This window comes from Chenopodium quinoa, unplaced genomic scaffold (genome assembly GCF_001683475.1).
Source record: "Chenopodium quinoa cultivar QQ74 unplaced genomic scaffold, ASM168347v1, whole genome shotgun sequence".
Taxonomy (NCBI): domain Eukaryota; kingdom Viridiplantae; phylum Streptophyta; class Magnoliopsida; order Caryophyllales; family Amaranthaceae; genus Chenopodium; species Chenopodium quinoa.
Genome location: NW_018745054.1, coordinates 1102656 through 1246834, shown reverse-complemented (window position 1 = coordinate 1246834; position 144179 = coordinate 1102656). Strand labels below are relative to the sequence as shown.

At 40.9% G+C, this 144179-nt stretch overlaps 1 protein-coding gene across 2 annotated transcripts; it reads left to right on the top strand.

The window, feature by feature from the left end:
• Window positions 1-72829: 72829 nt before the first annotated feature.
• Window positions 72830-127606, top strand: LOC110709164 (DExH-box ATP-dependent RNA helicase DExH7, chloroplastic). Of its 2 annotated transcripts, none has more exons than XM_021887380.1 (36): window positions 72830-73166; window positions 74482-74581; window positions 74723-74913; window positions 77289-77342; window positions 77984-78128; window positions 78212-78558; window positions 79040-79258; window positions 84178-84289; window positions 84367-84543; window positions 85309-85388; window positions 85734-85856; window positions 86018-86104; window positions 86919-87019; window positions 89057-89114; window positions 90250-90315; window positions 92022-92107; window positions 92198-92378; window positions 94545-94697; window positions 94789-94890; window positions 95027-95179; window positions 95994-96098; window positions 96213-96353; window positions 96463-96552; window positions 96728-96784; window positions 97967-98050; window positions 100583-100681; window positions 100775-100915; window positions 101379-101449; window positions 102695-102764; window positions 103496-103582; window positions 107235-107447; window positions 108678-108770; window positions 109712-109834; window positions 125325-125418; window positions 126571-126626; window positions 127475-127606. In XM_021887380.1, exons 1-34 carry the CDS (start codon window positions 72867-72869, stop codon window positions 125397-125399), a joined length of 4284 nt encoding a protein of 1427 aa, XP_021743072.1. In that variant the 5' UTR covers window positions 72830-72866; the 3' UTR covers window positions 125400-125418; window positions 126571-126626; window positions 127475-127606. The 2 variants fall into 2 exon arrangements, with proteins under 2 accessions (XP_021743072.1, XP_021743071.1); XM_021887379.1 differs by having other exon boundaries at window positions 126567-126626.
• Window positions 127607-144179: the final 16573 nt, after the last annotated feature.

Genomic DNA, 144179 nt, shown 5'->3' with positions numbered 1-144179 from the left:
TCTTTTTTGAAATGGCACCACGGAAGCACACGACACGACCTAGGTTAGTGATCAGCCGGTCACCGGGGACGGCTGAATCTAGGACTAGGAGTGTTGCCTGCCCTTTTCTGGACCCATCTTTGCCCTTTATACAAAGTCCGACTGTATCTGTGTCTATGCAGAGCATGATGGCCAGAACAAAAAAGACTGCCAGGATCTCAAACTCAGACGGCTCCTCCCACAGGGTGCCGATTAGTGAAACATCAGACCAGGCGCCAGATGTGGAAGTGAAACAAAGCGGCTTGAAAGCCGGCAGTTCTGAGGGAGGAGTCAAAGTGACCCCTTCCCATTTTACAGTTGACAATTCTACATTCTCTCCTGCTCCTTTTAAAGGAGAGGAGGCGGGCCCCTCCGAGAGAGGGGAGGAGTCGTCCTCTTCGGACTCGTCAGAGGACGATTCCGAGTCTAGCTCTTCTGGCCATGCTTCTCTGGACATAGAAGAGAAAAACAGTCGCCTACAAGAGGCGAGGCTTTCTCACGCATTTGAGAAGGGGGACGATTGGGCGGAGCCATCCGCCTCTCACCGAGAGCAAAATACCCCCTACTACTGCACGATACCTCGGGGCCGGATCACAGCCATGCAAGAGAAAGTGGAGAGCTTTATCGCAAACCACACAATGGGCCCCGGATTTTTAGTGTTCGTGCCGGATCCAGAAGACACAGTCGTATGGCCGGCTGGTACCAGTTATGATGGCGCCTGCTTTGGCTGTTACGAGGCGGCCATCAAGGCTGGGCTGCGCTTCCCACTACATCCAGTTGTTCAGCGGATCTTGGATGGGTATGAGTTGGGGTTATGGCAGTTAGCCCCGAACTCCTAGGTCAACGTACTCGGCTATGTGGCCGGGTGCGAACTGCACGGGGTGGAGCCGAGCTTCGAGGCTTTCGCCCACATGAACTACCTCAGTCGGACCCCTAAGGCAGGCGGTACCGGCTGGTATCAATTGACGAGCCACAGGGGCTACCTCATGACGAGAGGTAAAGCAAACAAATGGAAGGACTGGCGGAGCACCTTCCTCATCATTGAGAGTTCAGACACAGAGCTGAACAAGCGCTTCAATAGGTGGAACAGGAATCCGCCCCTTCTTGCAGGCGGCCGCAGCATGCTGCCTATTCCCCCAAGGCTAAGAAAGAGATCCTAGATAAAGGACTCTTCAAAGTAGAGTCGAAGGTGAACTCTACTTCCTGCGTCCCGAGATTCAAATGGCTCTACGACGAGTACTTTTTGGCCGCCTGTGGCCTCAGCAGTCGGTGCTCAAGAGGTAGCCGGCCTGTCGAATACTCTGTTGTTCCGTGCATTTCTTGTTATGACTTTTATTAACTTTGCTATTTGTTTTTGCAGCGGACGCCATGAGCAAAATTACCGCCTCCAAGACTGCGGCGGCCATGTTGCGGGCCTCCATCATGCAACAGTCTTCAACCGAATCCCCTAACAAGGGGGCACCCTTGGTGGGCTTCGAACCTTTCACCCTCTTTTTGGAGTTGTGTTTATGCATATACTGACTCTTTTCTTCTTTTTTAGACGGGCGCTCCAAGAGCTTCTTCTTCCCAACAGCCTGACCCCAAGGCCCGGAGGACGATTGTTGCGAGCTCTCCAAGTTCTGCCAGGAAACATGCGGCGGCTGAGAAACAGCCGGCCACTTCTTCTAAAACTCCAGTTGGGCCACCTAGAAGTATGAAATTGTCCTTGTAAATTTTAGACATGCTCCCTTCTTTACTAGGTCTAATCCGTTTGTTTATGCTTGATGCAGCCGGCCCTCAGGAGCCTGACTTGGTCGAGGTGGCCAAGTCTATGATCAAGGTTGTTCCTCCAGCAGAAAGGGAGGCGGTCAGGGGTGTCGGCACCCTTGACCTAGACGGGATTGCAGGGGTCCTTGCTAAGGTATACTTAGCATATTTTTGAGTATTTGAATTCCAGCACGCCTGTTTTAGTTTTGTTTGGAAACTGACGCCTGTTCCCCTTTTTACTTAGGCCCTGCTCCGAGTGAACGGCCTTCGCAAGCCGCTTGACCGGAAGAACAAAGAGGTAAAGGCTGCAAAAGCTATGGTCGCCTCTGACTGTGATAAGGCAATGTTTTAAATTGCCCAAAATGAAGTTCTGACCATTGATATTCTTTATTATCAGGCGCAAGCTACTGCCGCTATCCGGGCTCAGTTAGAGGCGGCCCAGAAGAGGAATAGCGAGCTGGAGGCGACCATCAACAACCTCAAGGCCGAGCTGAGACCTCTTCGCCAAAAGATGTCCTCATACAAAACCTTGGAGAAATCCTTGGCGAGCGTAAAGGTACGCCTGGTGACCCAGGAGAAGAGTCTTACTCAGGAGCTCTCGGAAAAGGCCGAGCAAGAAAAGAAAGAGCTGGTCCGGGAGATGATGGAAGACTCTGCTCAAATCCAGCGCATGACTTGGGGCCGCCTCTTCCCCAATGTCGACTTTGCCTTATGGGAAAAAACGTACTGCCAGTGTTCTGATAGATATAATCAGGAGATCCTGGCGGCTGCTGAGGAAGAGGCGTTGGCGGCTGCTGAGGAAGAGGCGTTGGAGGAGGAGGAGGAGCCGGTAGTGGCGCTTGTGCCGCTTGGGGGTAATGCATCAAAGAAGGATGCAGCTGAAGCCGAGTCCAGCAAGAAGAGTGCTGACCAGGCGGCAGCTGCTAATATTGAAGATCTGCCCCCTTCTTAAGCTTTATGTCTTCTTTCCACGGCCTGCGTGCCGTTTGTTTGTATTTACCCGGCCAGGGGGCCGGGGCTCTGAATATTTTACCGGTCTTTAAGACCGGCTTCTTTTTAATGAATATTTTTGTTTTGCTTCAAATTTGTTTAAGTATTGAATATTCTGATATCCAATTGTACACTATACCGACTGTTTTACATGGCCGATAGTTGCAGACAGGTACGGATAGTTAGTCACGCCGCCTATGCCCCTGGACGACTGGTTGTCTGTTTCCAGGCTAGACGATCAGTCGGCCATTTATCCAATCGGTATTCGAACCATTTTAAAGACTGGATCCCCTTTAGGCAAGCGGTTCTGTCATATAAAATTAACCAAGTAGGAAAGTGGTTTCCTACTTGTCATGTTTTTAGGCTAGAGACTTTAGGCCGTCTAGGCCGACTGTTCCCCGCCATATTTAATCTAGTGTGAGCCGGTGCTGTATGAACACCTTTTTAGTTTCATACTAAATTTTTAAGGAGTGACCAAGTAAACATGATTGTTACCTAGTCGCCAAGTAACTGAGTAGTAGAGGTATCAAGCGGTGGGTACCGGTTGTTCCCCTTTATTCGCCAATGTTTGTTGGTTTTTAACTTATAGGTTGTTAACCTAGCAGGAGTAGTGGTTGAGAGCCCCTGTTTGCTAAAAACAGGCGGACGACTCATACCTTTTAGGCTCCATACTAAGTTTGAGATAGTGACTATGAGTTAACTTTGGTGTTACTCAGTCGTCGTCATTCCTGTTTGAGTAGTAAAGGTACCAGGCGGCGGAGGCCGGCTGAACCTTTTGATTCGCCAATGTTTGTTGGCTATTAACTCAAGAGGTACCCCCTGCATTTATCCCAAGTAATACAGGCGGTCATCTGACTCAGATGTCAACTGCTACCACTGGTTTGGTTAGTTATAGAGTTATCCTTGTCTCAAAAATGGCTACGTGGTTGCCCTTGGGGACAATTGTATAGGTGCCGTGTAATTAGTTTATAGAGCAATGTTCCACCCAAAAGGGAGCTGCTCTCTGCGACGAATTTCATCCGGAGGGATGCCGCCGGACACTTGTTATGATGTTGGGACAGGTCGTATTAGTTTTGAAGATTGGATCAGTTGGCTTGGCGCCTGGTCTGATCATTCGGCCTGTGGCCTTGGTTAGTTCTTGGTGAACGTAGGTGCTAAGTAAAAGGAGGGTAGCCGCGTGTTTAGGCACAGGGTCGGCCAGGCCCTGATCATTTTTAGTTAAGTATAAGGGGGTGGCTGTGTGTTTGGAACCAGTCGGCCCTCTTCTATGGAGAGTAGCCGACTATATGTCCAGACGGCATGCCCCTATGGTGATAGAGTAAAATATTCAATGGAGAGTAGCCGACTGTAAAGGTACAGGCGGCATGCCCCTCTGAAGATAGAGTAAAATACTCAATGGAGAGTAGCCGACTGTAAAGGTACAGGCGGCATGCCCCTCTGAAGATAGAGTAAAATACTCAATGGAGAGTAGCCGACTGTAAAGGTACAGACGGCATGCCCCTCTGAAGATAGAGTAAAATACTCAATGGAGAGTAGCCGACTGTAAAGGTACAGACGGCATGCCCCTCTGAAGATAGAGTAAAATACTCAATGGAGAGTAGCCGACTATAAATGTATAGGCGGCCTGCCCCTCTTAAGTAAGAATAAAAATTAAACATGGAGAGTAGCTGACTGTTTGTTAGTAGGCGTGCCCCTCTTAGTACAAAATTGAATATTAAGTATGCAAACTTTTATTAAGTAGCCCTTGACTATTTACATCATTCAAAAGAAATATTTCTTAAGATTATCTACATTCCAAGTTCGTGGCAACGGTTGTCCGTCTGGTGTTCCCAGACGGTAGGTACCGTCCCTGACCTCTTCACAGATTCGGTAGGGTCCTTCCCAGTTGGGAGTTAGTTTGCCAGACTCATTAGCCCTACCAACTGCTTCCATTTTACTAAGTACAAAGTCCCCCACTTTGAGTGGACGCCTGTGTACTTTTTTGTTGTATGATCTAGTCATTCTCAGGCGGTAAATTTCATTGCGCAAGACAGCATTGCCCCTCCTTTCAGGAAGTGAGTCTAATGCCAAGCGCATGGCTTCCTAGTTTGCCTCTTCGTCATATAGCATTACTCGAAGAGTCGGCTCGTAGTGTTCTATTGGAAGAACAGCTTCCGCACCATAAGTTAGGAGGAATGAAGTTTCTCCAGTTGCCCCTTTTTCAGTCGTCCTAATGGCCCAGAGAACATGTGGTAATTCATCCGCCCATAGGCCGCCTGCTCGTTCAATCTTTTTCTTGAGACCGTCTGAGATGATTTTATTAAAGGCTTCTACCTGACCGTTTGCTTGTGGACGGCCGACAGATGCAAAGTAGTGTGCAATTCCTTGGTCACCCAACCAGCTTTTGAGAACAGACGTCTCAAATTTGGGACCATTATCAAAAACCATAGACATGGGAACCCCGAACCGAGTGATGACATTTTTCCAAATGAATCAAATTACATCTTTCGTCTTGATTCCCTTTACAGCCTCCGCCTCTACCCATTTAGTGAAGTAGTCGACGACAACAAGTATGTACCTCCTTCCGCCTGTAGCAGGCGTATATGGACCAAAAATATCCATGCCCCACTTAGCAAACGGTAGTGGGCTATGAATGGTAGTGAGGTCAATAGCCGGACGGTGAATTAGTTTGCCAAACCTTTGGCACTTGTCACATTTTTTCACCATCACCATCGCATCTGCTTCTAAAGTAGGCCAAAAGTAGCCCTGCCGCCTTGCCCGTTGAGCAAGCGTCCTACCGCCTATATGGGAAGCACAGTAACCAGAGTGAAGATCGTCCAGTATCTCTCGCCCCTTTTCTGGAGTAACACACTTTAAGAAGGGTTGAAGGTACTCCCTTTTGTGAAGTTCTCCCTTTATTATTTCAAAACTGGTTGCTCGTTTTTTCAGTGCTACCGCTTGTTGATGATCATCCGGCAGGGTACCATTTGTCAGATATGCCCTGATTGGATCCATCCAGGTTGAGCTTCTGTCTAAGATTCCAATAGGTTCTTCCTCAACGCTTCTCCTCTCCATTACTTCCCAAAAAACAGTTCGAGGAGTATCACAGGAGGCGGATGATGCTAATTTTGAAAGTGCATCCGCCTGGTTGTTTTCTGATCTCGGCACTTGGTTCAGATGGAAATCCTCAAGGGAGCCGACTGCTTGTCGGACCGCCTGTAAATACTTTATCATGGCCGGATGGGTTGCTTCGTATTCGCCATTGTACTGACTCACTATCAATTGTGAATCGGAACAGGCGTCTATTTTTCTTGCCCCTGCCGCCTTGCACATGCGGATTCCGGCTAGTAAAGCTTCATATTCTGCCTCATTGTTTGAGGCCTGAAAACTGAAGCGTAGAGCATACTCGTACCAGTCGCCCTCTGGCGACTGACATATGACTCCTGCTCCACAACCATTTGAAGTAGAGCTTCCATCCACATATACCTTCCAGACTTGGTCTGTAACTTGAGAGTCCGGAGGACGAGTCATCTCAACAATAAAGTCAGCAAAGGCTTGCCCCTTCACTGCTTTTCTAGGCTCGAAAGTAACTTCGAGGCTCTGTATTTCTATGGCCCATTTGATCATTCGGCCTGACGACTCCATGATGGTAAGTGGCCGCTTGATAGGTTGGTCTGTATACACGACGACTACATGTGCCAAAAAGTAGGGCTTCAATTTTTTAACAGCCATGAAGAGTGCAAGACCAAATTTCTCCACTAAGGGATACCTCAACTCGGCATTTTTCAGTACGTGACTAACAAAGTAGACCGGGAGTTGACAGCTGTCTCTTTCAGCAAGGAGAACAGCGCTTAACGCATGATCAGAGACGGCCAGGTACATGTAGAGTACTTCTTTGGGCATAGGGCTGACCAGCCTCGGCAAGGAATGCAAGTGAACTTTCAATTTCTAGAAGGCCGCCTCAGGATCCGGCCCCCATTCAAACCTTGCCTTTTTCTTAATTGCCTGGAAAAAGTATAGGCATTTGTCGCCTGATCGGCTTAGAAATCTTCCCAAGGCCGCCAGACAACCTGTTAACTTCTGAACCTCTCGGATGGTACGAGGCGACTGCATGTCAATGACCGCCTGCACCTTCTCAGGGTTCGCCTCTATTCCTCTCTTATTGATAAGGAATCCGAGAAATTTCCCAGACTCAATTCCAAAGACACATTTCTTGGGATTGAGCATGACATGGTGCCGCCTGAGTGTGGCGAAAGTTTCTCGGAGGTCCGACAGATGATCTTTCTGAAGTTTAGACTTGACAATCATATCATCAATATATGCCTCGACATTTCTCCCAATTTGATCAAAGAACACAGTATTTATCATTCGCTGGAAAGTGGCCGGGGCATTCTTAAGACCAAACGGCATGACCGTGTAACAGTATAACCCTGATCAGTGACGAAGGCCGTCTTCTCCTGATCTTTCTTCCATAAAGGAATTTGATGGAAACCAGAGTAGGCGTCCATAAAGCTCATCAAAGCATGGCCGGCAGTTGAGTCGACCAGGTTATCAATTTTAGGCAGAGGGTAACTATCTTTGGGGCATGCCTTGTTTAAGTCTGTGTAGTCTACACACATTCGCCAGGTGCCATTCGGCTTTTTAACAAGCACCACATTTGCAACCGAGTCTGGGAAGTAACATTGCCGAATGAACCCTGCATCAAGTAATTTTTTAACTTCGGCGGCTGCCGCCTGACTTCTTTCTTCGCCATGGTTCCGCTCTTTCTGCCTTACCGGCTTCTTTTTCGGATCCATAGCCAGTTTATGTACCGCCAGGTCAGGACTAATGCCTGGCATTTCGTGGACTTTGAATGCAAAGATGTCCTTGTATTCTTTCAATAGTTTGTAAAAGTCGTCACCCAGGACTCTCAGAGCAGACGTCCCAACTTTGACTGTTCGGTCAGGACGCAAGTCGTCTAAGATCAGGTCCGTATGCTCACCAGCCGGCTGAGGGCGGAATTCATCCGACCGCTCCTCTGCCAATGATTGCTATTTTCTGTCTTTTCTTGCGGCCCTTGTCTGGGATGCCTTTCTCTTCTTGCCGCCTTCTTCTTGAACAGGCGCACTCTCCTTGACATTGTCAAGGTCTTTTTTTCCACCACTCGACCCAGTGGCCATAACAGTGGGCTTGACATCCGAGAGATAGCACTCTCGGGCCATCCTCTGATCTCCCCTTAGAAACCCGACTGTTCCATTATCCCTCTCAAACTTGAGCAACATAAGAGATGGGATTATAACAACCTTGGAATTATTCAGGGTTGGTCGTCCCAGAATCATGTTGTAGGCCGAGAGTCCTTCCCCTCTTTCGCCCAGGCGGATGGGTAAATCCACTCGTCCCAGTGGGTGGACGACTCCTCCTCCAAACCCTACTAAAGGGTGGGATGCCGGATGTATGCAATCAGTCTGATATTTTAGTTTCGACAGACATTTGCTACTGATGAGATCCGAGGAGCTTCCGGTATCTATGAGGATTCGGCCAACTCTCTGGTTGGCCACTTTACATTAAATAACGATAGGGTCGTAATGCTGCCCTCTTACCCCTCCTAGATCTTCTTCAGTGATGACAATCTCAGGAAATGAATATTTGGAGGGCCGTTCTTGGTGAACGGAATTTACATCTAACCGTCTGATATTGTCTTTGTTGCCCCTAATAGTGGGGCCGCCTCCTCAGAAGCCGCCGCAATGGTGTAGACGACTGCATCATCTATATCGGAGCTGTCAGCCTGTTGATTCTTTTTGGTCGATTGCTTTTTTGAGGAAGTGTTCCCCGTAGATTTCTTGACATAAGTGTCAAGATCACCTTGCTCAGCCAGGCGGTTCAGATACCGCATGAGAATGATGCATTCATTGGTGTGATGACCAACATCTTCATGATAATCACAGAATTTTTCTTGGTTCCGATTGTTTGCAGAACCCTTCATGGGGACCGGCTTCTCAATTGAGATCCGTCCCTTGATTTCCTTTAAGATAAATTGGCTATCCTTGTTAAACACATACTTTGGGGAGTATGGTTTGAATTCTTTTTTTTTCTTCTGGGACGGCTGTTTAGAGGAGTCAGTTGCCCAGACCTCTTTTCTCTTCTCGTCTTTATTTGACTACTGCTTCTGTCGTCCTTCTATTTTGTCGGACCTTTTCCCGTCTGACTGTTTTACCGTACTACAAAGATCAGTCGCCTGTATATAGGCTTCTGCTTCAATCAAGGCCTCTTGAAGAGTCGCCACCCTCTTTCGGACCAAATCAAATTTGAAGGTCGACCCGTCTTTGAGACCTCTGAAAAAGTCAGTATAGGCTACTTCATCCGGTAACCCTTGAATCTGTATTCTCATCAGGTTAAACCGCCTGATGTAAGAACGAAGCCTCTCCTTCTCGCCCTGCTGAATTGTTCCTAAATCAAGGATCGTCTTCTTCGCAGGGATGTTCATGGCGAAGTTGGAGGTGAATAAGTAAGCAAGCGTCTTGAAGTTATTTACACAACCAGTCGGCAGGTTGCCGAACCATTGTTGTGCGATTCCTTTGAGAGTCGCTGGGAAACACTTGCACCAAGTGGGATCATCCAACCCTTGAAGGTACATCAGGTTGGTGAATGCCATCAGATGGTCTTCTGGGTTAGTAGTGCCGTCATAGGCGCCTACTAATACATTTTTCACTTTGGCTGGCTGAGCGGCTTCAGTAATTTCCTTGGAGAAGGCCGACGGCTGTTCACCAAGTCTAAGCAACCGTAGCTGCCAGTCCATAGGTTGGACATTTTTTGCTGCATGTCCACCAAACGGAAGTGGCTGTAAAAAATACTGTTGTTGCGGTACAAACGGTAAGTTTGGTACCACCTGGTCGCTATGAAAGCCGGACTGACGGGAGGTGCCGCCTGACTGACTCTCATGATACGACTGAGTATGCCTCATCGAGGTATTTCGCAGACTGTCTTGGAAGTTTGAAGTAGAGGCCGACTCTGACAATCGGTCACTCTTCTTCTACTCTAGCAGTAGCCGAGCGTCTGTGTATGTTTTCCTCGACCCGTCCGCCTGAATATGACGAACAGGTTTCCTATTTCCTGGAGTAGGAAAATGGTATTTTGTGAAATCAAGGGCAGGTGGCTCCCACTTCCTAGATTTAGGATGAGGGGTCGCCTCTCGCCCTTGAACTGGTTTCCTCTTCAGTGAAGTGGAGGGTTTCTTAGCCGACTGCTCCTTGTCCAGAGCAGGCGGCTTCTTGTTGATCAACTCTTGAATTTCTCCTTTGAAGTCCCTCATGAAGGTCATGAGTTCGTTCCTTGTGATGGGAGCAGACCCATCAGTCGGCTGCTGCTGAACAGGCGGTGCGCCTGCTGGCTCTCTTCCAGTTTGAAGATGTTCCCGTTCCCTCCTTTCGGTATGACGGGTACGTCGGGCCCTTAGGGTCCCGTCTGAATCTGTGTGAGCTTCAACTTCAAATTCATTCTCAATATCGTGGTCCGACTGAACTAGAGGGTCGTCCAGGGGACGTCTCTCCTCAGGAGCCGGTACAGACGTGGATGCCATCTCAGAAGTACTCTCCCCACAAACGGCGCCAAATGTTTCGGGGTTTTCTGATGTCCTGCGGGAGAGTTACATTTCCGAGACTGGAACCGGACGCCTGTACCTGCAAAACAAACGGATGCTCCGGATGATTGGAGATCCGCCTCCGACGGTCAAGTTAGTACTTGATTAAGGAGTAATTAATGCGGAAATTAAAGAGATTGGGTCTCTCTAGGTGAGAGTGTTTAATGTGAGTAATCTGCGTTTTTAGCGTTATCTCCCTTAATGAGGATTAAGGGAGGTATTTATAACCTCGGGAAACGTGTCAATCTAGGTTTAGGTTAACCTTGGGCTGATTGGGCTTCCCTCGGAAGTTAGGCCTAGGTGACCGGTTATCCCAGGTGTCATGGGAAGGACACGTGTCGTGTCGTAATTGGTCCATGGTGGACGGATCATTGCTTGACACGTGGCAGGCTCCTATTGGCCCATGTGACGGACACATGGCGGAACCTGATTGGTCCACTTGTCAGATGGTGATTGGTGGGGAAAAATCCCCTAATCACCTAGCATACTAGGCTTGCGATGGGGCTTGCCTAGCTTAGCACTCACACGGCCAGGTTAATGCGAGGCTACGGCTAGGCACGTACTTTTAACTCGATTGATTTTACGTCTCGTCGAATTCTAAATTCAACTCGACTTGCGACACTCGATCTCGACGCTCGAAGCTCGATATCCGATGTCTTTGTTCGTAAAACTCCGACGACTCATCGAATCCTTCAGATTGATTCATCGTCTCGGATCGGTTGTTCTATTGGGTTCGACCCGAAGGGTTCAGTCAAGATTAAGCTGTAATATTAATTGTACATTAATATTACTGATCGGAAGCGGCCTCCACCTAGGCATTTCGATCACTTGACCTTAATGAAGAATTAGCTTTCCTATAAGTTTGAACCCTCTATCGGAATAATACACTTGTTCGAAGGACACCATTCCTTTCACCAAACACTACCACCAACCCACCACCACCAAGATTAGCATCGACGAGGATTGTTGGTTCTTGTTCAACAATCTCGGGCTAGGCTCTTTTGTGATTAGTGCCTATCGAACCTACAAAGAGCCCACCCTTGAGTTTCTTGCCTCATTCGAATGTCATGCCGCGGGGGATAATAATCTCTCCGTCTCCTTACAACTCTTTAACAAAAAAGAAACTCTTTAACCAACTACTTGACTTCAACACCGATGCCGATATGTTCTTCCCAGAGCATGCAGGCTTCTATGCTTATGAGCCCCTTCATTGGTGGAAAGTCATCTCCAGGATGGACGCCTTCAACTCCAAGTATTCCCTAGCTAGCCAAATCTTGCACCCGGCCATCAGACTTTTGCATCGAATTCTCGGGTACATGGTCTTCAACAAGCAAGATTTAGGGAAAATTACCACCGACGAAATCCGAATTTTATGGCTTGCTACGCAGCCGGAGATTAGGGACAGAATGAACTTCGGGTTTCTATTCACTAAATGTATTGAAGGTGTCCTCTCGGGCACAAGGAAGGGTGAAATCCATTTTGGGGGGATGGTCACTCGGATAGCCGAGAAGTTGGGGTTGGATAAGCTGGAATCTTGCACTCCCGTGGAGAAGAGTGATGGGAGTGATATTTGGCTTGACCTAGATCAACTAAAAACTATGAAATTCATCGCTAATACCGAGGATCGAGGACGAACTTGGAGCTTACTTGTCTCCCATGAATACCATTGTTTCCTTCCCAAGCCGGAATTCACCTCCTTCACGAGGGAAGGGGTAAATTACCCGTGGTGGGTAAAGAAGGATTCGGGTGTCCTTCCTAGTGCAAGAATGGTCATGGGTGAAGGGTCCGGTCAAGGCCATGAGAGTGCGGAGGATGAGTTCAACCAACAACAACAACAAAAAGGAAGAAGGCAACAACAACAACATCATCAACCCGACTACCAACAACAAACGGAGGCAATGAGAGCCCAAATGGAAAGCATGAAACTCGACATGCAAGGTATGTTTGCTACCCACCATCACCTTTCTTACCAAACCAACGCCATGTATGACTTGAGTGTACGTAGAGGGGATGTCACTCCCCCCGGTCAACTACCCATATGTGCCGGCCCAACAAGGGCTCGTGCCATCTTGGGGGGGTGACAACCAACCTACGTACCCCTATTGGCAGGGTCCCTCGGACCCCAATGTGCCCAGGCGTGATTTCCCCGATGAGTCCGGTCAATATGACTACCGGGTATCGGGTGGGAGCAATTACAAGGGTGACCCTAACTACCCCTACGTTGATCCCTCGCACCCCTCACCTCTAGTCCAGCCTGACCCTTATGATCAATTATCCGCATCCCAAATTAACCTCTTCAAGGGTCATTATGGGTGGCCTCCTGGTTACACCGGAGGTTGGGACCCCTATGGGCCTCCCTCGGGCTTCTCTTATGACAGTATAAGTGCGGATAACGATGGCGCCGGCCCTAGTGGCCATTAGTTTCCCCCTTGTTCTTTTCGTTCCCTCCCTTTGTTTTCCCTCCCCTTTAGTACATGTCCTTGTGCCGCATCGAGGACGATGCTTTACTCTAGTGTGGGGGGGTGTTTGAGTCAAAGGAGAGTGTTAGGGAATGCTTGAGGTAAGTGTGGGGGAAGGCACCTAGGACTCAAGGGACTATTTAGGGGTTTTTGGGTGTAGGTGTCGTTGGTAGCGTTGTTGTTGTTGTTGTTTGGTGTCTATGATGTCCATTTCTATGACGATGATGATATGATGATAATGTTATGATGATGATGATTTTATGATGATGGTATGTTTAGGTAGTAGGTCATACCCAAAGAATTGAGTTCATGATTTTCTTTCTCTCTCTAGTACTAACTTTCTTTTCTTTGTAGTGCTTGCCTTGTTTTACTTTGTTTTTCTCTCTCTTGTAGCTTGGAAGAAATTGGAAGCGACATGTGGAGGCACGGTAAATTGCATGGTTGCTCCATTCTTTCTTCAAGAGACATGGGTGAGATCTTTCCTTTACTTTTTTTCTCTTCTCGTGTTGTGTTTAGTTTAGGAAGGAGTTGAATGGTTTGAGGATGTTTGCATGCGGTTCCAAGGAACCTGGAATCGTTGGTATTGAGACCAAACGATCACTTGTATGTCGATTGGGATTTATTTGAATCTTTAAGCCTCTTATATGAACCTTCTTGATTCCTTCTTTCTTTTGTTCCACTTTCTTTTGTGTTATAAGCGTAACTATGGCATGATGATATGGTTGTGTTTTGGAACTTTCTTGCTACATTTGGACTCTATCTCCGTGATGATGTATCCTGTAATGTTTGTCCTTTTTCTTAACTATGTGATGAGATGCACATTTCAAGATCGTTTTTGATTGAATTAGATGAGCCTTAGAAGGTAGCAAGGGTAAGAACTTTTGATGGCGTTTTAACCCCTAGTTCATGGGATGTGGTAAGACGGAGTTGCTCCCTATAGTGGATTTGAAGCCCTTTAGTTGGTATTTGCTTACTTTTCTCGTCCTTTGTGAGGTTCACTTTGTTCAAGCCTTCATCAATTTGTTGAGCGGCATGTTAGGATCCTCGACTATGCATGTTTGAATCCTTGTGTTGATTACTAGCTCCCGAGATCGTGACCTAGGACTCTTAGGGGAGGAAAAGGGCACTATTTCTCATTTTTGTTTATATTCTCTTTTATTTAATTAGTTACAAATTTGATTTTTCTTTTTGCATCAACCTTCTTGCCAACCAATTTGAGCGTAATGTTTTCCCATTCTTGTCTCAACCTCATTACAAGCCTAGCAACCTACGTTTACCAACCCTTTTAGTTAGTGAAGCAATGGGTTTGCGAGGCTAGTGTGAAAGAGCGTCATGAATAAGAGCATGAATCATTTGTGAAATTGGTTTGTAATTCTAGAGTTGAATATGTAAGGAAGGTCGAAAAAGAGTGTTTCATATATATATATATATATATATATATATGTATATATATATATATGTATATATATATATATGTATATATATATATATATGTATATATATATATGTATATATATATATGAAATGAGAAAATTACTTATTTTGTATATACTTGAATAAGGGGTGGTGATGCGATGAAATCGAAATGTTGGGTGACCGTTTGAGTTGTGGTTGTTTCTTGAGTTTTGTCCATGAGAATTGGACACACTCTTGCTTCGCTTAGGATTTACCACCACTATTTCAAATGTTCTCCCTACCTCTACCTAAAGCCGAGTCATTACAACCCTAATAAAGACCCTTAGACTTTAGGGGTACGTGGTCAATAACCAGTGGAGGGAGATGGTTTTCAACCCTATGGAGAGAGCGTGCATAGTTGAGATGTCGGGATGATCTTTTACCTCCCCAAAATGAATCTTTTTCCGGTTCCTTCATGGAATCATGAGGAACCATCTAGGGGAACGATTTGAAACTAGTAGGGAGAACGCGGACCTTTTTAGAGGGGAGTAGGGCGGAAGACGACTCACTAGTTCTCTATGCTTAGTTGAGGCTTGACTCTTGCAATTTTTAGCATCTTGAGGCGTGCATGCATCATGTAATCGAGAATAGCTAATATTCTTTAATGTTTTTAACATGGTTGAGTCCGAATAAAGCATTTGTCCTTCAGAACTCTAATGTTGCTTTTCCAAAACCATGCCATATTATGTTTGTCTTTGTGGAGTTTGTTTTATCTTTCTCTTTTTGGTCTTGCTTGAGGACAAGCAAGAGGCAAGTGTGGGGTATTTTGATGTGTGGCATTTATGCCACCATTTTAACCTCTTTCATTAGAGATTTTCCCCGGATTTTTCACTTGTTTATGCCTCTTTTCACCCTTTTATCTCGATTTTAGTCACTCTAACTCCCTCTCATGTTTTCCCTTCCCTTTTTGTCTTTTATTTTATCTTTTACCTCCTTTTTATGTGTTTGATAGCTCCTAGCGCTAGTGTGCGAATCATGAATTGGTAGCTCGAGTAGAGATGCTAAAGGAGCTTGCCAAGGAAGTGGAGATGCCAAAATGGAGAGGGCGCGCTGTTAAGAATGGCAGCGGGCGCATGCTTGGAAGCCGCGGGCGTGGACAGGGAGGTCCTGATATAAGCTAAAGAAAGTGGTGATGGCGATAGAGAAGGCCCGCGGGCGCGGCATTTTCCTCCGCGGGCGTGGCAATCTGGGTCTGACGAACTTAATACCCAGTTTGGAGAGGGCGCGACACCCAGTTTGGAGAGGGCGCGACAGCCGGTTCGGAGAGCCCTATCCCTTGCCCTTTTTCTTCTTTTTGGTAGAAGACTATAAATAGTCTTTAGCTTGAGTTTTTGGGGGCATTCACTATTCCATTGGCTTAAAATCATTTGTAGAGAGAGAATATCCATGTCTTCTAGAGAGAGAAAACACTAGTCTTCAAGAATCAATCTTTGTAATCCAATATTCAAGCTTTATTCTAGATTGTTGCTACTACTTTTATGATTTGGTAATATTTCATCTTTATGATATCAATCTTTACTTTTGTTTCTCTAGTTTTTGGTTTTCTTTGTTTTATTGTTCTACTTGAGTTTTCCTTCATAAATATTCAAGCTTTATTAGTTTCTTTGATTTCCTTTCAAGTTAGAATCATGTTAGGTTGTGATGATATTGAATATATGCTTATGTCAGTTGCTATGGCTATTCCCTTCCTTCTAGCTTAGGTTATTAGCTAGGGAAGGGGGTGAAAATCATGAGTATTTGATTATCTATTGATTATTGATTGGGATTTATTCTTGAGTTGATGACTTGAGCTGAAATATGCTTGGAGTTAGTGTGTGCACCTCTAATCCCAAGAGTCTAACCCTTGATTGAATGCATGAGAATGATTTAATCTAGGTGTGAATGATTTCATCGATTTGCTTGAGTAGTTTCATGAGAATGAACTATCTTAGGTAGAGTTTATACTCCTAGAATTGGTCCCTTATCGGTTTTCCTTAGTATTCCTTGTTCATGATTGAATCCCCCTCTCCCTAGTGCCTTTGTCATTGTTGATTGTTATTTCTCTAATCTAGCCCATTTACTTGCATTTAAGAGTGTTTATTATATTTCGATTGCTTTTAGTTTATTCTAGGCTCTATAGTTGATGCTTTGTCCGTAGGATTCTTCAAACACAAATCTCAATACCTCTTTTTGTTACTAGCAATTCATCCTAGATTTCATATTAATTGTGCTAAACCCCTGTTTCCTTGGGAATCGACCCTACCTTACCGCTATCTAAAGTAAAATTGATAGAGCTAGGATAGGAGATATAAATTGTAATTTTGATCTAGGATAGTAAACTAACGACCTATTGTCCACCGATCAAAGTGTCCCTTTATAATGCCAAATGATTGGTATTTATAGGGAAAGGAGCTCTTGAATTCCAATCTCCCATCAATGCGCGAGAGTTGGTAAAATGCATTTTATTCAATTTATTTTAATTTAAAAATCAAATTGAAATGCAAGTGAATCAACAAACAACAAGTGTCAAGTGGTGAGCAAGGGGTTAGGTGTGGACCACAAGGCGAGGGGGGGGCATCCTCCCCTTGCTCCCCAGGCAACCCACCAAAACATGCCTTCACACGCACAAAAACACGAAAGAGCTACCACATGTGAGCTGCTATGGCTGGGACGGGCGCAAGGGTTGGCTGGCTGCCAGCCTTGCTGTGCGCCATAGCCAGCACACGCACAGGCCAACTTGCGTGCTGGGCCTTGTGCTGTACGACACAACAAGCACACGCACATGCCAGCTTCTGTGCTGGGCCTCGTACTATGCAGCACTGTTTCTCGCATGGCCTAGCATGCTAGCTAGGCCCTCGCTTCCCACAAGGGAGCTTCTGCAATGCCCCTGCTAGCCCAGCCATACGTGTAATAAGTCTCATTTTTAACACATATTAGGGTGTTTTTCTCTCTTAGTTTTAGATTTACTTCGGTGTTTCTTTTTTATTTCTATTCCTTTTAGTCTTGTTTTAGTTATCTTTGTCCTAATTTATGGTTTTAGGCCTTAGTTGGGAATAATATGCTTTTTGCTCGGCTTCTTGCTTGATTTGCATGTTTTTCTATGTGTTCTTTCACTCTTTTATCTCTTGGTCTATTTGTGTAGGTGCTTGGCGCTTTCTTCGATGATTATGACCCAAGAAAACGCAAGAAAGTTCAATAGAAGAAGTTTGAAGCAGAGAAGCTTGAGACCAGAAAGCTTGAAGCTCGTAGAAGGCCTTAAACCAAGTCTTGTTCACTCTTTCAGCCATAACGTTTTATCTACTTATTGGATTGAAACGATTCAAATTGTGTTGGAAACTAGACTTGAAGAGATTTCTAACGGTAGGTTGCACACCCCAAGGGGATTCTTAGAACAAAAGTTATGGTCATTTGAATTTGCAAGATGCAGCCAGGCTTCGCAGGCACGGCTATTTGTGCCACGGGTGCGGCCCTCTTTTCTTCCTAACTATTGCAACTTTCTTGTGATGCCTCGGAGAAGCCTTGTCGCGGGCGCGACTTAGTTTACTGCGGGCGCGGTTTTCTGGGTCTTTTTCGAGCTAAAATTCCAGATTTCTTTCTTTCTCTTCTTGTAATATAAATAGAGGATTTCTTAGACTTCCTTAGGGGGATTTTTACATTTCCTCTCTCCTCTAATTAGGATTAGGATTAGATTAGGATTTTCTCTCTCTAGTTTAGGAGTAGTTTTAGAGAGAGAAAGCTTGGATTTCAATGGAGATTTGGGAGCTTGAAGAAGCAAATTTTGTGGATTCTCTTCTCATCTATTCAACGAGCGTTTCTAACTTTCTATCACCTTTATTGGTTTGTTTAATTCTTGTTTTTGCTTATTTCATTGTTTATTACAGTAGTTAATTAGTTTACTTGTTTAATTCTTGCTTTAATTCTAGTTTTACCTTGTTTTCCTTCATTATGTTTGCTTAGATTTTGTTCTAGGGAAATGAATAAAGGTTATGTTGATGATTGAGTGATTGGTTGTGATTAGTATGCAATTGATTCTTGATTATTGTGTTTGGATGATGCTTACATTGACAAGAATCTTTTTAACTAATTGATTCTTAGTTCTTAATTATGCTTTCAATCAATTGTGCAGAAGTGAGTTGATTGAGAGTCTAGATTCTTCCATACCTTTGCTAGGCTAGTTGCGCAGGAGTGAATTAGCTTAGTAAGATAATTAGCATGCTTAATTGCGCGGGATTGAGTTGAGTGTGTTAATCATTACTAATTGAGATCATGATCATCTAATTGCAACTTGTTACTTAATTCATTAATGTAATTGGATTCCCCTTTGCCTAATATCTTGTTAATTGCTTTAAGTAGTGTTTTAGATGTTTCTCTCCTTATCTCACAACCTTCCTACTAGTCTAATTACCTCAAATTAATACACTTAGTCCTTGTGGTTCGACCCTAGCTTGCCACTATCTAGTGTGAACTTGATTGATAGAGTTAGGTTAGGATTATAAATTGTAAATTTGATCTAGGGTAGTAGACCAACGACCTATTGTCCTCCGATCAAATTTTTCGCGCCGTTGCCGGGGACTAAGGCGTTCATTAGTTTGTATTAATTAGATTATCTAGGTTCTTGTGTATAGTTTTGATTTTAGTTTGCTTTTCTTTGCTTTGTGTAAAATAAAAATAAAAATGGCATGCTTATCTTTTCCTCAATTTGATTATGAACCCTTTTGTGCTTACTTTGAAAGACTTGATGGTTTCCTTAGTTTCCATGGTTGTTCTCTTAGTGATGCTTGTGGCATAGCTTATTGGGGTATGAATGAGTATACTAGGAATATGGTTGAGAATATGTATAGTGGTAGATTCCATCTTTTGCCTATGCATGATGCTTGGAATTTCTTCACATGGCTTGCTAGAGATTCCTAAGATAGAGAATGTCATGCTTCTTGCTTTGATTCTCAATGTCAAGATTCTTTTAATTTTTGCATGAATTCTCCTGATGCTTCTAATATGCCTTGTGATGATCCAAATATGCGTGTTAACCCCTTTCCCTCTTATGCTCATTGTGATGAGGTGTGTTCTAATGTTGATGATATGCATGTTAATGGTGATTGTGAACCTCAACCCAATAACATTGATGCCCAAATTCTTGCCCAAATTCAATATCTTACCCAACAAGTCTAAGAGCTTCAAGAGGAACAAAAATTGAGAAAAGTGAGACTTGCCCAAGTGATGAGTGCTAGGGTTGTTGGAAATGGATGCGAGGCACCTCACTTGGAGTGTGAGAGCGCTTTTGAGGATGATATGGGCCAAGGGTGTAAATGTGAGGGGAGTTTTTCTTGTGATGAGAGGATTTTTGAGGAATTTGATCCTTTTCATTCCCCTTTTGAGCTTGAGCGCCTTCCTTCCCCTTATTCACTGATGTGAATCAAGAGGCTAATTCTTTTGAAGGGTCCAAGACACTTGTAGAAGGTCCAAATAGCTTCATTATGGGCTGCCCAAGCAAGAAAATAAACAAGATAATAAACAAGGAAAGATCCAATAGCTTAAATTGGAAAGTAACAAGCACGAATTACAAAGAAGAAGAAATTGCGAAGTTCACTTCCGACGAGCACACATGTTGCCACGCGCCGAATCTTGGCCCAAGCGCCAACGCCCTAGCTCCGCCTTGGATCCACCTTGACATTGGTCAGGCGCGTGCACCACCTTGGTGGCGCGTACAAAGAGTTTCGGCGACAGAACGAAAAGCATGATTTTCTTTACTTAGTTTTTTCTAGAGTTTTTGCTTGCAAGTTTTTACCTTTCACTTGAAAGGGTTTTTCTTGGTTTAAGCAATTAGGAATATTCTTAATTTCTGTTATTTTATTTTAAAATAATTTCTAATTCAATTAGGAATTGTTTTAAGAAGTTTTAGGTTAATTAGAACTAGTCTTATTACTAGTTTCCTAGTTCCATTAGAATTGGTTTTCCTATTCTATCTAGGATACTTTGGGATCAAGGCTAGGGTTTTTTCTAGTTTGAATAGACTTAGGAATAGTTAGTTTTAGTCTATAAATAAGGGATTTTTCGTGGCTTTGTACACAACAACAAAAACCAGAAAATTCAATACAAGTTTATTGTTTGTTTTGCTTAATTGCTTACAAATTCTTTTGCTAGTTTTCAATTCAAGGATTTGTTTTGATAATTAGAACGTTCAATTCTTAGTTCTAGGAGTAGTCTAAGTTTTGTTCATCAAGGTACTTAGTTCCAGGAGTGGTCTAGGTAATTTGAGAGGCGTTGAATTCGTTCCAGGAGTGGTCGTTTTCAAAGTCATATCCGGTTCGTTATTCTTAAGTTGTTCGATTTTCTTAGGAAATTCGAAGGGCTTGTGTTACTTGTGTGATTTTAGATTCTTTATTAAGTTAAGGGGTTTAAATCCACATCATTCACCCCCTTTGAGAGCTTCTCTTGGTGAGGATGTGAGTGAGACATCTTCAATATTGGATGAGGGATTTCATGAGGAGGATGATGATGAATTTCAGCAACCAAGAGAGATTGAGAGTCCCTTGGATGATGCTGGAGGAGTTGAGAATGACGTAAATTTGGTTTTGTGGATTCCATTTCCCTTCCCCATCTTGATGAGTATACCTTGCATGTTTCTGACCCTTCGATCAATGAGTATTTGAACTCATTTGAGGATATGACTAGTGTGTTCATTGAAGAAGTAATGAACACTCATAGCCTTTTGAGTGAGTTCATTGATAATGCTTCATGGGAGAGATATGAGTTCGAAATAAATTTTCATCCTTTCATGCATGGTTTTGAGACTCTAGGCTTTGAGGATGTTGAGGGAGTTGTTGTCCATCGTTGTGATAGAGAGGAAGATGTGGTTTCTCTTGGAGGTTGGATGAATGAGGGAGATGGAGATCATGAGTGTTCTTCTTTAGAGGACTCTATGATTGATTTCTATGCTCTTATTGTTGATTTGAGGAATGGTGGTGAGGGTGATGAGTGACATTTATGTCACTCTTAGGGGTAGTATTTAGGTCTTTTTCCTCTTATTTTTATTAGGTTTTTCCACCTCATTTATCCTCTTATGGCTTCTTTATGTGTTGATGAAAAGTAATGCTTATTTACGCTTATTTTGATAATCTTTATGCATTATTTTATCATCCCCATGCTCTCGTGAACTTTGGTATCTTTTGCAGGTTCCATGAAAGGGTCCTATGCACGGTGGGAGGCCCCTTGGCCAAGTATGGAAGCCATGGACAAAGGCAAGAGGAACAAAAGGGAAGGAGAGGAAGCAAGAAAAGGAAGTGCAAGAGGAGGTGTGGCCGAACCTCTAAAAGGTTCGGTCGAACCTAGGTGTGGTCAAACTTTTGAAAAGTTTGACCGAATCTCCAAGGTGCAATGAAGGCAGTGTCAAACCGGTTTTCAGCAATTTTGCAGGAGAGGTAGAACCTCAAAAAGTTCGACCAAACAAGGATCAGGGAGGTTCGACCGAACCTACCCAGAGTTCGACCGAACCTACCCTTAGTCCGACCGAACCTACCCAGAGTCCGGTCAGACCTTTTCCCGATCTCAGCCAATTTTGTACGGACTATTTAAGGTCCTTTTGAGATCGTTTTTTGGGGGGAGAGAAGAAAAACAGTAGAATAGTTTTCAGCAAAAAAGATACTCTCTCTTAGTTAGCAACTTCATTAAATTAGTTGATTTAGTTTTAGAAACTCTCAAATCTAATCATTGTAGAAGGAAATTTCAAGATTTATCTTAAGAATTTCAGCAATTATCCAACATTTTTGAAGCTTCAATAGTAACTTCTTTCATTTGTCCTTCATTATTTTCTGATTTTATTTTTTTGTTTTGTAAGCAACTTGATTTTCTCTCAATCTTGATATATTGTTGTTGCATGTTAGCTTTGTCCATAGATAATCACTATTCCCAAAAATTTAGAATCACTTATAATCCAAACTTGGAATTTGCATGTACTCACAATGAATTGTGAGTAGTCCTCTTGGCTAGGGGTTGGGTGAAACTCAACCTATTGGTGATTATGTGAGTTTGGGAGTGATTTTGATGATGGATTGCGATTAAACTTGATTATATGGGATTGCTTGTTAGTTCTTCATGATAGGAGTAATTAACCTAGATTATTGAACTTGATGGCATGAAATGCTTGGTTCGACATGGAAATGTGAGTTAAATGTTTCATTACCTATTGCAATATGATTATGTATCTTTTGTTGCTAAGTTAATGAGGGATCTAAGCTTAGTAATTTGTGTTGTTTTCATATCGTTTGATGTTGGTCTTGCATGTGGTCTTTGCTATTCCATTACCCTTATTCCTCCCTATTTGCCTAATTGCTATTAGTTGAGTGAATCCCATTCTTCTAGTGTTTTAATCCTTTGAATTCAACCTTTAGTTGTAGTTTGTTAGTTAATCACCACTTATACCTTGATTTCGATTTAGCTTGAGCATTAAGATTATTTAGCATTTGATTCCCGTTCTCCGTGGACCGAACCCTTGCTTGCCATTGTACTTGTTTGAGTTAGGTGTTTGTTATAAATGTGTTTGAATGAGCCTAAATTGTGCGACCGATTTAGCGCTCTTCAGAGGGAGATTTCATAGATGAGACCATTGTTCCTATTCCCTTTTCTCATGTCCCATTTCCAAGGAGATTTAACCATAGCCCCTATTATCCTATGTCCCTCCCTTCTTTTGTCAAAGAGCCTATTGGGGACCCTCCTTCTATTAGTGATATTCAAGCCCCTTTCTCATTGATTATTGAGGAAAAGGGTGATTTTGCCACCCAAAAAGATTTTGAGGAGGTTTTGCCTTTTTATTCTTTTTCTTTTTCTTATTTTCTTGATTTTTCTTTTGATTTTTCTTCTTTCTTTTGGCATCTCCAACCTCATTTGCGTGCAATAATATTGTTGCAGGTCCTTCTCCCGTCATTTGCCTACCGTTTATCCTATGAAATGTGTAGTAGTGCATTTGACAAGCTCTTGCGTTTGTTGCAATATTATTTACTAGAGCGGTCAAGCTTGGACCTTAAGCAAGCCTTTTTCGAGAAGTAACCCGTATTTTATTGCTTTAATTTTCTTTTCTTTTTAGTATAGATTTTTGCTCATGGAAATGTTTGTGTGCCATTAGCTAGGTACATAACTTGATATACTTTGGTGCATTGGTATTGGATCAAGAATCAAGGAAGTTTGACTCCTCTTTCCGAGCATATTGTATATGAGGAATAGCTTTGGAGGAATTTGGCTTTGAAGGGTTAAATTGGGTCATTTGAGGGTATTTTACACCCACCTTTTTCTGATAATATCTTTCCTTGCTCTTTCTCTAATGGTTGGTGGCTTGAAGACCATGTGTTGGTTTGTTGGATTGATTACTTTCTTTTCCCCTCCCCATGGACTCTATGATTTACGATTTGAGTGTATTGTCTCATTCAAGCTTGGGGGAGGGTATTCTATCATGCTTGGGTAGAATGTTGGTCCATTTTTCCCATGCACTTGATTATTTGCATTTCCATGTGTTTTCTTACATTTTGCAATGTGTTGTTTTATTCTTTATTTGGACATAATACTTTTGGATTTGTGTTCTTGAATGCTTTTCTTCCTAAATAGTAGTGGTTTGCACGCTTTGAGATATTTTGGGTTGATTCTAGGATAGAGTACGCTAAGGTAGTATGTTAAGAACTTTGGGACCTTGAAGCCCTAGTCTACTTGTTTGTGGTAAGGAGTTGTTTCCTATAGTGAATTTGAAGCCAATAGTGAGTTTTTGCTACAACCATTTGAGGTTTCATTTCTGTAGCCTTCTACCTATTTTGCATGAGTGGCACATGGATCCTTGAGTATCGCTTACTTTATTTAGAACTTGTCTTTTATCCCCCGAGATCGCGACCGAACCATTTAGGAAGGACAAAGGCAACTTTTCGGGGTGGTTATTTTTTCTTTTCTAGGTTTTGTTTTTATATTTTTTGTTTTGGGTTTACATTTGCCTCCCGGCTAACCATTTGAGCCTTATACCTTCTGGTCTATCCATATTATTAGACTTCATACCATTTGTTTCATTCTTTTGACCTTTGGTTTTTGTGAAGCTAGTGGTAGTGAGTTTGTTTAGTGAATATAAGTGCAATAATTTGAAGTTATGAGCTCATTTTGTATAGCAATTATGTATTGTGTATAAGTTTGTGAATAAAAGCAAATGTAAAGTTGAAACAGTCGTCCATAGTCAAAACAGGCGAGGACAAAGCAATAAAAAATAATGAAAAGCACAAAATTATTTTGATGTAGTTATTATTTTCCTAGTTTAGAGCATTGAGGACAATGCTCTGTTTAAGCTCGGGGGAAGCATGTCTACGCTTTTTGAATATATGTTTGTGATTTTTCTTTGAATAAGCTTGGGGGTGTTGATATTTTTGTTTGAGTTTTGGTGATAACTTGGTTATGGTGTTGAAAATTGGCCATTCTTATGCTTCACAATTAGGTACACCACCAATTTTCAAATTTTTTAACCTACCTTTCCCCTTTTTACCCATACGTAACAACCCTTGAAAGACCTTTTGATCTTTGTGGTTGAGTCACAAGTCGATGGAGGGAGATGGGAGTCAAGCTTATGGAGCGGTTTGCATAGTCAAGATGTCGAATAGCCCTAAAATCTCTTCTTTTCCGGTTTCCTAGTAGAATCATTGAGATGCTCACTAGAGGTGAATTTGAAACTAGTAGGGAGAACGCGGTAAGATCGTTTGGGATGAAGGTGAATTGTGTCTTATTAGTTCTCTATGCTTAGCATTTCTTATGTTTCAATCAACCTTGGATATCTTGAAGCGTGCATTCCTCTATTGTTTAGAAAGACTTGTATTCATTTGTGCTTGTTCATTTGCAAAAGTCTATTCGTGAACATTTGTTTTCCTTCCTTTTCTTTTGATTTCCTTTTTATGCTTTGCCTTGTTTTGCTTGATTTTTTTCAAGAGTTGTGGGTTAAACTCTTAGGAAACCCTCACGAGAGCACACACGTCCTCTAGAGCGATCTAGGGGTTTAAAGGGCTTGTCTTTAGTTGCTAAAATTGACCGTGATTCCTAACAAAGTGAGTTAGTGTACATTGTCATCTCCTTTAGTGTGCTAGTATTTCTTGAATAAATCCTTATCCTTTTCTCTTTTGGTTTTGTCTTCCTCGAGGACGAGTAAGAGTTTAGCTTGGGGGAATTTGATAAGTGTCATTTATGACACATATTAGGGCGTTTTTCTCTCTTAGTTGTTGGTTTATTTTGGTGTTTCTTTCTTATTTCTATTCCTTTTAGTCTTGTTTTAGTTATCTTTCTCTTAGTTTATGGTTTTAGGCCTTAACTGGGAATAATTTGCTTTTTGCTCGGCTTCTAGCTTGATTTGCATGTTTTTGTATGTGTTCTTTCACTCTTTTCTCTCTTGGTCTATTTGTGTAGGTGCTTGGCGCTTTCTTCGATGATTATTACCCGAAAAAAGGCAAGAAAGTTCAATAGAAGAAGCTTGAAGCTAAGAAGCTTGCGACAAGAAAGCTTGATGCTCGCAGAAGGCCTTAAACTGAGTCTTGTTCACTCTTTCAGCCATAACTTTTAATCTACTCATTGAATTGAAACAATTAAAATGAGTTGGAAACTAGATTTGAAATGCTTTCTAACGGTAGGTTGCACACCCCAAGGGGCTTCCTAGAACAGAAGTTATGGCCGTTTGAATCTGCAAGACAGTGCCAGGATCCGCGGGCGCGTCCCATGGGGTCACGGGCGCGGCTATTTGTGCAGCGGGCACGGCTATTATTAACGCGGGCGCGGCCCTCTTTTCTTCCCAACTGTTGCAATTGTCTGGAGAAGCCTTGCCGCGTGCCCGGCTCAGTCCACTGCGGGCGCCGTTTTCTGGGTCTGTTTCGAGCTTAAATTCTGAATTTCTTTCTTTCTCTTCTTATAATATAAATAGAGGATTTCTTAGACTTCCTTAGGGAGGAGTTTTACATTTCCTCTCTCCTCTAATTAGGATTTGGATTAGATTAGGATTTTCTCTCTCTAGTTTAGGAGTAGTTTTAAAGAGAGAAAGCTTGGAGTTCAATGGAGATTTGGGAGCTTGAAGAAGCAAATTTTGTGGATTCTCTTCTCATCTATTCAACGAGCTTTTCTAACTTTCTCTCACCTTTATTGCTTTGTTTAATTCTTATTTTTTCTTATTTCATTGTTGATTAGAGTAGTTAATTAGTTTGCTTGTTTGATTCTTGCTTTATTTCTAGTTTTACCTTGTTTTCCATGTTTTCCTTCATTATGTTTGCTTAGATTTTGTTCTAGGGAAATGAATGAAGGTTATGTTGACGATTGAGTGATTGGTTGTGATTAGTATGCAATTGATTCTTGATTATTGTGTTTGGATGATGCTTACATTGACTAGAATCTTTTTAGCTAATTGATTCTTGGTTCCTAATTGTGCTTTCAATCAATTGTGCGGAAATGAGTTGATTGAGAGTCTAGATTCTTCCATACCTTTGCTAGGCTAGTTACACAGGAGTGAATAAGCTTAGTAGGATATTTAGCATGCTTAATTGTGCGGGAGTGAGTTGAGTGTGTTAATCGTTCCTAATTGAGATCATGATCATCTAATTGCAACTTGTTATTGAATTCATTAATGTAATTAGATTCCCCTTTCCCTAGTATCTTGTTAATTACTTTAAGTAGTGTTTTAGATGTTTCTCTCCCTATCTCACAACCTTCCTACTAGTGTAATTACCTCAACTTAATACACTTAGTCCTTGTGGTTAGATGCTAGCTTGCCACTATCTAGTGTGAACTTGATAAAGTTAGGTTAGGATTATAAATTGTAAATTTGATCTAGGGTAGTAGACCAACGACCTATTGTCCCCCGATCAACGTGCTGATGCTAACCTGTGTGCGGCTAGGCGCACCAGCCCCGAAAGCATGCTCAGCTAGCAAGCCTAGCACGCACATGCATGCTTGGCTTGCGGCACAACCATGCGATGCAGTTGGTGCCCTATGCTAGCCTAGCCTTCGCATGGCTAGGCCAATGTGAAGCTACTGCATAGCTTAAACTTGTCGTTTGCTTGATTTCTCATCTCTTCGAATTCTAAATTCGACTCGACTTATGACGCTTGGTTTCGACGCTCTAAGCTCGATATCTTACGTCTTTGTTCGTAATACTCTAATGACTCATTTCATCCTTCGGATTTATTTGTCATATCGGTTCGGTTACTCGATTGGGTGTGACCCGAAGGGTTTAGTTAAGATTAAGCTGTAATATTAATTATACATTAATATTACTGATCGGAAGCGGCCTCAAGCTAGGCATTCTGATCACTTGACCTCATTGAATAATTAGCTTTCTAATAATTTTAAACCCTCTATCGGAATAATATACTTGTTTGAAGGAAACCTTCCTTTCAATGTTTCTAAAAATCATAAATCTAAGATGTAGAGATCAAGATTATTTGCTAGTTGTTGCACTAAGATGAATGTAAATCCGTCTTGTTGGTATACTTGTGCTAAATCCCGAGAAAAGCGCTAAAACGGCGCCCCCAAAGGACACTTGTCCTTACCTAATTGCGCCGCCAATCAGAGCACACCACTCTAGGTCACTAAACCCTAGATGGCACACACTCCCACCCCTATAAGTACCCTAAACATTTATGATAGGAAGGGTGGATTGAGACATCTCATTTATTGCATAAGCAATTTGCTCTAACTTCTCTCTACTTTCACTCCCTAAATTACTTCATCTTCCGATCACTAACTTGATCATCGGAGAACAATATTTCGTTAAACAGAATATTCGTTGTTTTTCACGTGTCTAAGACCGTTTGGCTACATTCAAGACCTGTATCCCGAGGGATTCCAAATAACCCTGAACCATTTGGCGCCGTTTGTGAGGATACACATCTAAAATGGCTAAATATGGTCAAACACCCGGTTCTAGTCAAGACGGCTATGTAGAGAACATAGTCGCTACAATATCCACTAGTGATCCTCTAACCGCCTCATTCCATGAGGCCGAGGACCCCCTGTTGGGTTTCGTAGAGTCCTACTCTACGCGGAAGGGAAACCCACCCAAGACCCACACACTAATTAAAGCAACTAAGCATGCAATCACTAATTAAACAAATAAGAGAGAGAAAGAAAAGACATTCTTACCCTTGTCGCGTGCTTCGCTCGTATCTCGAGCTCTTACTTGAACCCCGCAAATGCAAGGTCTCTGACAGCTCGTACCCACAAACCCGACCCAAACGATCCATGTTCCGAAGGTTAGTCGGGAACCAACAAATAAAAACTAGAGTTTTACGAACTTAATGGTTTTCTCAAAATTAATGAGATGCCTTATTGAGTTCTACTCAAGTGTTCTTCCCAAATCCCAAAACCTTGGTATTTATAGGGAAATGAACCTTGAATTCCAACTCTTGATCAATGTGGGAGATTTGCAATTTACCCATTTTATTTTAATTAAAACAAAATTAAAACTGCAAAGCAATCAATAATTTACTAGTGGCATAAGGAGGAATAGAGGTTAGGTGAGGACCATTTACAAAGGGGGGACCATGGCCTTGGTGACCAAGGCAATGCCCACAACCCTTTGGTCTCCAATAAGACAAAACCGGCATCCTCCATGTGGCTGGCTGGCAGCCTGCCTTGGCTGCCAAGCTGCTAGCTGGCGCCCAGCACCAAGGCTGGGCTGGGCAGCCAGCCAGCACAGCTAGCACGCTGAAAGGAACAGTGTCCTTCCAACAAGTGTATTATTCTGATAAGAGGTCGCTTCCGATTAGTAATATTAAGGTATAATTAATATTACACCTTAATCTTAACTGAACCCTTCGGGTCAAACCCAATCGAACAATCGATCTGAGACGACGAATTAATCCGAAGGATTTAATGAGTCGTCGGAGTTTTACGAACACGGAGGTCAGATATCGAGCCTAGGGCATCGAGGCCGAGCGTCGCAAAATCATAAGCAGCAAGTACGAGCATAGCCGTAGCACCACATTGGTCTAGCCATGTGGATGCTAGGCTAGATCGAGCTAGCATGCACCAAGCATGGCTAGGCGTAAGCCTAGACACACTATGTGTGCTAGGCGCACCATCGCTAGCACTAGGCGCTAGCATGCGTGCGTGCCTAGCATGGCAGAACCATCGCTAGCACCATGTGTTGGGATGCGTGCATGCCTTGCATCGCAGCAGCATACGTGCTAGCTTGCGTGCTTGCCTTCGCATGGTAGCACCAAGCAGCACGCTGTGCTCCGCAATGCGCATGTGCGTGGCCTAGGCGCCAGCACAATGCTAGCCCACGCTCAGCAGCCCAGCAGCCAAGCATGCATATGCGTATGCGGGTGCCTGGGCCTGTGTGTGCGTGCATGTGCCTACGCCTAGTGCTGGCAGCCTCGCACAACATCTCGCCAGGCAGCGCCCAGCGCCCAGCACAATGCGTGGCTCGCTAGCAGCACGCAAGTGCTGGGAGGGCTAGCTGATGCGTGCTGGTAGATGCTAGCTGTGCATGCTGGGCTGGCTGTGCTAGCTGGCCAGCAAAGCAAGCAGCCAGATCACCCAATGCTTAGAGGCGGTTTTGTGAGGGGTGGGGACCAACCCTTGGGCAAAGCCTTGGGGAGCAAGGCAATGGTCCCGCCCACTTACTCTTGGTCCTCAATTAACTCTCTCTCTCCCCTTGACACTTGTTGCATTGTGATTGATTTGATTATTTATTTAATTTAGAATCAAATTAATTATCAATTTTATTCATTCTCCCACATTGGTTGGGAAATGATAATCAAGGGTTCATTTCCCTATAAATACCAAGGCTTGGGTATTTAGGAAAGAACACACTTTAGTGGAATGGTAAAGGAAACTCCATTGTTGAGTATACTTTGAAATTCGTAAAACTTCAAGTTTATATTTTGTCCAGGCCTTGACTAACCTTCGAGGCTTAGGACGATCGGGTCGGGTTCGAGGGTACGATCCCGTTGGAGGCCTTGCATTATCGAGGTTGAAGTAAGAGCTCGTTGTAAGAGCGAAGCACGCGTCGTGGGTATTTTTCTTATCCTTACTCTTAATTATGTTTTAATTATGGTTTGCTTATATTAGTTGCATTAATTATGGGGCGGGTCTTGGGAGGTTTCCTTCCGCGTAGTGAGGGTCACTACGAAACCCTACAGCGGTATCGGAGCCATGCTCCTTTTAATTTTTGCAATTATTTATTAATTAAGGTGTTTTTAAAGAAGATTTATTTTCTGGTTTTGCTTTTCTAATTGGATTAGAAGCTCGTTTTAATTAATTTTAAACTCGTATTTTTCTCGTTTAGGCTGTCGAACCAAGTTTTTTTCTCAAAAATAGTGTTTTTTGGGTGGAATCAACATTCTAAATCAGATTTAACCCTCTTTGAGAGCTGTTCAGAAGCCAAATTCGAACCCGAAACCCATTTATTTGGGGTTTTTTCGTTTTTAACGAAAGTTTTAAATCTTTTAAGCCTTAATTAATGCAAGCATTACAAGGATAGATTAAATGCATTATTGCATCCCTAATCTACTGCTTTTTATAAATATCTTTAAGCATAATTATGGAGTTGTAATTAATGCTTGAATTGATATGCTCTTTTTCACACAAACTTGTTTTTCACAATTACGCAAATAAATTGCATTAATGTGTGAATGTTTGATGTGAATGTGTAATTTAATGTTCCAAAGTATGTTGAAGATCTAATCTTTAAATGTTTAAATTATTGGAACTTTAACCCTAAATTCCATGATTGAACAGAGTTAGGATTTTTTCATTTTTGGTTGATTAAAATCCTTGAATTTCAAATGCTTGTGAGTAAAAATTGATTAATCTTCATATTGGAAGATGTAATCTTGTTATTTTACACAAGTATGAAAGTTGGAAAATTTTATCATTAGATGATTAATTTATTTTTCCAAACTTCCATTTGTCAAATCCATTATTAATTTACATATTGGTTAAATTAATTATGGACATAGCTCATTTCAATTTTAAGCATAAAGGAAGAACTAAATTATTTCAAAAGAAATTTTGGATGATTTAGGCTTGTGCACCATTAAAATTGAATTTAATTAAGTTGGACTTATTTTATTTTCATTTTGCCCTAAATTAATTCTAAAATAAATTTAGATTAATTTTACGTCGCACGTAAATCGGGATTAAAAAATCCTGAGAAATTTGCACGCAAATCGAGGCAAAACCCCAAGCGTCACCAAGGCTAGCCGGGCTGCCTATGGTGCGCACAGGGGTAAGCATCGAAGCGTGCTGTTATGCAAGGGGAGCTTGGGGCTGATGTGCGTGGGGCAGTGGCTGGGAGCTGGCTTGCGAGGGGATGCTGCTGGGCAGCATGGCAGCAAGCGCCAGCCCAGCGCACCACTTACTGGCAGGCACCAGCATGCTAGCCAGCATGCGCAACATGCTAGGCAGGCTGCTTCTACTAGCAGCGTGGCATGCTACGCTTGGTATGCTGGACGCTACGTGCTAGCACCACGCACCAAAGCACAGGCCATGGGCTGTCTAGCAGCCATGGTGCGCAACCCACTAGGCGTTCTATGGGCTATTTTTCTTAAATTTCGAGCTATGCATTTTGCGAAAATTTTGCCTTTTTTAAAATTTTTATTTAATTATTTTAACGAGGTTAAACCTCGATTTTTCGGCTTTTGCAAAATTTTGACAAATTATGGGTAAGCCGACTTAATTAATCGGATTGATTAAGTATGGATGCGGAATTTAGTGGGAGCTTAGTTAATTTCGTGAGCAATTTTGCACCTTAGAAAAAATGGATTAAACAACTTTGACTAGTTGTAATTAGGCGCGTTAAGCGGATTAACCACCTAAATTAGTTACTAGGTTTTGCGTGTTTAATTATGTTTCTCGTAATGTGCAAAGGCCATTCACAAATAGTGAATGGGTGAATGAAAGATTGTTTTCAAAACAGGTTTTGAGAAAATGGCAACTAGTGGGACCCGACTAGGATAGAAAATACGGACTGCGTTCTGTTGTGTATTTTTGTAAATCTAAATACGGTCTGCGAACCGTTAAGTATTTTTGTACTATAGATTAATCTTAGTCGTAGTAGCTAGTTATTTTTTTTTGGCAAAGATGTCTCAATACGGTGTTTCGATGAAGACGAGCCAAAATGAAGAACCTTGAAGATTTGAAGATTTCAAGGGGTCATGCTAGTTGCCAAATGCATCAAATTTATGCTTTACATATATTATTGTTATATATGAATGTTTAAATGCATGTCTATGATTTCATATGTTGCGACAATTAGTTGAGTTCACTTAAATCAACCAACATAGAAACCCTAGGTCCCTTTAAATATTGAGCTAAAATTTGTCGTTCCAAGAACAACACTTACCGAACTAATGCGCGTATGTGATGGGCTACGCCAAAGCGAGGCATCACTACTTCCCTAGGAACGTAAGGTATACTAGGTATACAAGTTGTCTTGGTTAAGCTCAACGATATCAGTAAGGAGTCCTTAGATGTCGTGGCAAAAGAGATAAAATGTCAAGAGTGCATTAGATGCGACATTTTATCAAACCGAGAGTAGCTTGGAGCTATTAGCAATTGGATTGCTTACCTTAAGATATTTAATGTTAAGACAAGCTAAAGCATGCTTAACCAATTCTTGATCTTTAGGATCTCGGAATCATTTTATTCTTGCCTAAAAGGGACAAATTTATTAATGCGTGGATAAAATGGGCAATAAGATTGAAAATATACATGAACGCTTTTAAATTTAAAACTTATTGGTTATATGAATGGTTTTTAATTTTAAATTCTTTCAATTGTAGAACAATGTCCGGAAGTAACTCAAACAACAACCATATGTACCCGGAACTCCCCGAAAAGTTGGCATTTTGCCTCAACATGGTCAACTTTAAGGAGTGGGAGGAGGAACTCAGGAAAATTCTCCGGAATTGTTCCCTTAGAGTATACTCTTGATACTCCCATTCCAAGCTTCTTCTCTAAGGGGATCATGACCGATGAGGCTCATGAAGAATGGTCTTCCAATTGCAAGAAAGTCTCACAACTAATTCCTAATTCTATCCTAGAAGATTGGAAGGAAAGCCTTTCCTCCTACCTTCTAGACATGTTCCTCAAAGCACTTGAGGACGTTGTCAATGTAAGAGTCACCTAAGAGTGACAATGGCAACTATGATGGACTCGTGTTTGATTTGACTAGGTCACTCTCAAACATGAAGATAAAGACACCAAATGTGGGTTGTCTTGCTAAGGAAAGGCGTCGGCTTTGGACAAAGGTCTACAATGCCAAATTGAGACCCAGCATGCCCCTCCGACCTCATGTGCTTCGAATGACTAGGCTCTTCAAACACATGCAGCTTCTGGGAATCTCATTAGAGGATCAGATGGCGGGGCATATCTTGCTTTCTTTGCTCCACTCGGGCTATGATGCACTTAGAGTGCATACAGCTGCGGGAAAGGAGACACGCTCCTTAATGGAGATGGTGAGACTACTCAGGTGAGCCACCGCATGTGGAGTGACCGAGAGGCCCTTGAAAGAAAGGAGAAGGGAGTTCAAGAAGGTTAAGGCAAAGATGCGTTGCTTCTATTGTGGTGGGCAAGGCCACTACAAGAGATAATGCAAACTCTTTCGGGAAGAGGAGGAGAGGAATGGAGCATTTGCCTCAGGTATCTTTCTTAAACACTTGTGAATTAAGCTTATCATAGGTTTTAGATACCAAGTATGACTCACTTTATGTTGCCTTTTCAGGAACCAAGTGAGAATCTTATCAAGTGTTGGTGCAAGGACAAGTAGACGACGAAGATGGTTTTTCGGTCGTGCTTACATGCACTACTTTGTCTATGACATGTAATTAAACTAATCTTAGTTTTCATCATGCTTTTGAACATACTATGATCTATGGTGTTGGACACCTAGTTATTTTGAATGTAAGACTTTGACAATAGTTGTTTCGAAATTATCTTGCAAATATATGTTCAATAGATATTGCATGTTTTATATATGATTAGACAAGAGTTGATACCGCTAACTAAGACATCTAAGAATTCATTTTCATTTACGACGATTTTAGTAGATATGGCTATATCTACTTAATGTCGAATAAATCTGAATGTTTTGAGAAATTCAAAAAATTTCAGAAAGAAGTTGAAAATCAACTTAGCAAGAAAATTAAAGCACTTCGATCGGATCGAGGTGGCGAATATTTGAGCCATGAATTCGACGATCACTTGAAAGAAAATGGTATTCTTTTAGAGCTGACACCTCCCAGAACTCCTCAATGGAACGGAGTGTCTGAACGGAGAAATCGAACCTTGTTAGACATGGTTCAATCAATGATGGGTCTTAGTGAACTTCCTATCTCTTTTTAGGGACATGCGCTACAAATTGCGGCACTAACACTGAATAGAGCTCCGTCAAAAGCTGTTGAAAAGACTCCATATGAATTATGGACTAAGAAACCTCCTAGGTTGTCTTTTCTTAAGATTTGGGGATGCGAAGCATATGTCAAACGATTAATTTCCGACAAACTTCACCCCAAATCGGACAAGTGTTCTTTATGGGATACCCAAAAGAAACCAAAGGATATTATTTCTACAATAAATCCGAGAACAAAGTGTTTGTTGCTCGTGATGGTGTCTTTTTGGAGAAGGAACACCTTTCCAAAATGACAAGTGGGAGGAAAATGCTCAACCCATTACCCTTCGTAGGTCAACCTGATAAAACTGACAATCTAAGTGCTTTGGAAGCAGCTGAGAAGATTGGTCAGAGTCAAACAGACAATGTAAATGCTCAACCCATTACCCTTCGTAGGTCGCAACGGCAAAGATCTCTACCAGACAGATACCTTGGTATTGTCTTAACCGATGATCAAGACATCCTAGTTATGGATGGAGATGAGCCAGCGACATACAAACAAGCTATGACGAGCCCCGACTCTGCTAAATGGCAAGAAGCCATGAAATCCGAGATGGACTCCATGTCTGAAGATCAAGTCTAGGACTTGGTGAATTTACCCGAGGGTTACACACCCATCGGTTGCAAAGATGGAAATGTATCAATATACAAAGCTAAACTGGTGGCGAAAGGTTATAGACAAATCCACGGGATTGACTATGATGAAACTTTTTCACCGGTTGCAGTGCTAAAGTCTGTCCGGATTATTCAAGCGATTGCTGCATATTACGATTATGAAATATGGCAAATGGATGTCAAAACCGCCTTCCTAAATGGGATCTTGGAAGAAACTGTGTACATGACACAGCCAGAAGGTTTTGTTGATCCAAGCAACGTTGGAAAGGTATGCAAGCTTAAGAAGTCCATTTATGGACTAAAGCAAGCTAGCAAGAGTTGGAATCTGGGATTTGATGAAGCCATCAGCAAGTTCAGTTTTATCAAGAATCCAGATGAATCCTGTGTATATAAGAAGGTCAGTGGGAGTGACATCGCATTCCTAGTCCTATATGTCGATGACATACTGCTCATTGGAAACAACACAAAATTACTAGAGTCCGCAAAGGGCTAGTTGGGAAAGTGCTTTTCAATGAAGGACTTAGGAGAGGCACAGTACATATTGGGCATCAAGATCTACAGGGATAGATTTAAAAGGATGATTGGATTGAGCCAGAGTACTTACATTGATAAGGTACTGGCACAATTCCACATGGAGAATACCAAAAGAGGGCATCTACCCATGTCCCATGGCGTAACTCTCACCAAGAAACAGTGTCCATAGACACCTGTTGAGCGAGAGAGAATGGATCAGATTCCATATGCTTCGCTAATTGAATCGATCATGTATGCCAAGATATGCCCAGAGGGCTATGAGCCGATACCAATCGGACCCAAGAGAGGCGCATTGGACTGCGACCAAGAATATCCTGAAGTACCTGAAAAGGAACAAGGATAAATTCCTAGTCTATGGTGGCCACAAAGACCTGGTGTTGAAGGTTACACCGAAGCTAGCTTCCAAACTGACAGAGACGACTTCAAGTCACAGTCAGGGTACATATTCTGTCTAAATGGAGGAGCATTTAGCATGAAGAGTGCCAAGTAGAGCACCACTGCATATTCTACAACTGAAGCCGAATACTTGGCTGCTTCAGAACCCGCTAAGGAGGCTATTTGGTTTCGCTAGTTCATCAGCGAACTTGGTTAAGTACCCTCCATCAAGGGTCCGATAGATCTCTACTGTGACAACAATGGAGCTATCTCTCAGGCTAGAGAACCAAGAGAGTACCAGAAGGTCAAACATGTCCAAAGGCGATTTCACATGATAAGGGAATGGAAATCCGAAGGTGAAATCAGAATTTGCAAGATTGGCACGGATGATAATGTGGCTGATCCTTTGACTAAACCTCTGCCTCAAGTGAAACACAACAAGCACATTGAGAAATGGGAATCAAGCACATCGGAGACTGGCTTTAAAATTCCTTGTACATATGTTTTAATTAAACTAGTCGTTTTAATGTAAGAAACTGTATTGAAACCATTCATTAATGGAGTAATTAATTTTTATGCAAAATTATTTTTTTTCACTCCATTGTTATTTAATTGTGGTTTAGAATTAAATAATGAGTCCATTCGATTTATGGAAATATTCAAAACAGGGTATCAAGACCATGTCTTGGATAAAGAAACACCTTCTCCTTGCTCTCAAGGGCCTCTCGGTCACTCCATAGGCGGTGGCTCGGCTAAGTAGTTGCACCACCTCCTTTAAAGAGTGTGTCTGCTTTACCGCATCTATATGCACTCTAAGTGCATCATAGCCCGAGTGGAGTGAAGCAAGCAAGATATGCCCCGCCATCTCATCCTCAAATGAGATTCCGAGAAGCTGCATGTATTTGAAGAGTCTAGTCATTCCAAGAACATGAGGTCGGAGGGGCATCCCGGGTCTCAATTTGGTATTGTAGACCCTTGACCAAAGTCGGCGCCTTCCCTTAGCAAGACAACCCACATCCGGTGGCTTTATCTTCATGTTTGAGAGTGACCTAGTCAAATCAAACACGAGTCCATCATAGTTTCCATTGTCACTCTTGGTGACTCTTACGTTGACAACATCCTCCAATGATTTGAGGAAAATGTCCGGAAAATAGAAGGAGAGCTTTTCCTTCCAATCTTCCGGGATAAAATTAGCCATAAGTCGTGAGACTTTCTTGCAATAGGAAGACCATTTTTCATGAGCCTCATCAATCATGATCCCCTTAGAGAAGAAGCTTGGGATGAGAGTATCAAGAGTGTACTCCAAGGAATAATTCCGAAGAGTTTTTCTGAGTTCCTCCTCCCACTCCTTGAAGTTGACCAAGTTAAGGGTTAAAGCCAACTTGTCGGGGAGTTCCGGGCACATAGAGTTGTTTTTTGAATTACTTGCAGACATGTTTCTACAATTGAAGAATTCGAAATGAAAAACCATTCATAAACCAATAAGTTTGAATTTTAAACCGTTCATGCAAATTTTCAATCTTATTGAGCATTTTATCCACGCATTAACATTAGTCCCTTTTAGGCGAGAATAAAATGATTCCAAGATCCCAAAAATCAAAAAGTGATTAAGCATGCTTTGGCTTGTCTTAACACTTAATATTTTAGGGTAAGCAATCCAATTGCTAATGGCTCCAAGCTACACTTTATTAGATAAAACGTCGCATCTAATGCTTCTTTGACATTTTATCTCCATTGCCACGACATCTAAGGAATTTTTACCGATATTGTTGACCTTAACCAAGACAACTTATATACCTAGTATACCTTACGTTTCTAGGGAAGTAGTGATTCCTCGCTTTGGCGTAGCCCATCACATACGCGCATTAGTTCGGTAAGTGTTGTTCTTGGAATGGCATATTTTAGCTCAATATTTTAGGGACCTAGGGTTTCTATGTTGATTGATTTAAGTGAACTCAATTAATCATCGCAACATTTGAAATCCTAAACATGCACCTAACATATCATTTAAATATATAAGAACAATTATATATAGAAAACATGAAATAAGTTGCATTTGTCAACTAGAAATCTTCAAGGGTCTTCATCTTAACTCGCCTTCATAGAAACGCCGTCTTGAGACATCTTCGCCAAAATAAAATTACTAGCTACTACGATTAGGATTAATCTAAATATTAAGGTACAAAATTACTCAACGGTACGCAGACCATATTTAGATTTACAAAAAAACTCAACGGTACGTCGTCCGTATTTACTATCCTAATCGGGCCCCACTAGTTGACATTTTCACGAAACCTGTGACACAATATGTTTTCCATTCACCCATTCACTATATGTGAATGGCCCATGCATTTTGCAAAGAAAAACAAGTAACACTGCATAACGCGCGCGAACTAGTAACTAACTTAGGTGGTTAATCTAATTTTATGTGATTAAGACGCAATTATATCATGCAATTAACGAAGCTCCCACTAAATTCCGCATCCAACTTAATTAATCTAATTAATTAAGCCAGTTAACCCCAATTTTGTCAAAATTAAAATTTTGCAAGAGCCGGAAAAATCGAGGTCTAACCTCGTTAAAATATTAAATAAATTAAAACCGCAAAATTTTGCTAAACGATAGCCCAAGATTTAAGCAAAATAGCCCACTCTCAAAACACGAGGGTTGCGCACCATGGCTTCTAGGCAGCCCTTGTGTTGCGTCTGATGCTGGGTACTAGCATGCTCGCCCAGCGTAGCACACCATGCTAGCTAGCACCAGCAGCACGCTACGCATGCTAGCTGCTCACTGGTGCTGATAGCACACTGGCTGGCTGGGGCTTGCTGCCTCGCTGCCGAGTAGCACGCACAAGCACCTCTAGCAACCTATGGCCACATACATAGCATCAGCGCACCACAACAGCCCCTCGCCACACAGCAGCAACACTTCAAGGCACAACACCCCTGTACGCACCATAGGCAGCCACATGTGGGCTGCGTGGGCAGCTCGTCTAGCCTTGGTGGCGCTTGGGTGTTCTTGCCTCGATTTGCATACCATTTCTCGGGATTTTAATCCCATTTTACGCGTGACATAAAATTAATCCTAAATTTATTTTACAATCAATTTAGGGAAAAATGAAATAAAATAAGTCCAACTTAATTAAATTCAATTTTAATGGTGCACAAGCCTAAATCATCCAAAATTACCTTTGAAATAATTTAGGACTTTCTTGATGCTTTAAAATTGAAGGGCTACACCCATAATGAATTTAACCAAAATGTAAATTAATGATGAGTTTTGACAAAATAGGGAGTTGGAAAAATAAACCCTTTCATCCAATGAAAAATTTCCGAACAATAACTTGTGAAAAATTGAAAAAATTTACATCTTCCAATATGAAGATTAATTTAAATTCAATCGCAAGTTTTGAACTTTAAGGACTTTAATCAACACAAAAATTATTAAATCCAAAAATTAGTTCAACATGGAATTTAGCAATCAAAGTTCCAACCAAATAAACAATTAAAGATTGAATCTTTGTAATTTTAGGTGCTTCAAAATTGCAAGTTCACCATAAACATTCACACTCAAAGCAATTTTTTTGCAATAATGTGAAAAAATACAAGTTTATGAGAAAAGTGAACCCACCAAATGAAGCACCAATTATGACTTCATAAACATGCTTAATGAGGTTTATAATTGTAGTAGATTAGGGATGCGACCATACATTTAATCTACCTTCATCATGCAATAAATCAAGGTCAAAAGTTTTAAAATTTTTTGTCAAAAACAAAAAACCCCTCAAAATACATATTTCTGGGTGGATTTTGGCTTCTGGACAATTCTAAAAGGGTCAGAAACGATTTAGAACATCGATTCCACCCAAAAATAACTATTTTTGAATCGAAATTTGGGTTCATCATCCAAAATTAAAAAAATACGAGATTAAAATTAATTAAAACGAGCTTTTAAACCAATTAGAAAGCACAACCAGAAATTTAAATCCATTTTAAATCACCTTAAATAATTATTAGTCACAATAATTAAAGTGACCACGGCTCCGATACCGCTGTTGGGTTTCGTAGAGTCCGACTCTACGCGGAAGGAAAACCCACCCAAGACCCGCACAATAATTAAAGCGACTAAGCATGCAATCACTTATTTGAACCCCACAAATTCAAGGTCTCCGACATTCTTACTTGAACCCCGCAAATGCAAGGTCTCTGACGGCTCGTACCCACGAACCTGACCCGCACGATCCAAGTCCCGAAGGTTAGTCGGGACGCGACCAATAAAAACTAGAGTTTTACGAACTTAATGGTTTTCTCAAAATCAATGAGATGCCTTATTGAGTTCTACTCAAGTGTTCTTCCCAAATCCCAAAACCTTGGTATTTATAGGGAAATGAACCTTGAATTCCCACTCTTGATCAATGTGGGAGATTTGCTATTTTCCCATTTTATTTTAATTAAAACAAAATTAAAATTGCAAATCAATCTATAAGTTACAAGTGGCATAAGGAGGAAGAGAGGTTAGGTGAGGACCATTTCTAAGGGGGGACCAATGCCTTCGTGCCTAAGGCAATGCCCACAACCCTTTGGTCCCCACTAAGACAAAATCGACATCCTCCATGTGGCTGGCTGGCAGCCTGCCTTGACTGCCAAGGCTGCCAGCTGGCGCCTAGCACCAAGCCTAGGCAGCCAACCAGCACAGCTAGCACGCTACACGCAGCCAGCTAGCAAGCACCCTACGCACTGCAAGGCCTTGCCTAGCGCCAGCGCCTAGTATGAAAGCATGTCCTAGCCTTGCGATGCTTGGGCGCATGGCCTGCTAGCACACAAGCAAGACCCTAGCACGCCTAGCATGCTAGGCTTGCGATGGATCTTGCCTAGCCTAGCACTCACATGGCTAGGCCAATTCTAAATTCGACTCAACTTGCAACGTTCGATCTCGACGCTATAAGCTCGATATCCGACGTCTTTGTTCGTAAAACTACGACGACTCATCAAATCCTTCGGATTGATTTGTCGTCTCGGATCGGTTGTTCGATTGGGTACGACCGGAAGGGTTCAATCAAGATTAAGATGTAATATTAATTATACATTAATATTACTGATCGGAAGTGGCCTCCACCTTGGCATTCCTATCACTGGACCTTACTGAAGAATTAGCTATCCGATAATTTTGAACCCTCTATCGGAATAATACACTTGTTCGAAGGACACCATTCCTTTCACCCCCTAGTAATTGTCGGCTCCTTGCAGGGCGCCTTGAATAAGCCCCTGTAAAGAGCTTAAGGGTAAGATACCTTCTTCTTCAAGACAGTCGTCTAGAAGAGAAGATGAGGGCATTAGGAAAAAACACCAAGATAAGACGGCCAACACTAAAGATGCAGGGAATATCCCGTTAAGAAGACATCTGAGATCCCCTAGGGTGCCTCGCATAGGTGAAGTCAGGATTTAAAAGCTATAGGGGCCGACTAACACTTTAATAAAAAAAAATTAATGTGAAAATAGTTTGATACTTTAATTGTAAGAAAAAAAATCATTGAATCTTTTTTAATCCATGCATTCTACTAAAGAAGTTTTCTATGGGATATCTTACATATCACAATCATCAAAATAATAACATACATATCAATTTTGATGATATACAAACTTTTCCTCTATTCTTCTTGCATATATTCCTAGTTTTATTAAGGCAAGCTTCATAATATATTTCATTAACCATTAGTATATCTAATTAAGTCTTTGTAAACATTACAAAAAAAAAATTATATAGAATTATTAATAAATTGAGATAAATCTAATAAGATCATTTTTAATTATATATTATCTTAATTATAAATAGCAAACAACAAACAAAGTAGGTTAGGTGAATAAGGGGAAAAAAATTAAATGGATCATCTAAGAAAGTTTAGTAATGAGTAAACTAATGCTAGTATTTAATCCATAAACTTAGCAATTAACATTATAAAGAAGAATTTTACACATTATTATAAAAAATTGAGGAAAAAAAGTAATAACATTACTGATTGAGTAGTGAAACAAATCAACAACGTTGTAGTCCATCAGTAATTGGAGTTTTAAGAAAAAAATACTAGTCTTTTTCACTAAGGGGCTTGATCCTAAGATCTAAATCTAAAACCCCAAAGACTGGATTTAAACCACTATGGCAAGCGTTGAGTACAGCTATATGTCTAACAAGAATACGATTTATTCTAATAATTTATAGGGGCCAGCAGTTAAAATAATAGGCCATAAAATTGGGCCATGGGGGTCGGGCCTCCACCTGTCCCCATGTAGCTTCGCCCTTGGTGCCTCGGATGAACTGGTCTAGGTTTCTTGAGAAATCAAAGTCAGCTGGGGAAAGACTAAGCAGCCTCTTAAGCATCCAAATGAGCCGTCCCAAAGCTGGAAAGATGCTAGAAACTATCTCCGGCACAAGCGGCAGGAGCGAGCGTTGTTCTACTATTCGGACATTACCTCTACTCCCACTATGCCTGATGAATTTTCAAACCATACCCTCTCTAATCATACCAGCTCAGCGCTAGCAGGAGTCAAGCTCACCGTACTCCAACCTCAGTTCCTTTAGCCCAACCACTTCAGTATCAAATCCCCATGATTATGTTGCAGTTTTGCCGCCTACTCCCCCTGCATACGGGCAGTACGGGCAATATAGCCCACCGTAAAACCAAGCAGCTTACCTGGGCGGACCAGCCGCACAGCCTCAGCCTATTAATTTGAATCTTGGTGACAAGACGCCTTCGTTTTCTCAAGAAATTCTAAACTCTCCTCATCCAACTAAAGTAAAAAGTGTACTTGTGGGTGCCTACGATGGTACGGGCAACCCGAAAGAGCATGTTACCTCGTAAAGAAATCTGATGTACTTGGAAAATGTGGATGATGCCACCTGGTGTAAATGCTTCCTAGCCACTTTCTAGGGTGCGGCTCAAGACTGGTTCTACAGTCTTCCTCCCAAAGGCATAAATTGCTTTACAACACTAAGCCTGTTGTTTGTTGAAAACTTCTCCCATAACATACCACCCTAGAAGACTAGTCTTAACTTGGCCACCATCGTGCAACGAAAGAAAGAGGGGTTGCGTTCGTACGTTCAGAGGTTTAACTTGGAGAAAGCGCAAATTCAGAAGCTTCCAAATGAAATGGCCTACTCGGAGTTTCATCGAGACTTAAGGCATAATGGCGGTGTTTTGTGGGAGGCCGAATCATATATTGAGGCCGCTAATTCTGTTCCTTGACAAAGTCAAATGAGCAAGCGAAGGGCGCTGAGAAGATGTAAGGTTTCGTAGAGACCCACTCTACGCGGAAAAAAAACCCACCAAGACCCGCCCCGATAACTGTAGCAATTAAAGCATGCAAAACATAATTAATACATAATTAAGAGAAAGAGGGATAAAGAATTATACCCTAGACGCGTACTTCGCTTGCTAAAAGAGCTCTTACTTGAACCCCGCAAACGCAAGGTCTCGGACGGCTCGTACCCTCAAACCCAACCCGATCGGCCCAAGCCCTGAAGGTTAGTCGGGGCCCGACCTAAAAAGATTGGAGTTTTACGAACTTTAGGTATTCTTAACAATGGAGATGCCTATATAGTTCTACTCAAGTGTACTGTGTGTTCTCAAAATCCCAACCAGGTGGGTATTTATAGAGAATGGGTACTTGAATCCCATTTCATGATCAATGTGGGATCATGTACAATTGCACTAATTTATTTAATTCCAAAATAAATTATTTAGCAAATGCAATCACAAGGCATCAAGTTGCAAGAGGAGGGAATAGGTTAGGTGAGGACCATTTTCCTTGGGGGGGGGGGGGGGAGGGACCATTTCCTGGCTCCCAAAGGGAATCCTTGTGGCCTTGGTCCCCACTTCTCCCAAATCGCCTTTTCACAAGGCAGCTGGCCTGAAAGCCAGCTAGCACAACAGCACACCAGCCAGCTCAAGGCGCCAGCATGCACTGCTAGCACGCACTGGCCCTAGTACACCCAGCATGTGCGTGCTGCATGCTCCTGGGTTGTTGGGCACTGGGCGCTGCTAGCGTAGTGCTGCTGCCTAGCCAACGCACACACACACGCACAACCTTGCTGGCTGGTGCCTAGCCTCTCGCACACACATCGCATAACCAGCATGCGTGCTGCTAGCGAGCCACGCATGCTGGGCATTGCCTCGCTAGCCACACGCACAAGCATGCTATTGCTTGGTGATGTGCTAGCGATGCACACGCACATGGCTACGCTGCCTAGTGCTGTGCTATGTGCTGCGATAGTGGGATGATCTGTGCAAAGGCACACACGCACGCACACACGCTACAGCCTAGCACTTGCGATGGTGTTGTACTTGTGCTAAGGCACACACGCACGCACACACGCTAGTGCCTAGAACATGCGATGGTGCTGTGTTGTGCGAAGGGCTGCAATGGTGCGATGGGTGATGCTAGGGCGCATGGCTTGTTAGCATATGCGCAAGCACCTAGCACGCCTAGCATGCTAAGCTTGCGATGAACTAGCCTAGCCTAGCACTCACATGGCTAGGCCAATGTGATGCTACGACTATGCTCGTACTTGTTACTTGTGATTTTACGACGCTCGGTTTCGACGCCCTAGGCTCGATATCCGACGTCTGTGTTCGTAAAACTCCGACGACTCATCGAATCCTTCGGACTGATTCGTCGTCTCGGATCAGTTGTTCGATTGGGTTCGACCCGAAGGGTTCAGTTAAGATTAAGCTGTAATATTAATTATACCTTAATATTACTGATCGGAATCGGCCTCCACCTAGGCATTTTGATCACTTGATCTTACTGAAGAATTAGCTCTGTAATATTTTTAAACCCTCTATCAGAATAATACACTTGTTGGAAGGACACCATTCCTTTCAATCTCCTACTTGTCCTTCCGGACAAGTGTGCATACAGTGTATAGCCCATTTCCTATGTCGCTTAATGTCTCTTTGTGAACTATAAGGTAACATTAATCGTCATCCTTATTACGTTAAAAAGTGTTTCTTGATCTCCGAGTTCGACTGTCAATAAGCAGATGATTTCTAAAATCCATCTGAGGACGACCATGCATTTTCACAGTCTCGCTCTTCGAGCGGCCTTGTAAACAACAAAGACATGTTCCCTATTGTTAATAGGGGGACATTCCCAGTCCTGTACGGTAAGTTTCTCTTGCTAAGAGGACCTAATCTCCCGAGTGTTCCCGTTATGATCCCCAGTTATGGCAGATGTAGGCAACATCAAAGAGACTAGTACTCAAACAAGAAAACTTCACAATACTCATGGTTGAGGAAACAGGTTCCGATAGCTTTAATGAGAAATGTACTCATGACAATTTTGAATCTCTTAAAGTACTCTCATAGGTCAATCCAGTGCAGTTCTAAACTAGCACCTGTGCAAATGATTTGTGACAATTACGTCCTTGTAGCACAAGAAACGGTGCTGTAAATCATACTACACACTAATCTCTGGTGGTCATCAATTGTCCATGAGTTAGATGACCTTGATTAGGGATAATTTTCGATTTAAATATTCAATGTTCACTTAACATGTGTTTCTTTATCCAAGACATGGTCTTGATACCCTGTTTTGAATATTTCCATAAATCAAATGGACTCGTTATTTAATTCTAAACCACAATTATATAGCGATGGAGTGAATATAAAATATAAAATTCATTGCTCCATAAATGAATGGTTTCAACATAGTGTCTTACATTAAAACGTCTAGTTTAATTAAAACACATGTACACGGAATTTCAAAGCAAATCTCCAACGTGCTTAATTCCCATTGCCTCAATGTGCTTGTTGTGCTTCACTTGAGGCAGAGTTTTAGTCAAAAGATTGGCCACATTATTATCCATTCCGATCTTGCAAATTCTGATTTCACCTTCGGATTTCCCTTCCCTTATCATGTGAAATCGCCTCTAGACATGTTTGACCTTCTGGTGCTCTATTGGCTCTCTAGCCTGAGCGATAGCTCCATTGTTGTCACAATAGAGATCTATCGAACCCTTGATGGAGGGTACAACACCAAGTTCACTAACGAACTTGCGAATCCAAACAGCCTCCTTAGCGGCTTCTGAAGCTGCCAAGTATTCGGCTTCAGTTGTAGAATCTGTAGTGGTGCTTTGCTTGGCACTCTTCCAGCTAAATGCTCCTCCATTTATGCAAAATATGTACCCTGACATTGACTTGAAATCGTCTCTGTCAGTCTGGAAGCTAGCGTCGGTGTAACCTTTAACAACCAAGTCTTTGTGGCCACCATAGACTAGGAATTGATCCTTGTTCCTTTTCAGGTACATTAAGATGTTTTTGGCCGCAGTCCAATACGCCTCTCCTGGGTTTCATTGGTATTGGCTCGTAGCTCTTAAAGTATATTATACATCTGGCCTGGTACATATCATGGCATACATGATCGACCCAATTAGCGAAGCATATGGAATCTGATCCATTCTCTCTCGCTCAACAAGTGTCTTTGGACACTGTTTCTTGCTGAGAGTCACGCCATGGGACATGGGTAGGTGCCCTCTTTTGGCATTCTCCATGTTGAATAGTGCCAGTACTTTATCAATGTAAGTACTCTGGCTCAATCCAATCATCCTCTTAGATCTATCCCTATAGATCTTGATGCCCAATATATACTGTGCCTCTCCTAAGTCCTTCATTGAAAAGCACTTTCCCAACCAGCCTTTACGGAATCTAGTAATTTTGTGCTATTTCCAATGAGCAGTATGTCATCGACATATAGGACTAGGAATACGATGTCACTCCCACTGACCTTCTTGTAGACACAAGACTCATCTGCATTCTAGATAAAACCAAACTTGTTGATGGCTTCATCAAATCGCAGATTCCAACTTCTGCTTGCCTGCTTCAGTCTATAAATGGACTTTTTAAGCTTGCATACATTTCCTGCGTTGCTAGGATTAAAAAAACCTTCTGGTTGTGACGTATACACAGTTTCTTCCAAAATCCCATTCAGGAAGGCGGTTTTGACATCCATCTGCCATATTTCATAATCGTAATATGCAGCAATCGCTAGAATAATCCGGACAGACTTTAGCACTGCAACCGGTGAAAAAGTTTCATCATAGTCAATCCCGTGGATTTGTCTATAACCTTTCCCCACCAGTTTAGCTTTGTATATTGATACATTTCCATCTTTGCAACCGATGGGTGTGTAACCCTCGGGTAAATTCACCAAGTCCCAGACTTGATTTTCAGACATGGAGTTCATCTCGGATTTCATGGCTTCTTGCCATTTAGCAGAGTCGGGGCTCGTCATAGCTTGTTTGTATGTCGCTGGCTCATCACCATCCATAACTAGGACGTCTTGATCATCGGTTAAGACAATACCAAGGTATATGTCTGGTTGAGATCTTGGCCGTTGCGACCTACGAAGGGTAATGGGTTGAGCATTTACATTGTCTATTTGATTCTGACCAATATTCTCAGCTGCTTCCAAAGCACTTAGATTGTCAGTTTTATCAGGTTGACATTGTTGCTCGTCCTCTCAAACTTTATCGAGTTCAATTTTCCTCCCACTTATCATTTTGGAAAGGTGTTCCTTCTCCAAAAAGACACCATCACGGGCAACAAATACTTTGTTCTCGGATTTATTGTAGAAGTAATACCCGTTGCTTTCTTTTGGATATCCCACAAAGAAACACTTTTCTGATTTGGGGTGAAGTTTGTCCGAAATTAATTGTTTGATATATGCTTCGCATCCCCGAATCTTGAGAAAAGATTTGCCACCTCGATCCGATCGAAGTGCTTTTATCTTCTTGCCAAGTTGAATTTCAACTTCTCTCTGAAATTCTTTAAATTTCTCAAAAGATTAGATTTATTCGACATTAGGTAAACATAGCCATATCTACTAAAATCGTCGGTGAAAGTGATGAAATATCGCTAACCTTGTCTTGCGGGTGTACTCATTGGTCCATATACATCCGTGTGTATTATACCTAATAAGTCACTAGCCGTTTTATCATCTTGCCTAATAGACATCCTTCGCAATTTTGAAACGACTCCAAGTCGAATGAGTCAAGAACACCTTCTTCGCAATTTCTTGATGCGTTTGACGTTAATATGGCCAAGACGACAATGCCACAAGTAGGTTTGATTCGACTCAATGGTCTTAGCCCTTTTGGCGGTATCATCAATGTTATAAACTTGTTTGTCTAGAGAAAGCACATAAAGGCCATTTTCTGAATATGCCTTACCATATAAAACATTATTGAAATAAAATGAAGAACTATTGTTCTTAATTCGAAATTCAAAACCTTTGGCGTCCAACGCCGAAATTGAAATAATGTTTTTGGTAACTCTAGGAACATGGTAAAATTGTCAAGTTCTAAAATAAGCCCAAAGGGCAAAGACAAACTGAGAGTTCCAACGGAGACGGCAGACATCCTTGCTCCATTGCCAACCCGAAGCTCGACCTCTCCCTTCTCTAGCCTCCTATTTATCCTTAGTCCCTGAGCATTGGAACAAAGGTGTGAGCCACATCCGGTATCTAATACCCATGATGTTTTGTTAGCGAAATTTAAGTCTATAACAAAAATACCTGATGAAGAAGCAACAGTGCCGTTCTTCTTATCTTCCTTGAATTTGAGGCAGTCCCGTTTCCAATGTTCCTTCTTCTTGCAGTAGAAACATTCGGATTCGGATTTGGAAGAGGATACCTGATAAGGGTAAATATAACCCCTGCCACGTGGCCCAATGAGGGCCTGACACGTGTCACCCTCGTACATGCCCAAGGGGATCATATGAGAGGATGCCACGTGGCATTGAATCCCTAATGGGGGAGCAAATTCTCATCTGCTATAAATAGAGGAATCCTCCTCATTTATTGGGCATTCATAAATACATACACAAATCCCGAGCAATATTAATTGCGGAATCTCCCTGAATCAAAGTACTACTTAGATAGCATTTGATGTTGTACCGAATGCAGTGGGCAGCCGGCCAACGGCTGACCCTGAGGTCCATACGGACCACGACAGTGGCAGTGGGGACGACTACAATGTCGAAACCTACATGGCCCAAGACGGGTCATTCCGATCCAGGTGCACTCGTTCTAAGGAAAAGAAGGAACGGGGCCAGGACAAAGTTTGTCCCAGCAACCCAAGCGGCAAGCACCCTTGACAACCCGAGGCGGCAGAGGGGGCTGCCCCCGTCACCAGAGACGAACTCATGAATCTCATGACTAGTTTCAAGGGGGAAATTAAAGATATACTCAAGAAGTCAACTGGCTCAAACAAGGGTCAGTCGGCAAAGAAGCCTTCTCCCTCCGGGAAGAGGCAAATCAAAGACCGGGTGCCTACTCCGCACCCCAAACCCAAAGGGGCGGATGGGCCCCAGATCGACCTCTCAAAGCTTCGTTTCCCCGAATCAGGGCAACGAAAGGTCATCCAGCATACACAGCCGGATGGGTCAAAGAAGACTTTCTCTGATGCCCGGCTGTTATTCTAGAAGAAGAGAAGTCAGAGTATGTCTCAGTCGGCCTCAACATTGACCTACTCAGATAGTTTCCAAAATGCTTCAATGAAGCATTCGGAGACGCAGCTAGGGAGCCAGTCACGCGGTGTGTCCGCACGAACTGCTCCTCAAGTCATCCAGCAGGCTCCGTATGTGCCCCAACAACCATACGCGCCCTATGGATCTCCATTCATGCAATCGGCTCCCTTCGGGGGTCAGGCGACATACCAGGTCCAACCTATGGACTGCTAATTCCGGCTGCTAAACCTTGGGGAATAGCCTTCGACTTTCTCCCAGGAAATAACCGAGGCGGCATAACCGACTAATGTTAAAAATGTGTTGCTTGGTGCCTACGACGGTACCACCAACCCGGAAGATCACCTAATGGCATACACCAACCTCATGTACCTACAAGGGTTGGATGACGCCGTCTGGTGCAGATGCTTCCCGGATACCTTGAGAAACATAGCCCAGCGATGGTTCCGCAACTTGCCGGCTGGGTGCATCAACAACTTCAAGACGCTTGCATATCTATTTGCGTCCAATTTTTCCATGAATATCCCTGCTAAAAAGACTAGTCTCAACCTAGGGGAAATCCAGCAGGGTGACAAGGAGGGGCTTCGGTCCTATGTCAGACGGTTTAACCGGATGAGAATTCAGATTCAGGGGCTGTCTGATGAAGTTGCATATACAGACTTCTTCAAGGGTCTGAAGGATGGGTCAAATTTCAAATTTTACCTTGTCCGCAAGAGGGTAGCTACCCTCCAGGAGGCGCTGATGGAGGCGGAGGCCTATATATAGGCAACTCTGTGCCATCAAGCATCCGTCGGAACCAAAGCGGTCTGATAGGAGAGATAGCCAGCCTACCCAACCGGCCAAAAAAGAAGAAAAGAAAAGAAAAGAAAAGAAGTCTGGGCAACTGACCGACCAGGTCAGCCGTCCCAGAAGAAGCAAAGGAAGTTTGAACGGTACGTCCCCAAGTACGAGTTCAAAAAAGATTGCTCCTCCATCCTCATGTTGATAAAGGACCGGTTGAAAATCGAAAAAACCGGCCGCAATGAAAAGCTCTGTCAAGAACAGAGACAAAAGCAAGTATTGCTAGTTCCATGAGGACGTTGTCCATGACACCAATGGTTGCTATAGCCTCAGGCGGCTATTGGACTGTCTTATTGATGAGGGGGCTCTAGAGTCCTATCTGGTGAAGTTTAGGGGCAATCCCAAACCAAGTGGGGGACAACCGTCCAAGAAACCGGATGCTAGCTCAGAAACGGATGAAGAGCATATCTTCACTATAGCAAGCGGCTTCGCAAGCGGAGGTCCTACCATCCGGGGTGCCAAGGATAACATCCAGAAATTATCCAACCCAGAAGATGAGGGTCAGGCGTCGAAAGACACCTTTCCTGAGGCCTTCATCTCTGAGAAGGATAGGGGCATGGTCAGGCGGCCCCATGATGACCCCATTGTCATCGAATGCAAAGTTTCCAATCAACGAGTTGGCAGGATCTTGATCGATACCGGGAGCTCGTCAAACCTGATCAGCTACCAGTGCTTGACAAAGCTCAACTACAAGCCTAGCAGCATGCATAAGGCTCCCCACCCCTTAATTGGCTTTGGGGGAGGGGTCGTGCATCCGGTGGGAAGGATTGACCTACCCATCCGGCTAGGAGACAAAGGGGAAAGGCGACACATGGTCTTCAAGTTTTTGGTGGTCGAGGAATTGACCGCCTATAAACTTATTCTGGGCCGCCGCACCCTCAACGAGTCCAAGGCTGTCATCATTCCCTCTCTTATGATGATTAAGTTTCAGAGGGATGACGGATCAGTGGGTGCCTTAAGCGGGGACCAGAAGGCGGCTAGGGAGTGTTACCTCTAAGACGTCGGGCTGACTGTTACTGCAGCCAGTCATAACGAGGAACCTGCTGACCTCGAGGACTCAGAAGTCGCGCCTGCCCCCAAGGCACCCGGAAAAAGGCGAAAGGTTGATCAATTGGCCCCCACCAGAAAAGCAAAATAGCAATCACTAGCCGGGAAAAGGCCGGATGACTCCCGACCACAGCCGGCTGGTGAGAGCATTGACGTCGTCCTGAATGAAAGCCGTCCTAACAGAACAGTCAAGGTTGGGACGGTAGCTTTTGAAAAGTTGGGGGCAAGCCTGCTCCAACTTTTGATAGAATTCAAAGACATTTTTGCCTTTGAAGTGGAAGAGATGCCAGGCGTCAGCCCGGATCTAGCTATCCACAAGTTAACCGTTGATCCCAAAATAAAGCCGGTTAGGCAAAACAAGAGGGATCATGGCGAGAAGAGGTCTCAGGCGGCAGCCACCGAGGTCAAAAAGCTCCTCGATGCTGGGTTCATTCGGCAATGCTACTACCCGGATTGGATAGCAAACGTTGTCCTTGACAAAAAGTCGAATGGTACCTGGCGGATATGTGTAGATTACACAAATCTGAACAAGGCATGTCCGAAGGACAGTTATCCCCTTCCAAAGATCAACACCCTGGTCGACTCTACAGCCGACCATGCCTTGATGAGTTTCATGGACGCCTACTCAGGCTTCCATCAGATCCCCTTATGGAAGAAGGATCAGGAGAAGACGGCCTTTGCCACTGATCAAGGGTTGTACTGTTACACGGTGATGCCGTTCAGATTGAAAAATGCGCCTGCTACCTTCCAAAGAATGATCAAAACCGTTTTTGTCAATCAAATTGGAAGGAATGTAGAGGCGTATATTTATGACATGATAGTCAAATCCAAGCTACAAGCATATCACCTAGTCGACCTCCAAGAAACCTTCACCGCCCTCAGGCGACATAAGGTCATGCTTAATCCCAAGAAGTGTGTCTTTGGTGTTGAGTCTGGGAAGTTTCTTGGATTTCTGATTGATCAAAGAGGCATAGAGGCCAATCAGGAGAAGGTACAAGCGGTGATTGACATGAAATCACCGCGCACTGTCAAGGAGGCCTAGAAGCTAACCGGTTTCCTGGCGGCATTAGGAAGATTCCTCAGCCGGTCAGGTGCCAAGTGCCTTTACTTCTTCTAAGAAATCAGGATGAGGTCTAGATTTGAATGGGGAGAAGAAGCTGAGGCGACATTTCAGAGGTTAAAGCAACACTTGCATTCTTTGCCAAAGCTAGTGAGCCCCCTGCCTAAGGAGGTTCTTTACATGTACCTAGCCGTCTCAGCTCACTCCCTTAGCGCTGTTCTCCTTGTTGAGAGAGACGACAAACAGCTTCCGGTGTATTTCATCAGTCACATACTTAGAAATGCTGAGCTCCGGTACCCTATGATTGAAAATTTTGAGCTGGCTCTTTACAAAGTAGTCAAGCGGCTAAAGCCCTACTTCTTGGCTCATCTAGTGACTGTCTATACTGATCAGCCACTCAAGCGTCCAATGACTACCATAGAGTCATCCGGCTGAATGATTAAGTGGACTGTTGAAATGCAAAGCCTGGAGATAACTTTTGAACCTAGGCGGGCAGTGAAAGGTCAGGCGTTTGCCGAATTTATTGTTGAGATGACTAGACCGGATCAGCCGGAAAATTCCGACCAAGTTTGGAAGTTATTCGTAGACAAAAGCTCTACCTTGAACGGTTGTGGTACAGGCGTAATTTGCAAATATCTTGAAGGGGATACCTATGAATATGTACTACGGTTCAAGTTTTAAGCTTCAAACAATGAAGCTGAGTATGAAGCTCTGCTAGCCGGTATACTCATGTGTAAGGCGGCAAGGGCAAGAAAAGTTGACACCTGTTCTGATTCTCAATTGATTGTGAGCTAATTCAATGGTGACTATGAGGCCACCCATCCGGCAATAATCAAATACCTTCAAGCGGTCAAAGATGAGGCAGAGACACTTAACGAATTCTATCTAAGTCAGGTGCCCCAGTCAGAGAATAATCAGGCGGATGCTCTGTCCAAATTGGCCTCATCCGCCACTTGTGATACGCCTAGATCAATCTTCTGAGAGGTCATGTAAAAAGAAGTATTGAACATGATCACATTGGAATTCTTGGCCGAAGCTCTACCTGGATGGACCCCATCCGAGATTATTTGGTAGACAGCACTTTGTCGCACGCCTGTTCAGAAGCGGCTGCACTTAAAAGCGAGCTTTGAGCTTTGAAATGTACAAGGGAGAACTCTTCAGAAAGGGTTACCTCCAGCTGTTGCTGAAGTGTGTTACCCCGGAAAGAGGAAAAAAGGTGCTAGAGGACCTACATACGGGCTTCTATGCGTCACATATAGGCGGCAAGTCTCTAGCAAAGAGGGCCAGGCGGCAAGGTTACTTTTGGACCACCCTTGAGGCATACGCCATGGAATTGGTGAAGAAGTGTGACAAGTTCCAGAGGTTTGGCCGGTTCATACACCGTCCAGCAACAGAACTTACGGCTATCTACAGCCCGGTTCCATTTGCAAAATGGGGCATGGGCATCTTGGGTCCTTATACGCCTGCCACAGGCGGCAGATGATACATTTTGGTGGCTGTAGATTACTTCACCAAGTGGGTTGAGGCTAAGGCGGTTAAAGGCATCAAGACAAAGGATATCGTCTACTTCATTTGGAGGAACATCATCACCCGGTTTGGGGTTCCTATGTCTATGGTGTTTGACAATGGTCCTCAATTTGAAACACCTACCCTCAAGAATTAGTTGGGAGATTGGGGGATCTCATATTGTTTTGCATCTGTTAGCCGACCCCAAGCAAACGGGCCAAGTTGAAGCCTTCAATAAGCTCATCTCAGACGACATAAAAAAGAAGATTGAAAGAGCCGGAGGACTTTGGGCAGATGAGTTACCTCACGTCCTTTGGGCCATCAGAACAACTGAAAAGGGGGCAATCGGTGAAACCCCGTTTCTCATGACATACGACACTGAAGCCGTCTTGCTAATTGAACTTTATAAGCCAACACTCCGAGTCATGCTCTATGACGAATAGGCTAATTGGGAGACCATGCGTCTTGCATTGGATTCTCTCTCGGAACGCAGGGGCAACGCCGCCTTGCGTCATGAGATATACCATCTGAGAATGACGAGGGCTTACAACAAAAGAGTACACAAGCAGCCCCTCAAAGTGGGGGACTTTGTGTTACGAAAAATGGAGGCAACCGGTAGGGCGAATGAACAAGGAAAGCTAACCCCCAATTGGGAAGGCCGCTAACGGATTTTTGAAGAAGTTAGAGGCGACACCTACCGTCTGGAAACACCAGACGGCAGGCAGTTAGCTAGAACCTGGAATGTAGATAACTTGAAAAAGTACTACTTCTAGGGAGATTGTAAATACTTTTTGTAAAGAGTAAATGAATGAAAAGAATACTTATCTAAGTCCCATGTGCAATGCACAACCGGGCACCGTCTAAGACCCATGTGTAATGCACAACCGGGCACCGCCTAAGTCCCATGTGCAATGCACAACTGGGCAACTTCTATGTCCCGTGTGCAATGCGCAACCGGGAAATAAAGGCTAAGTACCTAACTTAGCTAAATAAAAGGGCCAAGGCCAACATATTTTATATTCTCCTGCTTTAACCCTAAGCAGTTATCCGTCGACGCCCATTCGGGTGAATTCGTCGAAGAGAACATCTCCCTTCTGGGTGGTACATTGTTCTATGCTTCATGAACTCAAACGGCTTTAACCGGTTAGGTTAAAGATAACCCATGTACATTTGAATGACCTATCGCAAACAAGATACACCCAGCTATTTCCTCTAGGCAATACAGATGGTTAATTAAATCTTGTTAAGTAGCCGGCTTTGCCAAAAAGCACTATAGCCGGACCCCGCTTCTATCCTGAAGTTCAATCCTAATTATCTTCGAAACCATATCTTAAAAATCAAACTGGCTATTACCCCAAGACAATAAAACCGGCAAATTTTGTCATACTACGACTGGCTAGTGCCCCAAGGCAATACAGCCGGAAAGTGGTGTCATAGGTCAAAACCGATTATTGCCCTAACACAGTACATACGGTAATATTAACCTTGATCAGTAGCCGGCTTTTGCCCAAAAGCGCCCCAGCCGGCTACGACGTCAGAAGCGAGGCCAGACCTTGCTTCATACTTAACAAGGGTCTAAAGAGCATACGTCCGGTCCTAGGACACCTGTAGGCATCCGGGCAAACCTGTTGTAAAACTCAAGGATCTCATATTCATTTATCCGGATAACTATGGAAGGCTACCTGCTTAGACCTAGCAGCTAAACAACCAACCGTCAAGGGGCAAGCATAGCCAATGCATCTGGCATATCACAAGAAGTTCACTCAAAATAGAACGCAAAAATTCAAAATTCAAGTTGCAAAAAAATTGAAAAGAATTCAAGTAAAAGCAAACCGACCCAGTCGGCATATATATAGAGAAAAAAGAATGTGTTCAAGTGCTATTCGGACCCTTGTCCGGTGAAAAAAGATACATCAGATACACGACACGTAGGTCTGAAAAGTTGAAGACAGTAAAGCTTAAGGCTGAGGAAGAGGCTGAGCCGGGTCCTTAGAGGCGGCTACTAAAGCAGGAGGGACTATCTCTTCTTGATTCTCATCCTGATTCTCTTCCCCGTCTGAGCCGATCTCCGCCTACATGGCCTCGACCTTCTTCTGGACTCACGCTTCATAAGGCTCTGGAGCCGGCTTGTTTGACTCTTGGGCATCAATGCAAAGATCAGCGAACATATAGGTAAGTTCCCAGACATTTGCATTCTGTTAGCACAATCTTGCTCATTCTCTTCAATGAGCCGGCTCTGTTAAGCTTCCTGCGTAGATTTGAAGTTCTGACTGGCAGCGGCCGCCTCCTTCTTCAAGCAGACCTTGTCAGCCAGGAGCGTCGAATTCTCCTTCTTGGCCAGGTCCAGAAGTTTGGAACAATCCATCACCTTCTTCAACTCTGCTTCAACATTCTCTTTTGCCGCCTGGAGGTTGAAAATCTTGGTGTGAGCTTCATTGAGAGATTTTTGAAGAGCCTTGATAGAGTCCGCCTATTGCATGATTATGCCTTTAGTTTTTAATTCATGCATAATAATGGAATATAGGGCAACGTTATGTGCCTCAGACGCATCCCGATTAGCCCATCTTACCTCCTCGCATTTGCGGGTGTAGGCTTTCTTGAGCCCCTCGACGCGCAACATTGACTGCAAAAGCCCAAGCGGTGTTAGAAGAGGTCAGACGACATATTAACTTAAACAAATTGAGAGAGCATATACCTCAGCCAGTCCGGCCATAACCTGGTCGGCGTTGAAGGTGTTGATCCCTAGGATCGCCTCCTTCTCCACTATGGGAATGGCCTTCAGCATGGCCCGGGCGTACTATTGTACATCCGGCCAGAGAGGGGAGTGATCTACACCAGAAAAAAATGGTGAGAAGGCAACATACTACACCCCTACGGACTGCCAGCTGCCAGAAGAATCTTCTGGCTAGAGCTGGGAGTGCGACTTGACCTGCATGGGCTTGCCAAGCAAAGAAGGGTTGAAAGGATCATTTGTACCTTGAGATGTTGGATGAGGGTCATAACTAGCCTCAGCCGGCACTAAAGCGCCGGATGCCCTAGGCGGCGCCGTCCCCTTGGATGCCTCTGGGACATCTGGCTGCTTGGGGACCAGATTGAATCCCAGACCTGTTGTCTTGACAAATTTACCCCCAACCGTCAGCCGGCTTGGAACTGTCAGGGAGGAAGTCTTCCTTGCCTTATTTTGAGTGGCCGGCTCCTCCCCCGGCCTGGGCCTTATCAGCTTTGTAAGGGAGCGGGGCACCTTGCTCCCATCCTGAAATAAACGGCCAAAAAGGTCAGCCGGCACGAAGTCAAACGGAAGTTGAAGGAAAAAAGAAAGGAAAAACAGTATACCTTATTTTTTGCTGCCTGGGCAGCAAGTTTCTTCTCCGCATTCTCTTTGCGAATTTCTTTGGCAGACTTAGCCGGTGTCTTCTCTGCTGACAACATGGCTAAGCCACACACTGCAAAAAGGAATCCATCCGGTTAGAATAGAATTGAAAGCACATCATGTACAAATATAGGGTCAAGCGCTAATGCAACCTACGTTTTTCATACTGAGTGCTAAGTTTACAGGCAGACAAAAACTCCTCGTCACGAACGAATTCGTGCTTTGGTACCCAGTTCCTGGGCACACTTATTAATTCTCAATTGGAGAGGGTGGTGGTGACCTGTTCAAAGAATTTGGACTCTATTATTCTCTCGTAATCCTTATCCGGGATTCGAGGCTTTTTGCACTTGCGCCTCAGAAGGTTTGATTTCTGGTTGTATACCCTATACTCCCAGTTTTCTTTCTTGGTGGGAGTAGAGACCAGATAAAACCTATTCTTCCAGTCCGCCACTTGGAAGGTTTATCTAGAGTCATCAAGTAATGAGGATAGGTGGTCAGTGTATACCAGGCTCTCCACCCGCCTGGGCTCCTACTCAGATAGTGCATATGTTTTGCATCTCGCATGCGGAGATATAACCTAAGATGTTAACCCATGAATTGGGGGTTAACTGCCAAATACCCAGACCATATCCTCGAAGAATGGCCTTTATGGTGTCGTGCAATGGGAAGCGGAGACCGACTAGAAACGCCGCCTCGTAACAGCCAAAATACCCGTTTGAATTCGGCTGATCATCTTCCCAGACTATAGTACCCATCTCAGGTGGCACGATTATTCTCCAATCCTCTCCAAGAGGAAGAATTTTTACAAAGTTTTCCAAGTTTCTGGCCATGCTGGCCCTATCCCTTATAGAGACGGCGATAAGGAAAGGGTTGCCCTTATTGTTCCATGTGGGACTCTCTTCCTCCTCGCTATCATCATTCGGCGTGAGAAGGCTGCTGCTGCTGCCGCTTTGCTCCGAGCTGGATGAGGAGGCGGCTTCTTCACCGCTAGCGTTCTATGACGGGTTTTCCTATTCAACCCTGGAAGGAGAGGCGGCATCTTCACCACCTTCCTGATCCAACCCAAGTATTCCATCACTAGGAGTGCTTGGGGTACCATGCGGGTATCTCCTTGTCATCTCAGGTTGATTAGAGTTAGGCGGCAACTCTTCTGAGGTTTCCCCTCTATACTCTAAATCAACGGCTTTTTTCCTAGTCCGAGCCATTACGTCCTGCATAGAGACAAAGACGGTCGGTTTTGGAGATGAACAAGGAGAGTCCCAGTACTCAAAGGCGGCACTCCCAGTCCTAGACTCAGCCGTACCAGGAGACCGGCTGACCTCTAAATCGCGGTGTGCCATGTGTGAACGGGGTGAGCCCATTATTCTAACAATATATATATATAGCCGAAAAAATTAAAAAAACCTCCAAAAAAGCAAGGAACAAAAGTGTTACCTAATAGTTGAAAGGAGATGATGAAATAAGTTGAAATTGTTGACCAACGATACCCTAGACGGTATCACTTTGAGCAGACTACAAATTGGCAAAAGAAAGAAAAGTTAATCACCAATGTTGCCCAAAGATACCACAGGCAGGAAAAGCCGGTTGTGGTAGATATGCAGAGCAAGTAGTGTGGAGATTTTATGAAAGGTTGTCCAAAAACCCCCCAGATGGTATAAACCGGCTGAAGTCCACAACTTGTGAAGAGAATTGAACGGAACTACAACAGGCGGAAGAAGGCTGGTTGCGTATCCATTAAAGCAATAAATCAAGAGGCTATTCGCAGATACCCCAGACGATATAAGGCCTGTTGGGGGTGCCAGCAAAGCAGCTCAGAAGGGAGTTGCTTGCTCATACCCCAGACGGTGTGAGACCGGCTGAGGGAACAGCGAAGCAGTTCAAAAGAAAGTTTTATTTAAGATACCCCAGACGGTGAAAAACCGGTTGAGGGTCTATTGAATGCAACTCACAATGAGATTGCTTGAAGATACCCCAGACGGTGAAAAACCGATTGAGGGTCTGTTGAATGCAACTCACAATGAGATTGCTTGAGAATACCCTAGACGGTGAAAGACCGGCTGCAGCTTTATCAAAATTCAAGATTGAAGAAAATAACGAGGCCAGACAGGTCCTTACTGAAGCGGGCAAAGAAATAATCAGCCGATATCAGGATGACTTGAAGTTGAAGGTTGTTTGCTCGAAAAAGCAGGCGGGATCTTGAGCTCTCTTTTTTCTCTCCAATAAATTCTCTCTCAAGTTTGGCAAAGTGGGGAATGAGAGGAGGGAGTTCCTTATTTATAGGAAATCCCAGAAGGTGAAGCGTCACCTTTTCCCCCTTTAGTTACAAATTCAAAAAGTGGAGGGAAGGAGGCGAACCGTCGCCCTCCCGCATGGTGACAAGTGTCACAGGTGCCACGTGGCCCAACCACATGAAAGGAATGGTGTCCTTCCAACAAGTGTATTATTCTGATAGAGGGTTCGGAATAATTACAGAGCTAATTCTTCAGTAAGGTCAAGTGATCGAAATGCCTAGGTGGAGGCCGCTTCCGATCAGTAATGTTATGGTATAATTAATATTACAGCTTAATCTTAACTGAACCCTTCGGGTCAAACCCAATCGAACAACCGATCCGATACAACGAATCAATCCAAAGGATTTAATGAGTCGTCGGAATTTTACGAACACATACGTCGGATATCGAGCCTAGGGCGTCGAGGCCGAGCGTCGCAAAATCACAAGCAACAAGCACGAGCATAGCCGTAACATCACATTAGCCTAGCCATGTGAAGTGCTAGGCTAGGCTAGCTCATCGCAAGCCTAGGCGCACCATGTGTGTGCTAGGCGCACCATAGTGTGCTAGGCGAGGCATGAGTGCTAGTCGCACGATGCTGCCCATCGCAGCCTTCGCATGGCATGGCAGCACCTTCGCACAACCCACTACACAAGCACAGCACCATCGTAGTGCTAGGCACTAGTGCGTATGCGTGCGTGTGCATGTGCCTTGGGCAGTCGCACCAACCGCAGCACAAGCATGGCACTATCGCATGGCTAGGCCATGCGTGTATGCGCATGCATGCAAGCCATCGCAGCATCACAGCACCAAGCTTCGCATGCTTGTGCGTGTGGCTGGCGAGGCGATGCCAAGCATGCGTGGCTCGCTAGCAGCACGCATGCTGAGAGTGCGAGGGCATGGGAATGCGAGTGCGAGCAAGCGAGAGTGCCAAGCTATTAGCGCCCAGCGCTGGCACGCAGCAACATCAGCACGAGCATCGCCCAGCATAACTCGCACATGCTGGCGTGCTAGCTGGCTGCCAACCCAGTAAGCATTGGTGCCGGTTTTGTGAGGATGTGGGGAGCAAGGCAATGGTACCCCCCTCCCCGTGCCTTGAGACTTACCTAACTCTCTCTCCCCTTGACACTTGTTGCATGGTGATTGCATTTGATTAATTATTTAATTTGGAATTAAATTAATCATCAAAATTGCACATGATCCCACATTGATCATGAAAAAGGGTTTCAAGTCCCTTTTCCCTATAAATACCAAGGGTTTGGCATTTGGGAAAAACACACTTGAGTGGAAAAGTAAAGGAAACTCCATTGTTGAGCATACCTTGAAATTCGTAAAACTCCAAGTTTATATTTTGTTCGGGCCTTGACTAACCTTCGAGGCTTAAGACGATCGGGTCGGGTTCGAGGGTACGATCCCGTTGGAGGCCTCGCATTATCGAGGGTATAATTCTTATCCTTTCTCGTAATTATGTTTTTAATTATGTTTTGCTTGTATTAGTTGCATTAAATATGGAGGCGGGTCTTGGGGGGTTTCATTCCGCGTAGTGAGGGTCACTATGAAATCCTACACCACATGACACCTGTAAGGGAAAAATGATTGGGGTAAATATAACCCCTGCCACGTGGCCCAATGAGGGCCTAACACGTGTCACCCTCGTATAGGCCCAAGGGGATCCTATCAGAGGATGCCACGTGGCATTGAACCCCCAATAGGGGAGCAGATTCTCATTTGCTATAAATAGAGGAATCCTCCTCATTTATTGGGCATTCATAAATACATTCACAAATCCCGAGCAATATTAATTGTGGAATCTCCCTGAATTAGAGAGAAACATTCATTCTACTTTCCGCACGCTTTCTCATCCTGAATCATACTAACTTAATCTTCGGAGGCGGAACTCCACCCAACCGGAGTTTCGTGGTTGTGCAGGTACAGAAGTCAGGCGCACATACTCCGTATTGTAACTCTCCCGAGGGACGGAAAGCACCCGAAACACTACCTTTTTGTCCTTGCTGCCCTTGGCAGTGTTTCACTTAGGCGGAAAATTTTTCTTTTTCCCTTTAAAGCACTTCTTCTTGCCCGAGCGCTTAAATGGGTTGCCCTTTCTCACCATGAGTATGTCATGCTTTCCCTCATCCTTGAGGGTTTGCTTGGCTTGCTTCAACATACCATGAAGCTCGGTGAGAGTTTTCTCTATGCTATGCATATTATAGTTCATCTTGAACTGATCATAGCCTTTATGCAGCGAGTGGAAAATGATGTCAATCGCCATCTCGGGTGAATACCCAACATCTAGCATTTCCATGTTCTCAAATAATCCAATCATTTTAAGAACATGCGGGCTTACCGGCTCCCCTTTCTTGAGCTTGCTCTCAAGGATTTGCCTGTGGGTTTCGAACCTTTCAATTCGGGCCTGCTCTTGAAACATATTCTGAAGTTCAGAAATGATCTCAAAAGCCGTCTCCTTTTCAAAGAAAGTCTTTTGATGGTCCGGAGACATAGTGGCCAACATGATGCATTTGACATCACGAATTGCATTTCCTCATTGAGAGCATCGGGCATTTCCTCATCAAGGACGTATTCTCTTTGCTCTTGCATGAGAACAATACGCAAATTTCTTTGCCAATCAAGAAAATTTGGCCCGCTCAATTTCTCCTTGTCGAGAATTGGTTGTTGTTTGAGTTACTTGCAGACATTGTTCTACAATTGAAAGAATTTGAATTGAAAAACCATTCATAAAATCAATAAGTTTGAAATTTTAAAAGCGTTCATGCAAAATTGTCAATCTATTGAGCATTTTATCCACGCGTTAATAATTTTGTCCCTTTTAGGCGAGAATAAAATGATTCCGAGATCCTAAAGATCAAGAAATGGTTAAGCATGCTTTGTCTTGTCTTAACATTAAATATCTTAAGGTAAGCAATCCAATTGCTAATAGCTCTAAGCTACACTCGGTTTGATAAAATGTCGCATCTAATGCATTCCTGACATTTTATCTCTTTTGCCACGACATCTAAGGACTCCTTACTGATATCGTTGAGCTTCACCGAGATCAACTCATATACCTAGTATACCTTACGTTCCTAGGGAAGTAGTGATGCCTCGCTTTGGCGTAGCCCATCACGTACGCGCATTATTTCGGTAAGTGTTGTTCTTGGAACGGCAAATTTTAGCTCAATATTTTAAGGGACCTAGGGTTTCTATGTTGGTTGATTTAAGTGAACTTAACTAATCATCGCAACATTTGAAATCTTAAACATGCATCTATCATTCACAATATACAACAACAATATATATATATATATATATATATATATATATATATATATATATATATATATATATATATATAAGGCATAAATTTGATGCATTTGGCAACTAGCATGACCCCTTGAAATCTTCAAAGGGCCTTCATCTTAGCTCGTCTTCATCGAAACGCCGTCTTGAGACATCTTTGCCAAAATAAAATTATTAGCTACTATGGCTAAGATTAATCTAAAGTACAAAAATACTTAACGATACGCAGACCGTATTTAGATTTACAAAAATACGTAACGGAACGCAGTCCGTATCTTCTATCCTAATCGGGTCCCACTAGTTGCCATTTTTCTCAAAACCTGTTTTGAAACAATCTTTCATTCACCCATTCACTGTTAGTGAATTCCCCATGCACTTTACGAGATGATACAAGTAATATAAATACACAAAACTAGTAACTAACTTAAGTGGTTAATCCGATTAATGCGCCTAATTAAAACTAGTCAAAGTTGTTTAATAAATTATGTATTACTAAGGTGCAATTTGTTTACGTAATTAGCTAAGCTCCCACTAATTTCCGCATCTAACTTAATCAATCCAATTAATTAAGCCGGTTAACTCAAATTTGTCAAAATCAAAAATTTTGCAAGAGCCGAAAAATCGAGGTCCAACCTCGTTAAAATAAATACATAAAAGTTTTAAAACGGCAAAATTTTTGCAAAACTCATAGCCCGAAATTAAGCAAAAAACATCCCACTCGTATACTTAGTGGGTTGCGCATCATGGCTGGTAGGCAGCCCATGGGGTGCGCTTGGTGCGTGGTGCTAGCATGTAGCGCCTAGCATAGCATGCCACGCTGCTAGCACCAGTAGCCTTCCTTGCATGCTGCGCATGCTGGCTAGCATGCTAGCGCCTGCCAGGAAGTGGCGGGCTGGTTGGGGCTTGCTGTCATGCTGCCCAGCAGCGTGCCCAAGCACTCCAGCAGCCTAGGCCACTACCCACGCATCATCCCCTTGCATCCCTTGCCACACAGGATCGCATGCTCGATGCTCAGCTCCTGTGCGCACCATAGACAGCCACATGTGGGCTGCTGGGCAGCCCGGTTAGCCTTGGTGAAACTTGGGGTTTTTGCCTCGATTTGCGTGCATTTTCTCCGGATTTTAATCCCAATTTGTTGGGTTTCGTAGTGACCCACACTACGCGAAATGAAAACCCGCCAAGACCCGCCCCCATAATAAATGCAATCAACAAGCAAAGCATAATTTAAAGCATAAGGAAGGATAAAAGATTATACTTTTGATGCGTGCTTTGCTCGCAAATCGAGCTCTTACTTTGAACCCGACCCTAACAGTCCAAATCCAGAAGGTTAGTCGGGACCCGACAAATAAAAACTTGGAGTTTTACGAACTTAGAGGTTTTCTCTCCTAATGGGAGATGCCTCATTGAGTTCTACTCAAGTGAATTCCCAAATGCCCAACCATTGGGTATTTATAGAGAAAATCAACTTGTCATCCCATTCATGATCAATGTGGGACAATTGCATTTTCCTACTAATTTATTTTAATCATAAACAATTTAATAAACAATGCAATCAATGAGTTACAAGTGGCACATGGAGAGGAGAGGGTAGGTAAGGACCATTCCAAGAAGGGGGAACCATGGCCTTGGTACCCAAGGTAATGATCACAACTCTTGGTCCCCACTTTTCTCAAACTGGTTCTTCCATGTGGCTGCTAGGAACAGCTCGCTGCCAGCAAGCCTTGGCTGCCAAGGAAGACTTGCTGGCGCCCGGTGCCTAGGCGTGCTAGCAAGCTAGCCAGTACTCACATGCGCACAGCCAGCAAGCTACGCACACCATGAGAGTTGCTATTGTGCCATGCCTTGTGCTGGGTGCTGTCTAGCAAGGCTGCTAATCCACGCCAATGCTATCCTCGCAATATGCCTAGCCCAACTCTCGCATGCACAACACGCATTGCTAGAAAGGCCCAGCCCTGCGATGCTGCATGCTTGCGAAAGGCTGGCTGCTGGTCGCGTGCCATTGCCTAGCATCATGCAAGGCTTCTAGTGCCTAGCACCATGCATAGCCTTGCATCCTAAGCACGCTGCTATGCGATGCTCCATGCGTAGCTGCGATGGATTGGCGTTGCTATTGCCAAGCGTGCTAGCAAGGCTGCCAGCGCCCAGCACCACGCATAGCATAGCATGCTGCTATGCGATGGTGCGTGGCTGGGATGGCTAGGCTAGTGGTGCCAGCCCACGCCTTGCACCAGCGCGAAGCATGCATAAGCCTAGCACGCCTAGCATGCAAGGCTTGCGGTGGGTCTTGCCTAGCCTAGCGCTCATATGGCTAGGCCAATGCGAGGCTACGACTAGGCTTGTACTTGTAACTCGATTGATTTTGCGTCTCGTCGAATTCTAAATTCGACTCGACTTGCGACGCTCGATCTCGACGCTCTAAGCTCGATATCCGACGTATTTGTACGTAAAACTCCGATGACTCATCAAAATCCTTCGGATTGATTCGTCGTCTCGGATCGGTTGTTCGATTGGGTTCGACCCAAACGGTTCAGTCAAGATTAAGTTGTAATATTAATTGTACATTAATATTACTGATCGGAAGCGGCCTCCCCCTAGACATTCCGATCACTTGACCTTACTGAAGAATTAGCTTTCTGATAATTCTGAACCCTCTATAAAATACCAAGGGGCCTCCCACCGTGCATAGGACCGTCATGGAACCTGCAGAAGATACCAAAGTTCACAAGAGCATGGGGATGATAAAATAATGCATAAAGATTATCAAAATAAGCGCAAATAGCATTACTTTTCATCAATACATAAAGAAGCCATAAAAGGATAAATGAGGTGGAAAAAACTAAGAAAAATAAGAGGAAAAAGACCTAAATGCTACCCCTAAGAGTGACATAAATGTCACTCATCAACTACCCCTCCCCCAAAGCCAACTAAGGGGTGAGAGGCCTTGTGTATGCTGCTAGGCTTGTACTTGAGCTTCGCCAAACACTGATAGCTTATGAGGTCAGACGAGCTCCCGGTATCAATAAGGATCCGGCCCACTCGTTGGTTGGCAACCTTGCATTCGATGACAATAGGGTCATCATGAGGCCGCCTGACCTTGCCCCGATACTTCTCAAAGATGAGGACCTCAGGGAAGGTGTCTTTCGACGCCTGGCCCTCATCCACTGAGTTGACCAGCTTCCTGATGTTGTCCTTGGCACCCCGGATGGTAGGACCCCCTCCCGCGAAGCCGTCTGCTATGGTAAAGATCTGCTCTTCATTAGTGTCAAAGCTCACAGCCGGCTTCTTGGACGGTTGTCCATTGTTTGCTTTGGGATTACCCTTAGACTTCATCATATAGGACTTCAAAGCCCCCTCATCAGCTATACGGTCCAGTAGCCGCCTGAGGCTATAGCAACCATTGGTGTCATGGCTGATATCCTCATGGAAATGACAATACTTTCTCTTGTCCCAACTTTTGATGGGACTTTTCATTGCTGTCGGGTTTTCAATGGTCAACCAGTCTTTGATCTTCATGAGGATGGAGGAGCAGTCCTTGTTGAACTCGTACTTGGGGGCGTACGACTTCAACTCTCTCTTTTTCTTCTAGGACGGCTGACCAGAATGGTCCGCCGCCCAGACTTCTTTTCTTTTCTTGCTCTCTTCTTTTTTAGTCGGCTGAGCTGACCGGCTTTATTTCCTGTCGGACTTTTTAGGGTCCAACGAGTGCTTGATGGCACAGAGCTCCATCGCCTGTATGTAGGCTTCGACTTCCATCAACGCCTCTTGGAGGGTAGCAACCCTCTTTCTGACCAAGTTGAACTTAAAGGTCGACCCGTCCTTCAGACCCTTGAAGACGTCTGTTTAGGCAACTTCGTCAGACAGCCCTTGGATCCGTTTTCTCATCAGATTGAACCGCTTGACATAGAACCTTAGTCCCTCCTTATCTCCCTGCTGAATAGCCCCTAAGTCGAGACTTGTCTTTTTGGCAGGGATGTTCATGGAGAAGTTGGACGCGAACAGGTATGCTAGCGTCTTGAAGTTGTTGATGCATCCGGCTGGCAGATTGCCAAACACTCGTTGGGCTATGCCCTTCAATGTTGCCGAGAAGCATCGGCACCCGGCGGCATCATCTAACCCCTGTAAGTACATGAGGTTGGTGTAAGCCATTAGGTGGTCTTCCGGGTTGGTGGTACCGTCATAGGTACCAACCAACACGTTCTTAACCTTGGCCGGCTAAGCCGCCTCGGTTATCTCCCTGGAGAACGCCGACGGCTGTTCCCCAAGGTTTAGCAGCCGGAGCTGCCAGTCCATGGGCTGGACCTACTGTGCCGCCTGATCCCCAAAGAGGGCCGGCTGCATGTATGGTGATCCACACGGCATGTATGGCTGTTGGGGCACATATGGAGCAGGCGGATAATCTGAGGGCCAGTACGTGCGGACATGCCGCGTGGCTGACTTTCTCGGTTTGTTTCCGAATACTTCATTGAATTATTACGGAAACTGTCTGGGTAAGTCGACGTTGAGGCTGACTTAGACATTTGTTAACTTCTCTTCTCTTGGATGAACATCCGGGCGTCTGAGTAAATCTTATTTGACCCATTCGGCTGAACTTGTCGGATGGCCTTCCTTTGCCCTGATTCAGGGAAACGAAGTTTGGATAGGTCGATTAGGGGCCCGTCCACCCCCTTTGGTTTAGGGTCAGGAATAGGCACCCGATCTTTGACATGCTTCTTCCCGGAGGGAGAAGGCTTCTTGGCCGACTGACCCTTGTTGGAGCCAGTTGACTTTTTTATTATGTCCTTGATCTCCCCTTTGAAACTCGTCATGAATTTCATGAGTTCGTCTCTAGTTACGGGGGCAGCACCCTCCGCCGCCTGGGGTCGCCCAGCCGGCTTGACGGTTGGGCTGCTAGGACCAGCTTTGTCTTCGCCTCGTTCCCTTGTTTCCTTGGAACGGGTGCGTCTAGTTCGGAATGACCCGTCTGGGGCCACATAGGTGTCGATCTCATAGTCGTCACCACTATCTTGGTCCATGTGGACCTCTATCTCGGCCATAGGCCATTTGCCCTCATCAGGCGGTACAGATTCGGATGCCATCTCGGAAGTACCCTCCCCACAGACGGCGCCAAATGTTTCGAGGTTTTTGGAGTCCCTCGGGAGAGTTACATTTCCAAGAATGCGCGTCGACCGTCTGTACCTGCAAAACCACGGAAACTCCGGTTGGGTGGAGTTCCGCCTCCGACGATCAAGTTAGAACGTTTCTAGATGTATTAAGGTGCGGAATGTAAAGGTTTTTCTCTCTGATTCAGAGAGAATTTTGCAATTGATATTGCTCGGTTTTTGTGTTTGTATTTATGAATGTGTAATAAATGAGGATTTTCCTCTATTTATAGTGGAAGGGGATTAGTTTCCCTTTTAGGGTTAAGGTGCCACGTGTTAGTAGAGGATTGGATCCCTTTGGGCCTCTCTCAAGCTGAAACGTTTCAACATACCATTGGGCCACGTGGACAGGGTATTTTTACCTTAAACACAGCCGGCTAGAAAATTGTCAAACCATTGTTGGGCAATGCCCTACAATGTAACCGGGAAGCATCGACACCAGGTGGCGTCATCCAACCCCTGAAAGTACATGAGGTTGGTGTAGGCTATGAGGTGATCTTCAGGGTTGGTGGTACCAACATAAGTACCTACCAAAACATTTTTAACCTTGGCCGGCTGTGCCACCTCGGTTATTTTCCTGGAGAACGCAGAAGGTTGTTCCTCAAGTTTTAGCAGACGGAGCTGCCAGTCCAAAGGTTGGACGTTTTGTGCCCCCTGACCCCCAAAGAGGGCTGGTTGCATATAAGGTTGTCCATACGGCATGTATGGCTGCTGAGGCACATATGGGACTGAATGGATAATTTGAGGGCCAGTGTGGACGGACGGGCCACCTGACTAACTCTCTCGCACAGATTGAGAATACCTCATTGAGGCATTTTGGAAGCTGTCTGGGTAGGTTGACGTTGAAGCCGACTTAGACATTTTCTGGTTTCTCTTTTGCTCGATTAGGAACCGAGCATCAGAGTATGTCTTCTTTGAGCCATCCGGCTGGACATGCTGGATGGCCTTCCTCTTCTCTGTCTCAAGGAATCGGATCTTGCTAAGATTAATCAAGGGCCGCTTCCCTTCCTTTGATTTTGGATGTGGAGTAGGCTCTCGGTCCCTGACCGGGTTGTTCTTCTAAGAGGGAGAAGGTTTCTTGGCCGACTGACCCCTGTTGGAGCCAGTCGTCCTCTTGTTGATCAGGTCCTTTATCTCCCCCTTGAAACTTGTCATGAATTTCATGAGTTCGTCTCGAGTGACTGGGGTTGTGCTTTCCGCCGCCTGGTTTAATTTTGTCTAGACGGATGTCCGGATGACTTACTCGGACCAGCTTGATCATCGCCCCGTTCCCTTCTTTCCTTAGGACGGGTGCGTCTGGTTCTGAGTGACCCATTAGCGGCCACATACGTTTCGAGTTCAAAGTCGTCATCACTGTCATGGTCTGAATAAACCTTGGCTTCGGCCGTAGACTGTTTCTCATTAGGAGGCGGTACAGACTATTGTGAAGCCATCTTAGAGGTACTCTCCCCATAGACGGCGCCAAATGTTTCGAGGTTTTCTATCTCCCTCGGGAGATTTACGTCACTAAGTTTTGACTTCAGGCGCCTGTACCTGCAAAACAACGGAGACTCCGGTTGGGTGGAGTTCCCCCTCCGACGATCAAGTTAGAACGTGTACGGAGAATGTTAAAAAGTGCGAAAAGTAAAGTGGGATCTTCTCGGATTCTAAGATCAAGTGTTTTTCTCAGTTTTTGAGAGAATTTAGTGTTTTTAATAATTGAATGTTCTCCCCAAAGTGGGGAAAATCTCCCTATTTATAGAGTCATTGGGATTTGTGCCCCAATCCTAGGTTACGGAAACCTAAGACTAATGGGTTGCGCCATTTAAGGGCACCCTAAGGAACGAATTGGGCCTTGAAGGCCGCTAATTCCATATGGAGTATCTGCCTGCCACGTGTCTAGCCCTATTAGGTCCACTTTGGGCTCTCCCTAGGGTGACACGTGTCACACTCTGGTTGGCCCACGTGGCGGGGTAAAAATACCCAAATCAGAATCTAATTAAGGCTAACATTAGACTAGGTTCGTGTCCCTATTTCTACTAAGCATACGACAACACACTAACTTAGTCTTATTTATTGGGTGTATTTGTAGACAGAGGCCACTAGGTGAACTCTCGGAGGTTATTTACCTTTAGGTTTGCGTAACTCAAGGTAATTTTCAATGTCCATCATCTTTAGAATCTTGTTAGGAAAATATTTTGGTTTATTATGTGCCAACTATATGCTTATGTGATTAAATGTAATGAATGACGTATGATATTATGAAACCATAATATTTTGATACTTTCTATATTGTGTGTACTAGTATTAGTATTTTCGAAAATTTAACCAATTGGTATCATATGAGTTTTAGAATAATTAGAATTTTGGAATATGGATGATTGATTATATGTATTTGATGGTCTCCAATGCCTTTCGGACAATGAATAATAATTAATATGTCATGTAGAATGACTCTGGTCTATTAATAATGAAATTGGAATATTGTTACTTAGGATTAAATTGATTTGTGTAATATTTGTGTGCAATGCGATCGGACAATTTAATCTATTAAAAAGTACATTGAAATTAAGAAGGGAAATGAAACCCGAAAGGGTGAAGAACAAATTGCCCACTAGTAGTTATGGTTGCTACTAGTCGGTTTGAATAATTAACGTATATTGCTGTTTAGTCTTCCTTCTAATCACTGGGTATTAGTGAGAGGTGTGCACACTAGGGACATTCTTTTTTTATTTTCATGGCCATTTTAGGTTATGCGCGACCCTATGTAAAGTAGGTGGTGACTAGGACTAGTCCCGACTTACTGACGTTCTCTTTTTATTTCTTATCAATAAATAATAAAGTGTTGTGTGACAATTTAATAATAGTTTTATATCATAATGTCTATGTATCTGTATCATGTACAAAATGTTTTTGAACTAAAATTATTTATTTTACGAGATGGAGTTGGAATTAATCAGTTAATCTGATTTTGGGAGTTTGTCTCTCTTTTCTTGTTTATGATTTATTTTACAGGTTGGTAAGAGGGTACTTGATTACGTGTGAGGAGACGATAGAAAAATAACGTAGCCATGATAATTTAGTTACTTTTGAGCTTAATTCTTTTTCCGCAATTACTTTATTTTAAAATAATTTATAGTTTGGATGTAATGACTATTTATTTTTCCGCCACTTAGAATCTTAGACTACTTAGCTTATTAAATTGTATTTTCATTTTTGCTTTGCATTTATTTTACTAAGGAAAATAAGTGTAGCAGTAACACTTCCGAGGTTCGATAAGTTTTAAAAGTTAAAAGGTTACTCTTATTGTTTTAAAATACGTGAATTTTAGTGGTGTTACAAATTGTCCCCGAACAGAGGCGATATATGCTTTTTTTATGAAGAAAATGATATTTTGATGATGATAAAATTGATGATAAAGACAATGATGATGATGAAAGATGGTGATATGATAAAAGAGTAATGGTCACCTACCCAATCAATCTTGTCGCCGGTGATCAAACCAAATGCAGCAAGCTTGCGAATTCTATTGGGGAAATTAATTTCACCACCACAAAGCATCGCCTCCAACTCAATACTACAAAAGTTATTTGTGGACCAAATAATGGAGGAGAGAGAGTTATATGATGAGAAAATGAGCTAGGAAGAAGATGAGCTATGGGAGAGCATGAAAATCTGAAAAGCAAAGTGAAAGGATGGGAGGAGAAGGCGAAAAAGGCAAACTACGTGGCAAAAAATGGTGGGAGAACCATCCACTTGCTTAACTGTTAAGGTGGACCTAAAGGGTAAGATCATCATTTCACTATTCATTTGAACAATAGCTTATTAACACTGTTTTTGCATAAAGGTTTTAGATTGTATGAACATGAAGGTAATCTTTCCTTCAACCTTGTACAATTGTATTCCTGACTTTATCTTTTAATTAATGGAAAGTTTTTGCATCTTTTGACACATGTTCATCTACTCATTTCTTTAGCTATCCAACTTTTCTAAAACTTTTTCAATGATAACATCTTTATTGTTTTATTGTGTTACGTTAGCGAGGTTATCATTTTGAAACCAATAACAATAATGACAACCCCTTAATATTCTAGAACAAGATAGAATATTTGACTAGTAAGTAAAGAACAATATTTTCCTCAACAAGTTTTTTGACGACCATAGTGTGAGAACATTAAACTAAATCCATTTTTGATAATTTAAGTGGTTATGGAGGGGAGAAGTATTTGACATTAAATGAGCATTAGCAACAACAAAAGGACATAGAAATATTGAAAAAAGCACTTTTATATTAGATGAGTGCTCCGACAAGAAAAAAAAAGTTAAATGTAAAAAATAGTTAACTTTTATCCCAATTTGTCGCAACCTGTTAACTTTTATATGAAGTTTTATACCAATGTGTTATGTTATACAAATGTGGTTAATTGGTCAAGTAAGTTATGGGGCTTCGAATCCTACCAAGTGAGGGTACTTGGAAGTATAGATTCTTTTACCTTTCCCTCTATTTTCAAGTGTGTTACCCGTAAATATTGGACCAAAAAAAACATGAGGATTGATATATTGTGAGGGTCCCCTTTACCATTTAAAAAATAAATAAAATTGGCCAACTAAGTTGTGTGAATAGCTTACAAAGTAGTATATATAAAGGGAAATGAGCATTTGAGCAACACAATTGCTTCTGCGAAGGGGAAAATGGCTCCAAAGAAGAAACAACAACAGCAGAAACAAAAGCAGCAGCAGCAAAAGAATAATTCTTCTTCATCAGCAGGAGGCCCAAAGCTGCAGTTATCGGCAGAGAATGAGCAGAGGCTGCGCCGCTTGTTGCTCAACAATAGCAGCGACGCTGCCACTGTCCGCCCGACGTTCGAAGAATCACAGTCGTCTTCTCTCTCCAAAGCACAGAAAACCAAGAAGCTCAAATCAATTTACGAAAATCTCTCTGGCAAAGGATTCTCTGATGATCAGATTGAACGTGCTCTCTCTTCGCTTAAGGTACTCGTAGTTTACTTACCTGTTTTTTTTTTTTATTTTTTTATTTTTTTATTTTTATTTTTTTATTTTTTTTTATCACTATTATTGTAGTTGATCAATTTGATTTAGCATGTCAATTTTTGTTTAGAAGTTGAATTATTGTAATCGTTTGGTTTTTAATTAATTTTGTATCTCTGATGAATTGGATTTTGATGTTAATTCTATTTGATTGTTTGATCTTAACAGGCTGAGATGGAGTGCATACTACATTGTTATTGATTGTTTATTTATCATAGTGAAGAAGGAAACAACTTACAATGCTTTATTTAAGAATTACTTTGAATTAAAGAATTTGTCAAGCATGCTCTAATTGAAGTCTATTACTTATTATTATTATTTTTTGGATTCATGTTTTAATGATTAATATTTGTATGATATTGTTTGAATAAATTCGTTGTGAGGTGGAGAAACTGAGCTAAATAGGGAGGATAATGAACCAGCTTCACTTAGGAGTTAGGCTCCATTTGGTTTGACGGAAACCCTTTTTTAGTAAAACGATTTTCCCATTCTCTGTTTTTTCCCATCTGGTTTTGTTTGTAAGAATGGAAACAATTTTTCTGAAGGTGGAAAACACTTTTTCCAAGTGTGGAAAACATTCATCTTCTTCCTACTCCTATCATCCTTTTCCTCTCCTTCCATCCATCTCTTCCCATTTCTAATTTCCTATTCCTCTTCTTGTAAGGAAAAGGAAAACTATAGTTGTAATTATGGTTTTGTTGGAAAAATTGTTTTCTATGGAAAGTCATTTTTCTGAAAAGTATTTCCCTTCAAAACAAACGGAGCCTCAGTGAACTTCATTTGGCTAAAAGCCATTTTTCAGTAGTTAATCATAATTATAATTTTTTTTATAGCTTGGAGAAACATAAAATTACTGCAATAATTTTTTTACCCCTCTGTAAGGCAAGACCAAATCTATCACCTTGCTGTCAATAAATTTGAAGTCTTTAGACCTCAATGTTACCAATGAAATTATGTTACCTTGCTTTCTCTGATAATATTACCCCTTGCTACGTGCACGTTATAAGTGGGAATATGTTAGGCGTTGACCCATGAATATGACCTTATCCATTTCAAATGATTGGTGTGAAGTGTGAACTACGTGTGGACAATATGAAGAATGTATAGGAGGCGTTATAATATGTTTGATGTAGTTGTTTAAAGCATGCACATGCTAGTACTAACTTTGCTTATACTTCCCTTTCAAATGTTGTATTAATAAGTGTTCCTTTTAAAGTTGCTAATTAAGTTTGTTTTGCTTTGATTTTGACCTTTGTAGGATGGTGCAACTTTTGAAGTTGCGTTGGACTGGTTATGCTTAAATTTATCCCGGACTGAACTACCTGTTAAGTTCCGTGACGGATTATCTATGCATTCAGGTGGCTATCATAAACAACATTCACATCATGATGTTTACAGAATACCATTCTAAATACCGTATAACATGTTTATAGTGTGGAAACCCTGAGTTGGTGTTCAAATTTGAAATATATATAATGTCTTTGTCTACCTTGTTTTAGGAGGCTCGATTGGTGTGGTGTCTACTGCACAAGAGAATTGGAATCCCCCAGCTGATACAACAACAAGGTCTGACGATGAAGTGCATAAATTTTCTGTCATAACTAGAGGTCGTTGCGATGATAACTCCTTAGCTTTACATGAGCCATCTCAAGCTGATTGGATTCGTCAATACATGGAAAAAGAGGAAGAGGTAGACTGTTGCCATCTTTTTTGTATATTTGTCATTTTAAGATCTAGGACTAATAAAGAAAAGTAGTGAAAAGATCACGTTTCCCCTAATTTAACTCTTTATTGAATATGATAAGCTCCACTTGGCTTGAAACATAGTAGGTTTTCTTAAATGGCATCAAAAACAGGAAATTTTTATATGTTTTTGTTTAAAAAATTATTATTGTGCTTGTGTATTCTTTGGAGCTTATACAATTGTTTACATTCTCTCTCTCTGAACCAATTGTACCTGTAATTTTTTTCACATAATCACAACCGTAATGATCTCCTAATTTCCCTTGATTGAGGAAGTCAAGTGTATGCAACCTAGTTTTCCAATGCCTTACTTTTTCTTCTCCACAAATTGAAGTTTCTTTACTAAAAGAGCAATTTTAGTTTGATTTTTCTGTATTTTGTAATTTCCCTTCCCATATTTGCTCTCTTAAAACATGTATTTGCAAGGCTAAGGTTCTGAAGTGGGTAAAAGCTTTTGTCTTGGTAAAAGCTTTTGTCTTGGTTACTAGTTTGGGGAATCTCAATACATAAGGTCGATCATACTAGGCTATTCCCTTAGGAATGCACTTTATGTTTTGCTAGTGAGCACACGTTATCATTTGTTTTGCATTGTCATGTGACAATATTTTTATGAGAGGTTGTTTTTATATGGTGTGTCTGGCTGGAGCGAAATGGCTGTATTTTAATGGTGTTGCCATCTCACATGATCTATTGTATGATAAAGAAACTGTGTTTGTTTCATAATGTGCTAAGGTACCAAGGGCTTTCCAAATAACACATTCCCAAGGTCTCTTTGTGGGGACTCTTTGTCCTCTTGTACTTTGTGATTCTATTTCCCAAGTTAGTCTATTTGTAGTTAAAGTACAATATTTTTTCATATCAAAATATTTGTTTGTTTTGATAGAGTTATTTAGTTTGGTTGGTATACATTTAATGAACCCTTCTACATTTTGAGGTCATTTACAAAATATATCGGTTAGAAAGGTGAAAGGTTTCCATTGAAGACAAATGGTAAGAATATCCATGGTTGAGAATTTTCTTCAGCTACTTTGTCAAAACGAGTGGTGTATTTAGCTTTCTTTCATGCTAATAGAGTATTTAGTGTTGTGTCTGGATTGGACCTGTCAGTTGGGTTTGTCAGGTTGAGTTAGGGTCAAGTCATCTCGGGTCATAGGTTATTTTGGGTCGGGTTATGTGTTGAAACATACAAGACCCTAACTCAAAGTTTGGCTCGAGTTAACCCAATGGGTTTATAAGTACTTATATTATTTAATTTTTTCGCCTAATATTATACATTTTAGACATTTCAAACTCTGTTTGCACCTTATTATTTCAACTGTTAAGCAACAAAGGCTGTCAATTTCCAACTTTTAAGCAACTTTTGTTGGATTAACGCCGGTTGTGCAACTCTTCATTTTGGAGTCATTTCTGGCAACCGAGGAAGTCCAGTGAGAGATGAGTAAGAATGAAAGAAATGGGAGGCGATTAACTTCAATAGTATAAATAGGATTTGCATTTTCCCGTTTAAGTTACTGCTTACTTGATATTTATTAAAAAAAATTCCTTTAACCTCAACGGATAACCTAGCCCCAAAACCTTTTGATTTGCTTTTGTGCGGGTGTGTTCTGGTTAAAATGGGTTTCAGGTTGATAAAATGTGTTCAAAACCCAAAAAATGGGTCGGTTTTTTGGGTTGGGTCAATCTTTGACATATTTAGTTCCGTCCCTTTATTTTCTTTAATTTTGGTTAACTTTTGGTCGATTGCTTGCTTCATCTTTCTTGTGAATGGTACTTGTTCTTGCCTAAGGTAAACATTCTGTTATTTTTGTTACATTTTTGTAAATTTTTTTTTTAAATATTTGTTTTTTTTTTATTTTTTATTTTTTTTTATTTTTTTTATGTGGACGTTTATGAGCATTATATTGATTGGTGTACAAAGTTGGAGGGAATTATTGTTGACAAGATGAGAAATGGTGATAAAGATGACGGATTAGGGAGTGCTTAAAGAGTGGATTTCGAGGAAGACGGGAGGATGTTGGTGGTGTTGGGAGCACAAACTGTTTTGTCCTGCCATTTCTTAATAAAATATCAGGAAAGCACTTCCTTTTTCACTCCCTTTTGTAGTTGGGCTATTGGTAGATGCCTAAATATTTGGAGGAATCAAGCTTTGGTAGGCACCCCTCGTTATTTGTCGATGAATTTAAGGTAATTATGTGAATATCATGTGCTAATCTATGTAGAGGATGGACCAGTAAAACGTAAATGGCCTCACGTTGCAGATAGAAATGACATATAGTTATCCATATGTTTTTCTTGCATCTGAATGTTTAATTGCCTTTGCAGATAGAAACCGAAAATTGGGAAGATATGCTGTCAGATGAAGATTCTTGCAAAAAGGTATTAACATTGTCTTGCCATCATCTAAAGTTCTATACCTTAGTAGTTAAGGCTGATAAGGAGAGCTTCATTATCTTTTATACTGCCTTTGTTCTTCTAGTATCGTAACATAGGGGAAGTGCACAAGATTTTAGGTAGTGGGAAAAAAGGAAGAGAGGTAAAGGCAAATTACAAACTTGTCAATGTGATTGCAAGCATTAATAAAAGTAACAAGTAAGGATGACCAGGGTATTTGCAGTGCAAAGATAGATACTCGTTTTCCTAAAGTGGGTATGTTGCAATTTTGTGAAACTTCCTATAGAGGTAAATGTTGCAATATTATAAGAACAGAGGAAATTTCTAGGATTGTTGTTATGTCATTGTTGTCTTTTTTTTATTGGTATTTTAAATACAGAAATTAAACATCCCATGCAATGGAAGAGAATTATAGCTCTTTTTGTTTAGATATCTAGTTGTGAATTATGATGCATTTGAATATGGTTTAAATTTATTTCTGACTAGCACTAGCAGTAGTTCTAATGCTTTGAAAGATGATGACAACAATACCGTAGTTACTAACTTACTAATGCTTTGAATAATGATGACAACAATTTCGTACTTACTAATGCTTTCAAAAATGATGACAACAATGTCTATTACAGGAACCTAGGTCATATGATACAATTATTGAGGAGTACCAATCTGCACGTTTGGAAGCTTTTGTTGCTAAGGAGAAAAAGGACAAAAAAAGCCAAGAAGCAGCTAGCAATAAAATCCGCCTGCTGAAGCAGGAGATTTTTGATTTAGGTTGATCTTGAGTATACGAAATTCCTTTCAGGGTTTTTAGACAAGTATGATTCAATCTAAGAAGACTTGTATTTTTGAACCAGGGGAATTGAATATGTTCATGTCTGATATTGCTAAAATGGAGGCACCTTGTTCTGTATACAACAAGGAGGGCAATTCTAATATAGAAGCAATGGCTGATTCATTATTTGATAAAGTGGGGATGGAGAATTGCTCCAGGGATGAGGCAACAGTACAAAACATTCCTTTCAATGAGGTGGAACCTCTACAAGAGGAATCTGAAGATATTGAGCTTTGCAACATTTTCATGGAAGGTGACTCAAGTAATGCGGCCTTAACTGCTGAAGTCGTGATGAAACAAAACAAAGCAAGAACAAGAGGTTTACCAACTAGTAAAGACTTGGAAAAATTGGAGGGCATCTGGAAAAAGGTACTTTGTGATTTGACAACAGATATTGTTCTTTTGGCTTCAGCTCATCATGCTCATGGTTATTTCCTGGTTTGTTAGTTTTGATGTAATGCTTTTTTTCTTCTTCAAGCATGACTTTGCTGGACTGCAATTCCTTTTGTATCTTCCTTTTTTCTGGTATTAAATGTTCTTTTGGCTAACTTTAATAATGTAACAGAGGTTATCACAGTAGTAATTTAATCTACTTCCTGACTTAAGAAAGTGAGAAGGAAAATCAAGTAATGATTTTTCTGCTAAGTACATTGTACAGCAAGATATTGGAGAGAGAAAGAGTAGGAAACATTTACTTGTAGTCTTGATCTTTGATTCACTTATAAATTTCAATGCATAATAAAATATTTATCTTCGTTATATTTCAGTGCGTCCTCTAAATTTTGTGTTTTTCATCACAGCTGTATCGCCTGTATGATTGTTATATGACTATAAAATTTACATATTACAGGGTGATCCACCTAGGATTCCTAAAGCTGTTCTTCATCAATTGTGCCAAAGGTCAGGTTGGGACCCTCCAAAATTTGACAAATTGGGTAAAAAAGGAAGTGGTTTTAATTACAGTGTTAGTGTTTTGCGTAAATCTACTGGGAGGGGTAAGAGCCGTAAAGCTGGTGGTTTGATCACACTGCAGCTCCCTGGACAGGATGAAACTTTTGAATCTGCTGAGGTACTGACTTTAGTCCTTTTTTCAAGTCTGTGGCTGCATAATATATTTGATGTTCACAATGAGGAACAAGTTCCTAATTATTGTATGATATGTGTTTTATAGACCATCATCTTTATTCTGTTTTCTTCAATGCATTTTTGAGTGTGGACCTTCTTGCTAGGATCATAAACTTGCTACCTTCCTTGGCATTGACAATTTGATAAAATAGGATGTTTTGGACTTTGCGTTTTTCTTATCCTTAAGGAAAGAAAAGTAGTTTTGGGTGTTTTCTTCCATATTGGTGTTTCTCCAGATTAATTTATGTTGGCCATAGGAAATAAAGGGGAGGAAGACTCTTAAAAGTGGCTTGATGACTCTTTTGGGCCAATTGACCACATTGGTATAAAAGTTAGCACATTAGCGACACATTGATATAAAAATTATTACCGGCCACAAATTGGTATAAAAATTAACAAGTTGCGAAATTTGGTAAAAAAGTTAACAAGTTGCGATAAATTGGTATAAAAGTTGACAATTAAACCATTTTTTTCTTAACGTATCACTTTAATTTTATTTTTGTTTTAACTTTTTCAATTGTTGTTGTTGTTAATACTTATTTAATGCGAATTACTTCATCCGTCCATGCCCATAAACCTAAGATTATTGAAATATAATAACAAAAAAAATTGTACGGGTAACATTTTAAAATCTCAAAATTGAAAGAAAAGAGAAATTCCTTGGATTTTATGTCTCAAAACAAGTTGAAATTGACTTGTAATTCTAATTTTTTAAGAAAATGGGAGCAAATTCATTTGTACACTATTATATATTGCCAAAAAATGAAAGCTCGATGTAATTCCGAACTTATAATTCGTATGCATGATCTTGAATTTTCTTCTATTATTCTCTGATTTCTTTTTTTTTTTTTTTTCTAATAGAGTCCAAGAAATATTCAATAAATATATAAAGAAGAGAAAAGTAAAGAAAAACATTGCAGTAAAGTTACAAAATTAAGAATAATGATGTGTACTATATGCGCTTATTCCGGATAGAAAAAAAGGGTTAAATGTCGCCACTCACTAACTTTTATACCAATATATCAATATGTCACCACTTGTTAACTTTTATACTAATTTGTTGCCACTTGCTAACTTTTATACCAATATGTCGCCGACGATAACTTATATACCAATATGTCACAAGGGTGCTAACTTTTTATACCAATATGATTAATTAATTGCTCGACTCTTTTGTGGATTATGTGGCTCGCAAGAAATCATAAGATTCCAATATAGGACTTTTTTTGTTTGCTTCTTGGGGCTTTGTGTGGTGTAGGTTCAATGCTTTTGCCTTTAAATGTTATGTGGCATTCCTTTTTTTTTTTTTTAGCATGGTTTAGTACCGACCCCGGTGCAGTGATAAGTATGCAAGGGTTGCTAGGTCGTCGCGTGGAGGCAACGCGCCACATTGCCCAAGTGTGGTGTCAAATGATCAAGGGCTTGCAGTTGGGGGACAGGAAGGAGCATGGTACGAGTCCGCGTGGTATGAGGGAGCGTGGGAGAAAGGACTCTAGTTTGCGAATTGGTTCTCGGAATGTGGGGTCTCTTACGGGGAAATCAGCAGAAGTGGTAGAAGTGATGAAGAGAAGACTTGTAAACATCATATGCCTCCAAGAGACAAGGTGGGCAGGAGAAGGATCCACAAGACCACGAATGGAGGAGCTAGGAACGGAGTTGGACATCATGTTCACTTTGGTATGTTGCTTTGGTACTCAGAGGGGGACAAGTGATGAAGTGGTGAGTTTGGATGGAAAGGAATTGACCATGAGTGAATGTTTTAAGTATCTTGGGTCGATCATCCAAAAAAATGGTGACATTGATCAAGACGTGGCCCATAAGATTAAGTCGGGGTGGCTTAAATGGAGAGCGGCAACGGGACTTTTATGTGACTGAAGCATTCCCTTACAGTTGAAGGGAAAATTCTACAAGACTGCCATAAGATCAGTGTTGCTTTATGGTACAGAATGTTGGGCTTCTAAGAAGGAGCACATTAAAAAGGTGGAGGTTACAAAAATGCGCATAAGGTAGATGTGCGGGAACACTCCAAGAGATAGAATCAGAAATGATGTTATTCGCAAGAAAGTAGGTGTGGCAGGCATTGCAGATAAAGTAAGGGAGAATCGCCTGCGTTGGTTTGTGCATGTAAGACGGAGACTCGAGGGTGCACTGGTTCGAAGAGTGGAAGAGTGAGACCATGGAGGGGTTAAACGAGGGAGAGGGAGATTGAAAATGACTTGGTTGGAAGGAGCTAGGAAGGATATGAAGTGTATGGATTTGCATGAGGATGAAGCATTGGATCGTAAGGGATGGAGGAGGAAGATTTTTGTGGATGACTACACGGAATAATCAGATTTGGTTCATGTAGCCGACTCCACTTATGGGATGAAAAAGGCTTTGATTGATTGCTTGATTGATGGTTTAGTACCGAGTGGTTTACGGGAATATTGTTCCTTATTGTTCCTCAGTTCTTATTAAAGTTATTTAGTAACCAAAGGAAGCTACATAATGTCATAATCTACTGCCGATCTTATGCTAACGACTGTAGAATTATTAATGTCATAAGGACAGCTGAAATTGTCGTGTAACTAATTATTGTTAGATTATCACCCTCGATAAAAAAAAGGAAAAATTGAAATGAATAATCCCTGTGACACTTTTGCTCAAAACAATCCCATCTTTTACACCCATATTCTCAAATTTTTTTCCTTTAATCTCTCGCGTCCCACCTCAGCACCCTCTTCCATGGCAACACACCCCTCCTTAACCACAACTTGATGACCACCACATCACCACCCCAAGATCCCAAACCCAGCTGACCCACCCTACCGAACCTCCACGGCTCCATCCCGACACCCCTGAAGCAAACTGACCCCCACCCTTGAACCGAACTTAACCTCACTCCGAAACCCCTAACCCCACCAATTCCCCACCTCGAACCCCACCTACCCCTGAACCGGAAACCCACCCCCACCACTAAACCAAAACCCTACCCCCACCACTAAACCAAAACCCCACCCCAAAACCCTCACTCACGCAAAAACCACCTCCTCTGAAAAATCCACACCACCTCTTAACTCAATCATTCCGTCACTCCCTTTTCGTCACTCCCTTGCCTAACCCCACCCGACCTCGAAACCCACCTCCACCATAGAATTTGCGAGAAAGAGAAGGGTGACTACTGTTCGGCACAGAGTGGGGTTTTTTTTTTTTAATTTTAAAAAAGACCAATTAAACTGTGACAAGTGGCAAGTCACCTTCTTCAACCGGTTACCAACTTAATAAACCGGTCAAGGGACTGTTTTGAGCAGATAAAGGGTAAAGGTGGGATTGCTTTGAGCAGAAGTGCCAAAGGTGGGATTAGTCTTTTCAATTTTTCCTAAAAAAAATTGGAATATTACGAGAATGGGCTAACAGAAGACTATGACGAATTGTGATGATCTTTTCAGAAAAAGCTATAAGCTCCATTGGCTATATGGTTCCCCATATGATCTTTAATAACTATTCTTGCAGCATTATGAATAAAAAATTCGTCAAAATTAAGTTTACAATAACAAGTAGGAGGGAGAGACTTGCTGACAAAATTTGAAAGGTTGCATAAATTGTACTTTACATCGGTTAGTTTAGGGTAACTTTTAACCAGTTTGGGATAACTTTAAACCTAGCTTAGGGTAACTATAATATGTTATAATCTTTTACTCTGTATAATAACTTGGAAGGTTTTTTCTTAGGGATAAATTTTATAATAGGTAATATGGTTATTTTTATGCATTAGGAATAATTTTTATAGTGCAATTTTTTTGTAAAGAGGGTAACATTATCTGTAAAACATAAGTAACTTTTATTTTGATACTATGGTTACTGTTGAGTATTTTAGGGTAATTGTACCTTTGGTGTACAATATTTATTGTACACCCAATTTTTTAATAGTTTGTGTACGGAAAATAGGAGTCAAAGTAGATCTAGTATCCATAGAATCGAGAAGGGACACAGATTGCCATTCCTTACATGCAGAAAAACTTCTGATGCGTCTATTAATTAAGTTGATGTTACTATTTTAAATATGATATTAATTCTAGTTTTCCATGTACTCCATAAAAAGAGTACTATTTTAGAAATATTGCAAACTAAATTAATTTTCAAAGTGCAAAAAAACTCAGTTAAAGAGTGATGGAGGTTACTGAAACCTACCTGATCGGTAGCATAAGTAGAGTTCCAGAGATCAGAGTAGAAGCGCAACTGAGAAACAAGTGCTATTGTGTTTCAACATGGGAATTACAAAAAGGACAGATGTTGGAAATGTCAAGCTGACGATAAGATACAACTCACCCTTTATTTTTTCTTAACGACATTACTTTGCGTTACTACTGCTTGGTCTGTTTAAATATGAATCAGTCTTCAATGGATCTATAAGGATAGTGAGATGATCAAACTAACCTATATAAGTAACAAGCAACCAAACAATAAGGCCAGGGGGGTTCACATATATCATGCCGGGGGGGGGGGGGATTCACATTTATCATAACTGTTTTGTGAAGAGTGAGGATATTTTCATCTACAAGTAATTTGCTATAGATTTGGATGACAATAATCTTATTAAAAATACAGAGTATCTATTTTTATTGTTAGTACCTGTAAAGCAATATTTCATCATAAGTTAATATATTTGACAAGATATTTTACGTGGCACACCTTGAGCTTTTTGAAAAAGTCTCCTATATGTACTTGTATATGTTCACACTTGCATTCTTGACATTAAGTTTATATTGTGTTTTATGCCTAATCTTTGTGGTAAAGTAGTAAACAAGATTCGGATTCAATCATCAGAGAACTCAACTAGTGTATGAGTTGAGCAGTGTCTCTTTTATTGTTTTATTGTTCCAGGAAGCGCAGAATAGAGTAGCTGCTTTTTCCCTTTGCCGCTTGTTTCCTGATATACCTGTTCGGTTTCTGATTACAGAGCCATATGCTTCGCTGGTTGTAAAATGGCAGGAAGGTAAGTGTTGTGAACTTTGGAATGTACTGATGGTAGTTCTATGTATCATTATATTTCTCAAATGCTTGTGCTATCAGGGGATTTGTCAGACGTGATTGAAGACTCTATGGAAGATCGAAGGGCTGCTTTTGTGGAATCATTGTTAAATGCGGATTCTTCAGTAGGGATTAGTTCAGCCGATGTTGGTGATAATTCCAGTCAGAACAAGGTTTCTGATATGTTTGATGAACAATCTGCTGCTGCAAGTCTTCAGAGTATGAGAACTTTATGTGTAATTGGTAGCCACTCTGATTAATTTGCATTATAGTTGATGCTCATTACGAGATAGAAAAATAGCTTCAGATGATGTATTTAAAAATTTAAGCAGCAGAACCAAAAGCCATCCTCGAAACTCTACAAACGCAAGCCATGAGAAAGAAAATGTATAGTGTAGTTCTGTAGAAGCTGTAGGGAGTCTACTAGAAGCAGCATCTTGTATGTCTCACGGTAAAAGTCAATTTTACAAATCATCTTGACTTTATCAAATACAAGAAGTTATGTTTAAAAGGTGCTTTGAGAAAACATAAACAACTAAATCCACAATCAACTCATATTGGGTAAAGGTTCTTGGACTGAATTCCACCTATATGCTTGTGTGGTTGATAGCAGTCTTAAGGTAACATTGTGAAACTGAAACATAACATTATAATGTGATTTTCAACTGGGGCAGGTCTGACTTCTGTTTATGTCAAATTCATATTTGAACTAGCTGGGATGTCAGGCTGTTGGGCAGTAAACTAAAAATTTGAATTCCATCATAACTATATCCAAAAATACTTTTTGAGATTTATATGTGTACATCTCTAAGGACTGTAAACAGTCTAACCCCAAATAATGGATTGAATATGTATTCCCCTTCCCCAGAAAATTCTTTTATATTTCATTTATTTGTGAAGGTCAATATTACCTCATTTTGTATCTTAAAGCAGTCTGCAAAGATTTCTATTTATAGTTATTGGGTTGTTTAATGCATTTTGCAGGCAATAACCCTTTGAAAGAAAAGGAAAGTTTCTTCTTAAGAGAAGAACTAGAAAACAAACAGAAGTCACCAAGATACAAGGTTTGTGTCGTATAATTGACTACTATATATATATATATATATGTATGTATGTAAATATATACGTGTATGTGTATATATATATATATGTGTGTGTATATATATATATATATATATATATATATATATATATATATATATATATATATATATATATAATAGTAAAAATGTCAACTTTTGACTAATTTAATTATGTGCTATATGAGCTTGTAATTATCTGATAGGTTATTACATTTCCGTCAATGCTTGTAAAAGACTGTAGACTTCAGCAATTTTTTGCCGCTAACATGCATGGATTGCGTCCTCAGATGATTTAGCATGATAAGGCTCTTTGTTCTTTGCTTGCAGAGCATGTTGGAAGCCAGAACAGCACTTCCTATAGCTAAAACAAAAGATGAGATATTGCGATCGTTGAAGCAAAATAATGTCGTCGTTGTTTGTGGGGAAACAGGATCTGGGAAGACTACTCAGGTAACTGAAGCTGATACATCTGGCATATTGTTTTTGAAATTCAGTGAATCGTGAATCCTCATATCCTTCTCTCATAAGCTGACGCATCTTGATGTATGAATCTGCTGGTTGTTTTTTGTCTTATCAGCATGATAATTATAACCTATCTGGTATAATTGTAGGTTCCACAATATATACTGGATGACATGATTGTGGCTGGTCGTGGTGGGCATTGCAACATTGTATGTACACAGCCACGAAGAATAGCAGTAAGTGCCTGTCTCCTGTAATGAGTGTCTTGTATGGTGGTGCTGAGGAGAATCTAAGCCATATTTTCTTGCATTTTTGGTTGGCACCCTTTTCATGCGTAGTTCTTTACCATGACAGGGAACAATTGGGTGTGTTTTTAGAGCACCCCAAGTGCCTCCTTTAATAAAATCAGTGTTCCTTAAGAAAAAAAATTCTCGGGTCAGACAATCTGACCAAACAGCGTTGAACTTTTGTATAAATTTTTAAATTTTGGTCATCCTTCTTATAATGTATAATCCGCTGCGGATAACTGGTAACTTTTAACATATAAACTAAACTTATAATGTTATGAAATGTAAGTAGGGCCTAAATATGTGGTTAGGTTGATATATAGTGGTGTTAGTTGTTGGGAGACTTCTCTTGTGGGTGTTTATTGGAATTTTGATGGCTAAGGTGGTGTTTCTTGATGGCTAGACTAAGTGGTGGCTGGTGTTCAAGTCCCGGAGGGGAGGTGGGAATGAAGAAATATATAGTCAGGGGAATTCCAAAGATTAAATGAGTGTAACGGAAAATGGAAAAAACACTGACCAAACACACACTTAGGGAATTAGTGGTTTAATTTACCTTTCTCTTTCCGAATTACTTCCAACCTAACAGCCCTATCACAGATTTTCTCTAGCCTTGCTTAACTCAAAAATCTTGATTTTGATTGGGATACTAAAGTTTGTTTAGGATTAGATTTGTTACTTTATTATAACCTTTTTTAACTAGTGCGGGGTAATGTATGATGCATCATTGCTGTATATAAGATTTGTTGTTTGTGTTTTATTTCAGGCTATTTCTGTTGCTGAAAGGGTGGCCGATGAGAGATGTGAACCTGCACCTGGTGTAAATGGATCATTAGTTGGTTACCAAGTTCGGCTGGATAGTGCAAGGTTCCCGTTTCCCTATCTTTCGCATAGATTTGTCAGGGTTAATACCTATAATTGTTTCTTTCGATATTTCGAAGTAATAAAGAATTTATAATCATTCTTCTATCTTGAATGTTTTAACAAGGAAAATGAAGATACATGTCCAAGTGTTCTGCTAATTTCTGATTAATTGATTATTGTTAGTATATTTGGTACAAAATAAATTGTTGAGATCCCAAACCGATGTTTGACTGTTTGACTCTAGTAGAAGTGCTATGAAGTGTACAAATAACGTAGATCCATCTTATAACTTATGAGGTGAACTATATGGCCGTGAACTAAGCTTATGAACTAAGCTTCTGAATAATGGCTATGTTCAAATTGAAGTATTCAATAATATACAATGAAGGTTGAATTCATGTTATTAGTTGCCATCTAAGGATAATGCTTGGAGGTTGTATGGACAGCAGAGTAATCTTTTCCCATTTCCCTCATCTAATCTTGCTATATGTACATTGTATGATCTTGCATCGGGTAATAACTCTTGGACGAAGTTCTTTGCTTTATGTGATAGGACTTTTGATTGGCCAGTTGGCCCTTCATTGTTTTGGAGCTGCTGTGATGTTTGTAGGGCCAAGTAATAGTTTGTGGCACAATACTTTTATGGAAATTATGTGGCGGATTTAATTAGAACTAGATTAGTAAGCTCTTTTCAGTCCACTTCAGAGTATATTTAATCCTCTTATGACTAGGGTAGGTGGGTTTCTAGGAGTTACTTGACTTTGCAGTTATTAGAAAACCTTTTTCTTTTTTAACTTTTCTTTCAAAAACTGTTTTATTCAGGACAACTTTTTTCCAATAGGAGTATGTTAGAAGTTCAGAAATCATCGATTTCTTTTGCACCTCAACCCTTTTGCAAGTGTGTAAGTGTTTCAAAAATGTTTCTAGGTATATAGTCTAAAATTAACAGCCAATTATCCCTACTTACATTAAAGTGCCGAGGATCTTACCCTGGTTCTTAAGGTCACATGTAGAGGATGTATGAAATTTTGTAAAATAGAGTTGATTAGTGGACTTCGGCTAAGAATACTTTGTTTGGATAGAAGAAGATGGAAGGAAAAGAAGGGAAGAGAAAGGGAGGGGGACAAACTCTCTTGTTTGGGTAAAGGATTGGGGGAAGGAAGGGGAAGGAGAGGAGGGATCCATTTTCCCTCTTTCTTTAATAAGCATAATCCCTCCATAATTGGAGAGAGGAAGGGACAATGGATCTCACCTCCCCCTCCCTTTCTTTTTCCTTCCTTCCCTCCCTTTCTTTACCCTTCCCTTCCTCCTCTTTCCCTCCCCTTCCTTTCCTTTCTTACTTGCTAAATACAAAAGAAAAAGAAAACAAATGTCATAGGGCGGCAGTTCTATTGATCTGAATGCTGTTCAAATTTTTTTTTTTAGGGAACAAATTTTAGTAATGTCATTCACTTCAGAGTTAGTATGTTCGTCATGTAAAGGTGTAACAATATACTAGTTTGTGCAGCTGCGCTTCTGGTTCCTGGTAGATATAAAAATTGTATAGGTGTATTCTTTCTTCTTGATTCTTCCAACTTTCATTTTCATGTTTATATTTATAAATTTCCCATGTTCAAAATATTGCAACATTGAGGGAAAGGAAAGGTGTGGTGGGATGCACAAGAATTAACAAAGTGAGATAAGGGTGAAAGAGAAAACCACATTAATCACGTGAATTACATAGAAAACCCAAGCGAGATTAAAACTTGTAAATATTAGTAAGGGTATATTGGGTATTTGCTGCATGAAATTTCTTCAAATGGTATGTTGCAATATATTTGAAAATTCTTAAAAAGGTCAACACTGCAATTTTTTTGAATGGATGAAGTATCTATCATCCCCTACTTTTATTGGACTAGACATTTGCAGTAATTTGTGTTCTAATTTATTGGTTATAATTGTTTGTTTGTTTTTTTTTTTTTTTTTTTTAATTTTTTTTATTCCATATATCGTCGATCCTATTTTATTTTTTTATTTTATTGTTCATTTCGTTTCTTGCAGGAATGATCAAACCAAACTCCTTTTCTGTACAACTGGTATTCTTTTACGGCAAATTGCGGTATGGGGGTTACTGATATACATGTTATATGCATAAAACTTATAATTATATAGCATGACGTTATGCTGAATTTGAAAATATTTTTGTTTCTCACATTTTTAGTTGCTTCCTCTATTTCATATTATGAATTTATGACTGGGTATTAAGTGCTTTTGAGGACTTACCATTAGCACCAAGACAAAATTATTTCCAACACATCCTCACATATCCAGGGTGAGACAAACTGCCTATGGCAAGGCAAACAAGTGAGATAAACACTTTTTTGCATGCCTGATTTTAGCATTATTGTCTAAATGTCTAATATAATTGCTCAATCTGCTGAGCACGTCTTCATGTGTGCTGGAAAATGCAAACAGTCTTCTCCCTCGACAAGTGATTAGTGTAGGAGTAAGCAGTAGTATAGCCAAACTGTCTATTAAGTCTCTTTATTTTATCATTGTCATGTGGCCTTTTCCACTTGCCTAATCTCATGTAAGCTACCTAGAAACTTTGCACATTTCACAGCAGCACCTTAAGTTGAAGCAGCCAAAAAGTTTTGCTAACGAACCTCTGAAGCTGTTTAAAATAAATCGCCATTACAAGCAATAGTTATGCCAAAGCTAACCATGATCCTTGGTTAAAAGTCTTTGCTTGAAAGCCAATTAGACTGTTATGAGTAAATGTATTCTTGCAGTTATTCAGCCAAAAAAGAGTTGCTAACCATGATCCTTGGTTAAAACTCTTTGTTTGAAAGCCAAAAAGGTTGTTTTGAGTGAATGTGTTCTTGCAGTTATTCCACAGTACATATTTATTGCCTTGGGGTTTGGTTTCTTGTCTTAAACGGAACTGCATTATCATTCAATGACAAAACTTGCTCTCTCTTTAATATATTTTGATCTCTTGAGTGTCTCATCATATTCATCTAAATCCATGTATTATTTGTTGTATATTTGTTTTTTTCTTTCCTTTGTTCATCTCTTCAACTTCTGTGAAGTGTCAAACTGATACTCAGTTCAAAATTGGAAGTTTTTGTACGGTGTAGCTAATACATGGCATTGCTTCTTGAATGTTTTAGACATTTATCTGTACAAGCTTTTGGATATGATAACTTAATTGTTTATTTTTATATAAATATACATGTTTATTTCTTTTATAGGGGAACAAGAGCTTTCATGGTGTTACTCATGTTATTGTTGATGAGGTGCATGAGCGCTCATTATTGGTGAGTCGTCAATTTTTATAATTATGATCATGGAGAGTTTGGCTCAGTTAACAAAGCAGTTTCCATGATATTGTTTATTTTCTATTATTTATACGGAATATTTATTTACCCTACCTGCGTTTTATCAGCTTCCTAATACAAGAGTTCTATGTATTCTTTTCTCTGCTGTATGTTGCAAAACCTATTCCTTTTACACATCATTAAAACTATTTTAAATATCGTCAGAATCTACTTAAGAGTTTTCGTTGGACCTTTTGGAATGTATTGGAATGGAGTAGAATGCATTGCAACGTTTAACTGGTCTTATTTTATTTTATTTTATTTTTTTTGGCTACGGAACCTCATACCAGCAGTATCTAAATCCATTCCGATTTCCAACTCTCTACAATATCATACAAATCTCCCCCTCAAGATTCTAAACCCATTCAAACTTATATACAAACCCTGACTAAGTGCTAATCCATTCCAGTTTCAGACCAAACTAATTTAGCATGTAATGGGTTTCCCAATCCATACCACCGGTATGGGCTCCCAATCTATTTTCTACCAGATTGTTTAACGAAATGACCCCTTCGTATAGGCAAATTCTCCAATTTTCTAAAAACTAGAACACAAGCAGTTATTTCATGAATTAGCAGCATCATCGTGACAATTTCAGAATGTAGTCACAAAATAAGTGACATTGTCCTGAAACAAATCAGAAGAATATGAAACATGTAAGAAGACCCGGGGGTTTTTCTCCAAGCCTCCAACCACACACCACATAAAATCACCATGAAAGCACTGCGCCATCACCTTTTCTCCTTGTTTTACCAAACACCCTATTATAAATCTGCAACCAATCCATAACATTTAAACGAAAAACCCAGGATTCCTCATGCTTGTTCAACAACCTCCTCCATAGGCTTCTTGCCACTTCAGAGTGAAAACTTGTGAACAATGCTTCCTATTAGCATAACAAAGCAAGTAGTTATCCATTGAGAAATTAAACCTAGCCCATGCATTTGGAGCATTTCATTAGTATTGATCATCCCCAACGCCAAAGTCCACACAAAAGCCCTGACCTTGAGAGGAACCCTATCCAAATGGATTTTGCTACTAGAAACTGAGGGAGTTAAATCAAGCAACTTCGATAGATTTACAAGAAACCGATCCTGAAGCAACTTAAAATCAAGCTTCAGTACCTCTAGTAAAGAAGTGAGCTCCTTTACAATTGCCTGTCACATGGTGGCAGTGGTGATGTTTAAAACTGTAAATCCCAAACATTATCACATTTAGAACAAGTGATCATGGACATTGATCACCTTATTAAGGGAATTGAGCAGAGAAAGATTGCTCCACTTTTCAAACATCCTCGCAGAAAAAAGAATACTTGGGCCATCTCCTACCTTAAACCTCAATAGGTAGCACCTGTGAAACGAACTTTTTGAAACCACCATGTCTTCCTTAGGTCCCTCAACAACAACAATAATAACAAAGTCTTAGTCCCAAAATGATTTAGGGTCAGCTAACATGAATTGTCACAAGGAACTGTATCCCTTAGGTCCCTCAAGTCATTTAAAAAATACTGCATTTTCAAAGCTTGATGAATTTGTTGATTTGTATCTCTACATACTTTTTAGCTTTTGGATGTCTGCACTCAGCAATAACTGAAGTGATATTAGGTCATGCTGATCATATTTCATTGTGACTTGTGACATAAACAGGGTGATTTCCTAATTATTGTCTTGAAAAACTTTTTGGAAAAGCAAGCTGCATGTGGCGCACCCAAACATTTAAAAGTTATACTCATGTAAGAGATCATTCTGAACATGTTTTGGACTTATGGACTCTTCCTTTTCTATTACTTTTTCTGTCTAACTTACAAGTGCACAACATTCAGGTCTGCAACAGTTGATTCAAGTTTGTTTTCAAGATATTTTGGTGACTGCCCAGTGATTACTGCTGAAGGTCGAACTTATCCTGTGTCAACTTTTTTTCTCGAAGATGTATATGAAAAAACTGACTACCATCTTCCGTCGGATTCCCCAGCCTGTTTAGGTTTTAAGACATCTGGCCATGAGGTAATTTTTAGTTATAATCATATCTGTTTCGGGTTCCTGCCAATATTTAAGTTGGTTGATCTTTTACTTACATGCTATTATTCTTTTTTCCCTTTTGTTGTTCTTATAACTTTGGTATTTTTTTTATAGGCTAAAATACTAAGTAAAGAATCATCTTTGAGCAAGTACAAAGCTCAAATATCAAATATATATATTATTGAGAAAATAAGTACTGACTAGACAACCTCAGAATGTTGCATGAAGGAATGCATGTAATACATTTATCATCTCTTTTTTGTGGATTACCTATTGAGCAGGACGTAGATTCATTGATTTGGGTAAACCTGAAATTGATGAGTTTATGTGCTGGTTGCATGACAGGAAAGCTTCCTTTATGATTATGTTTAATGGATTCAGCTGGCTTGCTTTATTGGAATCTGTCTCGTTTTTCTTTCTAATTGATTGTAGCCAATACAATTAAAATTCATTTAGTGTATAGTCTTGTGCACTTGAATCTAACTCGTATATGACAGTTTTGTTTTTTTATTTTTTCATCTACATAATATATCCCCCATGTTATTATTTAGGTGCAACACAAACTTTATCACACAATTATGAAAAACACTGTTAACTAGTCCCACATGACTAACTCATTGATTAATTTTTCTAATCACCCAACCACTCCCATAAACTCATCGCTGTTAATAAATAAATCCACCCCATCAACTTCCAAAACCACATCCTCCACTAATATAGAATCCACTGCCATGGCCACATCCACCATTGCCTCCATCAGTTTCAAATTAACTAAAAAAGTATCCTTTCCTCCTTCACAACCATTGCACTGATCTAGCTAGACAGGAGTGTAAATTCGAGAATGGCAGAAGAAAAAAAATTAAATAAAAAAATCAAGAGTCAAACATTAACACCAATAAGAGGAGAGACAGAATTAACTAAGAAAAATTCAACCCGCTTTGAAGTAGGTGGTTGAATTTAGATCTAGCTTAGTGGTTGAATTTTTGTCTTTGAAGTTTCAGAACTGAAACATCAGGTCGAATTTGACAACCGTAGGTTGAGTTTAGCCATTTAAGTCAATTTGCTGGAAATTAGTGGTGGTAGACCGCTGGAACTTATAGAGCTGTACAATTGGTCTAAATTGTAGAAGATCTTTGTTAGTGAAACAAAATCACAATGAAATATAATAAGATCCCAGCAAAAGGAAAGAAAATCAAGGTCATATCCCGGACTCTAATAAGGTTTTGAGCAATTAGAGAAACTAAATAAAGATCTTTAAAGTGTTTCGTTTTGTTCTAGGTTAAACCTTCAAAATTCTGTGGGGCTATTGCATCTATGGATTTTGGTTCAACTTAAAGAAGCAAAGATTTGTTTTTGGGGTGGGATGTGGTCAAATATTCTTATGTTTGCTAATAAGTTACCAACTCCTATTTATAATGGCTGTTTATTGTATTGAGAAAAGCACCATGGTCTGAGTTGTCTTATTAATTTGTAGATAGTGCTGTCTTAGGATAAGGACATTGATAACCACTCCATCCCTAGTTGTTCACTCCACCATTTTTGAAGTTAAAGCTCATCAACTTTGATCATGAATTCCCATTGATGTATAAGAAAAAACGAAGTTAGGTCTATTTTTTCACATCTGAGTCATGTAATGTGAGTTTTGGGTGAATTAAAGAGATGTTATACTATTCATGATTGATTTTAGTCATTTTAAGTTTATTAGTTAGAAAGAATGATTACTTTTTTTCTATTTCCAGAATACAGTTGGTGTGTCAGGTGGATATGTGGATAGAGTTGTGTAACTTGTGTCCCTTTAATGCACTCTATGGGGATATATTCGAGGTTGCTTCTTAGTTATGCATAGCATGATGCCCAATTATTTTATCTAATAATTTCCATGGAGGTCTCCCTTATCCTTTTATTGTATACTAATTCATGTCTATTTGTGATATAGGAATATTTGTTCTTTTTGTGAGAACAGAAAATGTTTTAATGACTTTTTTTTTTACTTAAATTTCAATTGTCAACTTTGCAATTTGGACAATTTACCTGAGTTAGTCTGGATTTTCTTTTTGATTTATGTTATGGAAAAAAAAAAAGTTAACGATTCCAAAATACTGAATCTTTTAGAAGTGTAAGTCATAACATAATTTTTAGTTTCTTCTTTAGATTGTTGGAGGTTCTATTGACAACCGTAGAGGGAAGAAAAGTCTTGTCTTATCATCGATGGGCGACGAAACTCTTCTATCAGAAGAATGCATGAACCCACACTATAACCCCAGTGCATATCAATCATACAGTGATCAAACAAGAGTGAATCTGGTATAGTATTTGATCCTGGTGTGCAGGGGTGTCAGTTACATGCTTGTCATGCTTCTTTGTTCTTATTTCAATCAACTATGTTTCTGTGCAGAAAAAATTGAATGAAGATGTAATTGATTATGATCTTCTTGAAGATTTGGTGTGTCATATTGATGAAAATTGTGGTGAAGGCGCAATTCTTGTTTTCTTGCCTGTAAGTTTTAATTTCTTTCTTTCTTTTTCTTCTTCTTTTTTTTTTTTTGTTTTTTGTTTTTTCAGGCTTTTAAAGATTATTGTGTATCGTGCTAGTTAGTAGTTACTGATTGAATGTTTGGTTGGAGTTATTGTAGGGTATTTCAGAAATTTACAGGTTACATGATAAGCTCGCTGCTTCTTACCGCTTTGGTGGAGAATCATCTGAATGGCTTTTGCCTTTGCATTCATCTATTGCTGCAGCAGACCAAAAAAAGGTGTTTCGGAAGCCTCCCAATAACATGCGTAAGGTATGCTAGTATTTTAAACGATGTTTTCTTTTTAGGATCAGATGTCAGTTGTGTACTTTTTTCTTTTTGGTGTATAAGGTCCATGGCTGTATAGGAACAACAAAGAATTTAAGTGTTTGTTCATAGAATTCTATGTCCTACCACTGCAGCTGAATCTTTATGTTTTGTGATGTGTATGGTAAGGAAGGGTAACTTCTTAGAGATCTGGATGTGACATCCATATTTAACATGAAAATTATGGCATGGTCTTTATGGTTAACATGAAAATTACGAGATCTCATTGAGAAATTTGGATTTTTTTTTTATCTCTTGAACTATTGTATTTTAAAAATGATATGTAGAGGTCATATCATATGAATTAAGTATATCTGCTTTCCTTTTCCTCCTTTGCAAGACTTTGTTATGCTTTGTTAATGTGCATTAAAAATTGCGCCTAAGGCGTTGAGGGACTAGGCAGTTAGTGTAGAACGCTTTTTTTGCTCTAGGCAAGGCACATTGTACTTTTGCAGAGTACTTCACTCAAAATATTTAAATGTTTGTACAGTGCGCCAAATTTCAAAGTGGTGCACTTAGCCGCAGCAGAATCCCTCTCGCTTTAGGGCGCCATGAGCTTCTTTATATATTGCAAAATAATAAAGAAACTGACTCATTAGTGTAGACTTCAGTAACTATTTGATGACATTATCCAAGTTGAGAAACAGCAAACCCCCCCTCAGTCCTTCACCCCAGCCTTTTAGAAGATGAACTATTTGATTATTCTTGGATACGGATTAAATTGATATCATCTGCATTATTTATTTTGTTACACATGCAGATTATAATGGCAACCAATATTGCAGAGACAAGCTTGACAATAGATGACGTGGTGTATGTGGTTGATTCTGGTAAACACAAGGAGTACCGTTATGACCCACGAAAGGTTTCCATCATTCTTCTTAGCTTTATGAAATGTGATGGCTGTTTGATTTATTTATTTAAGTTATTTTTACTTGTCAATGGTATTATTGTCTAAGTTGCTCATGGTTGCTTCTAGAAACTCTCAATGATGGTTGAAGATTGGATATCCCAAGCAAATGCAAAACAACGACGAGGAAGAGCTGGACGAGTAAAACCTGGTACTTGCTTTTGCTTGTATACGCGCCATAGATTTGAAAAAATGATGCGATCCTTCCAGGTATACCATAATGCCAGAACTAATCTTTGTAGTCCATGTGCCATGTCCATTTTGTATGCCGTACTTTGATAACTCATCTAATATGTCCCTAACTTGCTTGATTCTGAAGGTTCCTGAGATGCTTAGGATGCCACTGGTAGAATTGTGTCTGCAGATTAAGCTGCTTTCTCTTAGTGACATAAAACTCTTTTTGTCTAAGGTATGACCTCGAGGATTTTCAGAATTAAAGTTGGTGAAGCATGATACTTAGTTGTTTTTACTATATATGTGACCTATAGACTGCATTCTGGGACACTTGACCATTGATATAAAGAGGAGCATTTATTTTCGGTATATATATATGATTTTAAGATTTTGATTTTTGTTACTTCTAGGCTATTGAAATGCCGAAGGATGAAGCTATAGATTCAGCAGTCTCATCATTAAAAGAGGTAGTGTTGCTTGGCTCCAAATATTCAGGTTTTGTGGTATTTTCTGTTTTGATTTTGAAGAGCCCTCAGATATTGTAGAACATAAATCTGTGTATGAGAATCAAATTTATGGCATTCTTCATTTCTACTAGATTTAGCCTAAGATTAGACCAAGGCGGCAGCTGGAAAAATTATTATGCTTATAGGATTACAAGATTGTAATTTGAACATAAAATTCTTGCCATTCACCTCTAACAGAAAACCTGAAATAAATGGCAAGGCAGCAAGTCGCAAGGCCATGCATCTTGTGCTTTGAGCTTTTAAATTCTACTGAGTTTTGTCCTGCTTACCTTGCAACTGAGCAAAAATTTCAGTACATTTTTTTTTTTTTATTTTTTTTTTTTATAAATTTATCGCTTTTCATTCTTCTGCCATGAAATTGTTAGATGTGTCAGCTATTCAAGAATTCATATATGAAAAGTCTTGTTAGTATGGATAAGCTGTCTACCCACAATAATTTAGCAGTTGTTTTCTTTTAAACTTAGACACAATGGCTAGTGCCAAGGTTCACTATTTAAGATAAGCCCAGAGCGTACATCTTTAACTTTGAGTAAAATGAATGCATCATTAAAATTTAAAAAGGAATTAGTTACAACACAATTGAGGACAAGAGTCTTCTAGGGAGCGATAGTAAGGTCATAGCTTGTCAGTCATGGTTCCCAAGTTCCCATAATTCTGTCATAAAGGCACTGAAATAGTCAATTTAAGTTGCTCAGCGTTATCTATCTCATCACTTAAAAGACAGTTTCCGCTAAAGGAAGCTACACTAAAACTCTATTTCAGATACTGTCAGTGGTAATACTTCGATGTCCCTTGTCATTTCCTTATAACCATCCTAAGAATCTCCAAGCCAGCTGAATTTACAAACAACCATCTTATGTTTATTTCTCCCAAAGATGATAAACAAGTAAATGCAATATGGTTACGAATTAAGGCACACAAATGCCTTTGACACCCATTATTGTTAATGCCTACTCCATTAGCCTCTTAAAATTATCATACACATTTTTTGTTAACAACCTTATTTTCAGCATCCTAAAATCCTCACTTTAATGCAAATGTTCCTGCCCTCTCTTTCTCTCTCTCTCAAGTGTGCCTTTCAGTGGTTCATATTCTGATGATAAAATGTTTTCTATTCTTCAGGTTGGTGCTGTCGATGAAAATGAAGAGCTAACTCCCCTTGGGCATCATTTGGCCAAACTGCCAGTTGATTTACTGCTTGGCAAGGTTTAAATGCCATACCATTTTAATTAATTTATTTTTATTTTTAATTTTTTTTGTGTTGCCTTTTTCCTCCTCTCCGTATGATGTGTCAAGAAATCATAATTGAATGTCAATTGTGTTATGAAGAGTACCTTGCTAGTGCACGCACGCACGACACACACACACACACACGCACACACACACACACACACACAATACCGTATATATCACCATTTGCACTTGTGATGCTATTCACACACTCCTCTTTAACCACATATATTGATTTTTATTTATGGAGAATATAGTCATGTTAGGTTTTTTTTTTCTTTTTTTTTTTTGTCTCCATATATAGACTTTCATATTATGATCCTTTCATATATTTTCTCTTATTAATAAAAGACATATAAGGGTAATAAGGTGCATTGTGATGCGTAAATCCCTTCCAGGCTAATATTTGGTGTGTGTGTGTAATGAGAACACATGTGGTACATAGATCTTGATCCAAACCCTTAGAGCAATTCGGTGAGTGATGGCATTTTAATTGTTACAACCCCCCACTCTTAGTTTTTTGCTCCTTTTCCCAAATTATTTCCTTACAGCTTATTGAATCTTAACCTGTTAAGGTTGAGTCCAATAGGTTAGAATTCAATGGTTCTCTCTCCTCTAGAAAACCCATTTTCTATACATAAAAATACTCATTTTCTCCTCATTTAGACTCCAATGAAGGATTCAAGCTTGAATTTTATTAATTTATTTTAAAATTTCAATAATTCAACCTCGAATTATATATGTAGTGATTCAATTTATTTTTTTCTCTGTGCTTTATAAGTCTAATTTTCTTACCTTAAGGATATTCATCTTCTCTCCTTATAAAAATTCCTTCTAAGGTTTTAATCTCTTCACCTTAAGTTAATAATATTCAGTAAAGTATAGATAGGATAAGTTAAGTTTAGTAAAAATAAGTTAACTTCAGGAAAAATAAGTTTTAATCAGTTAAATTATGTAACTGTATTGAACAAATGTAATAACCAATTTGTATAAGTTAGTTTTAATCGGTAAGTAAAATAATTTAATTTCAATTTAAATAATTTAGGTTCAGTAACAGTAAATATATATCTGTTGAAGAGTGAAGAGAACATGGTCTAAAATTGAAGCTCAAATTCTACAAAATTCATCATAAATTAATCAAAATATATATTAAGTTTCTTCAAATTCAGCTTATTTTATTGAATTTCGTGCTCTTAATCTTTCTGAGTCAATGTTCTTAAAACTTTAGTAATTTGTTTTAATTTTGCTTTCATTTGTTCTAAAACTTGATTTGAATGTAGAAAAATCAAAGAATGATTTACAATGATATTCCAATTTAAGCCTAAAACTTCAAGTTCAACAAAATTCTTAACAAATTAACAAAACTATTTGTCGTTTTTTTTTTTTTTTTTGGCTTATTCAGTTTGAATGTCGTGTTCTCTATTTTTTTTTATCCATGTTCTTTAAACTTAAGTATGTTATTCTAATTGTTATCACATCTTTTCTAAACCTTACTTTGAATGTTCAAAGGACAATTTATCTTTGCTATTCAGAACAACACTATTTAATATTCTTCTTAATATTGATATAATAAGGCAATAAAGGTTCATTGTTTACCTTAAAGCTAACTTTTGAAATACTCCAAATCTATTTGAGTATGTGTTCTAAAATTTAAGTTTGTGTTTTGATAATTGTTGCAAATGTTCTAAAGCTTGATTTACATTTTAGACCAATCATGATTGTTGGCCCTCAACCACCATCGCCGCCGACGCTTAGCCTTCTGACCAGCAGCCACCCTAACCGATTGTTGTTTTTTTTTCTTTAGTTGTGATTACGAAAAAAGTATTAAAATTGTATTACAATGTGTTGAATTGTTATTGTACAGAAAATGGGGGATAATTTGGAGAAAAAATATGTGGAGAATTGTAGAGAGAGAAAATAGTGATGCATCATTTACCATTAAGCTCATTCACCTCCATGAAATATTGATTTAATTTCAACTTTAAATTATTATTATTATTATTTTTTTTTTTTTTTGACGGAACTTTAAATTATTCAGCCTTCCATTTTTGCTTAAATATTTCATTCATTGTCTCAACCATTTCATGTGTACAATTTGGCATGCCTAAGAATTAGGAATTATACAATTTGAAATCTAATCAAATTGTTAATATGTAAAAGCTTTTTTATGCAATTTTTCGTACAAATCTGTAAATAATCCATGAAAACTATTGAGTTACTGGTGGGAGAGGGGGGGGGGGGGTGGTTTCGGAGAGAGAAAATTTGGAATAATCGTAGGTTAATGATATGATTATTTTTCATTTTATATAAACATATATATCGTGTTTTTGTTGGCTAACCAATGATTTTTTATTTTCAATTTTTACAATTAATGAATACTTGTAATCTCGAATGCAATTATCTTGATCGTTAGTTCTATGTTAATCCAATTTGGGGCTGAGGGCTGTAATAGTGCCAGTAGCCACGTGAAGTTGCTTTTGAATACCATTATTTTTTTTCCTCTTGTAGATGATGTTATATGGTGCAATATTCGGATGTTTATCGCCTATCCTGTCAATTGCTGCATTTTTGAGTCACAAATCACCATTTGTTCACCTGAAAGATGAGGTTTCTTCTATTTGTAATACTTGATACTCACGCGTAACCTTTATGATTTAAAACACCTATTCAGTGATGAGTTTCTTTCTGTTTGTCTTTCAGAGAGAATTTGTTGAACGATCAAAACTAGCAATTTTGTCTGATAAGACTGATGGATCTAGCAGTTCATACAATAATGCGAGTCAATCTGATCACATCATAATGATGATTGCCTATGAGAAATGGGAGAAGATTCTCCGAGACGTAAGACTATGGCATTTTTACAACAATACATGTCTTTCAATCTAGTACTTCCTCCATCTCTTCTTAGTTGCACCATCTCCCTAAAATAGAAATGTCATAATAGTTGCAACATTTTCTTATTAAGTACGATTTTTAATCTAGACTGGCCTTATGCCCTTACTTTTCACACAGGGACCATTTTCCACTTGCCTAAATACATGTAATTTCCTTACAATACCCTGCACATGCCCCTACATTTTCTTCTAAACTTGTATTCTTGAAACAGTTTGTCTGTCTATAATAGTATGATGTTTAATTATAAGCAATTGCCAGTCTGCAACATCAATAATGCTCTTAGTTTTTAATTAAATTGTAGAATACACGTCACATTCATGAGTTTAGCATGTTATCTTGGGATCTGAAATGTATCTTTCTTGATTTCAATTTTTTTTTTTTTTTTTTTTTTTTTTTTATAAATTCCCAGAAAGGGGTTAAGGCTGCTCAAAATTATTGCAAAAGACACTCTCTCAGCAGCTCAGTTATGCACACGATACGGTACTTATTCATCTTAAGCTTTTCTCCTACTTGCTATTTATTGTTTGAATTCGTGCATTTTTTGGTCATACTGTAGAGTATGTTGTGACATGTAAATTAGTTATTTTGGTGAGAAATACAGTATTAAACTCCCTCTGTTGCTATATGAATCCATCACTTGGGATTGCGATGAGCTTAATGAGAGTTTATTTGTATTCGTATTAAATTGGGCAAGTGGGGTAAGTTATTGATTATAAAAAAAAATGGGGGACCATGAAAGAGAGAATGTGAGAGGGAGTTAATTTTTTTTTTTTTTTTTTTTTTTTAAATGGGGACAATATAGGAGAGAAATAATAAAATATTTTGAATGGGGACTATGTGAAGCGAGAGAAATAATAAAATATGGTGGAAAGTTATTACAGATAGATGTGATGCATTTAGTTTGGAACATCCAAAAAGGAAAGTGATGCATCTATTTAGGATCAGAGTGAATAGATTAAGAGTAATGTGAGTGAATCATTTTGGAGTGTAGTGTGTTTCTAGTGAATGCTGCTGGTAGAGAGCCTTTGGAGAACTAAATCAGTTATACAAATTCTCTATTTCTGAATCTCAATTGAAAAAGAACATGGGAAAGTAAAGCTATGCACTAAGTTTGTTCCATAATGAGTTCTATATGAATTAAAAACTGGTGAGGTCTTTTGTGGAAGATTCTTGTTGGTGAATGATGCCTTTTTAGTTTATATCGAATGAGCATTTTATATAAAATGTAATGTAGACTTTGAAGTTTGAATTCAAACTAGAAGCATGAATGTAAAACTATCTCTATTATGATCGGATAAATATTTACCTCAAAAGTTAAAAATAATGGGTTTCACGATTCTCTTCCTGCTTTTGCTGTTTTGTCACCAGTGAATAAGCTTTTACATCGACTTCAAGCAGGTGGAGCACCTAGGTACCTAGCCTTTTTAAAGATCCAACTGAAACACTTCACTCTTTACGTGATATATGTTCTGGCTTGGTTTAATTGATTTTCCTTGGTTTTTTTGCTTTATACGGTCATGTATACTGTTAACAACTTTACATTTCCTTTGGATGCTATTTAAATTTATTGAGCTTTATTTTAGAAAGTTTTCTATTTGTAATATCTGATATTTGTATTATTGATTTAAAGTTTCAGAATGTTTGATGGAAAATATATGATGTCAGTCTTAGCTTTCACTATGCTGACATTACAAGTGATTTTATTTTATTTTTTATTTTTGGTAGTGATATGCGAGTGCAACTTGGAACACTATTGGCAGATATTGGTCTCATCCATCTCCCTGACGATTATCAGGTTGCCTTTTACTGAAATAATTTGCATGTTTGTCGGTGTTTGTGCATTGTTTACAATTGGCAAAAAAAAAAAAAAAAAGAAAAAAAAAAAGAAAAAAAAAAAAAAGAAAGAAGAAGAGTAACTTTAATAATATCATCATGAATAAAGGAGATAGCTTGTTCATTTGAAGACCAGTTAATATACCAACTGAGGTGTTTAGGCATGAGACAAAGAAGTTGAAGCTTGATTACAATCATGAATGAATTAAATAGGATTTGTATTTTTCATATGCCTTTACTTGCACATGCAAGGAGATGCAGATTACAAACTAAATGCACTAAGGAAGCTGTTAATATGAAATTAAGATGCCATTTGATGGACATAAGAAAAATGATTATGTTTTATATCTTAGAAGATAGAAATTCAGTTAGCTGTCTGATAACAATGTGGGAAATGTAATTCTTAGGAGTTTTCTTTCCACAAATTGAGAACTTTCTGATTGATAACTCATGTATACCACGCTGAACTTTCTGATTCCAATAAAGCAGTTTAGGATCAATAGAAATTTCTTTTTCTGCGAAGTCAACCTTATTGGAAATCACAATTTTTGTCCAACCAAATCTAGTGTGTATCTCTCTTTTAGCTTAAGCTTGCTAGATCGGTGTATATTTTTCATCTTATTCAATAATTGACTTCTCTTTCCTTGTGATTATTTGTTTGCTTGCTTCTTATGTGTGTTGGATTTGATTCAGGGTAGGAGAAAAGGAAATCTGGATGGCTGGTTTTCTAATGCATCACAACCATTTAACAAGCATGCTAATCATTGTGCAGTGGTGAAGGTAATTATATGTCCTCTCTGTGCCGAATTAATTTTTTGAAGTAAAATTCATTAGTATTAATGCTGTTGGTTCCTGCATCTGATCTATGAAATTTTTTCAAAAGAACTTTAAATTTTATTGGTTAAGAAAGACATGCAGAAAATTTGCAAGGAGCCTCTTAAAGAAATGATTGGAGGTAAATATTTATTATTTGATGTCAAGGCTCATGATCAAGGTTTCTGTTCTGGAAGATCCTGTCATCTGGCTCATCCCTCCATAACCACAAACTCAAATAACAATCATTAATGAGGATATTTTTTTTTAAAAAAAAGGAAAAAAAAAAAAAAAAGCAATTCTACTCTTTCTTTCACAACAACTCTTACATAATTAACTTGTTGATCCAGCAGACCCATTAGACAGGAATATTATTCAATTGCCAATCTGAAATGGTCTACTCTAGCTAGCTCACAATATGAAAAAATCACACATCAGAAAACGATTGATGATGTTGCCTCATCTCCTAAGTCTTAACTACCATTAAGGGGGTGTTTAGTTGTGTGGGATTTCTAGAAAAGGAAGGGTACATATTTGGATTTTTTTTTAATTTTTACCATAAAAAGAAAGACACGAAATTGTTTTTTACTGCCACAATAAAACCAAAAAGTGGTTTCTACCACCGTCCGTCAAGAACCATTCGTTAAATTTAACGGAATTAAACTTTTTTTTGATATCCATGCCAAAAAATGCTCTTTAGAGGTTTTGGGATCATTTTGGACCTATAGGTTGATTTGAGGTCGAAATTGACAACTCGTTTTGCTTATGAAAAAACACCTCAATTTGCTTGACACATGCAAAACGAGGCATTTTTGATAGTTTTTTTTTGTTGATTATGACGTCAAATCGAATTCTTGAGGGACTCAAAACCACTATAGAGCATGTTTTTGGCACAGAGATCAAAGATGTTATTTAATTACGTTAGATTTTATGGAAGGCTCTTGACGGACGGTGGTAAAAACCAATTTTTTGTTTTTTTTTTTTTTTTTTTTTTTTTTTTTGTGGTCGTAAAATAAAACTTTTAAAAGTGTTGGTATTAAAAAATAATTTCATGTTTTTTTTTTATTTTTTTCCGGTAAAAATCAAAACTTCCCATATATCCTTGCTTTCCCTTTGTTGGCGTTTGGTTCAATTTTTTTACTTCCTCCGGTTTGTAAAAATCGCAATAGTAGGCCTATCACAAAGTTTTAGGAAAATTAAAGGGTAGGGATCATAGGGTAAATTTTATAATATAATGTATAGTTAGTGGAGATATGTTTAATTATTAGTCAGAGAGAGAAATAATAATAAAAAAAAAAGTAGTATAAGTGAGGGAGAGAGAAATAATAAAAATCTATGCAAGTGGGGTTAGTGGGAGAGAGAAATAATAAATTAGTTGTGGGTCCTTACCAAATTAGAAAGTGTTGCAATTATTATGAAACAAATGTAAAAGGAAAGTGTTGCAATTATTATGAAACGGAGGTAAAAGGAAAGTGTTGCAATTATTATAAAATGAATGTAAAAGGAAAGCGTTGCAATTATTATGAAACTGATGTAAAAGGAAAGTGTTGCAATTAATATGAAATGGATGTAAAAGGAAAGTGTTGCGACCCCCCTCCCTTTCCCCCACCCTCCATGAAACCACTCAATGCTAATAACCCCACATACACTACTTACACAGTTACACTACTCATCACCTCCAAAAACCACCAAACCATTACGAAAACCACCAAAAAAATCCTAACCATCTCCATAAACACCCCTAACCACCCATAAACAACCCACAAACACCCAAGCAAGACTAGATCTAACAACAATTACTCAGAAAAACAACCAAAAAACTAGATCTACGGTAGTAGATGCTGGCTGGGATTGCGCGGCTGCTTGCGGTGACCGGAAATGGTGGCGATATGCTGGAGGTTGGCGTGGTGAAGTGGTCATATGCTTGCGTGAGAATAGAGGGAGTAAGGAAGTTGTGCGGTTTGGTGATGGCTAGAAAAGTAGGGGGGTGAAGGAGTAGTGGGAGTTGGCTAATGTTGTTGATAGGTGTGGTTGGTGGTGAGCGTGAGTGAAGGAGATTGAATGTAGCAGGCAGGAAGGGAGGGGAATTGGCGGTTGGCGACGAGAAAAGCAAGGGGTCTAAGTTGTGCGGTTTGGTGGTGGCGAGAAAAGCAAAGAGGTCTTAGGGTTTTTTTTTTTTTTTCAATTTTGTTATTTTTTTTTAATTTAAATAGATAATTAAATGACAAAAAAGGAAATTAAAAAAATGACCGGTTGTTCAGGTCATAAGTCATTTGGGTTTGCTATGGGAGAAAAAATACAAACTTGTGTTTATTTTGGGAAGATTTAAAGGTTAGTCCATTTTGGGAGAACGGAGCAAAGATTAGCTTATTGTTGTTAAATTTTCCAATTTAGAACATTTACGTGAGTATTAATTTAGAACATCTGTTTTTATATTTAGAATGTATGTGTAAAATTTTGTAAAACCTTATTTAAAATATAGAACGTATGAATAAAATTTAGAACATCTGATTTGAGATTTAGAACATGTCACTATAAATTAAGAATATCTGATTTAAAATTTAGAACATATGAGTAAAAGTTTGGAACATATGAATTATAATATAGAACGTATGATTTACAATCTAAAACATATGGTTATAAGGCTATGTTTGGCCAAGCTTTTGGAAAACTACTTCTAGGTCCTAGAAGTAGTTTTCCAGAAACTATTTCTAGAGAAACACTTGCAACGAATAGAATTGTTTAGCCTAATAAAATTAGAAGTGATTCTTTCACCCTGGTAAAACATCAATTTTTTTTTCAATTAAAATTAGCATCAGATTATGGTTTTTTTGTTCAATAAAAATTAGCATCAGATTTATTCCAGGTACAAGGTGACCAGCTACAAAAATTCATGGACAAATTATTCAAAATGAAGTGAACATGTATTCAATTCTCTCATTATTTTCCCTCTACACACTAATTACAAAAGTATATTTCCAAAATGTCTATGTACATTACACTAATTGCCCCAGAAACAGTTTTGAGAAGCTCCAATTTGGTGCTTCTCATTTTAACCTTCCTAAAAGCTATTTTGGGCTTCTTAAAAAAGTGTGCTTGGTTCTTAAAATTCCCTTGTTTGGCCCAGTTTCTATTTCTTAGATTGAGAAACAGTTTCAGTAACTAGGCCAAGCGGCTCCTAAATCTTAGAACACACAATTTAAAATGTAGAACACATAAGTTAAAATTTAGAACAACTAATTTAAGATTTTGAACATGTGAGTAATGATTTAAAAAATTTGATTTAACTCATTTATGATTTATAACATGTGAATAGAAATTTAGAACACCTTATTTAATATTTAGAACATATGAGTAAAAATTTAGAACATAGAGAATGTTCTCGTATAGGAAAGAGTGCTCACATAAACGAGGGCTTATCACAAGAGTCTCCCCTATATATATATATTCCAGTAAATATGTATATCATTCTAGTAAATGGTGTTGTAATTCAATTAATGATTTCATTTTCACCGAGATGTGTCATTAAATTGATTCAAAAGTATCTTATCCTCCTAAATTTAATGCTTTATCAAGGTACTTGTAGTAATTGGCAACTAAGGCAAATATGTGTTTGCAGGCAATATTATGTGCAGGTCTCTATCCCAATGTGGCTGCAACTGTGGATGGTATTCATGCTCCAGCTCTTGGGAATCTGAGGCAATCGCTTAAATCTATATCTAAGGGCAGCCCTGCTTGGTATGATGGAAAAAGAGAAGTTCATATACACCCTTCTTCTGTCAATGGTGATTCAAAGATCTTCCAACATCCTTTCCTTGTATTCCTTGAAAAGGTAAGTATGATTGAGATTTTGATCCCTCCATATAGTCAATTCTTGTTTTGTCATTGTCATTTTGCAATAATTGGAGGGAAATATTTCTTTGTGCATGTGACAAAATGGTTGGAATTTGTTGAATTTGATTTTTGATTCGGTTCATCTAGTAAACTTGAATTTTAATTTTTGATTCTTTGTGTGAGCATATGTCTGAATCATTTCATTACGCTCATTAAAGCCCTATTCAATTCACCTTAATAAAAAAAATATTAATTTCACTTCGGTAAAAAGTTCAATATTAAATTCAGTTGAGAAAATAATTTCAGTTTAGTAAAAATAATTTCAATTCAGTAAAAATCAGTAATTATAAAGAAGAAATATAATAGAAAATCAGTAAAGATAATTTCACCCCATCAACAATAATTTGAGTTCAACAAAACTAAGATAAGATGAAGTGAACAGGGCCTAAATCTGGTTATATGATTACTAGTCAAATTTCTCGAATATGAATGAAAGAGGTTATATAATGCAACATGGGTAGTTTATTATTGACTGTTGGTCTGATAATTCTCATTGATGCATATCATGGAAATGAAAGGAGTAATGATCTTCGATCAGTTTAAGCATCTTGACATGGTGCCTTCAACTTTTGTTCCTTTTAATATGAACCCATATGAGATTGAATTATAATCAAAATCATCAATCAATCAAAGCCTTAATCCCATAAGTGGGGTCGGCTACATGAACCAAATTTGATTATTCCGTGTAGTCATCCACAAAAATCTTCCTCCTCCATCCTTACGTTCCAATGTTTCATCCTCATGCAAATCCATATACTTCATATCCTTCCTAACTCCTTCCAATCAAGTCATTTTCGGTCTCCCTCTCCCTTGTTTAACCCCTCCATGGTCCCACTCTTTTGAGCCGGTGCACCCTCGGGTCTCCGTCTAACATGCCCAAACCAACGCAGGTGATTTTCCCTTAGTTTGTCTGCAATGCCTGCCACACCTACTTTCTTGCGAATAACCTCATTTCTAATTCTATCTCTTAGAGTGTTCCCGCACATCCACCTTAACATGTGCATTTCTGTAACCTCCATCTTTTTAATGTGCTCCTTCTTAGAAGCCCAACATTGTACCATAGAACAACATTAGTGATGACTAGTTCTATACTCCATCTTTTTAATTATAGATTGTTTAAAATTATATCTATGAGAGTGATGACTAGTTCGATACTCCACCTGTGTAGGTTGAAACCCACAAGGTTTTTCTACGAGACACTACAATCATCTCTCCGTATTCACTTCTACTTTTTGGTGGTTCCATACAAGTTCAGCATCAGGTGAGTTGCCAGATACCAACTATAAATAGATATCAACTTTAATAAATGTCGATCCTTGTTTACTTGTAATTATTTGGCAGTTTTTGAACATATATGTGTTTAATTGGCTTTAAGACTTGTGTTATCTATAGGGTCTAGCATGAAATTGTTTTATTTGGAATTAACCTTATTCCTGTAGGTGATATTCTGATTGCATGGTGGAATCTTCCCAAATTGTGCATTAAGTTTGGGTGATTTGATTTGCATACCAATTTAATTTCCATGGTTGAAGTTCTTGCTATGCTATTCATTATTCACTTTGTTCACCTTGACTATATTGAAGATATTTGTTGCTTACTTCATACATAGGGAACCTTTCCCATCATCTGGGAAAGAGCAAACTCTCCCCCCCCCCCCCCGCGCTAATTTCAACTGGTGATTTGATGTTTGAACCTTCTAGAAAATAAATTTTTAGACATTCACCATTTCTTAGAAAAGTCCCGCTTTAGGTTTTTCACGCTTGCCAATGCACATTTTTTGCTATCAATATCTCTAATTATACAATAGTAAAAATTATAAAAAATTAATATGTAGAAAGTATATATCGAGGCAAATTTAACAAGACCCCACATGACTATTTTTCATAACGTATATCAGAAAAGGTCGAAGCAGTTTTTATGGATAGTGTAACATTTTCAACGTTGCAATCGGACAAGAACAGATGTATATTTTGCAATAATGGCATGTTCTTTGGCCCACTTTCATGCATCTCTCTTGGTAGGGAGTGTTGACCACCATGACCAATGGTCTTTTTATTGTCATGAAGTGGAATGAGCTATGACAAAATTGTTAGTTGCTTCATGTTTATGTTGTGCCCCTTTTTCTCCCATAATCCCTACTAAGATAAACTAGAAAATTCTCTTTGTGGAGTACAATTGTAAATTATTGTTATTTAATTTCAGTTGGGGCTTGTAACGGTAGATGGTTGGTTAAAGGTAGCTGCACCAGCACAAACCGCTGTGCTATTCAAGGAACTCCGATCAACTCTACAGTCAGTTCTTGATGGATTGATCCGTAATCCACAGGTAATCCCCTTGATCATGTCACCAGGTTGTGTCACTTTAATTGTAAAAAAGTAGAAAATGAAATAGATGTTCTTGAACAAACCTTTTTATTGTTGTTATGATGAATTAAGCATGGTTGAGAACAGAGGACATAGAGGTATGGATAGCTATATCTCTGGAAAAAAAAGAGCCAATTAGAAGAATTTAAATTGAAGCATTTGGCTGTTACTAGCTGTGTGAGACATTATAATGTTTGAAGAGGGAGGTTGAAAACTTTTGTTAAGATAAGCTAATGTCTTTTGGCAAATGGGTCTAGAGGATGTAATAGAAGTTTCTTTTATTAGTGACCAATGGAAGCATGAAAAAGATTAATACTCCCTTTGTCCACAAATAAAAATCATGTTCACTTTTTATGTATGTTTACAATAATAGTCATGTTAATTTGTATGGAAGTATCACTCTTAGTTTTAGGCTCGACTTATTTATCTTATATTTACTTATCTGAATCTTAATATATCTAACTTATTTTGTTTCAATTTCCTTATATGTGCGTGAAACTTTCTAGGAAAAAAAAAAGAATGAACTTTGTTTGAAAAAAAAAAAAATCTTTGGTTTGTAAAAAAATTTATTTTGTCAGAACTTATTGGGGTCCAAATAACTTATATATTTGGGCCCAGTCCATCAATGAAAATAAGCAAAGCCCAAAGGCAAGTTCTAACCCTCCTACATGTGCCAAGTCAAGTCAACGAAGCCCAGTCAAATGGCAGCCCATTTGACTCCTCAAGCCCACTCCATTCAATTGGAGCAAGGTATAAAAGCTCATGCTCATACACATTTACATTCATTCACAATCATAGCCTCAAGCAACAAACACTCTTGCATAGCAATTCTCTCTCCTTTTGACACTCGTACTGACTTCGGCATCAGAGGGGCCTTCCTCGGCACACCCCCCAGGCAGTTTACGTAGTTTACGTTTGTTTAGCTGTGCAGGAAATCCTCAATTCGGTCATCACTCGAATTGGCCTTCGTCTCCATTCATCCGAAGGGCTTGCCGAAGGTCCCATTGTTTCTACCGAAACAATTTGGCGCCGTCTGTGGGGATACTTACAAAAATTCAGCCAAAAATCTCATACCAATCTTAGCCAACGCAAAAAAATGACTAAGAGTGGCAAAAATTCTAAAAAAGCAAAAAAGAGGGGGATTGATGCAAATCCCTCCAAAGTACAAGCAGCTCTTGACCTTCTCGAGCCGTAGACGAAAAGGGATGTTCAGCGTCTTACGGGAAGGATGGCTGCCTATCCAGGTTCATCTCAAAAGCCTCGGACAAAGGGCTGCCCTTCTTCAAGGCGCTCAAACTACCAAAATCTAAGGAGCTCATATGGGAAGAAGAGCAGAAGATAGCCTTTCAGCAGCTCCGGGAGCACTTAGCTCATCTCCCAACGCTGGCAAGACCAGCAGAAGGGGAAACTTGTACGTGGCGGTTAGCCCCGCCACAGTAAGTGCGGTGCTGCTGAGGGAAGAAGAAAGGGTTCAACAACCGATCTACTTCGTCAGTCACACTCTGACCGACGCCGAAACGCGCTACCCCTTCCTCGAAAAGGTTGCATATGCGGTGGTGGTAGCAGCTCGGAAGTTAAGACCCTACTTCGATTCTCATCAAATAGCAGTCTTGGCAGATCAACCGCTGGAAAAAGTCCTCGGCAAGGTCAAAAAATTAGGTAGACTGGCAAAGTGGGCTTTCAAGCTCACCGAGTTCAGCATCAGCTACCAGCCAAGGACAACTATTAAGGCCCAAGCCTTAGCAAATTTCCTAGCCGAATGTTCCTATCAGGAAACACTCGACGAGGGAAAGAAGATCTGGATTGTTTTCACGGATTGCTCAGCCACCGTGAATGGTTCGGGGGCAGGGGTAGTGATCACCTCTCCCGAAGGAAAAAACTTCGAGTATGCACTAAAATTCTCATTCAAGGCCTCCAACAACGAAGCCGAATATGAAGCAGCAATCGTTGGCTTAGAGTTGTGCATAGCCCTCGAAGCCGAACATGTCTGTTTAAAGACAGACTCTCAGCTAGTCGCCAATCAGATCCGAGGCGAATATGAGGCTAAGGAACCCTCCATGATCTCCTATCTCGCAAAAATCAAAAAAGTCATGGCGAAGCCGAGAACTTTTGAAATTGAGCTAATCCCAAGGGGTCAAAATGCTCAAGCCGATGCACTCTCCAAACTTGCAAATTCATTCCTCACAGAGTTGAACCGATCTGTATAGGTGGAAGTGCGCCAAAACAGAAACATCGACCAAGAATCTGAGGTCCTATGTGTCGAGGCTGAACCAAGCTGGATGGACACCATCCTCGCTTATAAGCTTCAGGGAGAACTTCCCGAAGACAGAATCTAAGCCGCAAAACTAAATAGAATCGGCTCAAGGTTCATCGTCTATAATGGGGAACTCCGGAAGCAGCCCCACTGCTGAAATGTGTGGGTCCAACAGATGCAGATTATATCCTTCGGGAGATCCAGTTCGGCATCTGCGGAAACCACATAGCCCACAAAGCATTAAGGGCAGGGTACTATTGGCCAACCATGATCTTGGACACCAAGGAGCTGGTGAGAAAATGTGAAAAATGCCAAAAATTTGCACTAGTCATCCACCGGCCGTCACGAGACCTTCAGCCAATCCTAAATTCTCTTCCCTTTGCTCAATGGGGATTGGATATTTTGCAGAATATCATCACTCGCTTCGGCATCCCGAAGGTATTTGTCTTTGATCATGGAAGACAGTTTGATAATCCGCCACTGAAGCGGTACACTGATCAGTTCGGAATAAAATTGGCATATTCGGCAGTTTGTCATCCTCAAAATAATGGCCAAGCCGAAGCCGCAAATAAGCAAATACTCAACGCTCTCAAAAAGAGAGTTGAGGATCAAAAGTCCAAGTGGATAGAGGAACTTCCCGGAACTCTTTGGTCACTTCGGACGACCGAGAAAGAGGCAACAGAGCATTCACCTTTTGAACTGGTGTATGGATCCGAGGCTGTTTTACCAGTGGAAATCGGTTCAGAAAGTCTTCGAGTCAACCAGTTCTTAGCCGAAGAAAATGAGCATCTCATGAAAGAGTCCCTTGATTTCCTAGACGAAATCCGAGATTCGGCCGGGGACAGAATGGCAGCATACAAACAAAGAATCAGCAAGTTCTATAACCGAAGAGTCCAAGCAAGGCTTCTCAAAGTCGGGGACCTTGTTTTTCGGAATGCCGCTGCTGTCCAGAAAGGCCGCATCCACGGAAAGCTTTCGGCAAGCTGGGAAGGGCCTTATGAGATATATGATGAGCTCCAACCAAGAACTTATCGACTTCAGCTGAAAAAACCACTAGAATGCTGATGTACTTAAAAGATATCATGTGTAAAACCCGTTGTGGGAGAACAATATATGTAAGTACATTCTCTTCAATCAATGAAAGGCCTTTGAGCCACCATTAGTCGCAATTTCATTATGCCTTCATTATATCTGTCTTCATCGTTTTTGAAAAATTCAAGGTTTACACGCGCCGCTGTCCGAAGTATTGCATAGTGATGCACTGTACTTCGGCAAGCCTGAGAACCTGCCGAAATAGGGGTAACGAATCGAACCTCGAGGTATTGCATAATGATGCACTGTACCTCGGACGGATTTGTTACTCTCGGCAAAGAGGTCATAGGCTCATCTAAGACATAGCCGAAAATAGGATTTGATAAAAGGCCCGAAGCATTGCATAATGATGCCCTGCGCTTCGGCAAGTCAATTCCGGGTGATGATTACACCTCCGAAGTATTGCACAATGATGCCTTGTACTTAGGAAAATCATCGCCCGGGCATTGTGTCCCAGATAGTCGTTCCCTCGGATGAATTAAAACCAGGCAGCAAATAAAGAAACAAACATAAGTGTTCAAACTATTAAGTTGCAAAAATGTTGCTAAGTCAAAACCTTCTGCTACGCCCAAAGAATGAAAGCAATAAACTCAGAACTCTGAAGACCTTATCTTCAAAGTTCGGGGGGGGGGGGCAAGAGGTACTCACATATCAAGATCTAAGCTGAGCAATACTTGGGGAATTTAAAAAAATCAAGCTCCAAGCCGAGCAATACTTGAGGAATTTCTAAAAACCTGAGCAAAATAGGCAAGGTAAAAAGGAAGGACGAAGAAAAATTCTCAGCTAAATATTTTCATGCCGAAGCTTAATACTTGGTCAAATTTTGAAGAAATTCAGGAAAAAAACAACTAAGTTCAAAGCTATTCAAACAGGCAAAACGAGAAGGAAGGGCCTTCATCATTCAAATAAGCATGCAAACAACAGCGTTGATCAGCAGAAACGCTGAGAAAACATTCAAGATTCAAAGTTTCAGGAGAAATTTAAAGATCGGCAGCCGCCCACAAAGCGGAAACACAGCTGCCGAAAGTACACAAAAACTAATTAAAAGTTTGTACAAGGCAGACTAAAGCAAAAACAAAGACAAAGCAGAAGCGGAGATCATCAATTAGGCGCATGTAGATCCGCAAGACTCAAAAGACGGCTGCCCGAATTCCTATGCTTCATCATCATCCTGGACGAATAGTGTCCACTTCCTTAGCAGCCTTCTCAGCCTCCCCCCCAGAACCAAGAAGTCATTCTCGGCCTGGCTGGCCTCGTTGATACGAGGGTTGTCAGGGTCCATCTACCAGGCTTCGACTTGATCCCAATTGATGTCTGGAGCAGCATGGAGGGCCGGCCGACGAGCAGACTTCCAACCATTCTCAAACCCTTCAGCATATTCTCCCACAGTGTAGATGCGGGTTTCAAGAAGGTTTTGTGCGGCCACAAGCTCTGAGCCTCCAGATCCTTCTTCAGCTGCTGGTTAGCACCTGAGCAAGCTGGCTCTCGTGGTCGGAAATCAGAAGCCGCCGAGACTCAGCATCCTCCCTCAGCTTCGCCTCGATACGGGCCTTGAATTCAGCAATGCTTTTGGCCCCGTACTCCTGGATCCAGCCAAGGAAAGATGGTCTTCTCCAGATTCTGGCAGACTGAAAGGAACTCAGCCAGACGCCTCCTTTTCGGCCCTAACTTGCTTCAGTTCGAGCTCGGGCTTCAGCCGCTTCTGCCTTATCCGCTTTGCTCTGAAGCTCGTCATACATTTCCACAACAAGGAAATGATTGTGCACAACCTGCAAGACAACAATCGCAGTTTAGCAGCTAGCCGAAGTCTAACACTTAGAAAAATCTTCACGAAAACAAAGTAAAATAGAGAAAAGAGATAAGGGTTGGAAGGCTACTTGCGGCCCCAGCACCCAGCGTCCGGGCTCTAGCCCTCTCCAAAGCCGTAAGATTGCTCAAGTTGCCGAAGTAGGAAAGTGCCGAGTCATGCCTATCTTCAAAGACCGCACGAGTGTGCGCTGGAATGGGGACCAGGGGCGCTGAACCAAAGCCCATCTCTGCAAACTAAAAGATTCGGAACGAGTCTGCAGCTGAAGTAGAGGGAGCCTCCTTACTTTTTGGCTCTTTAACATCAGTCATCCGAGGCTCTCCCTCAGCTTCAGCAAGGCCGGTGTCCCCAACATGGACGCCCAGCGCATCCACCTCATGCCGAACCTGCTCTAAAAACGGTTCGGCAACATGACGAGGAGATGAAGAACTATTCTGCAGCTTGACCACCTGGAGCTTCCCGAGACGAGGAAGTGACTTCGATGGTCTCCTCTTCTTGGATCTCCTCAAGCCGAGGCCTCATCACAGGTAGTTATGGCGCTTTGAACTGCCAGGACGAACCAAGGGCCTCCTTCTCCCACCTGCCATTGATTCTTCAGCAGTAGATTCGGGGGCAGGAAAGGTCTCAGCTACTCCTCTGTCTACTTGTCTACTTCTTCTTACACTGCAGCAGAAGAGACATAGGGGGGGCAGGGAAGTGTGTAAGCAAGTTGTAAAAAAAAAAAACGCATAAACTATGCACATAGATCTTTCAGCCGAAGCCTTATACAACTATTCAAGTCTTAACATGCTGAACAAAGTAGAATACAACATGCATCCGAAGACCTATACTTAGCAAAAATTCTCACAAGTTAAGAAAGCTATGTGTAACATGCATACTTAAGCTGGAGTCACGCACACAGAGAAGCTGAAGAACCTAAGTGCCGAGGCTCTATACTTAGAAAATTTCAAGCAAACCAAAGCCTGAAATAGACTAATCTAAGTAATGAAGTGCAGAAGAATCCAGAACTTACGAAAGGCCCAAACAATGAAGCTTCCTCTTCCCACGGTACGGAGGATGAGGATGAAGCTGGAGGGACAATCCCACCACGAGGAGTAGCAGCAGCGATAGTTGCAGTGGCCTGTTCTTTGGCCGAATGCAGGAAGAAAGGATCAACCTTCTTGTACCAGTCTTTCTGCACCAGATACTCGAAGGCGCTCACAACCTCGAACCTTCCCTGCTGAAGGGCAAGAGCCCGATTCTTATATAAGGTAATAGGAAGGGTATTTGTAAGAGGCTCTTTCTCTCGGCTGATCCCATGTGTGAGTTTTCCTCGCAAATCTCTGCAGCAAAATCCGAAAAATAGAATTAGTGCGGCAATAAACGACAGAAGAGAGTTAAAAGACAGAAAAAATAAAAGCAATTAGTCTCGGCCTCAGCCAAGTCACTTACCACCTTGGTATCTTCGACTGAGGCCGACGACAGCCAACATCTTCTCTTGAAAGATGTAATGGCAGCAAGGGAGCCAGACGCTCGGCACTTTAGCCATTCGGCCGGTAGTTCCAGCAACAGCGGTTCGGCCGAATATCTCCATCTGTTGCTGATCAGCTACAGTGAACTCATCGAGGCCGATGCTAGACATTGAAGTGTCAGGCTTCCTTGTATAACGAGGGCCCCCGAAGAAGTTAGGCTGGCTTTCATCCGAAGGAGCTCGCACCCAAATCCACTGGCCTCGCCAGCCCTTATCCGAGGTATCGTTCGGATACGAGGACAGATAGCCCTTTTCGTTCTCTATCTGCCACCAACCTCGGCCGTGCCACTTGTTGGATTGGGCGTTCGGCGCGAACCTGTGAATACACCTAAAGCAATGTACGCTCGGCTCGAAGCCATAAAACAAGCAAACCCATAAATAAGTCATCACTCTTCGGATACTAACAGGCGTGAGCTGCGCCAAAGAAATATTGTACCCGTTCATCACCTTGATGACGAATGAATGGCACGTAAATCTTAGCCCATATTGCAGTGGTATATGATGTGTAAGCAAGGTGAGAAACCTGTTTACAAACGGTCTGGAATGCGTGTTGTGTTTAGTTGAATTAGAAGTATCAATGTGGAGTAACTAAGAAGGATTAGGGGAACTCTCACCCTTAACCTTGAGGATATAACAATGAGGAACACTCACTCACTTGTTTGGGCGTAGTAGTGATTAGGGAACTCTCACCTATTCGACAACTACCAGTTTAAGTCTTAGGAACTCTCACTAAAACACAAACTCTTCAAATTGAGATAACTCTCAAGTTTGGAAAATCAAACCTGACTAGCACAAGTCAAATTTGGATCATACACTCGTGTGTTTCTTGCAAATTTCTGGAATGTCTTTTATTGATCATTAGCATGCTATTTATAGCTTTAGTACATCATTTAATTACCACTACACTTAGCTAAAACAAGCAACAAATCAGAAATAACAAAACTGAAAATAAGGGTAGATTAAGTGGCTCATAACCGTCCAACTTAATCCCTATTACAACTAATTATTACTCTAATTAAGAAAGCTTATAACAAGGGAAGAATAACTCCCAAAACGTCCAGCAAATTGACTCCAACATGCTGTCCAAATTCGTCCTCCAAAGCAGCCTTGAAATGCGCCTTTGTAACCCCCTCATTTAAGCCTTCATTCAAGCTCCTTTATTACGAAGTTAACCCAGCTTGAAACTCTCCATAAGGTCTGCATTGAATCCGTCTACATTCCCCCACTATCAAGGTAATTAGTCACGCTCAATATGGTGCAACCAGTTGAGGAATTATATGGACCGTGCACACCAAAATCCATAGGAGTAGAATCGAAGAAAGACTTGGACAAAATCAATTCCCTAACGTTCAACTCTTGGACTGGAATATTCGAACCTTGACCACTTTTGTCATCCTCCCCTTCTTCAAAGGGAATTGCCCTCAATTCCTCATCATTATAGTACGGTGCTAGATCCCCCACATTGAATGTGCTTGAGACGCCATACTTTCCTCCCAAATCTACCTTGTAGGCATTGTCATTGATCTTTTCCACTATCTCAAAAGGACCCTCGGCTCGTGGCATGAGCTTGTTCTTCCTTTGATTGGGAAACCTTTCCTTACTCATGTAAATCCACACTAAGTCACCAACTTCAAAACTTCTCACGTTTTTGACTCTCTTGTTGGCTTGCTTCTTATAGATTTCATTAGCCTTTTCGATGTTCTTCCTTACTTCCTTGTGGATTTTCACCATGAACTCGGCTTGTTCCTTGGCACCTCCATGCACGAACTTGTCTCGAGGCAACGCTATGAGATCAATTGGAACATAAGGATTAGAACCATAGACTACTTCAAAAGGAGAATACTTTGTAGTAGCGCTAGGAGTTCTATTGTAAGCAAACTCGGCATGAGCGAGTTTGACATCCCAATCTTTGGTGCTCTTACTAACCAAGGTCCTAAGCAAAGAACCTAGTACCCTATTCACCACCTCGGTTTGGCCATCGGTTTAGGGGTGATGTGAGGTAGAAAACAGCAACTTGGTTCCCATAAGACGCCACAAGGACTTCCAAAAATGACTTTGGAACTTTGGATCTCGATCTGAAACAATGGTGCGTGGGATTCCATGGAAACGAACAACCCCATCAAAATATAATTTCGCCACCTTCGCAGCATCCTCGGTTTTATGACAAGGGACAAAGTGAGCCATTTTTGAAAAACGATCAACTACCACCATGATTGAGTCCTTACCTCTTTGAGTTCTAGGTAAAGCCACAATGAAATCCATGCTTATGTCTTCCCAAGGTCTCTCCGGAATTGGCAATGGCTTGTAAAGACCTTTGTGAAACACCATCTTTGCCCTTTGACAAGTTAAACAACGTGCTACAACACGGTGAACAGTGGATAGCATATTAGGCCAATAAAAGTGAGCTTGAAGAAGCTCCATAGTCTTTTGAACTCCGAAATGGCCTGCTAGACCTCCTCCATGCGCTTTATGAATCAACAAGCTTCGAATTGGACATTTGGGAATGCATAACCTATTTCCCTTAAAAAGAAAATCATTTTGTAAGGAAAATAATTCATAACTACCACTCACGCATTTCTCCAAAATGACCTTGAAATCACCATCTTCCTTGTAGTATTCTTTGATTAATTCGAACCCAAGGACTTTCGCCTCAACGACTCCAAGTAAAGTATGCCTTCGAGATAAGGCATCCGCAACAACATTTGCCTTTCCACTCTTGTACTTTGATGAAAAGTTAAATGTTTGCAAGAATTCCACCCACTTTGCATGTCTCGAATTCAACTTCTTTTGGCCATGGATGAACCTCAAAGATTCATGGTCAGAATGAAGTATGAAGGGTTGTGGTCTCAAGTAGTGCGACCAATGATTCAAAGCTCGCACCATTGCATAGAATTCCTTATCATAGGTGGAATAATTCAGCTTGCCTTGGCTCAATTTCTCACTAAAGTAGGCAATAGGACGCCCTTCTTGAATCAACACGGCACCAATCCCCTTTCCGCTTGCATCACACTCAACTTCAAATGGTTTTGAAAAATCTGGAAGTGCTAGGATGGGTGTATTGCACATTTTTTCTTTGATCACTTCAAATGCCTTTTGAGCTTGAGGAGTCCACTCAAATGAGCCCTTCTTTGTGCACTCGGTGATAGGGGTCATGAGAGTGCTGAAATTACGAATGAACCTCCTATAAAAGGAAGCTAATCCATGGAAAGAACGGACCTCCGTGAGTGTCTTTGGACTCGGCCATGATTGAATAGCCTCAATCTTGCTAGGATCAACTTTCACACCTTCTCCTGAAACAATGTAACCAAGAAAAGTGACCTCATATAGCATAAAATTACATTTTTCAAGTTTTCCATACAATTTTTGTTCTCTCAAAACCGTAAAAACTTTAAATAAATGTATCAAATGTTCGTCCCCCTCTTTGCTATAAATAAGGATATCATCAAGGTACACCACCACGAATTTGCCAAGGAAAGGCCGCAACACCTCGTTCATCAACCTCATGAAAGTGCTAGGTGCGTTGGTGAGTCCAAATGGCATCACGAGCCACTCATACAAGCCGTGCTTGGTTTTGAAAGCGGTCTTCCATTCATCTCCTTTCCTCATCCGAATTTGATGATAACCACTCCTCAAATCCACTTTTGAAAACCACTTCGAGCCACTCAGTTCATCAAGCATGTCATCTAGTCTTGGAATTGGAAACCTATACTTGATGGTAATATTGTTAACAGCCCTACTATCAATACACATACGCCATGTACCATCCTTTTTTGGGACCAAAAGAGCAGGAACAGCACACGGACTCATAGACTCACGTACATACCCCATACTCATCAACTCCTCAATTTGTCGTTGCAATTCCTTAGTTTCCAAAGGATTACACCTATAGGCAGGTTTGTTAGGCAAAGGAGCACCCGGAATGAGGTCAATTTGATGTTCAATTCCCCTCAAAGGTGGTAACTCTTTCGGTAACTCATCGGGAAAAACATCCTCAAAATCCTTAATCAACTGAGCTAATTTGGGATTTTGACTCACAAAATTTTCGTGGATCTCTTTAGAGTACAACAAGTATAATTCCTCCTCACCATCAATTTCCCTTTCAAATTCCTTAAGGGTAAGCAATGACACCTCCTTTGATTGTTTAGGATTTTGTGAAAACCGTGGGGGTGGTAACGGGTGCAATTTTTTTTGTTTTCCTTGGTGAGTTATAGTGTAAGTGTTATGGTACCCATCATGTTGAGATTTTCGATCAGTTTGCCAAGGTCTACCAAGCAAAATGTGACAAGCATCCATAGACACAACATCACACAGTTGAGTATCATGATAAGACCCAATAGAAAAACTAACCATGCATTGTTTCCTTACTCCCGTGCTAGAATTAGAGTCCAACCAACTCAACTTATAAGGATGTGGGTGATTTGTCGTTGTAAGACCAAGTCTAGCTATCAAGGTTTTGGAAACTGTGTTTGCCTCACTACCACCATCAACAATTAAATCACATACCTCGCCTTTAATCTTGCACTTGGTGATGAAAATGTGTTGCCTTTGCGGTGCTAAGGGTTCGTCAACGCGAGCTTGCAACGCCCTTCTCACAACCAGATTTGTTTTGGGCTCTTCTTCGGGGAAGCATTGTTCTTCCTCCTCGTCCCCTTCATTAGAATTCACGTCCTCCACTTCTTCAACCTCGAAATCCTCCCAATTGATAGTTTGATTAGCAATAAGCTTTACCTCTTGTATGGTCAAAGCTCTGGAATTTGGACAATCCTTCTTAAAATGGCCCCTTCCTCCGCACTTGTAACAAACAATGTCACTCATTTTGAAATCTTTCTTGTCCTTCTTAGGTGGATCGTTGGCTTTGACAAAAGAAGAACCATCCTTGACAGGGAAGGTTGGTCTTCGTGCCCACTTGAGGGGTGACAATCGGCTTTTTCTTCTTCCTTTTTGAATCAAACTTGATCACAAATTTGCAAGCTTCAGCACAGGTTAAATTGGTGTAACCTTCAAGTTTGTCTTGCAACTCTTGATCCAACCCAGCCACGAAACGTCCCATCTTGAGTTCTTCATTCTCCGTGATTTCACACACGATAGAAAGTCTGTCAAACTCTTTGATGTAGTCCTCAGCCGATTCTCCATTTTGTTGCAAAGTGCTCCACTTCACATATTGGCTTTGCTTGAAATTGTGAGGAATAAAGCGATCCCTCATCCTTTTCTTCAACTTGCTCCAAGTAGAAATAGACGCCTTACCCCTAAGAGTACGTCCCCTTTGCTCTCCTTGTAGCCAGTTATCCCCATAGCCTTTCAACTTCACCTTGGCTATCTTGTATTTTTGGAACTCCTCTTGAATGTCCTTGTAATCGAAATACCTCTCCAAGGATTTCTCCCATTCCAAGTACTTTTCTGGATCAAGTGTCCCATCAAAGGCAGGGACGTCCACTTTGAGACTCCTATCCTCCCTCCTAGGTGGAGGGTCTTCGCCTTGATCTCTCCTATCATGCTCGTTCATGAGCCTTGCCATCAAGGCAGCAAGGTTCCCTTGTAGATTGGCGTTGGTTTCAGCCAACCTCTCTTGACTAGCAATGGATCGATTAAGAGCTTCCAAAGCTGTCCTCAAGTCTTGATTTTCTCCCATGGTATGTAGGTATTCGACCCCGTTGGAAGAATTTAAGAAAACTCTTCCCCCTACCTGACGCGCCAAATGATGTGTAAGCAAGGTGAGAAACTTGTTTACAAACGGTCTGGAATGCGTGTTGTGTTTAGTTGAATTAGAAGTATCAATGTGGAGTAACTAAGAAGGATTAGGGGAACTCTCACCCTTAACCTTGAGGATATAACAATGAGGAACACTCACTCACTTGTTTGGGCGTAGTAGTGATTAGGGAACTCTCACCTATTCGACAACTACCAGTTTAAGTCTTAGGAACTCTCACTAAAACACAAACTCTTCAAATTGAGATAACTCTCAAGTTTGGAAAATCAAACCTGACTAGCACAAGTCAAATTTGGATCATACACTCGTGTGTTTCTTGCAAATTTCTGGAATGTCTTTTATTGATCATTAGCATGCTATTTATAGCTTTAGTACATCATTTAATTACCACTACACTTAGCTAAAACAAGCAACAAATTAGAAATAACAAAACTGAAAATAAGGGTAGATTAAGTGGCTCATAACCGTCCAACTTAATCCCTATTACAACTAATTATTACTCTAATTAAGAAAGCTTATAACAAGGGAAGAATAACTCCCAAAACGTCCAGCAAATTGACTCCAACATGCTGTCCAAATTCGTCCTCCAAAGCAGCCTTGAAATGCGCCTTTGTAACCCCCTCATTTAAGCCTTCATTCAAGCTCCTTTATTACGAAGTTAAACCAGCTTGAAACTCTCCATAAGGTCTGCATTGAATCCGTCTACATTCCCCCACTATCAAGGTAATTAGTCACGCTCAATATGGTGCAACCAGTTGAGGAATTATATGGACCGTGCACACCAAAATCCATAGGAGTAGAATCGAAGAAAGACTTGGACAAAATCAATTCCCTAACGTTCAACTCTTGGACTGGAATATTCGAACCTTGACCACTTTGGTCAGTATAGACCCCAATGTATCCAGGAGGAGGCGACCGAGAGATTCTATCTTCAGTAGTGGGCATTCGGCACCAACACCCATCTTCCTCTTTGATGCCGTAGTATACCTCCAACTGTTTGGCGACGCAATAACGACCATCATTTTCGATCCACCAAGAATAGGGCTTGGCATTCGCTAGACCCTCGGTCTCATAAGCATCGGTCCACTCCCGTTCCTTAGGAGTCAACGGCCTCGACGTCGAAGGCTCTCTTCGGCCTGAAGTACTGGCTCCAGCTGAGCCAGATGGGGGCGTGCTGGACAGCGGCATAACTCTCAAACCCTCGTCGCTTGAAACGGCGGCAGCCCCAGAACTCGCATTAGGGTTCTGCCTGCTCAAAAATGGCATCATGGCCAAGGGGCGATTCCGCTTCAGCACTAGCTGAGGCGTTTCCTCCTCCTCGGGCTCTCGCTGAGCTGGCTTTTTACTTCGGCTTCTAGCCATAGTTTAAAGGAGAAAACCGGAAAATGCGAAAAAAGGGAAACACTTCGAAAAGCAAAGAAAACTGAAGTGAATTACTAGAAAATTACCTTCTTCTGACTCGGAATTCGCCGATCTGCAAGTACGGAATGTCGGATTTTAAGTTCAAGGCTTCGGTTTGCGAGAAAACAGCGAAAGAAAAACTAAGGTATTGCGCGTGTTTGGGAGATAGTTGAGTTTTGAGTTGCGAAATGGAGATTACGGGGGGTCGAAACACTCTTAAATATGTTCTGGGATTCAGTTTCCGGAATTAAAGAAGCATTAACCACCCACTAAACACTATTTCAATTCGTGGCTACTCAAATTCTTCCCCCTTTGATTGCAACCGCCAAATTAACTTCGCACTAAATTCTTTCCACTTCCCCATTACTCTTAATTAACTGTTATTAAGGTTAGTTAAGTGTAATTAACGGTTATAAACCGTACAAATTCCTTAAAACAAATTCAAAATTATTTTCATTTACTTCCCTCCAAATCTCTTAGCAGCTAAAAACCCGACCCGTTATCCTCACGAATCGGGTCTGGGGGGAAAGTTGTGTGGGGTCCAAATAACTTATATATTTGGGCCCAATCCATAAATGAAAATAAGCAAAGCCCAAAGGCAAGGTCCAACCCTCCTACATGTGCCAAGTCAAGTCAACAAAGCCTAGTCAAATGGCAGTCCATTTGACTCCTCAAGCCCACTCCATTCAATTGGAGCAAGGTATAAAAGCTCATGCTCATACACATTTACATTCATTCACAATCATAGCCTCAAGCAACAAACACTCTTGCATAGCAATTCTCTCTCCTTTTGACACTCGTACTGACTTCGGCATCGGAGGGGCCTTGCTCGGCACACCTCCCGAGGCCAGTTTACGTTTGTTTAGCTGTGCAGGAAATCCTCAATTCGGTCATCACTCGAATTGGGTTTCGTCTCCACTCATCCGAAGGGCGTGCTGAAGGTCCCATTGTTTCTACCGAAACAATAACTTATCCAAAATTATCTGGAATTATTTTCCTTGCCATGTGGTTTGTGTTCTATGTTAATTTTACATCATCTACTATAAAGCCTTCCCTTCCCTATTCATTTGTGTGCCATAACCAAGAGGACTTTATTTGTGGAAGGAGTATTTGTGGGAGACTTTTACATAATTTGTTGGCTTATTGCTATTGGATTTGCTGTGGAGGATTTGAAATTTATACAAAATCTAGTCTCGTCCTCAATCATATGTGTGTTGTTTAGTCATTTGGCAAAGACAAATGCACAAAGGGCTTTTCACTTTTGGTTTTGTAATTTCTTAAATATATAACTTATGGTTTTAGACATCAAGTGCGGACGTACATTAATAATTCTTGCACCCAAAATTTAAATTGAATGTTGGCTCGTATAATCTCTCCTCAATTTTTTTATTTTATTTTATTTTTTTTTGGGTAATTCCAAATGTGAAAGATTTTGAAAAAACTTAAAATTAGATGTGAGAAGAGGAACATAGTGTAATGTTTGATGCGGAGTAAATTATTTGGTTATCCACTTCTGGGACTAAGATTAAACATTCTCTCATAGTAATTCAGGCAAAAGTCCTGATTAAGTTTGAAATTTTATTGTTTATTTTATTTTTCTTGATAAACTAGAATGTAATTTCTTAAACTTCTTTTTCTTTTTTTTTTTTTTTTTTTTTGTTTTTATTTTATAAATTTGCAGAGAGCAACAGTGGAGAATGAAGTTGTGCAATCTATAGTTCACTTTTTGGTGGAGGAAACCAAACCTCAGGCTTAACATATAATCAGCAATACAGGTTAGCACATTATGATACTCTTTGTGTCTTTCACTTACTCTAGAGTCTACGTTGGCCTATATATGGAAAACAAACCCCCTTATGATAAGCAATATATTGTATAAAGCGTTAGGTTTTCTCATTTGTGAGAGAACTACCCCTGAAAATAAAGATAAAGATAAAATAAATTGGATCTTACATTGGCAAAAAATTTATAATTCCTAACGATAGAAAGCCACCATGTAATACCCCGATTTTTTTGAGTATATTTAGTAAATGATTTTTTTTTTAAGTGATTTTTCTATTATCCAATTTTTTATTTTTTTTTTAATAATTCATAATTATTTTCAAATTTATATAATTTATATATATATATTAAAAAAAAATTAAAAAAGAAAAAAAAAAAACTGATCTTGGATAATTCCGTGAACTGATTTGAAAAGTGATAAAAAAAAATAACAAATTTTGAAATTGGCCTTATCAGATGGAGCTTGCAACAAATTCAATTTGAATTGAGTCTTATTTTCTGAAAATTCCAGAGCAATTCACCCTAAACTATCTAAGTTATATATATACACCTGAATCCTAAAGTTGATATGTCGTATAACACTCTGAAATAATACCCATCATTTTCAATTTTACCCAAGTCGTCATCCCTGATCGATCTTTTATCGGTAAGCCATGAGTTTTCTTATTGTGGTTCTCTTGTATTGAATTGAGCTTGGCAAATTCGAAATGCTGATTGAACCTTCTCTTGATTTCTTGTCTTATCCACCCAATTTCTTTAATCTTCTTGTCTCTCGTTGAACATCTTGTAATTGACGAACTGAAGTTTTTTTTTTTTTTTAAGAATAATGGGTTGTTTTCTTTTCTGCCAAAGTAGACATCATTGAGGTGTTTTCGGAGTTTTATGCGTGGGTTTTGCAGGCTAAGAGGGGAAAAGTTTGTTGTAGTGGAGTAGTGGACCATTTGTTTATTCAGATACTATACTTCTAAATTTATAATCATAGTTGACTTATAAATAATTTTTTTTTTTCCTCCAAATTTAATTATCAATACAATACATTACAAGTGGTTGCTTAATTACCCACATACTAGTGTACTACTACTAACTTCGTATCAGCTATACGAGTCATACTTGACTTAGTATTATTATCTGTTATTTGTAGACAGAGGCTACTAGGTGAACGTTTCAGAGGTTATTTACCTTGAGGCTTGCGCAACTCAAGGTAATTTTCAATGTCCATCATCTTAAATTGTTTTGATTTATTGTGTGCCAACTATGTGCTTATGTAATTATATGTGATGAGTGTGGTGCCGTATGATATTATGGAATCATATTTTATACTAGCTTTCTATATTTTGTTACTAGTATAAGTGTTTTCGAAATTTTGATTAATTGGTATTGTATGAGTTTTTAAAATAATTAAAGTCTTGGGAACTATATGATTGATTATATGTAATCGATGGTCTCCAAGGCCTATTGGAAAACAAGTTGTAATTAGTATGTCAAGTAGAATGACTATGTTCTAATAATACTGAAATTGAAAAATTATTACTTAGGATTAAATTGATTTGTGCAATGTGATAGGGCAATTTAATCTATTAAAATGTACATTGAAATTAAGAAGGAAAATGAAACAGGAAAGGGTGAAGAACATGTTGCCCACTAGTAGTTATGGTTGCTACCAGTTGGTTTAAATTAACGTATATTGTTGTTTAGTCTTCCTCATAATCACTAGGTATTAGTGAGGGGTGTGCACACTATGGACATTCTGTTTATTTTCATGACCATTTGGGGTTACGCGCGACCCTCTGTAAAGTAGGGGTAAAGTAGGTGGTGATAGGGACTAGTCCCGGCTTAGTGGCGTTCTCTTTCCCTTTCTTTACAATAAGTAACAATAGTGTTATGTGACAATTTGATAATGATTTAATATTATTATGTCAATGTATTTGTTTTATGTATAAAATGTTTTCGAACTAAAATTATTTATTTTACAGGATGGAGTTGGAATTACTCATTTTATCTAATTTTGGGATTTTGTCTTTCTTTTCTTGTTTTTGATTTATTTTGCAGGTTGGTAAGAGGGTGCTTGGTTACGTATGAGGAGACGTTAGAATAACCTCGTAGCTATGAAAATTTAGTTTACTTCCGAACTTATTTATTTTCCTTCTAATTAGTTTTTTAAAAATGTTTGGGGGGGGGGGGGGGGGGAGGGGGGTGGGGGGTTGGGGGTATGGGAATTCCCCTGATGGGGATTGATCCCACAACCTTGTGGTTGTGAGATAGGATTCCTTACCATTAGAGTATTAGACCAAGTATTACTTTGTAGTCTCCTAGATACATGATTGTAGGATAGATGAAGGTGCTATTTGCTATATTTGTTAAGGTGTTAGCATAAGAATTCAAACTAAAATTGCTTTATGGGAAGGCAATTACCATATTACTTTTCTACTCATTGCATTTTATAATTGTATTGCTCTGTATCTCAAGCTCCACCTTATTGTTCTTCATGATGATTTGTCATGGATTACGATGAATCCCTTTTGAAATAGTTGTGAGTAGCTTTTATAATCATCTAATACTCCAATACTAAAAATTTTCTTTTTCTTTCCTCCTCCTTTCCCTTGTTATGAGGCCATTTTTGGACTGGGGGTAATAAATTAAGGTGATAATAAAAGTCGAATTAAGAAAAATATAAGTGATTAGAGGTGTTGTAGAAAGTAATGTGTTTATAAATGAAATAATGTAATATGACATGAAGAAAGGAGAGAGGTGAAGGAATGATTACCCTTATAATAAAGGTAATAGTTACCCACCCTCCCCCTAGTGTAAATATTACCCCCAAAAAGAGGGTAATGGTTCCCCTTTCTTTACTTATCACCACACCATCACTACATAAAATAAAACTCATAATCACAAACCATCATTATCTCATCCTCCCATATATTTACTTTCATTTTGTTAGTTTTACTTATATTACCCTAGCAATGCCCTGAGTATTTGTTACCTGGCGGTAATCTTGTAGTTTTTGCTAGGTTTTTTGTTCTCTACTTCAAAGAAAAAGCTACCTTGACACGGTAGCTTTGGAATTGTTAAATGTGGAGGTCATGACATGTGTCACCCATAATGCCTTCTTGGCTATGTTGGAGTATATTTGGTGGTAAAGCCATGGGCTTCACCATCCCTAAGTCTTTAGTAATTCCTTTTTAGTTCATAGAATAAAGCATAGGATTTTTTTAATAGACAAGGAAAAGTAGTGAGTGCATTAATGCTTGAAAATGTAATACTCTCAATCCAAGTAATGATTTGAGAAGGTTTTAGTTAGACGGTTAAGGATTCTTCTCTCGTTCAAGGAGTCGAGCAATATGTAGTTTCATCCTTTGAATTTTGATGATCGCCTCAATGTTTATTTGATTACAATGGTCATCCTTAAAATGATCATCATTCTTAAGTCTCATTGGCTAATTTTTCCCTTGTTTTTTTGGATTTGATCAAACCTATTTTTGGATTTTTTTTTTTCTTTTTTAATTGATTTTCTTATTTTTGAAAATCAATATTTTATTCATCAAAAATCTATTTTTTATTTTCATAAATATTTTACTAATATCAGTTCTTGATAAAATAAAAAGTAAAGATTGAATTAACAAAATTAAAAAATCAAAATATCGTTCTTCATTGTTCTAATCTTCTTCAATGTTTTTCTTCCACAGATGAAAATAACTACCAATATCATAACCTTTATCCCCTAAAGACGCTCACACATCGACGAAGATTTAAAATATGCATCGATCTACATAGTACATATGATATTTGAGCTCGTTTGAAATTGGGGTTTATACGAATTTGGGTTCAATTAAAATCCTAAAACAATACATGTATGCTAATTTGACAATCACAATCAAGGCCAGAGATGCATAATCATTAATCACCAATTATGTTTTTTGTGAAAATAAAAAAAAAAATTCAATTTTTCGGTAGTTTGGGTTCGTGAGGCAAATTGGAGGAGAAACCATATTTTTTTCGAAAGCCTGTTTGATTAAAAAAAGCGAAGCTGAAATTTTAAAACCTGTTTGTGTATAAGGTATTCACCAATATGCTAATAGGAATGACCTATAACAAACAGTTTTATTTTTTATTCGTCTACGACCATAAGAAGTTTTGTAATCATATTGAATATTATTATTAGGACGACTTTTGTAATTATATTTATGAAATCATCAGACAATTTTCATTAGATTATCAATGCAAATTCAATTTAACTATTAATAATTGATATGAATTACAATGAAAACTTTAACATGTTTATAATAAGAAGGTTATGATTGTATATATTATAGGTCATTACATTATGAAACAATGTCAAGCTTATGTCATAAAGTGTTTATTTAGAAATTTGATTCAACTAATTAAGTTTCAACGGTAAACGACCTATGAATTATTTAATTTATTTAATCTTGTTATTCTAGGTAGCGCTCCTATGGAGCTTCGTAGGATTCTTAGTGAGGATGTGCAAGGTGTGGCTTTCCCACGTTTTGTGCCTCCTTAATAGATTATTTGGTTGTTTTATTTTTCTTATTTTCGTGTTTTTCTTGGTTTAATCCTCATTAGAAACTGTAACATTATTTCCCAAAAAAAAGGTTAATCAACAATAATATATATGGTTAACTTAACAATTGAAGTCTAAATGCCTTTTAATATTTGACAAAAGATTGCCAAACTTATGTTACAAATCTTACAATATTCCAATTTAAAAGATCACGTCTTCAATAAATTGAGCTATTATAGTTAATTACTTATTATCACCATAAATTGTATTCCATATATTGATATAATCCTAATAAATTGATAGAATGGAATATTTAATGATCCTAAATTAGGTTCACATAAAAAAAATATTAATTAATATTTGTCCAAAAATAAAAAATGTTAATATAAATTTATTTTTAAAATTGAACTTTCAAAAAATAAATAATACAAGTAATATACAAGTATAATATATTGATATTATTAAATTTACTTACAAATTAAAGAAATAAATGTTTTGAGTTTTATTATTTAAGTTGACAAAAGTATTATTGAAAACATGTATATTATCTTGTATATGGTAATTTTTATTTTTTTTTAAAAAAAAACACATAAATTTAAGTTGATAAAAGTATCCTATAAACCATAGGGTAATGTGAAAAAATTAAGAAAGCTAAGAGTAATTACCATACAAATGTTTTTGACAAAACCAAGTTAGAAACATAAAGTAAACTTATAAATAGAAAAAAAAAATAATAAACAAGTTTAGAGCCACATTTACAATACAAAGTCAACTGAAGTACTACTAAAGTTATCGTACCAATAAAGTTTTAACATCAAAATCAAGTTAACACAAAAGCATAATGCCTAATTATCATTGAAGATTCCTTTCCAGAACCTTCCTTTTCTATGCCCAAATCATTAAAATTCTCATCTTCATTAAAAAATAACCTAATTAAAATTGATGTTTTAAAGATCCCTACAAAATTTGAAATTATCTTTTCAAATATTAAAAGATATTTTTTGACACAAAAAAAAAGAACAAAAAAAGAAAAAGAATATATTGAAGTCATCATATTCTTTAAAATAATAAGATAAGTGTTTCGGGGGGTTTTCGATGTGTCTTGTTGGAGAGTTACAATTCCTAGTATATGTCAACAACACATGTACCTGCAAAACCACGAAGACTCTGGTTGGTGGGAGCTCCGCCTCCGACGACCAAGTCAGTAACGTACAAGAGGTAAATAATGCGGAAATAGTAATTACTCCTCCCTAATACAGGAGGATTCTGCAATTAATATTGCTCGGGATTGGTATTTGTATTCATGGCTATTTCTGAATGCCCAATAAATGAGGTCTGACCCACTATTTATAGTGGGGGAGACCAGTATCCCAACTAGAGTTCAAAGGACACGTGTCAACAGGGGATTGGAGTCCTGTTGACCTATGGCTGGCTGCCACGTGTCGCAAGGCCATTGGGCTACGTGTCTAGGGTAATTTTTTCCCTAAATATTTGCCCCTCTCAGGTGCTGACGTGGCGGTGCTACATGGCGTTTAAGACGGTTTTTTTTTTTTTTTTGGAATTCGAATTTGAATTCGAGTTTTGGAAGTACAAAGGGCAGAAGGTGAAAAGGCGCGAGGGTTCACCTTCTGAGGATTGCCTATAAATAGCAAAACTCATCCCTCATGTTCACATTTACAACCTTGAACAATTTTCAAAGATTTTGAGAGCAGCCGGTATTAAGATAAAACTTCTCCTGAATTCTTTCGAGTGCACATCCGGTATTTACCGCCTCTTTCAAAGAATTTGATGCCTTCTGTGTGTTGTGAACAACATCGCAAATTTGCAGCTGCTTCTCAGAGAACACATCCGGCTACGAGGACGCCTGAGTCTTTGCAAGCCATTTGAAGTTCTTCCAGCTTGGTCAAGCGGTTTTCTCCTCTTCCCAATTAACTTAGGTACCGCCTCTGTTCTCTCTAGCTCTTCCATGTATTTACGTTTGTGCTTCTTTCTTGCTTTTTTCTTTATTAGTTCCATAAGTAGATGGACCCTCTATACCCACACCCGGAACATAGCTTTGAGACCAACCGGTCCCTCAATACGGTTGAGTCTGGGACTGGGGATGCCGCCTCTGGGCATTGGAATCTTTCTAGTTCATCTCCCAATCCGACCGTCTCCGTGTATGTGCAGGACACAATGGCAAGAACCAGGAAGACAGCTGTGGATCCCAATTACAGAGGCGGAGGCTCAGAAGAGTTGCCGCCTGAGGAGAGGATCCCTGATGAGATGACAAGGGGATCTCCTAGAGGCACCCCAAGTACCCCTAGCGATGGAATTCTAGGGTCTTAAAGTGGAGGCGGTGAGGAAGCCGCCTCTGCTTCTGGAGCTGAGGATCAAGGAACCTTAGCAAGAAACGAGAGCCCCGCCTCCAGTTCCGGCTCTGATGGGGGCAAAAGCAGCAGCAGTAGCTATCTCACGACGTGTGTGGATAGTGAGGAGAATGAGAGGCCTACATGGAACAGCAAAGGCGACCCTTTCATGATCTCCATCTCTGCAAAAGACAGAGCTATCATGTAGAGAAACTTAGTCGACTTCATACTCAAGCGGCCCTTAGGAGAAGGGTACAAATTAGTCATCCCGCCTGAGATGGGGACCATTTCCTGGGAAGACAACCAGCACAATGCAAACGACTTCTTTGGCTGCTATGAGGCGACTTTTTTAGCTGGGCTTCACTTCCCCCTTCACAACACAATAAAGGCCGTACTCAAGGGTTATGGCCTTGACGTCTTGTAACTTACCCCCAATTCTTGGGTAAATATTCTGGGGTATATTGCCACTTGCGAAATGCAGAACCTGAATCCCGACTGGGAGGCTTTCGCCCATATGCACTATCTGAGCTGGAGTCCAGGCGGTTGGAGGGCCAGGTACACGTTAACAACATATCCCCAGTACTTAATGACGCTTGATAAGCCGTCAAAGTGGTCATATTGGAAAAACCGCTTCTACTTGGTCAAGCCTCCAACAAATGAAGAAAATCGGGAGCTCTGGAGGTACAACCGGAAGCCTGAGCTACTTGGGCAAAAATGTAAAATGCCCCCGATACCGGATGGGGATTACGAAGCAATCATAGAGTCCGGATTCTTCGAGCTCACCACGGCCACCATCTTAACCGGTGAAGTTATCAGTGTACCCAAGAATTGGGTACCTAAAATGAGTTCCTAAGGGACGAGGCGTTCTTGTCTGCCTGCGGGTTAAGCACCATGTTCAAAGATAAATGTAGGTTGAGAGCCTCAGCCGGCCAACTTGTGTCGGTTGTATAATTTTGCTTTGCTCAGATGTGTTTTTGGACCTTTTCTAACTAGGTGTCTCTTGTTATTTTGCAGCTGAAGCCAAAGGTACAAGACGCCTGCTAAGAAGGCCTCGGATATCCGCAAGGAGAACGCCGAGAAGAAGGCTGCCCAGGCGGCCAAGAAAGTAAGTCCGCCTGACCTTATTGCGTATTGCTTGCTTTCTCTTCTATTCCCAGTTGCTTCAGATCTATCCGTCTGACCGCTTTTTCCCTCGTTTTAGGATGGGAGCAAGGTTCCTCGCTCTCTTTCCAAATAACACTGGCCAAAGCCTGTTAGGGAGGAGCCTGCCCCTAAGGTCCAGAAGACCTCTCACGCCGACCGACTGACTGTCGGCGGCAAATCGGTGAAGAACACCGGGATAGGGTTTGACCTTTCCCATGGAAGGACGGATGTCCCTCCTTCCTTGCATACTACATGCGGTACATCCGCCGGAAAAGGCCCACGCGGCACCCAGGAGACCCAAGGTACAGATGAACCCTTCAATCTCACTCTACTTGGCCTGCCCATGCGAGTCAAGTCTTACTCCCAACTCCAGCCGGAGGACTCGTCATCCAGCCGACACTCTATTGGAGGTGCGTTTGCTCATTTCTCACCGTCTATTTCTGGTGCAGATAAAACTCCTCGCTGGACGGACGTGACACAATACGCCCAGCCCATGCTGAAAGCCGTCCCTAAGGACGAGAAGGAAGCGATCCCTGATCTCCCAACCAACTCTTGAGGACAGACGTTTCAAACTGAGGACCATTGTCAAAGACCATGGACTTGGGAACCCCAAACCGGGTGACTATATTTCTCTAGATGAAGGAAATCACATTTTTAGTTTTTATGCCTTTGGTCGCCTCTGCTTCAACCCATTTGGTGAAGTAATCCACAGCCATCAGGATGTAACGACGACCGCCTGAAGCAGGCGTGTATGGTCCCAGAATGTCCATGCCCCACTTTGCAAAGGGAACAGGACTGTGAATAGCTGTTAGGTCATTGGCCGGCCGGTGTATCAGCCGGCCAAACCGTTGACATTTGTCACATCTCTTCACCAAATTCATGGCATCTGCCTCGAGAGTGGGCCAAAAGTAGCCCTGCCACCTGGCTCTCTTAGCTAGGGATCTGCCACCTATATGTGATGCACAAAAACCCGCATGCAGATCCTCTAGGACTTCTCTCCCCTTCTCTGGGGTAACACATTTCAAAAATGGCTGTAGGTACCCCTTTCGGAGGAGTTCCCCTTGATGCATTACAAAGCTAAGAGCTCGTTTTTTAAGGGCAACCGCTTCTGAAGGGACATCCGGCAGAGTGCCGTCTGTCAGATAAGCCCGGATGGAGTCCATCCAAGTAGAGCATCGGTCAAGATTTCCAATGGGATCATGTTCAATACTTCTTTTTTCCATGACCTCCCAAAAGACTGACCTAGGCGCATCATAGGAGGTGGATGACGCTAACTTGGAGAGTGCATCCGCCTGATTGTTCTCGGACCGTGGCACTTGACGTAGATTGAATTCTTCCAAGTGTTGCAACCTCCTCTTTGACCGCCTGCAGATATTTGATCATAGCCGGATGGGTGGCTTCATAGTCCCCATGAAATTGGCTAACGATTAATTGAGAACCAGAGCAGGCATCAACTTTTCTAGCCCCTGTCGCCTTGCACATGCGTATACCAGCCAGTAGAGCCTCGTACTCTGCCTCATTGTTTGAGGCTTGGAACTTAAACCGTAGTGCATATTCATATTTATCGCCTTCCGGAGAACGACAGATTACGCCTGCACCACAACCGTTCATAGCGGAGCTTCCGTCTACAAATAACTTCCAAACCTGATTCGAATTTGCCGGCTGTACCGGCCTAGTCATTTCGACAATGAAGTGGGCAAACACTTGACCTATCACTGCCCGCCTGGGTTCGAAAGTTTTTTCCAGGCTTTGTATTTCAACAACCCATTTGATCATTCTATCGGATGACTCTATTGTAGTCATTGGCCGCTTGAGTGGCCTATCAGTATACACAATCACCGGATGTGCCAAAAAGTAGGGCTTCAACGACTTGACTGCTTTGTAAAGAGCCAGCCCAAACATTTCAATCATTGGGTGTCGGGGTTCAGCATTTCTGAGAACATGACTGATGAAATACACCGGGAGCTGATTGTCGTCTCTCTCAGCAAGGAGAATAGCACTAAGGGAGTGATCTGGGACGACTAGGTACATGTAGAGAACCTCCTGGGGCAGGGGGCTCACTAGCCTTGGCAAAGAGTGCATATGTTGTTTTAGCCTCTAAAATGCCGCCTAAGCCTCTTCACCCCACTCGAATCTTGACCTCTTCCTGATTGCTTGGAAGAAATAGAGGCATTTGTCGCTTGACCGGCTGAGGAACCTCCCCAATGCCGCCAAGCAGCCGGTAAGTTTCTGGACTTCTCTGACAGTGCGGGGTGACTGCATGTCAATAACCGCCTGTACTTTTACCGGATTAGCCTCTATGCCTCTTTGATCAATCAGAAATCCGAGAAACTTCCCAGACTCAACACCAAAGACACACTTCTTGGGGTTAAGCATGACCTTGTGCCGCCTGAGGGTGGTGAAGGTTTCTCGGAGGTCAGCCAGGTGATCCGTGTGTAGCTTGGATTAGATTATCATGTCATCAATATACGCCTCTACATTCCTTCTGATTTGATTGAGGGAAACTATGTTTATCATTCGTTAGAAAGTAGCAGGCGCATTCTTCAACCCTTGATCAGTGACGAATTTCGTCTTCTCTTGATCTTTTTTCCATAGGGGTATTTGATGGAAACTGAGTAGGCATCCATGAAACTCATCAGAGCATGATCGGCTGTAGAGTCGACTAGGCTGTCGATCTTTGGAAGTGGATAGCTATCCTTCGGACATGCCCTGTTCAGATCTGTGTAGTCTACACACATCCGCCAGGTGCCAGTGATTGCTATTGTTTTTCTTTTTTGACGGGTGCCAGTTGGTCCGCCTTTCTCTTTTTACTGGCTTCCCTTGGAGCCGGCACTGCATGATTGTAGTTATCCAGTTCTATGGGTTCTTCGCCATGACCGGCTGAAGCCATAGTTGGTTTAACGTCTGAGAGGTAACACTCTCTAGCCGTCTTTTGGTCCCCATTCAGGGCACCGACTGCCCCTTCATCCTTCTGAAACTTGATCAGCATGAGAGACGGGATGATGACATCCTTGGACTCGTTGAGTGTGGGACGACCAAAAATCATATTATAGGCGGTCAGCTCCTCAACAACAAGGAACTTGACGACCATGTGTCGCCCTTGCCCCTTCTCACCTAGCCAGATAGGTAGGTCAATCCTTCCCACCGGATGCACTACTCCTCCCCCAAAATAGACTAAGGGGTGAGGAGCCTCCTGCATGTTGCTGGGCTTGTACTTGAGCTTTGTCAAGCACTGATAGCTTATCAGGTCAGACGAGCTCCCGGTATCAATTAAGATCCGGCCAACTCGTTGGTTGGCAACCTTGCATTCGATGACGATGGGGTCATCGTGAGGCCGCCTGACTTGGCCTCGGTCCTTTTCAGAAATAAGGACCTCAGGAAAGGTGTCTTTTGACGCCTGACCCTTATCTATTGAGTTGACCAGCTTCCTGATATTGTACTTGGTACCTCGGATGGTAGGGCTTTAGAGCCCCCTCCTCAGCCAGACGGTCCAACAACCGCCTGGGGCTATGGCAACCGTTGGTGTCATGGCCAACATCCTCATGGAATTGGCAGTATTTGCTTTTGTCCCGGCTGCTGACGGGACTTTTCATTGCTGCCGGTTTTTCAAGAGTCAACCGGTCTTTGATATCCATGAGGATGGAGGAGCAGTCCTTGCCGAACTCGTACTTTGGGACGTACGGTTCTGATTTTCTTTTGCTCTTCTCAGCCGGCTGACGAGATCGATCTGCCGCCCAAACTTCTTTTCTCTTCTTCTCTTCTTTCTTTGCCGGCTGAGATGGCTGGCTCTCTCTCTGTTCAGTCCTTTTGGGGTCCGAACATGGCCTCATGGCAGAAAGCTCCGTCGCCTGTATATAGGCTTCAACTTCCATTAATGCCTCTTGGAGGGTGGCAACCCTCTTCCTGACCAGGTCGAACTTAAAGGTGGACCCCTCTTTCAAACCCTTGAAGAAGTCTGTGTAGGTGACGTCGTCAGACAGCCCTTGAATCTGAATTCTCATCAGATTGAACCGCCTGACGTAGGACCTAAGCCCTTCCTTCTCTCCCTGCTGTATGGCCCCAAGATCGAGGCTCGTTTTCTTGGAAGGGATGTTTATTGAGAAGTTTGAAGTAAACAGGTACGCCAAGGTTCTGAAATTATTGATGCATCCGGCTGGCAGGTTGCCAAACCATCGTTGGGCTATGCCCTTCAATGTAGCCGAGAAGCACCGACACCAGGCGACATCATCCAACCCCTGTAAGTACATGTGGTTGGTATAGGCCATTAGGTGATCTTCTGGATTGGCGGTACCGGCATAGGATCTGACCAACACGTTTTTCACCTTAGCCGGCTCAGAAAACTTGTCCTACCATCCGGGGTACCAAGGACAACATCAGAAAACTGGTCAACTCAGTAGATGAGGGCCAGGCGTCGAAAGACACCTTTCCTGAGGTCCTTATTTTTTAAAAGGACCGAGGCCAGGTCAGAGGGCCTCACGATGACCCCATCGTCATCAAATGCAAGGTTGCCAATCAACGAGTTGGCCGGATCCTAATCGATACCGGGAGCTCGTCTGACCTGATAAGCTATCAGTGCTTGACAAAGCTTAAGTACAAGCCCAACAACATGCATAAGGCTCCTCACCCCTTAGTGGATTTTAGGGGAGGGGTGGTGCATCCGGTGGGAAGGATTGACCTACACATCCGGCTGGGAGAAAAGGGGAAAGGGCGACACATGGTCGTCAAGTTCCTAGTTGTTGAGGAACTGACCGCCTACAACATGATTTTCAGCCGTCCAACCCTCAACGAGTTCAAGTTTGGGACAGTCAGTGCCCTGAATGGGGACCAAAAGACGGCTAGGGAGTGTTATCTCCAAGACGTCAAACCAACTATGGCTTCAGCCGGTCACGGCGAAGAGCTCATAGAGGTTGATAACTGCGATCAGGCAATGCCAGCTCCAAGGGCAGCCGGTAAAAAGAGAAAGGCAGACCAATTGGCCCTGTCAAGAAAGAAAAACAATAGCAATAACTAATCGGGGAAAGGTCGGACGACTTCCGACCCCAGCCGGCCCGACAGAATTGTTAAGGTTGGGATGATTGCTTTTGAAAAGTTGGGAGCCAACTTGCTCCAATTTCTGAAAGAATTCAAAGACATTTTTTCCTTTGAAGTGGAAGAGATGCCAGGCGTTAGCCCGGATCTTGCTGTCCACAAACTCGCTGTGGATCCCAAAAAGAGGCCGGTTAGGCAAAAGAAGAAGGATCATGGCGAAGAAAGATCTCAGGCGGCAGCCGCCGAGGTAAAAAAATTGTTAGATGCTGGGTTCATTCGGCAATGCCACTACCTGGATTGGGTAGTAAACGTTGTCCTTGTCAAAAAGCCGAATGGTACCTGGCGGATGTGTGTAGACTACACAGATCTGAACAAGGCATGTCCGAAGGATAGCTATCCACTCCCAAATATCGACAGTCTAGTCGATTCTACAGCCGGTCATGCCTTGATGAGCTTCTTGGACGCCTACTCAGGCTTCCATCAGATACCTCTATGGAAAAAGGATTAAGAAAAGATGGCCTTCGTCATTGATCAGGGGTTGTACTATTACACGGTGATGCCGTTTGGGTTGAAGAATGCGCCTGCTACTTGAAAGGAATGGTGTCCTTCCAACAAGTGTATTCTTCCGATAGAGGGTTCAGAATTATTACGGAGCTAATTCTTCAATAAGGTCAAGTGATCGGAATGCCTAGGTGGAGGCTGCTTCCGATCAGTAATATCAATGTGCAATTAATGTTACAGTAACTAAACCCTTCGGGTCGAACCCAATCGAATCACCGATCCGAGACGACGAATTAATCCGAAAGGATTTAATGAGTCAGCAGAGTTTTACGAATACAGACGTCGGAAATCGAGCCTAAGGCGTCGAGACCGAACATCGCAAAATCACAAGTAACAAGTATGAGCGTAGCCGTAGCTAGGATAGGCTAGCTCATCGCAAGCCTAGGCGCACCATGTGTGTGCTAGGCGCACCATGGTGTACTAGGCACTATCGCAGCCTAGGCGCGGCCTGGCAGCCTATCGCAAGCAATAGGTGTACCAGGCGCACCTAGCAACCCATCGCAAGTGCTATGCGCACCATAGCACACCATCACAACCAGCATGCCTGCGCACATGCGTGCCTTCGCATGGCACTGCATCGCAGGATGCGTGCTAGGGTGCTAGGCACCATCGCATGCCCTCGCACGCACCAAGCACAGCTAGTGCTAGGCACTGGCGCATGCGTGGTGCGTGGTGCTTAGCCGAGGCCTGTGCATGCGTAGTGCATGGTGCAAGGCCGAGGCTGATGCATGTGGCTGTGCGAGGGAGAGCTAGCAATCTAGCAGCGTCAAGCCAAGCATGCGTGGCTCGCTAGCAGCACGCATGCTAGGCATTGCGTGCGAGAGGGGCTGGATGCGTGGCGCGCATGGTGTGCAAGAGTGATGTGTATGGATGGCGAGGCAAGAGGCCAGCATGCGTGGCTCGCTAGCAACGTGCATGCTGGCCATGCTAGCAGTGGTGCGAGAGAGAGATGCGAGGCATAGCCCTAGCGCCAGCACGCACCAGCACATGGCACTGGCACGCACCAGCGCCAGCACGTAGCACCAGCACAGCCCAGCAGCAGCTAGCCCTCCTTGACCCGGTTTTGGGCATTGAGTGTGGGGACCAAATCATGGCCTTGGGGATCAAGGCAATGGTCCCCCCCAAGCCTTGGTCCTCACCTAACTCTCTCTCTCTTCCCTTGACACTTGTTGCATTGTGATTGGATTTATTTATTAATTTATTTTAGAAATAAATTAATTAGCAAAATTATTCATTCTCCCACATTGGTTGGGGAATGAAGTTCAAGGGTTCATTTCCCTATAAATACCAAGCTTGGGTATTGGGAAATGAACAACCTTGAGTGGAATTAAAAAGACAACTCTAAGAAAGAGTAAACCTTTGATTCGTAAAACTCATAATTATTTTGTCCGCGTCTTGACTAACCTTCAAGACTTAGGACGCTCGGGTCGGGTCGAGGGTACGATCCGTCAAAGATCTCGTCTTTTCAGGATTTTTGAAGTAAGAGCTCTTTGGGAGCGAAGCACGCGTCAAAGGTATAATTCTTGTTCTTAATCTTGTTTGATTAAGTTTATTATGCTTCTTAATTGCTTTAATTAAGGGGCGGGTCTTGGTGGGTTTCCTTCCGCGTAGTGTCGGGTCATTACAAAACCCTACACTTCTTTCCAACGAATGATACACATGATTTTCATAAATCAAATCGGAAGGAATGTAGAGGCGTATATTAATGACATGATAGTCAAATCCAAGCTAGAGGCGGATCACCTAGCCGACCTCCGAGAAACCTTCACCACCCTCAGGCGGCATAAGGTCATGCTTAATCCCAAAAAGTGTCTCTTTGGTGTTGAGTCTGGGAAGTTTCTCGGATTTCTAATTGATCAAAGAGGCATAGAGGCCAATCCGGAAAAGGTACAGGCAGTAATTGACATGCAGTCACCCCGCACTGTCAGGGAAGCCCAAAAACTTACCGGTTGGCTGGCGGCATTGGGAAGATTCCTCAGCTGGTCAGGCGACAAGTGCCTCTATTTCTTCCAAGCAATCAGGAAGAGGTCTAGATTTGAATGGGGGGAAGAGGCTGAGGCGGCATTTCAGAGGTTAAAGCAACACTTGCACTCTTTGCCAAGGCTAGTGAGCCCCCTGCCCTAGGAGATTCTCTACATGTACCTAGCCGTCTCAGATCACTCCCTTAGTGTTGTTCTCCTTTCTGAGAGAGATGGCAAACAGATCCCGGTGTATTTCATCAGCCATGTTCTTAGAAATACTGAGCTCCGGTACCCAATGATTGAAGAATTTGGGCTGGCTCTCTACAAAGCAGTCAGACGGTTGAAACCCTACTGTTTGGCTCATCAGAGGGTTTTGAGTTTCGAAATGTACAAGGGGGAGCTCTTCAGAGGGTTACCTCCAACCGTTGCTGAAGTGTGTTACACCTGAAAGGGGAAAAGAGGTGCTAGAGGATCTGCACGCGGGCTTTTGTGCTTCACATATAGGCGGCAGAACTCTAGCAAAGAGGGCCAGGCGGAAAGGTTATTTTTGGCCCACTCTTGAGGCAGACGCCATGGAATTGGTGAAGAAATGTGACAAGTGCCAGAGGTTTGGCCGACTCATACACCGTCCGGTAACAGATCTGATGGCCATCTACGGCCCGGTTCCATTCGCAAAATGGGGCATGGACATTTAGGTCCTTATACGTCTGCATCAGGCAGAAGAAGATACATCCTTGTGGCTGTGGATTACTTCACCAAATGGGTTGAGGCAGAGGCGGTCAAGGGCATCAAGACAAAGGATGTCATCTCCTTCATTTGGAGAAACATCATCACCCGATTTGGGGTTCCTATGTCTATGATCTTTGATAATGGCCCTCAGTTTGAAAGACCTACCCTCAAGGGCTGGTTAAAAGATTAAGGGATCTCACATTACTTTGCATCCATTGGCCGGCCCCAAGCAAACGGTCAAGTTGAAGCCTTTAACAAGCTCATCTCAGACGACATAAAAAAGAAGATTGAAACAGCTGGTGGTCTTTGGGCGGATGAGTTACCTCACGTCCTTTGGGCCATCAGAACAACTGAAAAATAGGCAACCGGTGAAACCCTGTTCCTCATGACATACAGCACGAAAGCCGTCCTGCCCATTGAACTTTATGAGCCAACACTCCGAGTCATGCTCTATGATGAAGAGGCTAATTTGGAGGCCATGCGTCTTGCATTGGACTCACTCCCAGAGCGCAGGGGCATTGCTTCCTTGCGTCATGAGATATACTGTCTGAGAATGACGAGGGCCTACAACAAAAGAGTACACAAACAACCCCTCAAAGTGGGGGACTTTGTGCTACGAAAAATGGAGGAAACCGGTAGGGCAAATGAACAAGGGAAGCTAACCCCTAATTAGGAGGGCCCCTACAAGATTTTTGAAGAAGTTAGAGGCGGCACCTACCGTCTGGGAACATCAGACGGCAGGCAGCTAGGTAGAACTTAGAATGTAGACAACTTGAAAAAGTACTACTTCTGTGAATTTGTAAATTTTTGTAAATAGATTATATTAATGAGAATGCTTTATTTCCAAATTTTCCTTTTGCATATATTCGCCATGTCCTGTGCAATACACAGGCAACAACCATAAGATAAAAGGCCGACTGGCTAGCTAAAATTTTAAGCCGTCTGCTTCAAATTTTAATTCGTCGAAGAGAACATCTCCCTTCCGGGTGGTACATTGTTCTGGCGGTCATAACTCAAACGGCTTTAACCGGCTAAGGTTAAAGATAACTCACGGCTGTTTGAATGATCCTTTGTAACCAAGATACAACCAGTTTTCACTACAAAATAGTGCATCCGGCCTTTTTTTTGCAAAACAGTACCCCCAGGCTTTACTTCAAAGTAATACAGCCAGTACCCCCAAACAAAAAAATACAGCCGCCCGTACTACTAGATGGTACAGACGGCGCATGAAATCTTGGTCATGCCATAACCGGCTTTTGCCTAAAAAGCACCCCAAACGGTTATGCTATCGAATCTAGCAAGGTCTAAACCTTAGCACTTAGACTCTAAGGTTGAAATGCCAACAGTCGGTCAAAAAACCGGCCGCATACAATATAACGACATAGAAAGGGGTGCTCAATGAGTACACCCCATCCGGCTCAAAGGAAAACTGGTTAGCAGGCACCGTCTGCTAATCTAGCCACAACCAATATTCGAAACCAGGCAACCGGGTGTTTATATGGACGGCTGTCTACTTATTACTTGGAAAGTCAGCAGACAACTGCCTAAGGGCACGTACAACTAACACACTCGGTAAACCATATGAGTCATATTACTTGTAATTTTTTTTTTTTTTTTGCGAATAAACACGAATAAACAAAATTGCAAAAGCTGAAGAGTAGAGAAAACCGACCGACTGGGTCGAAAATATATATATTGAAGATCAAATGTCAGCCGGTCCCTTGACCCGGGAAATACATTGAAAATACACGGCTCGCAGGCCGGTAAAAGGAGGAAATAAAAATGAAGTCTATTGTCGCTGTTGCTGGTCTTGAGTCGGCTAGTCCTGAACCTATGCCTGCTGGTCTTGAACTTGCGCCTACTGATCCTGAGCCTCCTGCTGGTCACCCTCCTCACCTATACCAGCCCACTCTTCAAATGGAGCCGGCGGGTCTTGGTTAAGGACCTTGGCATCGTATACCTCAGTGGCATACTTGTACCTAAGGTCGAAGAAGTCATACTCGACCTCCGGATGGATCAGCCCCCAAGCCAGCTTGATGCGCTCCTCGTAGTCGGCTTCGTTTTCAGCAACCAGACGTCGCTGTTCGGCTGCTAGCTGTTCTTTGTAAGCCGATTGACTCAGGGCAAGCTCATTTTTCAGTCAGCTGACCTCCGAGCGTAGCCCAATGTTCTCCTTGTCGGCTTCCCCCAATGCCTTAAGATCGGCTTTGAGGTTGTTGACTTGGAGCTCGAAGTCAGCCGCCTTCTTATTTGCCTTCTCAGCAGCCACTTTAGCTTCCTTGAGAAGCTCCTCCTGTTTCATCTCCCGACGTTTAGTTTCCATGTCATATTTAATGGCGTTGAACTGACAGACATCAATAAGGTCAGATGCCCGTTTCTAGGCATCCCTTACCTCCTCTTGCTTTTTACGCAAGGGCACGCCTAGACCGTCCACTCTCAGCATCACCTGCAACATCAACCGG

Coding starts and splice junctions, on each gene's coding strand:
- LOC110709164 (XM_021887380.1), top strand. CDS start 72,867: ATGGCTCCAAAGAAGAAACAACAACAGCAGAAACAAAAGCAGCAGCAG. Junction 79,259..84,177: donor AAACTTTTGAATCTGCTGAG/GTACTGACTTTA, acceptor TTATTGTTCCAG/GAAGCGCAGAATAGAGTAGC. Junction 96,553..96,727: donor TAAAACTCTTTTTGTCTAAG/GTATGACCTCGA, acceptor TGTTACTTCTAG/GCTATTGAAATGCCGAAGGA.